The sequence below is a fragment of the Salarias fasciatus genome, chromosome 14 (genome assembly GCF_902148845.1).
Source record: "Salarias fasciatus chromosome 14, fSalaFa1.1, whole genome shotgun sequence".
Lineage (NCBI taxonomy): Eukaryota > Metazoa > Chordata > Actinopteri > Blenniiformes > Blenniidae > Salarias > Salarias fasciatus.
The window spans coordinates 26292244-26436422 of record NC_043758.1 but is presented as its reverse complement, the minus strand read 5'-3'; the positions used below and the strand labels follow the sequence as shown (position 1 = coordinate 26436422).

At 42.9% G+C, this 144179-nt stretch overlaps 3 protein-coding genes across 5 annotated transcripts; 2 read left to right on the top strand and 1 right to left on the bottom strand.

Moving 5' to 3' along the window:
- Positions 1–24728: 24728 nt before the first annotated feature.
- On the bottom strand, positions 24729–43826 carry pxylp1 (2-phosphoxylose phosphatase 1). Of its 2 annotated transcripts, XM_030108965.1 has the most exons (6): positions 43678–43826; positions 41397–41543; positions 32332–32520; positions 30869–30995; positions 26120–26259; positions 24729–26022 (listed from the first exon to the last, which is right to left on the bottom strand). In XM_030108965.1, the coding sequence occupies exons 2-6, from the start codon at positions 41476–41478 to the stop codon at positions 25001–25003; spliced, it is 1560 nt and encodes a 519-aa protein (XP_029964825.1). In that variant the 5' UTR covers positions 41479–41543; positions 43678–43826; the 3' UTR covers positions 24729–25000. The 2 variants fall into 2 exon arrangements, with proteins under 2 accessions (XP_029964825.1, XP_029964826.1); XM_030108966.1 differs by lacking the exons at positions 41397–41543; positions 43678–43826 and adding an exon at positions 35223–35399.
- Positions 43827–61163: 17337 nt separating this feature from the next.
- LOC115400994 (solute carrier family 25 member 36-A-like) lies at positions 61164–75546 on the top strand. The gene is made up of 7 exons (XM_030109113.1): positions 61164–61604; positions 64531–64695; positions 66658–66735; positions 68468–68568; positions 70778–70844; positions 70922–71211; positions 72075–75546. Exons 1-7 carry the CDS (start codon positions 61564–61566, stop codon positions 72266–72268), a joined length of 936 nt encoding a protein of 311 aa, XP_029964973.1. The 5' UTR covers positions 61164–61563; the 3' UTR covers positions 72269–75546.
- A 5250-nt stretch (positions 75547–80796) lies between these two features.
- LOC115400955 (SPRY domain-containing SOCS box protein 4-like) lies at positions 80797–141753 on the top strand. 2 transcript variants are annotated; one of them, XM_030109041.1, is made up of 4 exons: positions 80797–81018; positions 99706–99781; positions 123072–123959; positions 140793–141753. In XM_030109041.1, exons 3-4 carry the CDS (start codon positions 123251–123253, stop codon positions 140918–140920), a joined length of 837 nt encoding a protein of 278 aa, XP_029964901.1. In that variant the 5' UTR covers positions 80797–81018; positions 99706–99781; positions 123072–123250; the 3' UTR covers positions 140921–141753. The 2 variants fall into 2 exon arrangements, with proteins under 2 accessions (XP_029964901.1, XP_029964902.1); XM_030109042.1 differs by lacking the exons at positions 80797–81018; positions 99706–99781 and adding an exon at positions 109358–109447.
- Positions 141754–144179: the final 2426 nt, after the last annotated feature.

The window sequence follows — 144179 nt, the reverse complement described above, 5'->3', positions numbered from 1 at the left end:
TCTGTTTAACTTGACGTAGCTTCTGCCAATCACAGATAAAGGAACTTAATCTGAGTGTCAGCGTGCACATGTAACTCACCGAAGCTGAACCAGCTGTGACTCAAATCCTGTCTGAAAGCTCAACTTTACCGAAAGACAAAGCATCAAAAAATCTGCACTCAGCAAGTCATTAAAAAAAAAAAAAAAAGCACCATTTTCAGGGACTGAAAACACTAAAGCTGTTTAGATGACAGAAATTGCATATTGTCTGTCACTTCTACAGTGGAACGATGGCATATTTTGGCCCAACTTTGGTAAAATTGAATACATCAGGGAGAAGTAGATGCATAAAGAGTTCAATATTAATACTTTCAACCAGTTTGATATGTGCGTGCCTGGACTGATACTGTGTGTCAATGTTGCTAATAGGTGACTTCCTACATGGTCTCTGCTTCCAAAGATTTCCGCTGACCTTCTCGAGGGGCAGCAGTTGTTGGGTTGTCATGGAAACGGCTCAGTTATGTGACCTTTGGCAGAGGTTGTGGTCACGTGGGAACAGGTGGTGGTTACATGCAGCGAAGCGAAGTGGACACCTGTTTCTGTTAAACAGGTGCACGGGGTCTGTTCCTGCTAACAATCTCCTCTGTCCTTGTTTTATCCCCCTTTGTCTTCAAAGTACAGATTTTTACATCAAAGGCTGGTCAAAAGGTGAACTTCTAAAGCAAAACAGATGAGAGAGAGGAGGAAAAAAATAAAACAAGTCTCTGAACTTGAACTTTGTTGAAGCACAATGAATACAAAGCAAACCCCCCTTCAAATCCCCTCGTGGAACACTTAAATTGAGTCTTCACCTCCGGTTTGCGTGCGACACATCCTCATGACGGTAAACCCCAGGACGGCGCACTGGAAGCGCGCTGTCCACTGCCTGGAATGAGCAGATAAGGCCAAAAGTAGGTCTGCTAAAGAGCGAAATATGGGTAGAGCTGACATGTAACCCGAACACGGCGCTCTCAAGAGCCCCGCTGGATCGGTGCCCCGGGGCTGCATCCAGCAAGGTGAGCGGGAGAATCCTAATGAAGCTGTGAGGACTCAATCAATACCAGCTCAGGACGGGGAGCGAGGGGGGGAAGGAGAAGACGAGGAGGGGGGGGGGGGTTTACAGAGAGGTGAAGGGGAGAGCGAACGAATGAACGAGAAGACTGATGAATACAGGGAGCAGAAGAGAAGAAATTCGGGCAAGCTGAAAAGAAAAAAAAAAGAGATGACAGGGAAGAGGGCAAGAATAGATGGGACTGAGGACTAAAGCTGGAAAGTAGAGAAAAAAAAATATGAGCCAAAGAAGGAGCCATGGGGAAATACAACACACACATACATATATAGATATCCAGATAACTATATCTAAATAGAGAGGAGGAGATGGAGAAAGAGATTGCCTTGGAGAGAAGAGTGTGAGTCGAAATCGAAGACACTTAGAGAAAGCCCATTGATTGTGGTCACGGCTGGCTAGTCGCTCCTATTTGGTTAGTCATCTATTTCTCATGTATGCTGAGATCAAGCTTTTCTCCCTCCTCCTCCTCTTTTATCTCTCCATCAGAGATGACTGGACCGACTAGACCTGCAACTTTCTTATGGAGAGGAGGGCAAACTTATAATTACTACCTCCAACTTTCTATAAGCAATCCCCCTGAGATCAGCAGAGGCTCATCAAAGTCAGCAGATCGCTCAGCGTTATGGCTGTCAAACAGACCTGGAGCAGACAAATGCAGGCCCCGCTCCAGAATGACTGGAAGTTTTCCCAAAATTAAGAATCTTGGGCTGACTGGAAGTGTTTGAAACCACATGGTATTAAACCTTGAACATGATGGTTTTATGGATCAAAGTGTTGAAAAGTCATCTATTCTAATCAGAATGTAATAGTGAGGGTGATGAAAAAAAGATTATTCTTCTTTCTGCACCCTTTCGTTCAAACACTGACGTGTTAAACTGTAAAAATGTATTTTCAGCTGATGGATTAAAGACAAACTGAACTTGAGTGGCGGTGATTTGAAGCTAGCAAGAAACCTGAGTCATCTCCATTTGCACAACGTTGTTGTTGCAAACTTTGGCATTGAGTCGGTCCTCAGTACAATATGAAGCAAAGAAGCTGTGAACACAGTAATGGCTCCGACTTTATCATTGATAACCAGTGCTGGGCAAGTTACTTTAAAAAAGTAATTAGTCATAACTACTTTGTCAAAACAGTAACTTAGTAAGAAAGCGAGTTACAAACTGAGTTAAACTTTTTTAAACTAACTACTAGGCACTGCAACTATTGAGTTACTTAAAAAAAAATGTTTAAATATGTCAAAAGCTGTGGATCATCTATTATTAGAACTTAAAGATGCATTTTAAAATATTTCTTATAACACTGAATATATTTAATCATGAAATAAATGGACCCTTGACAGGATAAATTGAACTCATGAAGCTAATATACATAAATGAAATTTCATTTCAGCACCACTTACAGTCTGTAGTGTATTGTTATCCCTGTCCTGGAATACAAAATGTGTTGTATTTATCTGAGACCCCATTTACACAGCAACATTTCAAGTGAAAATGTATCGTTTACAGGAAAATCTTTTGAATTCACACGGCAAAGCAAAGTGTTGAATGCTCATCCTGGAATACTCCGTTGTTTCACACAGTCACGTTTGTTGTAGTTGTTGGCTAGCCACTGTGGTGTTTGACTTATATCACTTTATCACTCAATTTTTATGGTCAAAACATACGTTTAGACAATGAAATGGTTCTTACTGGACAAGTTATTAGACATCATGTCTTTAAAAATACTGATGAGTTCAGGTCTTGTTGTTTTGCTGTTTCCACCTCGCTTGCTAAAAAGCATCAAAATCTTTGGTACATAAATTATCTGCAGCAGCTACTTCATTAGAGAAAGTCCTGTTAATCATTTCCTATTTAGCAAAATCATCCTGCAGGCCTGTTTTTGCCGCCGGCTGAATGTTTGACACTCCTGGCTTCCAGATTGTCTGGCATGGTTTTTGCACAGACTGTCAAACAGTTTGTAAACATCATTTTTAGTAATCCTGCTTTCTCTGGACTCTGATATGATTTGTTTGTGTGATTTAAGAAGCTGAAATGAACCTGAGTGAGCTTGGAATTCAAACATGTAGCAGTTTTTTAAAGGCGCTCATAGATTTTGTTGCAATGTTAGATGGTGGAGCTGCATGGGAATCATTCATATTTACGAGTATTGGCATTGGTGTCTGAACTCCTTTAGACAACCTTAGTCGAAAATGAAAATCTGAACTAATTGGAGGCTTGATCCCAACATGATAGTGCCCAAAAATCAAACTGAGTCTGCATTAGTTCAAAACATCAAGACTTGTTTGTGCAGTTTGATTTTTGTGCACCAGCGTGGTTCACAGACACAAATGAACAAAAATGTTTGAGCTGCACAAATCTGTCACTCGAAACTGAATCAATGACCTCCAATTACTGGTGGAGTTTCTCAAAAACTTTTTATACGAAAGTTTGGATCGCAACCAGGGTGCGACTTGCTAAGGCGGATATTTTTCGCAGTGCGAGCACGAGTAAACACAAATTACAACAGTGAAGGGAAATCAATTATGGGGCAGAGGACGTCTGAAAACATCCAGGAGATCCTGCAGGGAAAATAATCAGTGCTTTCCTGCTCTCCGTTCAGCGCAAGTCCATGAAACCAGACGGGGATCAAAGCGAAATGGTCAGCTGCATCCCATCATGAAATCTACCAATTAGCACTGATGAGGCCACATGATCAGCAGGGAAGGAGGGGAGATCGGGGGAGGTGGAGGTGGAGGGGCTTCCCAAAGGCGGAACTGAGAGCCAAAGATCGAGAGGAGTTAACAGTGTAAATACAAAAGAGAAAAGCGGTCGGCGAACTCAGTTGTGTCAGAAGTGGGGCCGAGGAGGGGAGAAATTGGAAGAGAGAGGCGATCGATAGAGAAAGAAGTTGTGAGATTAGACGAGAGACTGGATCAGAGGGGGGAGGAATTCAGCAAGGTCAACAAAGACGGAGAGGAGGGAGGGAGAGAGAGAGTGTGCCCACCAAACATCCAAAAGTGTACTTTCACACACAAAGAGTGAGAAAAAAGAAAAGACCTGTTGGGCTGAACTGCCAGAGACACTGTGAAGTGGCAGCTTTTGATTTTTAACATTTCTGACCCCTGTGCTTGAAAATCATCCACCCATCCAGACATAAGGGAAATGGAGAGGAGGTGAGCTCCACCACTTATCTTCATCGTTTGGGTTTTTTTTGTACATTTGTCTGTGGAATGGTACAGAGCGGGTCTGAGCAGATCATGGTCAACATCACGTTGACCACTCAACAATTGTCCTGTTAAACAACCCAAGACAAAACAGGGCAAAAACCAGACATGGAGGTTTTATGTTGGAATGAAAGTTTGCAAAAAGTGAAATGTCTTTCCTCCGTAAGTCACTCAGTCGGTGATAAGTCGGTTTCAAGTTTCAGCTACAAGGAAAAGGCAGAAACACTGAAAATGGTGTAGCTATCATGTCACTCTCAAAAGTATTGTGCCATGTGAGTGAACACCCGAAACGCAACAAAACGTTTTCCGTTTTCATGGATATATGAAAATGGAAAAAGATTGGTGGATAAATTATGGGGGTAGTTTGCCAAGAATGGGTTTATAAGTTAAGATACATTAATGTGAAAGTCAGGATGGACAGTGATGGCCAGCTGACCCGGGAATGCAAAGTGTGGAAAGAGCTTCACATCCAGCTGTAAGATAAAAACCATGCTGTTTTGCGCTCTTAAATCATCAGGGAGACGTTACATTTATTCACGGTGTTTGCATTTAGCTGTGTCTGCTACATGACTTTGTGATGGAAAACTGTCGTTTCACCTTCTGAACCCGGACAAGCCATTTGATCCCTGCTGATCAGACCCTCGTCCACAAACCCATGACACTGTGTCATGCGCTCGCCGAGGCTCTTAACCGTTTGAGCCAAAGATAAATCAGCTGTTGAAGAGGTGTGTGTGTGTGTGTGTGTGTGTGTGTGTGTGTGTGTGTGTGTGGGGTGGACAAATACCTCCAAAGCCTTCCTCCAAGACGCATAACTGCGCAATTAAACAGGAACCACGGATGTGAGGAAATGGGATTAGAGGACATGCACACGCTGCATCCATCTGGAGGAAGCTGCTCCGCTACACTCGTGCCTCTACATTAGCAAAGTCCCCGAGGGCACATTCCTATTTTTGAGCCCAGTTTTTACACATTCTGCATCTGACTTATCTGCATGCAGCTCTGTGACTGTAACCATATGTACGTTAAACGGTGCCACTTAAAAGCAACCCCCCCCCGAAGCTCAGTGCATTAGCGCCGCTCGCGGCGTGTTAACACCCGGCCGCGGCGGCATTATGTGTCGATGAGAGATGATACGGCTAATACGTGTTTATGTTCTGTCAGACAGCTTGCGGTGTGAGAGTGTGTGTGTGCGCGCGTGTGAGAGAGTGAGTAGGAAGGGCGTGAAAGTCCTCCATCCAAACTATGTCGAGTATTTAATTCTGCTCCTCAGTGAGCCGAGGCATCTGTCAAACAGAGACTTCAGCTGTCCTCTGCGTCTCAAAGCTTTCCCAGAATCCCCATCTGCATCCCTCCGTGCACGGATCTGTTCAGTGTCGCCTTACTGAGAACCGCATTGTGATATTTGTCTTCAGCTACGAGCAGGGTAATAAAAGTAAGTGATTATATTACAGCTGCAATGTTGAGTGACACACTGGGGATGGGTTTGTGTTGTTGGCGTCAGACGGCCATAATGAACCACTTTCTCAGTTAAGTTGCTGTAGGTTTAGAATGCTCAGAGACGTTATAAAGCCTCCAACTGTCAAAACCTAGAGCAGCATAACTACGAAATGCACACAGTAACACATAAATATTGCAATTTTATCTCAAGATTAATGTTTTACTGTTTACTTTGGCCACATGTAAAAAAATTGCTGAAGCTGCTCTCTCTGTTAGATTCAGTTCGTTGTCATGACGTTTTCTATTTGACTAAAGTTGTTTGTTGAAGAGATTCATGAACTTTTAAACTGAGTCTTCATGAAAGCTCCATGAAACATTAGCTTGTATCCGCAGCTACTGATGTATTTGTCTTCCTAAACTAGCATTTGATTATCAATAATCTTTCTTTTCCTGGTCACCTCAGTTTCACATTCCCACTTCGTCAAGATCTGAGACAACCAGACTGATCAGTTCATCATGGGTGTTTCTTTTTTTTTGTGTAATAAGGACACAAACAAAAGAATTTTAATTCATAACAATCTGTTCTTGGGAACAGTCATTTTGTGATTTCTGCTTATTTCTGCTGAAAAGTGCATCCACTTTATAGAAGCATGCACACAGTGGAGCATTTCTAGTTGAAATTAGAAGAATTTAACTGAAACTAACCACGAATGATTTGAAAGCATCTGTTGCATTTACAGGATATTCATCCTCATGTAGTAAAATATAGCATGATACATAATAAAAGGAAAAGTTGAGCAATTTCCAAACTATATGTGCAGTCACATGTAATAATGGGATGCATTTTATTAGCGAGAAAAATTTCTGCAAACAAAGTGCATTTGTTTATTAAACTATCAGATCATAGTTACAATTCTAAAGTATTTTCCAGTGCAGACAGTTTGCAACAGAACTTCAGCTGAGCTTGAGTGAATCAGTCATCAGACTGACCCACACACAGCTGACAGCTCACTAACGTGTCAAAGAAACACAACAAACACAGCTCCGTGCAGTCATCAGACTGAGGGAATATTTAAAGTACTTCATTTTAATGTGAGTACTTTAATTTTGATTATCAGTGCTTTGTAAAATCAACTTGTCTAGAACTATTTCTTAGTGAGCATTTCAGCCTGTGCTTGCTCTCTCTCTCTCTCTCTCTCTCTCTCTCTCTCTCTCTCTCTCTCTCTGTACTTTCCTGCAGTTGTCCTTTGCTGGGAAGCTCACAGCAGCTGATCTGTTTAAAACCCACCGGCTGAGGCAAACGTTCACTTTCCCTTCATATCTTAAAAGAAAGATTTCCCCGCGCTCGCTCGTTCAATTAGCAATTTTTTGACACAACCCTCTCCACATTATTTTTGAATGTGAAGTTTTTGAGATTTGTTTTAATAAACACAACTGAATAAAAGAAGCAGAAATTGATTTACTATCACTACTTCAAACACAAAAAGGAACTAGTTTGGCAGAATAAGTCAGAAATCACAATGAAACAAAACACTGAGATAAACTGAGGCCAAATTTACTGGACAACTTTTTCAAGTGAAAGTTTTGCATTGTGGGTGTCCATTTACACAACGATGGTGGGCGGAGGAACTGAAGATTTTTGAAAACGCTGCTACTATGCATGTGCACACGGCAGGAGTAAATGTTTCTTCTGCACATGTACAAGTAGAAGAAATCCAACAACGGCGGCCTCCAGAGACATGGCTCCCAGTTCATATTCTCCTGGGAGTTTGTAGATTTATGGTATGAGCAAATTTTCCAGGTCTTACCTACTTTTGATACCATCTACCCCTTAAAACTGCACCCTGGTTGAAACTGGCAAGATTTTTTTTTCCTTTTTAAATCAAATGGTTTTGATTTTCCGTCACTGCTATGAGAACGACGAGCGTTTCTGCAACACTTAGACCGTTCGCAGTTCTTCAGTGTACAGGAGATGGGATCATGACCGAGGCGACATGTGTGCAGTGTTAACTCCGGCGTGTGTTTGGACATGTACATTCAACATCACCTTCCCATGCGCTCAATCAACTGCAATATTAGCGGCGCGCGTGTGTCCGTGTTAACGGCGTCATGTCAAAAGTCAGTGATTTGTTATGATGGGGCTGTAAACCGTGGGAGGAAGGAAGAGGACGAGATGAGGGAGCGCCGGGCGGGTGGGGGGTGGGGGGCGAAATGTGCGACAGGCGGATGACTCACCGTCAGGAGACGACAGGGTCAGGACACGTCTACCGGGGGAAGATGACTTCATTACCTCCTGAAAGATAGATGAAAACATCCCTCCATCTCTGCCATCACGTAAACCTCTCAGCAGAGCAAACAGGCAGAGAACTATTGAATCATACTAATCATAATACTGCACGGTCTTTTTTTTTTTTTCTGTAGAGGGTCTTTTCTGGCTTGACCTATGCTGGGGGCTCCGCAGGGCGTGCTTTGTTTGGCGAAGCCATTGATTTACCCTCATTGTTTCCACAGCCTCCCCACCTCTTTCAGCAGGCACAGACAAAAACAAGAGCCATGGATTTATAATAACAATAATAATAATAATTCAAAACAGTGCTATAGATTTCTGCTGTAAATCCAGGCTCACTGGCAAAATTGAGACTTATCGATCTCGAACCCATGGTGCCTCTCATTGGCATCAACAACAGCAAAGAGCATCACACTGTTTCTTTTTTTTTTTCTAACAACTCATGCAAAGCTGTGTCACTATTTCACGGTTTTGTTACTAACTTTTACTTTCTGTTTGGCAACTATCCATGTGGCTATTTCTCCATATTTCACCCTGACATTTCTATCTCGCCAAATTAAACTCAACAGACGGCCAATATTTTCAATATTAATCATTTTTATCACAATGTTTGCTGAGCTGAATTGAAATAAATGAACAACATCCTTTTCTAGAAATCCAATGCAGCGGTGGAAGCAGACTTTTATACAAGGGTTTGCCAAAAGGAAGCAAAAACTTTATGGGAGGGGTTAAAAAAAACTCACATCTCGCTTGTTCTTCATTGTCACCCGTGTTACACTTCAGGATCTTATATAGTTTCCCATTCTGTCATGGTTAAAAGAAAACAACCAGCCAATCAAAGGAGAGACACACAATGTATTCATCACCGCTCCGATTACAGCCAGTCAGTGTGAAGGATACTAGTATATCATTTAAGAAAAAAGTCTTGCAAAATATTAATGTCAAGAGTTATTTACACAGGATTGTCTCTTTCAAAACCCTTTTAAACCTTTTTCTAGTCTAACACCTTTTAGACTAGAAACAGGAAAATTAGCATTGAGCTGCAAATAAAACTCTGCTTGACAAATTGGGAAAGATTCAGGATTGAATGTGTAAAGTACCATTTTTTACAGCAAAGATCGAACAGAAACTGCTTCATTTTCACGAGTTTAACATTCAGACAGCAAAGTTTCGAAAATGAGTGGTGCACACATGAAAATGCTGAAAATGCTGCAGTTTGAATGTCAGGCCACTAGCTGGTGCTTTATGTAATGCAACCACTCATGAATATGTGCGGAGAACAATACCATGTTCCTTTAAACTGTCTTTCTTTGAGTTAAAAACAAAGGCGTAATCCCTCTGATGACCTGTGGGGGCAGTGTTATGCAGCGTAACTCATGCGTCACCAGTGAAAAAAACAAACAAGGCTACATATCGTGGGAGACAAAACAAACAGTGGCTGCTCCAAGGAGAAACTGCATGAATATATACGTGAACATAAGTGGATTGAGTACATCAGCTTACCCCTGGACATCAGGACAAACAAGCTTCAGATGAGTTGAACGAACCTTTTTAGAATTGTTGACTAGGAATTTTCCCCCCAGACCAAATTCTGAACACTACTAAGAACATGATTACGTACCTTGGCAGTTTCAACCTGTTCCAAGGATGTTTGGATGAGGAACATTGTCCTACGATGAAACTCAGACTGGATGTTTTGATTAACGATCGTCCCAACATAAGGAATTCACGACAACGTTTGAAAGGCAAGTAGAAATAGGAGAATATTTCTGTACTGAGACCGGTGTGTTTTCCACAGCGTTACACTGTAGAAGCCATTATCAGAGATTACAACACTGTTGTCATGCAAACAAACATCCAAAACACAACAAAAGTGTACAGCTTTCTTTAAAAAGCATTGTGTAAACCCCAGTCTCATGGCCAGTGTGTGACAGTGGGCAGGATTGTTAACAAACAAAGATAATCAGGGACGCAAATAGGACAAATTTGAAGAGTGAATGAAACCAGCAAGTAAACACAAAGCCATCTTTCTCTTTCGCCCACCAACGTATCGGCAGATCAATTTCACTTTTGGATGGGAGCATCTCTTGTGTCACTGACCACATCTCTCCTTTTGTGAAAAATAACCATGTTTGAAGCATGGCTGAACCGCAGTTTCTCTGAAGACATGAGAGAAAAAAAACAGTGTGGTGTATTTCTGTCAGTAACAGAATAAATTGAGGTATTTTGTCCAAGAGGCAGAAACAATAATCAGCGGTGATTACGAGTTGAAGGTGAGTCAGACACGGCTGAAAGCGCAGAGCTTGTAAGTTGGGGAATGATTTTGGAATGAAGGGGCTGCTGTCTCTTGGTGAGTGGCAGACTCATTAAAGCGCCGTCTCGGCTTTGTTTTGTCAGGACTGAAATAGTCGGGGCCCCATTAGCCCGCTGGTTTGATGGGAGATTATCGCTTTGGAGAGCTCCTTCTTTCTTCTCTCTTTTATTTGACCTTCAGTGATTTTACACAGACTTAATCCATCTCTCTCAGTCTGTGACCTTCGGTTTTTAACTTTGTTCGCTGTCGGGGGAATGTGATACTTCTAACTTTTGCCACATCACATGCTACAACATGTCCTCCGCGCTTTCTAACGCAGCCATCTCATCTTCCGTGGCTCTGATGCATCCATCCTTCTCACTTCACCCACGGCGGCGGAGTGAACTTTAGTTTGAGCGCTGCGTTGGTGAGGAAGCCATCTGCGGAGGGGCCGTTCCTCGCCTGGGTGGGAGTTCTTCTGATGTGTCTTCTTGCGAGGCCACGTCGGTGTGAACGCTCCCCACAGGAGCCGTGTGTCACAATCACACTGGATTGTGTTTGAGACAGTTGGGGGGGGGGGGGGGGGAGTGTCATGAGGAAATACATGAAAGGGCCACAAATATTTACTGCTGTTCAGGATGAGTCTGTGATGTTAAACTTGGTGTTGTTTGTCACAAATGTGGACGCCACTGCGCAACAGACATCGACGTCTGGTGGGTTTTTTTTCTTTGAACTAGAAGTGTCAATGATGCAAATCAGGCCATTACTATTAAATCAGTTTCTATGCTGTCCCGCCCAACTTTTCTGGAACTGTTTTAGGAAATCAAGTTCTCGCCTAAAGTTCTTTTTCAGACCACAGAAACACACAGACGGTCCACAGCGGCGCCGTGGAGGAACAGGTAGCGTCGCCTGAGGCTCATAAGCTTGGCCCACTGGGGCCCGGCTGGGAGACTGCCCCCCTTCCGCGGCCAGGAACCTGCCCACAAAGACGGGAAGTAGAAGCCTTCCACCTGATACGGTGGCAGCGCGCAGCCCCCGGGGGGAAACACATTTCAGCGCGACGCCCGTGATGGATTAACTGCTATTCCCACAGAGTGTTTACTTGGGCACGTACAGACGGCGAGCAGGAGGCTGCTGTGCATACAATGGAGACAAACAAGGCGAGAGTGCAGGCCGCGCTGCAAACAAGGCCACGCTTCAGGAGAAAGAAAGAAGGCGACACAGCGTGAAGCTACCGGAGAGAGCGGGAGGCTTCACAGTCATTACTCATTGTTGAGTGTTGTCGAATGACATTAACCCTTTCATCTGTTCCGAAGCCCAGCAGCCGCCGAGCGGTTCTCACTCCGGTGACACCGGCAGCGGCTCGCTCCACTTTCTGCTCTCGCTCTCCTCTGATGCAGTCCCAGTTCGGAAAGCACACCGGCCGCGTCCTTTCATCAGGAAAAGTGATCGGAAAGACCCGAGCGGCGGCCGGCAGAACCGCATTCGGCATCTCGGGTCAGAGTCCAAACACCACAGGTCCAAATCAGCTTCTAGTGATTCCTGTTTGGAGTTTAGAAATATTTATGAAAATACTCAGCTGGGAAGGAATCCGTCAGGAGGACAGTCTAAATCCTGAGACTGCAACCTGCGGCTCTTCAGAGCCTCCATAATAGCTCTACAAAAACTATGTAAATAAACATTTTATCCTGTTTCTGCTTTATTTGTACATTGAACTACCTCAAAAATTCATCCACAAATGCAAAAAACTGCTACAGCAACTTAAATTAGAGCCAAAACAGTAAAGACTGTTGCGACGGTCAAAATAGCTGAAGTAGCTAAAATGGGCTAAACCAGCTCAAACAACTAAAAAGAAATACAACTAAAATTGCAAATACAGCTAATACAATTAACACCACTAAAATTGTTTAAAAAGAAATTGTCGCGTTTTTGAGAAGGTAGGATTGGATGAAAAAAATGAGAACAGTCTAAATTGGTAAAAGTAGATTCAAAGAAGAAAAAAATATATAAGTTGAAAAAATTCTGAATGTCTTCAATAGTTAATATACTAAACATAAAAATGAAAATCGCAGAAAACCACTTAAAAAATTTAATGGAGAAAAAAACTGCCTGAATAGTTAAAATAGCTTGAACAAAAATAGTCTACAAGTCTACAATAGCAAAATTGGCTAAAACTGATGAAATGGCTACAATAACAAAAACCAAAAAAATTAAACTACTGAAACAGGTCAAATGAATACAAACAGTAAAACACAAAGTTGCAGTGATAAAACTTCCTGAATGCAACAGAAGAAACGCTTTCAGATGACTATAGTAAAACTACATATTCAGCGTTATGAGCCGTTTCGTCCTCATTTCTAAGGTTAAACATGCTGCAGCTCAAAATGAATTTTATTTGGTAGAAATCTGCAAAAACAGTTTGTTCATTAAGAAATCCCCCCTGGGATAAATAAAATATTTCTATTCTATAGGTTGCAGACTCGTGGTTTCGACAATAGATGTAACAATCTGCTGTTCATGCTGCAGAGCAGGCCAGGAGAGAAGGCTTAATACCCTATAAATAATGGAAAATGTCTTCCTTTCGCTTAATAAATCCAACAACAGATGTTACCACGAAGAGAAGACAGTTAAGAGAAGTACTTGAGCGAGCGCGCTGCATTTGTACTTGTATATTTAGTTCATAATGAGGAGGCTGACTCAAACATGCCCCAGACAAAACACCGTGGCACACTGTATTATTATGTTGGAGCAGATAAGGACCATAAGAAAAACATCAACAGCGAAAATAAAAAATAAATCAGCCCACGTCAACCACCTCGCCAACCTTGACATCTCTTCTTCCCACGCCTGCACATCACATCAAAGTGAGCACAATAACCAGACAGCGAGCTCATGGTGTGGAAATGGAGCACAACTAAAGCACATTGAACCAACAACTGGACATTCTGTTACTCTTATATTAAGAGTAAGTAAGAATATGTGTGGGGTGATATAGTTTAAAAGGCAAAGGTTAGTTTCTACAAAAAAAAAAAAAAAAAAAAAAAAGACACAATCAAGTTCTGAAATACCCTGGGATTTCGACCCGGGTTGTTCACCCTGCAATCGACCCGGTAAATTCCCGGGTCAGCTTTCTACCGGCTTTTAGTGGTAGAACTTACATGATGACGTCGACGCAGCATGGCTAAGTTAGCGCGCTAGTTGTTGTTTCTGGACACAGCGTGAGATTTCCTTCGTCAACATGACCCAGCAATGGCAAGATAGCGAGACCAGAGAGCTTCCCCTGATCCGTGGGGAAGAGGAGATTCGTCTACAGGTAACAGGGACTGTTTTCCGCTGCATTGTTTACTTTCGTTTTGCTCCGTCGCGCTGATGATGTCAAAGGCGTCTAAAAAGGCGATAGTTAGCGGGTCGCAGACACGGGTCGACCCGCTAGTTGCAGTGGGAAAGGGGTAAAAGAAACATTTCGAAGGGTTAGTTGAGGAGTAGCCGAGAAACTGCCTCTCCAGTGATCACTTTATATGAGGTAGTGTTACTGAATTTGTGGATTATCTCTTGTTAAAACTGAATGGGTCTAAACTGAATCTGGCAGGCTACAGCTACAGTCAGGCCCTGTTTTCACAACATTTTTAGAGGGAAAAAACGCATAACTTTTGCTGTGTTTTCCATGTCTGTTTACACGACAACGGCTGTCAGAGTCAGTGAAAATGCAAGTTTAGTTTAAAGGGGCTGTATCATGCAAAATTCCCTTTTTGTATGTTTTAACCTTATCATATGGCTATGTACTCACCAAAAACACCCCCAAAGCATTTTTTTCCTTCGTGCCTGCATGTTTGAGCTTTCCTCCTTGTTGTGCTGCTCAGAGAGGCAGCCCCTCCCGCACCCGTGAAAACGTTCTGTTTTCCCACGTTCACGTCACAAGGAGAAGATGGCTCCCCTGAGCCCCCCTCCCGCAGGGCCTCGGCAATCAGCGTTGCCACTTTTTTCTAACTCTGATTACGGAGATAAACTTTAACCATCGTCTGAAAGCAACAGTCAAGCAAGAGCAAGAGTCTTAAGGGTCTGCGCTTGGTGAGTTTCTAACAGGAAAAGACGTTTTCGCGTGTATTTCCGTGTAGAGAAGCTAGAGCTAAAGAGCTAAAGCTAACCCTAAAGCTAAAGCTAACGAAGCGCTGATTGGCTGAAGTACGCTGTCAGTCAAAGTCCACAGGGGGAGAGGCGGGATTTTCAGTGAAACAGAGCGTTTTCTCTTCCGGGTTTCAGAATTAGCCCCAGAAAATCTTTTATTTCACACAAAATGACTTTTCCTTTGCGCCAAAAATAAACTATTACCATGTTAATGCCATTTCTAGTGTTTGGACTAGCTAAAAAAGCATGATACAGCCCCTTTAAGGTTAAGGTTAAGGTTAAGAGCTTTAGGTTGAGCTCAGTGAGTGGGGCTCATTCTCCCACACCTCCTCCACCTGTGGCTGATTTCAACATAAAAACTATTTGCGCCTCATTAAAATGACACAGCTCTTCAACATCACCCCTTTCCCTTTCCATGTTCATGGTCCCTCCCCACAACCAAATCCTGAGTCTATTCAAGTCTGTAAATTTAGTGGTGAAAAGCAGTTTATTTTTTGTGGAACTCCAACGTTCTCCGAGCACCGCAGAAGAAATTCCTCCGTATCTGAGGAGGCAGCAGAAGTCTCAGACTGACGTCTCAAAAGTAGACGGCAGATAAATCGGGAACCGCCGCGGCTTACATCTGCGCACGGTGGAGACGGAGGTAAGAACATGTGTCCGTGTGATTGGCGCAAACTGACCCTTTTAGGTCTGAGCCAACTCATTTGCCCCCTTCTTGCTTTCCATCCTCGTTTTTTTTTTTTCCTACGAGTCTTTGCATTTCTCCTCTCGCTGGCTTCTTCCTTTCCTGCTGTACAGTCTGGGTCTCTCTCTGGGGGCTGCATGCTGCGTGTATGTGCCTGGGATGGCAGACAGGCCTGACCCATTTACCAAACGCTTTTATCCCCCCTTCCTCCTCCCCCTCACTCGCTCCATCTCTCACTCCCAAGTCGTTGACTCGCTGTACATTTGTATGCATCTCTATCACTTGGCTGTGTTTGGAATCTATTCGTCTGTCTGTCTCATTTTCTCTCTCTGTCGGTTTTTCCTTCCAGAATGATGATGGGGGTCCTAAACCATTTTGCATTCGTCACGCGTTGCAAGACACACAAACAGTTGGACTCCTGTTCCTGTGAGTCTTCAGAGCAAAAACCAGAACCTGACTCACCCGATACCCGAAGCCCAGATCTGAATCGTGGAAGTTCACCGTGAAGATGGCCAGACCTGAGCCTGGTCCTCACAAAGATAGGAGCACATCCACACACAAACACATATAGACTCAATTCCTGCTAGACACATTGACTTTCAGCGAGCGGTGGCTAAAGATAGAGGATGCAGACGAGCAGAGCTATTAAAGTCGCAAACGTCACCAAAAACGACCCGAGAAACTTTCGGTCTGGACATAAAGTTTGACACGCGCCTTCAAAGGCTGTCCGCAGAGGGAAGAGGAGTCTGAAAGAACAAACTATTACTCCCGTGCGCGAGCGTGATGGACGATCGGCTCAACGAGCTCTTGATGGAGGAACGGGACGGTAATGAGCAAACTCAATTAGCCCGGCTGCGTTCGCCAGTGTGGGGCGAAGTCTCCGGCCCGTCGCCTCGCAGCTTGGAGAGACTCATAAATCCTGATTATTTTAGCTAACGAGAGCCCGCTCCCATCTCAATAAATCACAAACAGGTAAGTGCACGCACGGCGAGCATTAAACACAGCCCGACGTTTAAACTGGACGAGAGGTGCACACTCTAGACACATTAGCGCACGGTGGCTTGCATTTAAGCTAACGGGCTCAGAGCAGCCTCACATCTGAAGGAAAAGGCAGTGGCGGTCTGGACAGTGATACACAGACGTGCTGCACACCCCAATTAGCTGAACAACAGCAGAACACGGCCGCGTTTTACCGACTCACGCCTTTTAATGCAGGATCACACAGATCTGCTTCATGAAGCGCTAACTGAGAATAGCTGGCAAAGTCGACAACAAGGGGTCAAGCTGGTGCAACTTTATTTTTATTTAGAACCCTGTAACTTTGTATAAAAGTAGCATGAGAGCAAATATTTTTTAAATTACATTTTCTTTAAGAGTCTAATAGTCTTTCTGAATGACAGGTATGGATGTTATGGCAGGTGAATTCACCAGCAGCTTCTATAGCACATCAAGTGAGCATCATCAGGAGCTGTAGCCTATAGCAGCTAACAGTGGACAAAGACGTGGTGCTTCCATTTGCCATTCCATCAAAGAATAAAGTGCACTTTTTAATGCATGAGCTGCTTCTTTCTTCTGTTTTTGCTCTTATATCTAACTTTTGACTTGGTGTAGAATGGGATTTATCACACTGAATAGCACTAGCAATTGTTCAGAATTATTTTAGAGAGAGCTTTATATTCGCCTTGAGATACTATTCTTAGAATGTTATTCGTGTATTGATCTTTTTATGAATCTTTTTAATGTGCATTGTCAAGCACTGATTGTTTGTTGAGCAGCACCTGTTGTATGAAAGGTGCTAAACAAATTCATTCCTATAGGCAATTTAGAAGGCATATTTGTGTGTATATTTGTGGGGGGAAAACCCTGTAAAACACTCAAAAACATGCAGAGAGAGAACATGCAAACTAAATGCAGAAAAGCCCCTTGATGCCACTCTAATGTATTCTGATTACTGTTCTCTAAGACGTTCAACTCATCTTGACAAATATGTCACCAATATTTCAGATGATTTGAATTTTGGCCAGAGACTGACATCTTGTTGCACAGTGTGGAAAGATGATATCTGTGAGAGTGCAGCCTCCTGCATGTCACTCTCACACATTCTTGTGCTGGCTCATTTATCGTGAATCACGACGGTTCGGGGCCCAGTCAGCCCGCCGTGGGAAGCCAGAGTCTCTTCAGCGACACACGTCGGCTTGAACCCGGGCTGATCCCTTCGGTCAGAACCCGGCCTCCACCCGCCCCGCGCCTGGTAGCCTCGGAGAAAACCTCCACGCAACATGAAATCTAATCTCTCTCTGTAATTCCTCCAACGAGTGGCTATAAACTGTGGTTTTGGGGAGCGAGGGGAGTCCGGGGCTGAATCCACGAGGTTAACGTCTCGCCATAACCACAACCTCTCCCTCCTCTCCCATCTTTGCTTCTTCTCAGCAACAACCACAATGCTTTACTCCTACTGTCTGTGCTGTCAGTCATCTGTCTTGTCATCATCTATCCAAACACACCACACACACACACACACACTCAGGGTTTTCTGGAGTGCCAACGGTGCTGGGTGTGTTTGGAGATCTATGCTCCAGATTTTGGATCCAGGCTCGGTCAGGACAAAATTGTTCCGGGAAGAACGAACACACAAGCTTGAAACTGCACCCGACACACTCACCTTGATCTGCCCGTACCCTCGTCCTCACACCCACACACATACACACACACACACACAAAGGCCGATGCATGAGCCAAAGCCGGAGGGAGTGCAGCAACATCAAAGATGGAGCCGGTTGCGGCTGGAGGAAATTGCTGCCCCACCTCGCTGTGGCGGGATGACATCAGAGGCGTGGGTGGCGGAGGGGGTGTCAGGGCCTGGAGGGGCAGGCGTCGGTGAGAGAGGGCAGGACGGGACCGGAGGTGTGTGTGTGTGTGTGTGTGTGTGTGTGTGTGTGTTGGGGTTAAGAACTGGGCCGGCAGAAGAAGGTTAGCTCCTATCATTAACAGGCCTGACGTCATGGCATAACATGGAGAATGGCCCCGGAGAAGGTTTGGATGTAACCGGGGAAAGTTTGGGAATAAATTTACATCGACTTATGTGCCTCGAATGAACTTTGGTATTGAGATGTGAGCTGGAGTTTTAAAGCTGTGACTCAGCAGCTGAAGCAAATGTGACTCTCAATCCACCGGGGCTCGGGCAGTTCACACATTTCTCCACTTTCCATGACAGCACAGCCTCGGTCAAACAGCAGAACACCGGCGACGCCTGACAAGAGCAGAGCAGCCAGGACGTACACACTCTACCCATGGAAGAAATCTAACGTGAGCTAGGCTCTTTCTACTAGATCGGCAGCAAACTCAAATTCGCAAAAGCTATTTTCCTAAAGGTTACTGTGCAGGTCACATTAGGTCGATCTCTTTCTGACTGGATGCTGTTTAAGATCAAGCACAGAAATCAAACCATGCGTTTGATTTCATGATTTAATACAGATTACAATACGAGGACTTTGAAGGCATCAGCTATAGAAGTTCAAAACATAACTTACTGAGTATGTTTACATGCAGCCATTAACCCTTTTCAAACTCGAATGTTGGCAATAACCCAATAGCGCGTGGCCATGTAAACACCCGCCAAAACCCGGGAAAGCTCATTTTCGAGATTTTTAAAACCCGAAAAAGACCGCTGGGTTACTCCTTTTCAAACTCGAACGTGCCACCGTGTAAACAGATATTGAGTAACGGGCATTGTTTTTGGTTCTGCGCATGCTCCCATCCGCAATGAATCATGGTCTTTTGAGTCCAGCAACAAGTAGGCGCGAAACTCACCACACTTTTGTCCGTGTGAGGCCTCCGTAACGCACGATACGAACTGTTATTCTGAGCGCGCACACCGCACATGCTTCTTTCTGAAAGTCGGCGATTTGTACGGCCTGCAGAAAAATCATGTACAACAGAACAACCGTTCTGTCTGCGTTCCGTCTACAGAACGGAGATGGAGGCGGTCGCCAGATCTGTCGATCTAGCCCGTAAAAAAATCTGAAACTCGTAGAAAGCAGCCCAAACCTCCATCTCGGTTGAAAATGCACGTTAAAACCGTATCTGTATGATAAAAAAAAACACGTCATAAACACATAATCAATTAATCAACCCATCCAACGTGTTCAAAAAAGAAGCTTGCTTTGGCGGAAACTCTACCACATCTGGCAACACAAAGCCGCTCCGGTCAGAGCTGTTTTGTTTTGAGAACACGATGACGTGCACTGTGGTTTGGAAAGGGAGATCCCGATTGAATGCGCTGACTTGTAAACTCTGTCTGTTAAAGCATGTGAACGGGGTGTTCCTAATGTTTCAGAAACCCAGATATTGACCTGAACCCAGATATTAGCTGCATGTAAACGTACTAATTCAGAACTGTTTCACTAACATGGAGAGGGTTTTTTATTTTCATCGTGCTTCCACGCAGGTCAAATTAGAGCAATCTCTCTAATTGTGGTTTATTACCACCACTGCACCTGGACCATCAAAGATAGTTTTCAGCTGGAGTGTATTCAGGACACATTTAATTCAAATTCAGTAGTTTGTTGAATGTAAGGGTTTTCATACTTTTCAACAAACATCTGTTGTTATAGCACGTCTTTTTCTTTGCATCTTTATGCAGGTTGAATTGAAAGGTTTTCTGATCATGTCATTCACTTAGATACTAATAAAAAATAAATTCTTCCCTTCAGTGCTTTTAAGCGTTTTTTGAGCGTACATTCATGCAGGTAAAATTGGGTGCAATATCTTATTTTGCGTGGACGTCGATATTATATATATTCATATAGTGTGCGTATGTAATTTTAATGAGTCTTAAATCCTGAGAGAGCACTTTGGATCAACTATAAATTACTCAAGTAATAAAAAAGTCCTTTTTTTGATTGAAATTCAAATCAAAAATCCCTCTAAAGTTGTACTTTTACATGTGACTCCAGGTTTCAGTTCATACAGTTATATAACTGTTTCAGACGTAGCATAATGAAAACTCCTGCGCCGGCAGACGACATCTGTAATCTGTCTTCAGCATCAATTGCTCGCCCTTTTATTCTCCAGAAAATGGCCCCGATCTGCCGGGACAAACGGAACATCCACATGCTGCAAATGTAATTTACCGACTGGCTCTTGTTAGTGCGCTTTTCTGTTGTTTTTCTTTCCCCCTCAGTCAATGCAGCCCTGATTGGGAGAATTGTGGAAGGGGGGAAGGTGGGGGAAAGGCAGGGCGAGCAGGCAGATGCACTTTTGAAAATGAGCTGTACAATAGATATCTTGTCAGCGTTGCATTATGTTCCTAATGATGATGACACATGACTCGTCTGGCGGTGGGGAATAGGCACTCAGAGAGGTTTTTTTTGTTTTTTTTTTAAGGTTTATAAAAATGAATTGACTCTGTGCTGTGCCCCTGCAGCACTGTTGACAAAGTGGATAACTGATGGCAGCAGATGGGCTCGCACAAGGACGGGTTTGTGGATTAAAGCTGCCATCTAGTGGCTTGGCGGGGTACTGAAGGGTTATATGTGTATAGAGTGGTTTTGAAGTACTACACACACAAAAAAAGAATCACCAAATCACATGTTAAGGTAATAAACTCCAAATATTCCAATAATACTTCGGAAACATGCTTGCTCATGTCGAAGTTTTTTTCTCTGTAAATGTGCCTTGAAATGACTGTTAGATTTGATACTATGGTGATAACACTGAATTGAAATATTCAACTGCCAGTACTTACCTTCAAGGAGGAGTTACTTGACATCAGTCATCTCAATCCGCTCATCCAGCTCATGAAAACTGACCCATCAAGAATATTGGCAAACACATTTACCACCTGAATAGACTGATTCGCCTCTATTAGGGTAAAACTAACCTGTCTCACTGATTCAACTTCACCCAAATAAAATTAGAAAGTTAAAAATGCTGAAAGGTCAATGCAGTGGCGGCTGGTGGTGAAATTTGTTGGCACATGTTACGACATTCTGCGGCGCAGTAAAATTGGTTGCGATGACAGCTGAGCTGTCACTCATCAGGGTCCTGGGACAGATGGGGTCCTTAGTCACCCGTGATTAAGTTAACGGTAGTAAGCTGGTCAAAACATGGACACATTTGTTTTTAATCGTCGCCGGACGGTCCGTCTTGTTGATGAAGTTTGTCCTGCTTCTCCCGGTTTTCGAGGAGCTTTTCCAGGTCACAAAATTCATGTCTGACCAGCTCCAATCTCCCGCTCTTCAGCTTTAATCCACAATAGACTCATTAGAGTCAGTCAGAGCGACATTATCAGACAAACGAGCAGAAGAGTCGTGGAGTGAGATTCGGGACAGAGCAGCGGACCTGTGCACCTGTGGTTTTGGCCTCCAGTCAGAAAAACTGGAGGACTGTACTTCTGTGAAAATCAGCCTGGTGAGTTTAATATTGTATATTATTTTCCTGACTGCTGCATGTGGTTTGCCTTCTCGATGCGTTCTTGCTGCCTGCATTCTTAATTTTTTGGAGCTGTGTTTAGATTCTTTGCTGTTCTGTAGAATACAGCTGTGTGACTGGAGCGGCTCTGTGTTGCCAGATTGGGCGGGTTTCTGCCAAATCAAGCTTCTTTATTAAACACGTTGGATGGGTTGATGAAATGATTGTGTTTATGACTTCTTCTTTTTTTTTAATTACTATACAAATACATTTTTTACGTGCATTTTCAACCAAGATGGCAGTTTGGGCTGCTTTTTATTGAGTTAAACGGGTTTTATGACAGATCTAGCAACCTCCTCCAGCAGACTGCAGAGGCACTGCAGGCTGTGTGCTGCGGTGATTCCGGACCAGAGACGGAACGCAGCCAGAACGGTTGTTCTGTTGTACATGATTTTTCTGCATGCCGTACAAATCGCTGACTGTCAGAAGGAAGACAGGCTCTCCGCCATGCTTGATGTGCGTGCTCAGAATAACAGTTCCTGTCGTGCGCTACGGAAGCCTCACACGCACAAAAGTGCGGCAAACGAGGAAAGTTGGCTCGGCCTAGGGAGCGACCGTGTTCTCACTGCATCTAGATCGAGCCGGGGTGTTGTTTTATTTTAAATATACATTCACATTGAAGTTCTGGCATTTTTTGGAGCCCTGCCACAATATGGGTCAGCCCCACCTTAGCCCCACCAGAAAAAAATACTCTGGCGCCGCCACTGGCTATTGGTCAAAAGTCAGCGGCCTGTGGGCTGAAATTAGCCCAAATGATCAGTAAACCCGGGGGCGGGACATGATACCTGTCAATCACTTAGCCCTGTTAGCCCATTTATACCAGCCGTCCCTGGGTCAATGCTTAAAGCAATACTTCCAACACGTTGGCAAATTGGCCCATTTAACGCAATTCCTTAGTCATTTCGAACAGCATACTTACTTTTTTGTGAGGGCGAGCTATTGTTTATCCAGAGGCGAGTCGGGGAAGGTTTTCGGGACGGACACAATGGAAGTGAATGGTATTTTTGGTTCCCCTCGTCAAACTCATCAAATACACAATTCCAACAACCCCAAAACACTTTGGTGGACACGTTATAATCCGCATATTCACTACGCTGTGAAATATTAATGCAAAATTACCAGATTGAGTTGTTTATGCGAAGATTGCTAAGACAGAACTACTTACTAAACATGGCGTCTGGGCGTAGTGATTTCAAAAGAAAAAGTAGTTCCCAGTATTTGCTTCAGTGTCGTAACGCTACAATATTATTTGTTGGTGTTCCACAGCGTAGTGAATGTGCGGATTATAACGAGTCCACCAAAGTGTTTTGGGGTTGTTGGATTTTGTATTTGATGAGTTTGACGAGGGGGAACAAAAATACCATCCACTTCCATTGTGTCCATCCCAAAAACCTTCCCCGACTCGCCTCTGAATAAACAATAGCTCGCCCTCACAAAAAAAGTAAGTATGCTGTTCGAAATGACTAAGGAATTGCGCTAAATGGGCCAATTTGCCAAAATGTTGAAGTATCCCTTTAATATCGTGGGCCATTTCAAATATATAACATGTGAACAGTGTAATAAAATATGAGATCCAATATCTTAAAATGTTGCCAATAATTTGATAAGTTATGTCATTTTTTTTAATGCAATAACTGTTCACTCAATGTTTCAGTACTGATCTTTTTTTTTTCCCATAATCCAAAAACTTGGTCAAATGGAGGACAGAGAGAGCTTAATAAAGACATTTTAAATAGTAAATTGTAACAAATGTACTAAATAATGGAATAATACACAAAAAAAACTATTAATTGCAAATGAAGTATTTTTTTGCAGGGTGTTTACCAAAATTACCATAGTTCTAGTAGATAGCATAGTCTTCTTATTCTTACATTGAGGATACATACTGTGCAGTACTCCCACAACTATTTTTGAAAACAAACGGTTTTCAAAGGGTTTGTACCGTTATTGCTTTAAAAATCATCACTTTATGAAGCGATACATGCGTTTTATACTTCTGGGTATTTCTCCAACCACCAAGATGAATGTATTGACCCCGATAATCTGATTTCTCTTCTGCTGTCAGTCACACTCTTCCTGTCGCGTCCAATGAGTTTCAATCATTTTCATGTTGCCTTCGCATCATGTTTCTTTTTCAACATGTACCTTTCAACATGCTTTTCGGATGTGCCACCTGTGTCCCTGCACATGGGAGTAACAAGTCAGTGATAACTTCGATCAGACTTGTGGGGCAATTAAAATTACTCAAGCTCCAGGTGGCTCATTAGTGTTGCAATCCTTAAACCGTGCTGCAGAGCTGCTGTCTCTCTCTACCCTGCAGTCAGTAAACTGGTAGATTCAGCATCGTCTGGAGTGGTAACATCAATTACCATTATAATAAATTAAGCAATCAATCCAGCACACACCACCTGACAGCAACAGCCTGAATGTTAGTAATATCATTAGCCTGTTTTATCAGGAGCTGCAATCCATCAGCATTATCAGATATATGTTAGCTTCCCTTCATGGCTAATTTGTTTCTGCAGCTTCTTAAAGTTGGTTCGTATGTTTACTTTTACACAGCAGTAACATCCAGATTACAGACATCTTCCTCCCTCTAACATCTAGATTATAGTTCATCTTCCAGCTTTGATGCGTCAGTAATGAGGCCATGATACTGTATTTAATACCACTGGAGTAACAGGCGACATTCAATGGTGTTTCCAGACTAATTCAGCCATTGTGTAAATATTAAAACATCTTTAATTCCTACTTTGAGTCATTCATTGTAAATCAACCTTTCATGATATGCAGAAAACAAAATACAGATTATCTGTTAATACCACCAAACGATAAATAAACTAATGTGTTGTCACTGTAGATAAATGTGAGTGGAGATGGACAGAGCAAAAAACTTTAAAGTACCGCAGTCAGTTTTAATAAAGCAAAGTGAATAAAAGGCCTTCATGTTACAAAGTGAATCAACGATCATCATTAAAACCAGTAAGAAATGTTGTGTGACGACTGACTTATTAACACTGAGGACTCCGGCAAAAAGTCGATTTTCATTGAAAAGATTTAAACACAAACAATATTCGTCCCGGGAATGAATATTTCATTCACAAGCTTCATGATCTCGGCTTCCTCTTTCCCTTCTTTTTGCAGGCATTTGGGATTAACGACAATTTCAAGAAAGTAGGAAATGTAGGAATAAAGTGGCGAAGTGCCGTATGTCTTCCCTTTCCTTGTCACGCATGCTGACAGATGCAAAAGGGATTAGCAGTTTGTAGAAAGGTTACCTTTCTAACCACCATGTTATGTTCAGTACTGAGTGCTGGTGCTACTCCGTGTTGAAGAATGTTAAGGACTACAGTGGAAGTGTGTGGATGACGAGGGCAGCCGTCGGACGTGCAGCCTCTCCATCTGCCCGTCACTCAAACGAGGGGTTTGTAGCACGCCTCCTTGTAGGAGGTGGCGTTGAACACACTGAACATGTCCCTTCTGACGTAGGACAGGAAGTTCTTCATGGGGCAGAGCGGCTGGCTGACGTGGCGCTCGTGGGACCGACAGAAGGCGGTGTGGAACGTCACGTCCTCTCCGTTGTACAGCACCCTGATGAACAACTCCCCGCCTTTGGCCTTGGACTTCTCGCCTTTCCCGGCTTTCTTCTTGACTTGCGTCACCGGGGGGCTCTTCCACAGTTCGAACACGACTCTGGCTGCGAAGCGCGGGAACCTGGCCTCCTCCAGTCCCAGCGCGCTCAGCAGGGGCGCCACGGTGACGTCGTGGGCCGAGGAGAGGGTGAAGATCTCCTCGCCGCCCACGCGGGGCTGCCGGCCGGCCTCGTTGCTCCTGGCAACCCGCTCCATCTTAGCGGCGGTCTTATTGAGGTAGGGGTACATTGCCAAGATGGCGTATTTGTGGTACAGTCCCACTCTCCTCCGGTCCGCCTCGTCGTCTAACTGCTGCCGCCGGATCACGGCAAACTGCGCCAACGTCAGGCACCCGCCGGAGCCGTTGTCCCCCAGAGGGACGCAGGGGAAGGAAAGGCCGTGGCACAGGTGGCACAGCAGGGAGTCTATCGGGTTCGCAGCTCGGAGCTGGCGAGTGGGCAGCCCCAGCGTGCGCGCCATATCGGCGTACGTCCTCTCCAGCTCAGTATCGGCCACTCTGAGCCGATACTCCCGCCTCTGCTCCTCCTCCAGGTATCGGTTCCGGGCCGGGCAGTCGCAGGCGGAGCCGCAGAAGAGCGTGTTCCACTGGTGACGCACCGTTAGCTTGGTCCAGTCGAAGTCCGGCATGAGGCCGTACAGGAAGGCCAGGCCGCTCTGCAGGGTGCGGCTCTTACCTGTGGTCTCAAGCCAAACCTGGCGAGGCGTCCAGACAGGTGGGAGGAGCTTGTGTGGTTTGTAGGCGTGGTGGAGCAGCTGACCGTTGCGAAGGTGTTGCACCACACCTGGAAACAGGCGAATGAAGTGAGCAGGTTCTTTCCAACAGTTTTATAAGGCATTGTTTAGAGAGGAACTAATAAAAGATAATAAAAAGTATAGTACCGGTCTGCGTGAGTTCTCCCATCTCACAGGAGCTGTGGTTGGGCACACGGGGAACTGAGCCCAGAGGGGACTCCCAGTGGCCTCGGCTCCCCTGGCCCATGTGACTGATGAAGGGGCTCAGCAGTGGGTGGGACGGGTTCCTGACAGTGCAGAAAAAGAGGGAAATGAAAGACTTTATTCATTTCTCAGAGGGAACATGATTTTAAAACCTCGTGGCTGTTTGTTATCAGGCAGTAAAAACTCTGGCGTATCGACGCGCTTCAACCATATCGGGCATCTGGTGTAAAGGAAAATCCCCGGTGTTGTGACTGCAGAGCTGATATGTCCAAGTCTGAACGCTGGACCATAATAAAGATGAGAAGGCTTATGAAGCAAATTCTGAGATAACTTCAAACCGATCCGTGAAAGCAGCATGACGATAAGACGTCCGGACAGAACAAAGACATGAAGGGGCTCGAGTAGGGCTGAACGATATGGGCAAAATTTCATATCTCGATATCCATGCCAGATGTCTCGATATCGATACGATATGTTACAATGGACTCAGTGAAAGTTAAGCATTTTTCAGAAAAATAAAAACATCATAATACAAAAAGATGTAAAAAAATGCAGTTTTATTTATGAGAACTCAGTGCCACTACCACCAAACTGGTTTGTGCAGATTCTGCAACCGCGCTCTGCCATCAGCTGTCGACCAGTAATCGAGGTTTGTGGTTGGCTGGCCTTACCTGTGCATGGGCGAGCTTACATGCAGGACAAGCAGGGGAAATCTTGATATCGTTGATTTTGAGAAACTAATGTCCTGAATGTTTATATCCCGATGTTGATATGATAATGATATATCGTTCAGCCCTAGACTCGAGACACAACTGCTGTCTTCTTGCACCAAATCTTTACTGCTGTGGTCCAACACATGGTTTTTCATGCTTGCTCTGCCTCTTGGTTTTCTTTTTACAATGTATGTGAGAGTTCTTTGGATGAAAAATACTCCTACATGCCCTGGATTTAGTCCAACACCATATTTAGTAAGACAAGTCTTGTCTGAATTTTGCTGATGTCATTGTTGGAGGGTGCAAAATCAACAAGAGCCGAGCCATTCAGGGGTAATTCTTCTTTTGTAAGTCAATACATTCTGCTGGTGTTTCCTCACTTTGCGAGTACAGTTTGGAGATGGCCTCTTCCTGTTCCAACCTGACTGAGCACCAGTGCACAGACCAGGGTTTATAAAGACCTGGATGAGACATGTTTGGTATTGAGGAACGTGACTGGCCTCCAACAGAGTCTTAACCCAAAACCAGAATTGCATTCCATCAAGACAAAACAACAAACATTTCCAGGCAATAATTGGCCTCAGGTGGATATGGGAGGAAACTGGGACACCTGAAGTAAACACAGGAAGAACATGCAAGCCTTATCGTGTTAACCACTACATCACAGTACATTGGTGAACACAGTATCACAGCGTGTGTGCATGTCCCTCCACCCACCACCAGGTGTCTCTCCAACACAACACTCCTCAACAGCAGCATCCTCAACATGAGTGGGAGGGAATATGACTGATGGAGATATAAAAAGATGAAAGAATTTGTTGCCTTGGGACACACACACACACTCACACACACACTTGCACGCTCACACCAGCTCTGAAGGAAGAGGGCAGTGAGAGGTGCAGTTTGTGGGTGATGCATTAGATTCTGGATGATTGAAGATTACAGTTTAATAAAAGCGAATCTGCATCTTGGCTCTGCCAGATTAAAGACAGGACACACACACACAAACACACACACACACAGAGTTTCCATAGTGATTGCTGACTGGTTCAGCCATTAAAGAAAAAAAAACAGAATGAAAAGAAAATGATTCACCTGCATCACCGCCGTGACGGCTGTGACTGACCCGATGTGGGACCTAATCAGCCACACAGAGAGAGCCAGAGCTTTGAAGCAGCAGCTTTTGTTGTTTCCATCCAGCCCTCACGTTGCACGAGCAGCTGCTGTCATCATGCAGCCTCTGTGTGCGTCGTCACTCTTTTAATATTCCCTCACTGTATAACGAGCGCCGTGGCGGAGCCGCGCTGCTGTCAGCGCATCGCTTAGCGTGGGAGGGTTTGAGAAGACTTCTATTTAATTGGCCACACTGGCAGACTGGATGTCATCGGATGAGGGAGTCCAGCGTGTGGACAAAGGGCCAGCCGGGCCGTCTATTAGGCCGATTGTGGCAAGGCAAAGATTACAGAGCCCAATTACATTAAGCAGGAGGAGGATTATTATCAGTGAGCAGCGCGGGGAGGGATTAGTGGGGACCAGGGGCCGGGATGGAGGGGGGGGGGTGAAACTGGAGGGGAGGGCCGTGTGAGACAGGAACAGAACGACTGGTAATCAAGAAAGAGGAAGACCTTAACAATGAGTGCTCTGGAAGAAGAGAGAGGAGATGCTCCCTACTGAAAAGAGCTCAGTTAACCGCAGACGGAGACAGCGGGTCGGCAGGCTGGTGCCAGGGTACACACACACTGAGACACACACACGCGCGCGCACACACACACACACACACACACACACACACACACACACACACACACACACACACACACACACACAGACACACACACACACACACACACATACCCCTGCAAGGATTCAGCCCAAGGCATATGCTAGTTCAGATCCCTGTAATTACACTCCGATCCAAACAAAAACAGAAGGAAACTGGCTGCGGTAGCTCAGTATTTTCCGCCGCTGAGCTCCCGCCTCACACTTCTAGTGCACGTTTGCATTTTTGCTCCACCGAGACATTACAGGAGCAGTGTAACAATTAGCACTTTATTGCATTTTTTTTTTTGGCCGTTCAAAGTTTTAATTACGATGAAAACCATGTGTGAAGGCAACGAATGTGAAAACTCTCTGTGAAAGCTTGAGCACACTCGAGGCTCCTCATGTGAAACCAGACACTTTCTGATTTTTGAATCCGTTAAGAGCATTTTCTGTTAGGTAGGAGTTTGCATGTTCTCCTTCATGCCTGTGTGGACTTCTGCAGGTAGTCCGGCTTCTCCTCACCACCTACATACATGTTTTGTATTATTACTTTCCTCACAATCCACTGTTGATTTTCACTCACATCGAAAAAAGAATGTGTTTCACTGAAATATTCACTAAAAAGGGGAACAGGCTCCTCGAGAGGGCCGCCTTCTGCAGCAACTCTGCCTCAATAAAAACAGTCTGACACTTGAGTCCAGTGCTGGAAGTTTATACTAATGGGTACACAATAACTCAGTGAGAAAGGGAAAGTAATGCTCTGTGGCATATTTAATTCCATCTCCTCTCACGCAAAACAAAGGCATGAAGCATCCCGACCTCCACCATAAGAGGCTTACACTCTGGACGACCTCATTCCAGCTTAAGTCCTCAGATCAAGGTTATCGAAAATATCAAATAATCAAATGTGCAGCGAATTTCAGCTGCGGCCCACTAATGTGAAGTGCACAATGTGCCAGCAGCAGAGATTAGAATGAGTGCTGCGCCAGGTCCAGATGTGGCTTTGTGCAGAAATGAGTCAGTGGATAAACCTAAAGCCAGGTATGCAGCCCAAAAAAGAGGATTGGTCGCAGACAATTTGTGGCCCATATGGTGGAGGAGGATGTGGCACATCACACCAAAAACCATCTGTCCCAGCTGGGTTTAAAAGTAACTGGTTTGTTGTCTGAGTACATCCTCAAGCTTGCATGTGAAAAAAGTAAACACACAGGAGCTGTGTTGATTTTAAACTTCTTCTGAGAGGTTCGGTACAGACACGAGCCAGCTTTCAAAAGTCTATCAACAGAGTGACTAAAGAGGTAACGCTGCTGTGTGTTCACCAAACCATCGAACATATCCACAGCCGACACACTGGATTGATGCGTGTCCCCAAGACACAGACTGATACCGAATGAAATCGCCAAGAACCATGAAACCATCAAAAATGCAGCGTGAAACACACTGTAGAAATTGGAGGATTTGAAATAATGTCAGTGACAAAGAAGAAGAGGCAGCCGGTTCAAGCACATCTGACTGATGGTTTCACTCAGGGAAAGCAAAATGAACGGCTTAGCACCAAAGTGGTTCATCGGGTTTTGGGAGTGCGAGGATAAAAGCCTCATGCCCACAGTTTTAATTAAAAAAGGGTCAGACTAAAGGGCACGAAATGCCACCGGGACTTAATTTGGCTCCCCAAGCAGCGTCTTGTCTCCAGGCTCCTCCGTCTAATGCTTAACAAGAAGGCCTAATGGGAAGGACGAGGAAGTTCCAGACACACACAGAGAGTCAGCAGTGACTAAAACCGTCTTTGATATCCTTCTCCACAAACTGCTGGCTACACAGCAGCCGTCAGAAAAAAGGCTGAGCGTGTAAAAGAGCCATCGGCTGTGGTGGCGTATGATTTCTGTGCAACTTTTAAGAAGCTTACAGCAGTTTGCTTGTATTGTGTAAACTCGAATTGGCGTTGAACATCAAAACTCATGCATACTGCAGGTACAGCGGAACGCTTGCTAAGTTTTGCTAGCGTTAGGACGTGTCTGCTGTGGCGGCTGAGTTTGTTTCGCTATATTTGTTCGACAGCGCCCTGGTGTGAGGTTAACAATAAAAGCCTGAGAAAAACATCTAAAACTAGCTCCAGGTTTATCAGCCTTGTAATGCCACTTTCAACCACAAGGTGGTGTAGTCTCCCAAACAAATGCTGTAGCAACATGAGTGGTGGAGATGGTGAAGCTGGGAGTACCTGCTGTTGGACAGGGTGCAGTCTATGGCCGGTCTCTTGGTCTTGGGGATGGAGTACAGAGGGTAGCGGTCCCCGTGGCGGATCATCACCTGGACGGACAGCAGCTTGTAGTCTGCAGGACTGTGGCCTGTCGGGGGGAGAACCTCATTAGAGAGAGTAATTAAACAATCTGACATGTGGCTCTGAGGTGCGCTGTGTCAGCATCTGCAGTTATTTAACCAGGAATCTCAATTATCAGAGCATGAAGTTCGTCATTATTTAGACACACTGATTTACAGAAATGTGACAAACTGAGCTCATGCAGGCTTTTAAAGCTGTTGGAAAACATTCATCATCAACTGATGAAATTCTTGAGTGGGATGTGATATTTTTACTGTCATATCAGGTCCTTTCATTTTCAAGGTTGTCTTTTGGCGTTTTATTTTTCCTCATTCCATGATTTCGGCATTAAAACTAGAATGAATCGACAGTTTACTGTCAGTAAGGAGCCAAACAGAGCCGGAAGAAATAGAAACTGAGACACACACCGTGTTTTAGATATTAGGTACTAATTCAGGCCTGGTTTACAGCACACCAGTGCTCAGAACCACTGAAAACACACCAACTCCATCTTCATGTAGATGGATGATCACTCAACGCTGCACAAAGCTACTAATTCATCAACTTGTGAACTGGCAAACTAATTACATTGTGTAAATGGAGCCCAAGTTTGTCTTTCCAGGACATCAAACTTCTGGAGCAACTTGAATCTTAGTTAATGCATGTGTCAGTAAACTACAAACTGCATCAGATATCTGGGATGAGTCTCACTTTTTTCATGAGTCTCATTTTTTCCCCCAACAAGCAAACGAAAGATTAAGAAAGATTAAATGCTTTCATTCCCTTATTTAGCTTGTTGGTTCAGTGTGCTGCATGTAAAATCAATCGGATCTTTAACAGTTTTTGAGTATTACATGTTTACAAAAGTTACTGAGAAATCTAGCATCAGTGGCACCAACAAACCCGTCCACAGTCAGCTTTCATTCACTTGGTTTTTTTTTTTTTTTTTGTCCCAACCATCATTGGTTACGAAGCAGCGCTCTACACAAAAAATGAGTAGAGTTCAATTAGCGGTCGATTGCGAAACTTCTCTCTCGAGGTGAAAAATATTTGTGGAGTCGCTTCAGGCTAAAAACAGGGCTTCACATCAGCGCTGCTGAAGTCAGAGACGGCTTCAGCATTATGGATGATCCAATCAAATGGAAATTAGTTTCCCCAAAATTAACATTTCCCCTGAGTCCTGACACAGTGAAGTTGACATTATTACTATATTAAGTATTTATACGCTGTCCATCTCTAATTACGACAGAACTACACAGTCAGGTTCTCCAGTGGATTTTAATCCAAATGACGGATGGCAGCCTCGGTTTTCTTGCAGATCTGTGTCTGACTGGATGGAATTGGTGGCCCTGTGCAGCGCTCACCCTCCCAGGCCTGTTCGGTGCGGTTGGGAGTGTTGCAGTAGCCGTAAGCCTCGGATACGGGGTTGGGTTCTTGGGTGTGGGGGGCCGGGAACACCCGCTTTCTGCTCTTCCCCACGGCGGTCTTCACGCCTCCATCTGGGGCCTGGAAGGGTCGCTCCTCCACGATGGGGGTGATGGGGATCAGGTTCACTGCAAAAAGAAGAGCACAGATAGTGTTGGCTGGACCTGCTGTCACACTACTTCTTTCAGTACGGAATTTAAAATATCGTCAGATGTCACGCATCTAAATAAAAAAATATTTTCATGGAGTGAAATGAAAAATTTAACTGACATGAAAAGTGTGTGAAAGCTAAAAAAAGAGCCTCAGACTGAGTTAAAAATATGCAGAGTGCTGCTTTCAGCCTGCATCACATGATGAACCCTATAGCAAGCAGCCTTCCAAGGCCAAGGGGGACAGCACGGCGGAGGCATCATCATGCTTTGTTGCTGCTTTGGTTCCACAGACAATGGAGGCATGGAATGTATGTAATCTTGAGATTTCATCATTGATTTGATTTTCATGGCATTTTAGACATAAATGTTAGTGAGTTTCACAAAACTTGGCTTGATGGTGAAAGTTGAGCCAAAACTCACAACAAGCAACAGAAAGTTGGTAAAGAAAAAAGGCCGTCCATGACCTCCAACCTAAAATCAACCTAGAGTTGAAACATTTGTATCAAGATTAAACCTGCCACTATGAGAAAGAAACTGTTACAAGAGCGAACACAACCTATCGCAACAATTTTAACAAAGCATAGACCTAAAGCATTATGGGACTGACACACTGACTGATCTGGATATTTCTGACGAATTTCAAACCTCCACATCAAATTGAGTATTCTCATCTCAAGAAAAAGAAAACTCATGGCGCTCATGACAAACTGCACTCCTGAAAATTTATTCCGTCTCAGTCCATCTCCACACCAACAGCTTGGAACCCTAAAACCCCTTGCTGTTACCACTGTGCTGCTTGGAGACGGGGGACCTCTGACCTCTGGTAGAATCGGTTCAGTCGGAGCGAAGGTGCTGTGGGAACTGGAAGTAACATTTCACAAAAGACCCAACTGTGAAGAAAAAGAAGCTGGACCCACATGCCCCCTTTTCTTGGAAAGTAGAGCCTCCAAATCCCATTTACGCCGCCCAAACCCACGCGTTTGAAGGTCCAACAAGAGTAACGGCCAACACAGTACCGGTATTTCACACGCACGATACATTAAACAGAGTTCATTATTCCAATGAGTGAGCTGCACAACCAGAAAACTACATCTCAACTACAAACAAAACTTGGGTCCTGTCAAGGGAAGCTGGGTGAGAGTAACAGGTTCATGCATCCTGGAGTTTCTAAATACAGGAAAACCAGAAAACACACACACACACGAGAGCTGGCCAGCGAACTGTGCAAACATTACAGCCTGCTGCAGACAGACAGCTGAAAGGCCCCGGCCCTGCCTCATCAATAAACACAAAGAGCTAATGGATTCTCCTTCTTCAGGTCTCGAATCCCAAACTCTACGGTGTGCAAAGTTGTCCGCTGTGCTTTTCTACCGTTCACACTTTTCTCTGCTTGTGCTCCCAGCTGGGCTCATCAAGTCTGTACTATATGTGCATTGTCTTAATGCCTTTACGTCTGAGACAAAGCCCTGACGAAATGCCTCCTTGTTATAATGTGGTAAAAAAACAAAAGGCAATTCAACTGCTTGCCAATGACTAAATATTAGATGAGTATTAGGAAGAATTAATAGAAGCTAAAATCCTAAAAAGAAAAAAAAACACACGATAAACACATATTTCCTCAAACACAAAAAAAAATTATAATTGGAAGGAAATTGCAGCTTCTAAACAATTCCAAAGCATTCAAAGTTCACAAGAGAATGTTTGGTGAATCCACCACCTCTTATGATGATGATTCAGTTCTTTCCAAAACACTGGACAACTGAAGGCTGAAAAGAATCGAGTCAGATCAAAGTTAGACTATAATTCATGTCTGAGACATCCTTTTCCTCATTTACACGGCAACGTTACAGTGAAAACGCAAAACTTCTGCTGCATTTATGGAGTTCATTTGCACAACGCAACTTGCCGAAACACTCCAACTCAGTGGAAACGAGGAAAATGTCACCGTTTGATCCTTTCAGTGGTTTTCCTCTGGAGTCCCTCATATTCTGTCCACGACAGACTGCACCCTCTGACCTTTCAAAACATTACAGTGAAGCCAAGCAGTGGTGGTTACTTTGGATGCAACTGTTACCCAAAAGACTCAACAACTATCCCTGCACATTTTGGAGTTCAAGACACTGGTACTGCACTACAGCACTATGACATATTTCATATTTTTCTTTTGGAAAAGAATTGAAAACATTTATGAGGGCTTCCCCGCTGCCAGATGAGGCTAAATGTTTAGCGGTTAATGTAGCGCAGCTGTGAGACTGACAGCAAAGCACATCAACAAGATGTACGCGTTCGCCTCCTCAACCATATCTCACTCCTCTCTCTTCAGCGGCGAGACGCTATTATCACACTTCATCTCAGCTGACACCCAAGCTGTCAAAACCAGTCACCAACATTACAAAGCAAACTTTTTATGCTGCTTAGCTTGTAGAAGTCGAAAAACATAAATACTGGATCCTATTATTGACTGTTCATCGAGCATCTGCAGCACAGTTTAAACGACAGAGCAGAGAAGCTACTGAGGTTGAATAGACGAGACTTAAAAACCACAACAGGAGGGCAAAAATATGTCACCTCCTCTGTCTCAGTCTGCACTCGGAAGTACGAAGCAAAAATAGTTTACAGTTAATGTGAAGAGAAAACAGAAGTCCTCATTATGAGTCATCAGCAAAAACCGAACTCACCAGAGAGGATGAGGAGGAGGAGAAGGCGTGCGGCGGCGGCGGAGACCATTTTGACGAGTGCTTGTTGAGCCTGAAGTCTGGCCGTGCACACTGGGGCTCATTCATTACCGCAACCTGCTCCCCTCTGGACTCGGTGCCCCAAACCCTGCCACCTCCCAGCTACACATCCACACACACACACGCACGCACGTATGCACGCCAGCCGGGACTAACCAAACTTTTTGGAAGGCCGGCTGGGTCGCAGTCGCCTACACAATGAAGCTTTTGTAAGTCCAAGCCAAACACTACTGGGTGATACACACAGAGTACACTGCAAGAAGCACACACTCACACAGGAAATTCATGCAACCATACAAGATATAGTGACTATAAAAAGCATGTATGATTTCAAACCTGATGTATTTTCTTGGCTTCAAAAAGTTTCACATAAAGAGGTGTCACGAAACGAAAACGTTCAATTTGAGATATCAAGTTGTAATATTGAGAATTCTAAATATCAACACTAAAGTTTTATCTTCAAAAATAAGTTATGTTAAAGATAAAGCCAAAATTAGAATGGCCAAATATCAAGAACAAAGATGTCTTCACTCCGCTCCTTCAAGAGTGAAGTCACACTTTTGAGAAAAAAAAAAAAAAAAAACATTTTCAGGAGAAAAAAACTCTTAAAGTTCAACCGCACGTAGCCCTCGGCACAAAACTAAACTTCCATCATCCACTTCTGTGATAGGGTGAGTTTGCTGACATGCAGTACGGACGCAGCCTGCCGGAAGGCAAATTGGGTGTTCCACTTTAGAAAATGCAAACAAACTATATCAGCTGTTTCACTGCAGGGATTTTTTTTTTTTTTTTTTTTTTTTTAGAAAAAAATAGTTACTGAGAATGTGGTCAAGCTTTAACCAGAAAGAAGATTAAAAAAAAAAAAGAAAAAAAAAAAAAGAAAGGGGGGGAAGGATTCATCTACAGATACTGCTTCATTTCCCAACTTACACAAATGGAATATTCTAAGCCACGGTTTAACACATACAGCTGTGTGAGCCAGAGCTGCGTGGCTTCACAATCAATCCACAGTGATAACATGTACATTTAATTAAGCCCTAATGCTCCATAACATGGCAAAAGCTTAGGATTACGTCATCCGAGTCCTAATACGGATCGGAATACTTTAATATGGCGTGGTCGCTCATAACAACTGCAATCTGATATCATTTGATTCTCCTACGATGTGATTCCTCTGAACCTTGGGTTTTTAGAGAGGAGGACGTCGGTCTGCAACCTGTAGCTCTGGAACCGGAGTCTGTAGTCCCACTCTGCTTTACACATTTTTCACTGATACCATTAAGATAACCTACTAAAGAGGTAAACTCACCACAGTTTGATGAACTTATTGTGAAGTTTGGGTATGAAAGCCACTCTATTCATGCAATTGTTCAGTGTATCACTGCAGGGAGAGACTGGCAGCCTGCCCAGTACACCGACTGTTGGCAAATGAATGCTGGGATTCGGGTTCAGCCCACTGGCTCAACATATACATTAAAAGAAGCCCGGTGTGGCCGAGCATCATCATTACTATAAGTCTTTGAGCTGCATTCGATGTATACATGCTGTATCATGGTTTATACTTAATGGATATCAATACTTGGTGGAAAAGGCTGAATGGGCTCCATTCTTCAACACCAGTCCAAATGCTATTTGTCACACGGGGGGGTTGGGGCAGGCGAGCTCATACCGAAGTCCAACCTCATCAGAATACATCACCCTGCAGCACTGCAACCTGATAAACAGGTGCACATCCAGGAGCACATTCAGAAGACAAAGTTCCAAATTAAAGTAACTGGAATCCATTTCACACAAAAAACATTTGTCAGCAGAATTAACCGTAATAAAGTAAGACTGTCTCTATAGGTCAAAGGCGCAGGCTTTAGATGGAGATTGCAAGTTTAACTTTAATGAAACTAAACATCGAAAGGGAAAGCTGAGCAGCAGATAGATGCAGTCAAAGGAAAATAAATTCTTTTGCACAAAAGATATAGAAAAAAATGGCTACCCCACATGTATCACTGAACAACAGCTCTCAGATGAAGTTCAAATTTAAAGCAAAATCCTAAAGCTTGTTTAAGATATGGTACCAAATACACAAATTCTTTTTCTCCCCCGTCTCTGTAAATGTGATCATATCTTGAGGCTTCGCTGTTGCAAGAACTGGTTTACCAGGCAGCAAAAGTCTTTTCTGCAGAGAAAACAGATCAGTCCCACACAAACTGAAAAGAAAGCCGTCTTTAAGCTCAGGATTGAGGATATTTGTTGTGTAACAAAGGACCTTGAAGGAGACAGCTCACTGATCTCAGAAAAGGAAAAGTACACAATATACCTCCTGCCACACCATTAGGCATTCACACAAAAAACACAGCAGTGATTTTTCAGGTAAACGGCGACATTCTGGATGTTGCACCCCGCGGTGCGCTATAGTGAAACATATTTAGAGACGTAAAAAATATACAATAGTCCTTGAAACAACTTTATTGCCTCTAAAAGTGCCATCCATTCCATTTTTGAAGCTAGGTGACTGGTCTTCATAGTCTGTTTGTCAACAGAGATATAGGTGGCCAGGAAGACCGATATCACACCACAGCTTAAAAGTTCAAAGTTGAAGACATTAAACTGCTGCAGGTAGCGGTAAGCGTAGATTCAATGGACTGAAGTAAATTCAAGTGATGACTGTTGGATATTTGGGCAGAGGGTTGCTGGGAGGCCGTTCCGTCAAGAGCCTGAACACGCCGTCACCTCGGTCAGATTGTCCCATTGTTGTCCGTCTAGCGCATTCCATAAAGTCAGGAACTGAACTTCAGAACGAAGGTTCCTTTGGCAGAGCATCAACTATGGCAGGGAACATTTTAGGCCAGGTGTGTTTGTGTGAATACCAGCTTTGTCAAAAGGGATTCATTTTCTCCAGCGGTTCATGTTTGTCCCGCCTGCTGCTGAAACCCCAGATTTTGGTGACCGTTGAGAGGAGAGCCGGAACACAATCATGCCTGTCGTTGCCAGTGCGGAGGCCGTCGGCGCACACAATGGGTAACTGCAGGAATGAGAGGAATGTGGAGGACAGAATCTGGAGAGTGCTTGGAGCTCTGCCGGTTTAACACTTACTCGTTGGCGGATTACTGTTTCAGGAAAGTTCCACGCGTTAAGTGGCGCATACCTACCTTTGATGAAATATTGCAAAGGAGCTTTTAGCTTCCTTCAGTTTGTCCAAGCAGCACTTTGTTATAGATGAGAAATGGGACTTGGGTGCCAAACATCTTTATTGCTCTGTACTTTCATCACAAAGTGTAAGCCTCGCAAACACGCCTACTTTTCTATTTCCCCTTTAATACTCTCCCTTGGCAGTTCTCCCTTCATGGATCTGCAGGCTCTCCTGCAGCACTTAACTCCCATCAAGCTCTGCCTCACCTTTCCTTCCACTACTATCTCAAAATAGATCCGCTCCTCTGTGTTTCAGTCACTTTTAACAGCCTTCTCCTGCATCCGTTGTCCCTGGAGAAGCCCCCCGCTCTGCTGCCGTCCTCCTCTGGGAGTCCCCTCGGTGTCAGACAGCGGGAATCGCGCCTGTCGCAGGCTCGGCTCCAGCCACATATTGGTTTTAATTGCATGTAGCTTGGAGCTGGAGAGACGCATTTACACCACAATCGATCATCAGTTCAGTGCCTTACAGCTCCGTTCCACAAACTACAATCATCCCACGGATTATTTTTTTAATCAGTTCTAAGCAGGAGGATTGGGGGGACAGATAGTGTACAGGCGAGAGAGTAATGGGGGTAAAAAATGGAACAAAAACAGAAGAGGACCATTTATTAAACATGAAGAGAAACATCCCTGAAGCTTTCCTGGATAATGGCTCAATTCTTTCTCTGTGTGTGATGAATTAATGATGGCAGCAGCATTTCTCCTGCAGTGGTACCACTCAACAACGCGAGTCTTGAAAGTGAGCCACAAGACTGTCAATTAATTAAGAAACTGGCTAAACCTCACATTTATCCCATAATATGTGTATTACTTGAAGTGGATATCTTCTACTTGTAGTGCAGTGGAGGAGGGGCTGAGTCTGGGGAAGATTGCAGGCGAGAAGTGGGGCTGATAACACACAGCAGCCTTCTCCAACATGGAGGGAGGGAGCGAGCGAGGGGGGACTCCACCGGGTAGACTGGATTGAGGTCCCAAAGAGCAAAAACAAGATAAGCAGGAGCAAGACATTCTCGCATGTTAAACATCTTTTTCAGGAGGCATTATACCAGTTTGTGTTTTTACTGAATGGAGCTATTAAATATCTACCTTCTGTATGTTCACAAAAAGCATCCACTGTCTTTTCAAAGACTTGTGGTGGAATTCAATTCAAAATATTAATGTAAGTATTGGAATTTTCATTAATTCATTGCAATTCATTTTACAGCAAAAGTGATTTTGGTAGATTAGTCAATTAGATTTAACACATTTCTATATGGAACTACAGACCACATAGAATAATAAAAATGGAACATTTGACTAAACATTTTTTATTAGGTTTATTATTGCCCAGTTTCATGCATTACTATTGGACAACCAATGCAAGAACAATCTCTTTTATATGATGACACAGCTCTTCTTCCTAAAGGGCTGCAAATTCAGCGAGAGGATTGCCTCTGGGGCTGCAACAACAAATCGATAAAAATCGATTATTAAAGTCGATGTCAACGAATGTCATTATCGGTACGCTGCGTCGCGCGATTCACGTGTCACTCGCTAAGTCGTGGTGCTGTCTACTTCACCTGCAGAGCTTTGTCAAAGCAAAAAAAATCACCGGCGGAGTGACTTGAACCAGCAAGGTGGAGGCAGAGCAGAGACGGTATTTTCAGAAGGAAAATAAATTCAGGAAATGAGACATGACTGACACAGACAAAACAATCCCACCAAAGTCCTCAAAAGTGTGGGAGCACTTCACCTGATTCAATCAACCTGATTTATTGAACAACTGCTTGATTAAACGCTCAAGATGTCTACAGAATATTTCAACTATTTACAACTCGCTACAGGAAATAGCCGGTCCCTCTACTGCCTACATTAAAAAAAAAGAGTGGGGATAAAGAGCTTGGTACTTCTTTACATGATGCGGTCAGGCTTTGTGTAAAATAAACGATTCTTCCATAAATACCAGTCATCATTTGATCCCATATAAAACTGTACATAGATAACACTATTCAAGAGGAAAAAAAAAATCAGTAACATTTATCCAGAAAGCTCTCCACTGTGTGAGAAATGTAGTCGAGCTGTAATTGATGCTGAAGCTCTAATGAAAGGTTACTGAGACACTGACACTTGATTCGGTACTGGACGTCCACTGGACGTGCTGACTCCACGTCCACTTTGTTTAAATAATAACATGTTTGTAAGCATCATCATTTTTGCACAGTCCTAACCTCTACTATGATTCACCACTGCCAGCACATGCACAGATGCAACATTAACCAAATCTTATTACAAACTGTACCTTTAAGAAAGAAGCAAGAGAGGAAAAGCTGCACTGCTTGGTTGAAAGAAAAGCCAGGAAAACAGATTTCTACTATGAGACTGTATGGGTGCCAGCATGATTTTATGGGAGTCTGATCATATATGCTTGTCTAGACGGTAAATTACAACTGCTATAAACGTTCTCTTTCAGGAAATCTTAATCTTACAGGATTCTTACATCCATAAACAAAGAGCCATTTGTTCTGCGCTCTCCGTATGCTCCATCCACTGCTGGGTGGCTCGTCTCCTGTAAGCGAGCGGTGGTTTCCTTGCATTCAGCGGGGCTGGCAGGAATAAGCTGTCTAGACAATACCTACAGGGGATGCTGAACAATGACTCGATGGAGCAAAGACAAGTGAATCCACCTTTCTGTAGCAGATGTGAGTGGAGCTCATAGAGGCTCTCGGAGCGTCCAGAGAGGCCCTCTGTTGGTGCTGGATATTTATAGGACGTCTATAGGGAATTCTGCTTTGTTTGGCAATGAATGGAGGAAAATAAAGGAGGATACACATGTGCAAACAGAAGGAATGTAAGCCATGAAACATAGTTGATTGGGGGTTTTCTCATCAGCAACACTATCATTTGAATATTGGGCCACGGCTCCAGAGAGATGCTGAATACGTGAGGCACACTTACAGAACTGCAGGCTGAGACTGATGATGGCCAGCGCAGCGCCGCCCACCACCACCAGGAGGAGGAAGCGGTTGCGAGCCAGCATCTTGTCAGGTTATTGGTCCACGTCCCTGTCCGTCAGCCATCCAGACCACGGCTGATCCCTGCGCTCTGGACGGACACAGAAACACAACTCAGTTCAGATCTTAGAATATCCGTGTTCCTTAGCTCCTCTCTCCTGCGCTCTTCGACCCAACACTTTCTGGAAATAATAATATTTTCAGCAGGATATTTTAAACTAATGACAACTGAACTGGTGGTTCACAAAGTTATAATATTAAAGCCCAACAAGTGTCAACTGTCTTAGTGCAGTGCGGGTCCGCAGCAGTTTCAAAGTGTCGACGGGTCATTACATAACAAGAAGAGAAACAGACACAATGCACAGGAATCAGTTTCAGGTTCACATTTTTCCAAAATAGTCACAGCTATTGGACAGAGATTGCACCCGGAGGAGAAAAAAAATAGGTGGGAATTCACTCCAGCAACCTGTGAAAGACAACTGTGGAATGATCTCAGGACTCACACACCACATGCAGCAAGCCAAGCACTGTAGACGTGCTTAGGCAGTGTATCGCAGCAGACTCCAGAATAGAGACACTACTGACTAGATGAGAGGCATCAAACATAAGGCACGTGGTCCTTCACTGGTCCTTTCCAATCCAACTCAACCAGTCCCCAAGCAAATTGTAGAAATTTCAAAAACTGATTTTTTTTTTTTAAACACATTTCTTAAGAGTAGAGGACACAACACTGAGATATCTGACAATGTCATGAAAGATCACTACTTAATTGTTGGGAAACTAGCCTCAAAGCCATGCTGTCAGGGTGAGTTTGCAAAAGACGCATAATGCATCAGTCATAGGAGAAGTTTTTAGGCCATTTCACTGTATTTTGCAACAGAAGACATCATTGAAATTGGCTGTATGTTGAAACTGTAGTAATTTCTGGCAGTAATTATTTAGCTTTTTAGGGGAAATATAGATATTTTCATTGTGCATGCTGTGTGGCACAACAAAAAAAGTTTATATTTAAAGGATATTACCAGTCTGGCCCATACAAGATGTAATTGGGCTGTATGTGGCCCCTGAACTAGATCAATGTAACACAGAGAGTGAAGACAATTAAATTAACAATGGTATACAGACCCTCACCAGCCACTTTCATTACATGGAGCACCTCAGTGCATATATAGAAACTGTCACTGTGAAGAAAAAAAAATGTTGAATACAATCAGGATGCTTGCAAGCTGGAGGGGAAACTGCACTGAGACGCTGATAAATTAAATAAGATTTAATTGGGATGGTATCACTATTTTACATTCAGATTCTCACTAAATCAATGATTTATAATAACTTTATCAGTGATCAGACGATCGCTTTAGATGATCGGGTTTAAGGGTCATGTAACCTGCAGGATGAACTCCACTCTCCTCTCCTTCTGGCTTCATGGCTGGCTGGACTATTTTCCACACTCAACCTGACAGTCAAACACAGTCTGGGCTTAGAAAGCAGAAAAAAAAGAGGCTGGAGGAGGAGGAGCAGAGTTAAAACGGGTGTAAATGACGGTCTGCACTGAACACCCTACCATCAGAGGGCTAAAAATACTCTTATTGCACGGGTGGTGCAGTAAAATCGTGCTTCAGGGAGGATGTGACTCAAGATGATGACAGTTCAATGTTATTTCATTCACAAAATGATTTAAGTTGACATTTTCGCTCTTCGTTTTGTGGATAAGCTGCTTGTTTTGACAAACATTAAGCTGTCAAACAGGGCAGTTTACCTGCTCAACCACATTTAGCCGCTCTCCTACATGTGACAATAAGGCTTATCTATTCAAGCTAATGAGAAGTTACTTGAATAAACACAGAATACACAAAAAGACAGATCTGCTGGTTAAACCTGCTAGTTAACTAGCGCTTAGCTAGCTCGTTAGTCTCCTTACGTGTGACACGACAGAGGTAACTGGGATTATTTTTTTCCACAAGGACAAGAGTAATCCAACCACACTTCGACTTTTTCCTAACTTTATTCCTACATTCCTGGCTACTTGTTGCTTCCATGTGCAGGACTCTGGAACAAGCTTCTGGGTTTTAGTAGCTTTTGCCCCCGCCGCTCGGAAGCAAGACGACCGATTCAAAACGCCACATCAACAGCCATCAGCACAGAAACCCGCAGATCTCACTGGAAACTGATGCGCACTCACGTATCCCTCCGGCAAAGAGCTTTTTCTTTCTTTTTCCCCTCACCTGCAGGAGCTGGCACGGACACAGCCGCAGACGAACCGGGAGAAACACTTGAATCCAGCGCTTCGATGTCTGCGGTGTTTCTGATTGAGTAGTTTCCCTGTTAACTGGTGACCCATTTCCTTTAGCGTCCCTTGTTACGACCTAGAAACAGGGAACGTGAGGGGAAGTTGGTCACCAGTTAACAGGGAAACCACTTAAAACGAAACACCACCATCTCGGACTGTGTCGTGGCATCAAGTGCACGTCACACAGAAGAGGACTTCCGGTATACACCTTCAAATTAAAACAAATAAATAAGTGACGTACTGTATAACTTTACATTTACACCATCAATGCATATGACGCGTCGAGAATAGAAATAAATAACCCAAATACCAAAACTCAAGAAAACATATTGGAGAGTTAAGAGGTAGATAATGCTGTCATCACTATTCTGAAACTGCTTCCGACTGTTTACTAGTACTTCTCTCTGTAACTTGACACGTGTAAAACGTGGCTCTGGCTGCGTCGATGACAATGAAAAGGGAGAAACTCTCGACCTGACTGCCCCATCTGCCGGATCAACAGCAGAAACACACTTCACACACTTATTTACCGATTGTCGTAGTTGTGTTTCGTTGTGTCTTTTTTAGTCACTCAATTTGATTTTCATAATTATTTACTTCTTAAGGAATGCTCCCTTAATTTCTCCTCTGTCTCTTTTGATGTTTTAACAATTTTAACAATCTATTGTATGTATTATGTTCTATTGTGTGAGAAGCCAACTAATTTTGGTCTGGGATATAAAGAATACTGTATTCTATTCTGATATCTGACACACGTGACCATTTCCAAATGACAATGACAGAACATTGGCTTTTGATCTGCCCTGGTAATGCCAAATAAAAAAAACTATCAGAATTTTGTGAAACTGCAACATTTCATATAATTTATGTTACTTTTTGCAATCATTACATTGCAGTTCTGGTTATTGAAAGAAATAACACACAAAAACCTTTAATTTACGGGGACGAGTAGAGAAATATGCTTTTAAGTTCTCTTATATTTCTATCATTATTTTATAATATTCATCCAGCTCACACTGTCCTTGATTGCTGTATTAACGATTAAACTGAATATATTTCATTTCATTCTGATTTCAAAGCTCATAGAACTTCTCATATGAAGCATGTAAAGCATTCAACTATCAAATAAATCATAAGCATTTAAATACAAAGTGTCTGCAAAACAAACGTGTCAGTAAAAGATCAACATAAAAAAAAAAAAAAACAGTAAAAATTTCCAAAACTGAAAGTCAGTCTAAACTTGAATAATAAAGTTTTTCTTTTTATCAGGGTCTGCAGATATCTGCTTGGTAGTTGGCAGTTTGTTGACGTGTTCAATGCAAACCCTGTTTGCAGTCTTAGGAGGAGGTTGTGATAACTGCGCTTTGATGACTTCTACGAGTTTAAACAAAAAATTACAATTTATGACTGTGTGACAAAGAGAGTAAAGATGGAAATCAGATGCAAATTTTCATGAATGAGCCAAAAAAAAACCTGAATGTGGGTTATTAAAAGTGGAAGGAATAGTGTGGAAGTACACAGATTCGATTCATGCAATAACAAGAGGAAATGAGTGGAAAACATTGCTTCTTCACTGTGAAAATTGTTTTCTCTCCGAGAAAGTGATGATGCAGCACAAACTGAGGAAGAGGAAGGGGGAGCAGGACAGAGGAGTTCTCCTCTGGAGGGGGGAGGAATCACTCAAATACTGAACTTCTCAGTGCACCTTTTCTTTTCTCTGTAACAAACAGTTTCTGCATGATAATTTCACTGACATTACTACTGATTTTGTGAAGTTTAGTTGACGTGCCGGTCAAATAGCATGATTTTGTAGTGGTAAGCTCTCTCACCTCACAGGAAGAAGTTCAAATCCAAGGCTTTTCTGAATGCAGTTTGAATGTTATCCTTGTGTGTGCATGTGTTTTCCATCACATGTTATGTACGCTTACTATCTTGTTTATATATCATTTTTACTGATTATCTTATCTTATCTTATCTTATCTTATCTTATCTTATCTTATCTTATCTTATCTTATCTTATCTCCATTTGCTCATTGTCACCTGAGAGCAGCTTCAGCTCCTGCAAGTTCGATGCACTATTATGAAAGGTGAATGGACAGATCTGTAAGTAATGACTTCTGATCCCACTTTGTGGCAGTGTTAACTCATCCGGAAGCTTAAATTTTGTGTGAGTTGTTATTTTCCATGAATGGATGTGAAAATAAACACCGGCATGGGCAAAATTTGGAGGCTAGCAAATTCAAATATCTTTCTATCAGTTCCTCAGGTGGGGCTTTCTCTAGAACCAAGCTTACAGCATGGCTTTGTTTGGTCCAACCTTTACATTTGAATTTAAATAGAAAGGCATTTTTATAGCTTCAACAGGCTCATATTGTAGGCTGAGTAGACTGAGTAGACTATAGAATAGAATAGAATAGAATAGAATAGAATAGAATAGAATAGAATAGAATAGAATAGAATAGTCTGAGTATGTCCAAAAACCTTCTCCTGAAGCTGCTGTATTACGTATCCTGAAACAAACTCACCCTGACAGTATTTTCACAGTTTGCTTGATGATTTTGCTGGCCGGATCGGAGCCCACAAGTCTTATATTTGACACCCCTGATGTAGGCTATATGCAGAAACAAATGTCTGACTTTGCTACATTTAAACTTTAGGTAAACTTCTGCCTGTCAGCGTCCTGCAGCGCTGCCGTCTGTTTGCCACTAATCAGTGTCACTCTGCCTGCAGCACAGCGCTGTCTGCTGATGCCACCGGCGAATTCTGCAGAGCGCGCCGACTTTTCTCGCCGTCAGACTCGGTCGAAGCGAGACGCCGAGACGTGACTCAGAGAGAGACACGGGCTTTGGGCTGCTGTTCTGTTTGCACCTCATCTGTAATCCTCTCACCTACACGGACAAAATCTGAATTCAGTTTTAATAATGTAACATCAAAAGAAATGGTTTTTTTTTCTGACTTATGTTAAGAAGCAATCAAATTATACTAGTATATTTCATCTGTGACCACTAGATGTCACTGTTTGACTACAGAATGCCGCCACAGGACCAAAAAAATACTAAATTGCTTCCATATATGACTGACAGAGCAATCATTAGGGCTTATGTCTGTTTGTTTTCTTCTTAAAGACACATTTTTTTGACAGATGTGACTCAAATACAGTGATCTATTCCAAATCTGCTCTCCTAGTTTAACTACTGATTTTGAGCTTGTTTTTTGTGGGGTTTTTTGGGTTTTGTTTTTTTTTTTGGGGGGGGGGGGGGGGGGTTACTATTTGTTTGCGTTTCCCACTCCAAAGTTTTTACATTAAAGTCTATTCTTGTGTGTAGTCTATGTTTCCCTTTGTTCCTTGTTTTATTCTTATGCTGTTATGCTGTGCAAGAAGAAGGCCAGTATGTGGCTCACACTGGTTACTTCTTCTTTTTCTCTGCTTTAAAGCCTTTTTACCAACTCTACTTTGTTATTTATGTGACCTTTTCAACTTTACAGCCTTTTAATATATTCTTTTGAGACTGTGTTTATGGTACCTGCTTCAAAAGATGCTGCCAAATAAAATTGCATTATACATTTATATACTGACAATAAAGCACCTAATTTTCAGTTCCCACCTAAAGAAACTCATAAAAGTAGCCACAGATAAATTATCTGCAGAGGACAACTACCCCATTCCATGACCCAGGCATCCATATCAGTCTTATTGAAAAAAGATAGAGATCCTCTGGATTGTGGATCCTATCGCCCAATCAGCCTTTTGTGCTGTGATTACAAAATCCTTACCAAAGTGTTAGCACACCGTTTAGAATCAGTTATGTCTAAGATCATTGATCCTGACCAAACTGGCTTCATTCCTGGAAGGCAGTCTTTTTACAACATGCGTAGGCTATTCAGTATACTTTACTCTTCTCATTCATCGGACCGGCCTGAAGTTGTGCTGTCTCTTGATGCAGAGAAAGCATTCGATATGGTTGAATGGAATTATCTATTCTCTGTACTTTCTAAATTTGGATTTGGCCCAACATTTACCTCATGGATCAAAATAATATATACATCACCAGTAGCTTCAGTACGCACAAACTCTACCAGGTCTAATTATTTTAATTTACACAGAGGAACACGACAGGGATGCTGCCTTTCACCATTTTTATTTGATCTAGCAATCGAACCATTAGCCATAGCTTTAAGAATACAACAGGACATTAAGGGTATCGACAGAAATCAAATATCCCATAAAGTTTCACTGTATGCGGACGATCTCTTACTATACATATCTAACCCTACCACATCAATCCCTAAGCTCATTCATATGCTTCAGCAATTTGGTAAAATTTCAGGCTACAAATTAAATTTCTCAAAAAGCTTACTTTTTCCCATGAATCATCTTGCAGCTTCCATTGACTACAGTAGTTTCCCCTTCAAATTAGAACAAGAACATTTTTCTTATCTGGGCATAAATGTTACACGTACATATGAAGGTGTCTACGATCATAACTTCAAATTGCTTCTACGACGCACCAAACAGGATTTCGATAGATGGACAGTGCTTCCTACTACACTGGCTGGCAGGATCAACATAATCAAAATGACAGTACTTCCACGATTTTTGTATCTATTTCAAACAATCCCCATTCTACTTACTAAAACCTGGTTTAAAAAACTTAATAGCCTAATCACTGCTTTCATTTGGAACAAAACTACCCCACGAATTAAAAGAAGCAGTTTGGAAGTACCCAAATATAATGGGGGACTTGGTTTGCCTAATTTCTTATTTTATTATTGGGCAGCTAACATTTCTAAATTGAACTATTGGATCTCAATGTATGAAAATAAAAAAGGACCCACATGGGCCTCTATGGAGCTTGCCCAAAACTCCTCATTCTCACTCATCTCTATGTTAAGTAGCCCCTTACCAGTCAGTGTTACATCCCTAACTGTATGCCCAGTGGTAAAAAACACTCTTAAAATCTGGTTGCAATTTAGGAAACATTTCCACTTAAGCCAGTCAAGCATCTTCTCACCTTTAAAAAGCAATCACTTATTCCCACCATCACAAATAGACACAGCTTTCAACTTATGGCACGAGAACGGCCTAGTTTTTTTCCGAGATCTTTTTATTGATAACACATTTGCATCGTTTGACAAATTACAGAAGGATTACAATCTCCCCAAAAACCATTACTTCACATTTTTTCAGGTACGTAGTTTTGCCATGAAACATTTTTCATTTCCCACTTTGACATCCAAAAACACAATGGGCTCTAACTTCGCTGACTGCGCCGAATCCGCCCGCTGTCAGCGGAGGGCAGAGTGCGCCGTCGGCGGATAAAGTCAACGGGGCGTGTCCAGAAAATTGTCCCAATTTCGTGAACCAGGCGCAGTCACGCCTCCATCCCGCCCACCGGCGCAGGTGGCGCAAGAGAGAGGAGAGAAAGTGGGTTTAACCCAGCTGAGCGCAATTTGACCAATCAAATGAACACCTCTCCTTTTTTTCAAAGAAGGACACTGCTACATTAACATGATGAAATACATTTTATTTCCTGGCCTCAATACTAAACCATAGTGAAGCAACAATGTATATGACTGCATTTTGAAATAAATAATCTCTTGTAGAGCTTGGGGAGCCAGACAAATGAAATAAAAATGCAGACACCCTGCATTTAGCGGCTACATACAGACTTTGTAGGGAAAGGGAAAATCTGTTTTTATTTGTGTGCATCATAACTCTTAAAGATACATTTGGGAAAGCACAAAGAATTACAGGTGCCAATCACTCAGCGCAGCTGCACAGCGGAGCTGGGTGAGTCTACTTAGGACTGCTGGTTCAGTTGTCATCAGATCGATGTCCTCTGAAATGATTCCCTGTAATTCCTATCACACACATGGCATTCCGGCCATCCCAGACGAAGGATAATCATTTATGAGAGAATGGTGGCGACATCTGCTATCTGCTCCGTCCTCCACTCTGCTTCACGTGTTGCCAGCATTCTTACCCCCCTCCAAAGGCCACTATGGTCAGCCAGGCTGTCATATGCAGTGTTTTTGCGCAGGAGCACACCAACAGGTTGCTTTTCTGTAATCTAATGCATTAGAAATTAAGGTAAAGAAACAAAATATTAAATCAAGTGGATCAGCAAAACGTCTGCCTCATATCTGCTTTATTAATGCCTAAAATCAGGTTTTAAAATGTATTGAACTTTTTACAGTGCGCATTTGCGCAGCGTACCTCTCATTCACACTCCGCGCACTCGTTTCCCTGATACACACGCACACACACGCCAACACACACAAAATAGTTGTATTATTAACTGTCAATAATAATCAAGAACATATTAAAATTAGTAAAATAAGTCTCCCCGGTTGCGCACCAGGACGGACACCTTCCCACACCGACCCGTCCTCACCCTGCTCATTTTATTCTGGGACTGCAGGCTCAACAGGACAAAGGTATTTATTCAGAAAATATGTTCGTTCTAAAATTAATTTTTGGAAACGAAAAATACATGGTTTGCTGTACTTTAATGGAGGATATAATATTTTACCTGAATCTGTAACTGGCACATCTGGAGACGCTGCAGTGCCCCTGCTGTCAATACCGTGTTCACTGTTGTGCTCAGATTTATTACATTAGTTTAAATAATAATAATAATAATAATAATAATTTTACACCATTTTATGTTATTATTATTTAGTTGTAAACTGACAGCAGCCTACAGTAATTCTCTACCTGGAGGTGACGCGTGAGCGCTTCCATGCGCCACTGCAGGTTCTACGCTGGACTGTACAGCAGCTGGAGGTCGGTCGGGTATTTTTGGGGCAGCAGCATTATATTTGTTTCGCTGTTTGTCCCGCGACTGTTCTGACTCTGATTCAGAACATTCCTCCTCTTCACTCCAGTCAAGATCGCTGATGTCCGACACGTCTCCGCCATCCGATTCCCCCTCACTGACCTCCTGTATCATTGCTAAAGCTTCTTCCACCTTATATCTCTTATTTATGCCTGTTTTTACTATCTTTCTTTTGGGATTTGCTTGATATTTTTGGTCATCTGTCTGATTGTCTGCTGTCAGAGCTAGCCCCCTGTTCAGATGCGCATGAACCAAAACAAATCAATCACAGAAGAAAAAAAAGCCCCGTGAAGTGCATCATTTTAATCAGTCTAATAATAATAATAATAATAATAATAATAATAATAATAATAATAAATAAATAAATAAATAAATAAATAATAAGTCTCACAGACCACTGTTGGCCTTTGGAGGTATAAATGCTTTGTAATATTATCTGTGTTATTGTTAGGACCTTATTTGCTTCAGAAAAACATACAAGACACATATTTAGGAAAAGTCAAAGAATTAGAGGACAGGGGAATTATTTTTAACAGATTTATTTGAATTCTAAAAACCCAAATGGTCTGTCAGATTGTCTTGGATGTTCTAGTGCTAAAGAAGATAATAAAAACAATTATGTGGTTCATGAGTGATTGTGTGTATCTTTCATGACACTGACAAGCTGTCAGTGTCATTAGATCCTCCGCTCCCCAGCCTGCTCACACCTTCTGCACCCAGCTGATTCTGTCGACCCCTCCCCCTGGTGCGCCGCCACGCCCATCTCGGCGCAAGTGCAGCGGACCTGCCAGACACCCTCTTCTGCGCCTGTCGAAAATAGGAATGCGCTGCCTCCGCCGCTGATCATCGCCAAGTTGCGCCGTCAAATTAGAGCCCAATGGATTCAATTCTTGAACTTGACCCTGATGCTAAGAGAAAGATAGCTAAAATCTACAAGTTAATACAAGGTATAAACCCCGCTTCTTGGCAGAAAACTAAATTGGCTTGGGAGAACGATCTACACATCACAATCTCAGAGGAAACCTGGAAACACTCAACAGAACGCATTCATACAACATCCTTCTGTGCTAGACATGGCCTTATCCAGTTCAAAGTTTTTCATCGGTTACATCTATCAAATGAGAAATTGGCTAAAATATATCCAGGCTCAGACCCCAAGTGCCTTAGATGCCATCATAACCCTGCCACATTGGGCCACATGTTTTGGGCATGCAGATCAGTGGCTGATTTCTGGACAAAGATCTTTGAGGCCATATCCCATATTTGCCAGGTGAGAGTAGACCCCAATCCAGTAGTTGCGGTCTTTGGGGTGTTTCCAACAGGCCAACCCACCTCCCTCCAAGCAAATGTGGTTGCTTTCATAACTTTATTGGCTCGGAGGCAAATCCTGTTGCACTGGAAGTCAGTGAAACCTCCTTCATTTAATGAATGGGTTAGAGCAGTACTTTCTATGATTCCATTAGAAAAGCTGTGAGGTACAGTAAAGCTCGAGATAAATATATCAAAACCTGGACACCCTTTATAGAATATATTGAAAGTCTAACCCTCACTTGATGTCATATTTTGAAAAAAAGGAAAGGCTCCCCTATTGATCATTATTATTATTATTTTTTCTTCTTTCTTTTTCCTATCTCCTCCCTGTGCTTAATTTGAAGGGTTCTTACCTTTCCATTGTTGTTATGTTTCTATGTGCAGAGGATGAACATGTGAAACACTAGATGGATAATGTCCCATGATGCTCCAATCTATGTATGTATGTGGGAATGTGTATGTATGCCTGTGTATATGTGCACATGTATACATGCATATAGATTTGTTTCTTTTTTCATCTTTTATTACTTAATCATTGTGAAGTTACCTCTTTTACTCCCCCCTTCTTATGTTGATATCAGTATTATGATTATTACTATTTCTTTGTTTTATTTTACTTTTTCTATAAGGCCTTGGGGTGGGGGGTGGGCTTTGGGGTTGGGGGTTGTTCTATAAATTGAAAATTATAAATAAAGTTGGTAAAAAAAAAAAAAAATGTAGCCACAGATTCGGCTGTAAGTCAGCCTCGGAGTTTAAGGACTACAGACAGACGATTCCTTTAAAGTGACCTGCAGGCTCCCAGGAAGAGAACCTGAGGGAGCTGCTGAAGGGTCCTGAGTGGATCATTGTGTCCGTTTCCCTCCGCAGTTAATATCTGAAGGTACGGCGGTCATATGAGTGGCTGGTGAACGTGCAAGCACTTAGCCCGACCTGCTCCCTTCCCACCACGGCCAGAGCCAATAGAAGTCATGGGACAGTGATGCCGGGGATGGCGTGGGTGATTGGAAAGGACAGGCCGGTGCTTGTGCTGCCATGTGAAAGCCTTTAAGAAGTTAGCTGCACGGAGTGTGTGAGGGCGTCCTTTATCAAGCCCGTCAGAGGTGCAGCTCTACATTACGGCCCAGCTGATGCAATTTTTAGAGAATCCAAATCACGCCTTGCAACCAGATGCGCGTGCGTGAGTGCGTGTGTGGACATAACGAGATACTGGTTGACTTTGGTTCTGGCTGCAGTGAGTAAGTTACCATTGACTGGATTCATTCTTGGTCAGGTCATGAGTTTCATCCCTCAGTATGAATGGATGTGATTAGATAACCCATTATTTGTTGACATTCTGTAATCGAGTTAGGTGGGTTTTTTTAGCAATACGTTAGGAAAACCCTGTGATTGTTAGTTTAATGAATGATTCAAATGAATTAGCTTTAGCATCAACAGGGTGAAAGCCTTCAAAAAACTTTCTGCAGAAATTTGCTCCAAAATAAGATCAAAACGGTATCTAAGTCACAAGTTTAGGGCCAACTTGACACGCTTCATCTAAAACCATGAAATGTATTGAACTGATGTTTTTGTCCAGCACAGCCGTGAAATTACAGCGCCGTCAGTAAAACCGAGATTTACGTATGACAGGACATGTCTGTTGGATTCAGGTGTGGGCTCTAATCCACCCTCTTCAGAGGAAGGATTCAGTTTCTCCACCCTGGTGGAAGGTGGTCCAAAGCCTGAGCAGCCCCAAATCATGATGCCTCCTCCGCCGTACTTCATCGTGACACAGATTGGTTGAAAGGTTCCTTTTGCTGCACACAGCATGTTCTCCTCTAACAAGTCAACCTCAAGGCAAATTTACACATCAAACTTTAATTTCAACAAGGAGGAACTTTCACGGCCGATATCAGAGCTAACCACTCCATCAATGTATGAACACATCAACTTGTGAACAGATGTTCCGATTATTCTTTCTGTTTGACTATTGTGAGACTTCTATATCATTCCTTTGAAGGCCACACGGCTGGACGTTCATCCAGCTATGTGGCTGGATGAAACTATCCACACTTCAAGATCATTTTTATTCAATAATAGTGTTTCTAAAAATCCAGTAGTGAGAGACTCTTACAATTGGATGAACCTTGAATACAAGAATATTAAAGCCATTCTTACATGCTGTAAACACAAGACCAACAACCACTAAAGGAAAAAACATCATTTGGTTTAAAACCTTTCTTATTTTTTGATATTAGCTCCTTTTGCTAGACACACAATCTCTGCAACAAATAAAAGAAACATAGACAGATTGTGTGAATACAAAGTTGTATCATGTCTGAGCAGAAGCCTGAGGGGAAAAGGTTTCATTTCTAGGGGGTTAAGATGACTTTGTAGCCTCTTGCAGTCTAAACTCACATAAACGCACCATATTTCCTGAACTGTAAGTCATAAATCTGGCAAAAAAAATGCACCCGTGACATAACTCTCTCTTATTTTTCCATGCCTGGACGATAATCCTCATCGAAAAGCTGCTGTTCTAGATCCATCTGTTAATTCGTTTTGGCCTGTCATTTAGCCTTCTTTGTTTTCTTGACTCAGCTCCCAAACACATGTGTAGGGTGTCTGCCGTCAAAGATAATGAGGAGACACCCCCAGCAGGCAGTAGAGATCTCAGGATACTTCAGGTCTGCCACCTTTCATCACTTCTGATATCCAGTAGCTTTGTTTAAAAAAAAAAATGTAAAAAAAAATCTTAGCATCACCTTCTCCTGTATTGCAATATTTTATTACTGACGCAGGTATAGAAAATTATTTTGCACAATTTGGATTCAAACACAGAAGGTGAGACCAAGCAAGCAACATTACACATAGCAAGCACAATCAAAACAAGGCATTGAAGAACATGAAGACACACTCATCTTCATGTCCCACAAATGTCCCTGGCTGTAGTTTTGCTTTAGTTTTTGCATGTTTGAAGAAATGTTTATAGCCCAGTTCAGTGGAGCTCTCTCCCACTGCAGGTTTGTTTAGTAGAGCAACAAGTCCAACTGGTCACATCCAAGACTGGGGCTGTCCTGGATACCAGAGAGCATGTGAGCGAAGCGTGGGTATCTCTGTAATGACTGACTGCTCCATTGTCACATGCAGATAAACCCCATGCCCCCAATCTGGTTAAAGTTTAACCAGCAGTTCCATGATGCCTTTCACTGGGGTGTAGAGAAACTAGAAACATGCTTCTTATCTCCTCAAAGCAAAACACACCTTTTCCCTGGGCCTCATTAACCCTTTGGCCTGCTTTCTTGGAAATTCATAAACAGAGTTAAATGACAGAAGTTTTCTTGGGGAGCAACTTCTTTTTTTTTTTTTCTAATTCACGTGTGAAGAGTTCAGTCGAACACTGGTTGATGATTTATGCGGTGTTGACTGATCACTGAAGGTCCAGAGGGAACTTTGTGAAAAGTAACGCTGCATAAAGTTGCGTTTCTTTCCTGGGCTCTCAAGTATTTATTTTTAGACTTTAGCAGAATGGTTGAAACAGAAGAGTTACAGTCCAACAACCAGTTTTTTGGGGGGTTTGTTCCAACATGTAATAGATTCGCAGTGTATAAATCAACAAAACAAATGGAAAGATGAAATACATATTCGTTATATTGTGGAGAAAAGAGTGAGAAGAAACACAACGTATTGAATCCCATCTCTGCAACATATGAAATAACAGTACGCAGATTAAATATGCAGTTAGTAACATCGGAAAGTTATTCAAAGTATGGAGTCACCAATGAACTTGAGTTGTGGTGAGTTAAAGACGTCTGGGTGGCAACGAATCAGGGTTATATCCTTTCAATCACACATAAACAACATTACCAGAAAGACAATTCACAACTACAGTTGAAAATGCTCCAGAAAGTGAGTTATTGGCTTTATTACTTTTAAAATGGTCAGAACTGTGATGTTGCTGTTGATAATTGTGTTCATGGTTGCTCCATCAGCACTCGCGGTGTCATTTGTGTATTTCAGCCCAGCCAGAGATTACTTCACAGTGAGGGTTTCCCTCAATCAATCCCCTTCATAAGGGAGCACCCTAATATGGGTGTTTGTGTCCACACATTCGCTTTCTCTCCCTAATATAGACGGGACGGAAACCTTCCTCCTCCAGCTGGCAGGGAGACCCTTCCTGTTTATAGGTGCAGGGCGTGACGCTGGCTCTGAAACGTGACTGAATCGTGAAGACGACAGGTAAATACGGCCTCGAACATCTCCCACCGGGACAAAATCAGGTCAAACTGTCGATCAAAGGTACATTTTACTGCGCTGTATTCAACAACAACAGTGGGAACACATATTAATAGGAGGTAGTGTTTTTAAATGCTCTGTCAAAGGTCAAAGGTCAACATGAACAGCCAGTGCATGGTTTTGGAAAATTGTTACAGTCATTATCTTAGAGGCCAGCCTGAATGCTCACAGACAGTGTTTGCTCCCAAAGTTCAGACGAACTTCTTTATTTGACTGTTTTCAGACAGACACACGGCGACGAGCTGGAGCAAACAGACCCAAAATACAGTTTTCTGGAAAACAAACAGTCCTCACTCCTATGCCGGGGACTTTGCTTCCTTTCTTTCTTTTTTTTTTTTTTTTTTTTTTTTCAGGAAAAATAATGTTTACTGCAAATGCCCCACTTTCTTTGCTTGATTGTAAAAAAAGAAAAAAAAATCAAATAGCTCGGCAACAGAAAAGCATGGTGAATTAGCATTTCTGCCATAATTAGAATTTTTGATTGGCAATATGTAATTCTTTTCACACCTTAGTATTATTGTTGTGATTTTTTTTAATTAATTGTTTTGGGGTTTTTTTGTAAAAGAAAGCACTTTGGCTGGCGATCGACCTTTTCAAATGTGCTAAGAAAAAAAAAACGTCAACGAAATTTGAAATTTCCTACTTGAAATGGGTGATATTCAAGCAGGAAAGTTCAACTGTAGCTGTCGCAGCAGAGGGGTCAATCCAAATGAATGTGGTGGTAAAAAGTGGCAAAGCTGATGCTGAAAGCAGATAAACATGACGGACAAACCAATAAATGCTCAATTTTTTCCTGAATTTACCAACTTTTTTTTTTTTTGCTTTGCTTTACATACTTTAACATACAGTGAATTAATAATCTGCTTTCATGGTGTTTTCTCAGACTATTATCCAAGTGGCTTCATCAGTTGACGCGATAAAGCAGCTGGGAAAAGGGAAGCAAACCATTTCGACGCTGCGCAGCTGAACCCAGTCTACCTGAATCAGAGATTTTCCAGAACAGATGACAGCACGTAAAGACCCTTTATTTGGTGTCGGATTGAAACAGTTTGGTTTCAAGGTCCACCACAGTTGTACGGACTTGAACCCATCTATGGAATGAACAGACTTCCAGGAACCCAACCTCCCATCAGGTGAGGAAAAAGAGGCCTACAGACGCTGGAAATGTCCCTTCTGTGTTTCAAGATTTTTCGCAGTCTGCTTCCAGCACCCAGAGCATGAATAAAAAGTGAGGAGTTGAACCTTTAGACATCAAGCTGGAGAAAGAAAAAGCTTTGAGATGCAGCATAGATTACATAATGTAGTAATAAGCACCCACAGGAAGACAATCACTGTCTAACTAACATCATCACAGCAGAGGTTTGGGGAGCAGATAGTGTGGGAACAGATCCAATTGGTAAATGCAATAACACGTTTTAAGCAGTTTAGAAAGTCTGAATCAGAGATTCACACAGAACGCATTCAGTTAAAGGGCTTGATGAAATGTAAGGCTGTGGGAGCTTTGAAAATTTGCAAGCTACAAATATTGCAGAATTTTGTCTGAGTATTGCGATGAATGACTGAAACAGTTTTGTTTGCACTAAATCAGAGTTTTCTTTTTTTCTTGTTTGGTCTTTTCACACTTCATGGTTTTGGTGATTGGTCTATTTTACTTGTTTCTGCCATGTATCAGTTGGTTCTTAAAAGCTATTTGTCCTGCTTGTTTTGTTGAATCTACAACGGCACTCCTTTGATCCACTGAGCTCAGCTCAGTTTCATTCATGCATTTTGCAGTTTTTCACAGGTACTCATAAAAATAACCCGAACTTGACCTGTTCAATGAGCACAAACATGATTTCAACTTTCTTTCCTGGGAGCGCTCAACCCACATGCAGAAAGTGTGAGAGATAAGAAGCTGGACATCGACCTCTGCACTCGCCCTCTCGTGCCTCTCAGCCTCTCATACAGTCGGAGAATAACAGGATTACAGGAGACACTGCTGCACATGATCTTGGTCTGGTTAAGCCATGTCTGTAATTAAAAAATTGAGTGGCGTATGGATTTTATTCTGCTCAACAAATTGGAAAACCTCATTTACTTTCAGCCTCCAGCTTCAGTTCATCTCCTCTTCTTCTTTTTTCCTATCCACACACACAGTTTCCAAAGGTGAACCACACAAAGGGACCTCTGAGTGAGCAGTTTACACTAAAAATGGGTGGAGGTCACTGTAATTTCCAAAATCCAGTTTAGTGCAGTTGCATAACATAGTTACCTGCATTTATAGCACAGTCAGTGATGAGCTTCTGTGCATTTGGCAAAACTTTGAACCTGGTCATGGGATGCAATGTGAATCAATTATGGAAAAAAAAAATAATACATCAAACGTGATGCTGATTGGGAAATCATCCTCTGAATCCTTCTATTTCTTCTGCCAGGAAATAAATCTTCCAATTATGTGTTATAAATGCTTTGGGGAGGTCTAATTTGGAAATAATATGACAACAAAACAGGAAATCAGCTTTGGGATGCTTCAGTTTCTCTTGAAGTTTTTAAATAGTCTGTAAATTATATTGCTTTAGGGTGATTTTATTATAATGAAGAGAATAATGAATTATTTTTACCCACCTGTTAAAGTTTAATTGAAATATTATCGTTAATTCCAGATTATCATCATACATCCAGGTTCATTTTAAGGTGGCCACACTCAGCACTGCACTTCAAAATCCATTTCATTACCATTACCAGATTTCAATCACAGATTATATACAATGTATTTTTCAATAGTAAATAAAAAAGTTTGATCTTAAATATGAATTAAAAGTTTTTTCTTTTCCTTTTTTGTCATTTCAGATAACCTGAATATTTTGGGACGTTAACATAATGCAGAAATTGATGGTGAGAAAAGATTTTGAAAATAGCTGATATTCTGAAGTATTTTAAAATATTACATCCAAAGCAAGACAATTATTCCTCCATTTGTAAACATGTGTGAAAAAAATCAGCATTTTTTATTAATAAATGATACTGGGACTTTTCTACAGTAAAGTGTAAAAAATTCAGAATTGCCTGAGGTGATAATAGTGTCATTGTTATGCTTTGATTTCAGTATTATTTCTTTTAGCCTCAACAGCCTGCAGATGCAGAGAGTTTCTGGCTTTGGACTGCAAAAAATACGAGTACAGCGATCAGACTGGAGGTGAAACAAACAAATCTTTGACATCTAATTGGTTGACCCTGTGGCACAAACACGTCTGTTGGAGTGTAGAGAATGTGCAGAGAATATGGAACACTGAGGGGCTGATTTGAAAAAAGCATTACAAGATCCGTAACAAAAAAATACGATGAGGAAATGACATTCCTCGCCATAACAGCAGCATCTAAAGGCCGGGCAAAGTAAGGCAAGTTTATTTGTATAGCACCATTCATACAAGGGCAATTAAAATGCTAATATTGTCATATTCACAAAGTAAAACACATGAAATGCACAGATTGTGCAAATTCGCACATTTGATATGCCGCTCAAAGTTGATCAACAGTTCAGTAGGTCATATAGAAAGATGAGAGAGGAAAACTGCTATTACTGCATGTTTACGTGCATAATAAGCATAAAGTCAATGAGGCAAGCAGGGTGTACCTGGACAAGTCACGGAGCAACCACTGAAAACACATCGGGAGTCACACACACTCTCAACTAGGGGCTATTTAGAGGAACAACTGTACCTCAAAGGCATTTTCCCTGGAGGATTGGAGGAAATCAAGCATGAATGGAGGAAACCCATGTACAGGAAAAACATGATAAACCCCCTATTTTTTCCAGAAATGTCAAATAATTGTAAGTTAAAGCTGTAATTCCATAAACACATTTTTGTTCCTGATTTTGTTATCTGTGTAATATAGATGGACTAAATACCACATTAATCATGCAAGAGCACACTATTTACTCTATCAATCAAATGTTATTCTCTTTCAAAAATGTTTGCAATTTTGTGCCATTTATCTATGATTGTCAAAACAACAATGCCTAAGACAATCACAGATAAATGGTACAAAACTGCAAACAATGTGTGTTTCCAAATGTAAATTTAGCAACAGCTGCGGTAGTATGAGTTGGAGGACTTGTTGCTAAATGTATATCAGCTCAGAGAAACAATCATGTGACCTGCAGCTTTCTGGCTGTATAATATGCCATCACAATTGTACTGTGGCTTAATAAACAATCTGCATGAGCTCATGCATTTAAAAAAATCGGTATGATAAAATCATCATCATCATCACTCCTTCAGAATTTGTTTGGTTTCAGAATACTTTCAGGATGGGAAATTTAAAAAATACAGACTTCATCATGCTAAAGCAATTTTAGGTGGAATTTTTCTTTTTTTTTTTTCTTTTTTTTTAATTGCAAATGAATGCTAAGAACTCCACTGTGGTTATCTCACGTATATTGTGGAATGTGAGGACTTGTCTATGAATGGTAAGTTGGTGACAAACAGGGAGAAAGCTAAATAATTAGAGTTAAACTCATATAGGCTCAATGCAGTTTCTATGGGATTGTGCAATCTGAGGTGAAGTGAGGTGAGGCTTGCCGCAGCTTCAGATGGTGAACCACCTTGCAATTTGAACAGAAATTCAGCTTTTTTTTAACATAGATAAATCTGCAAGCATGTTTATAAAACACATATCTAGTTGCACATGTTTGAAAAGGGCCAGAGCCAGTGCTATCTTGTTTTCAGTGTTTTGTGCTTTACATTGGTGAGTCTCTCGTCCTCGGGCATTTTACAGATGTATCCACTTATGAGAGATGCTCTTCAGTTGCTTGTTCCAGTGGAAAGTTCACTAGTTGACTTTTTTAAGTTTATCTGAACTTGACCCCCGGACGGGACCTCTACCTCCCTTCAAAGGGAGAGCCGCGTCACGTGAGCGGGTAGTGAAAGGGGGCGGGCTCGCGGGGCTTTTCAGCCAATCAGCGTCTCTGTTTTGCGGCTTCCCTTTCGACGATAAACACTGCGATCCGAGCCTCGCGGAGCTCAGTGAGCCTGAGAGCGCGTGAACGTGAGGGAGGCCGAACGGAGCCGAGCAGAACCGAGTAGAACCGACCCGACCGGAGTCTGGAATTACCCCCCAGCATTCATAAGACCGCGGTGGAGCTGACGCCGTGACCTGTCGCTCCGCTCCGGCGGTCTTTCACCGCCCCCCCTCCGCCTCCTTCTCCCGGAGAGCCATTAGCATCGGCGGCTAACGTAGCTAGCAGCTAGCCGTTACATACCGAGGCTTCTCCAGCTGACCTCTACCACAACACAGCAGCTCTGAGCACCTCCTCCTCGCTCCTCCGGGGTATTTACCCCCTCCTCGGCTACCCCACCACCACCTCCAGCATCTCCGCTTCCAGGTGTCCCGCCGAAGGTTCCCGAATATGATCCAGAATGAGCCAAAGAGACACCCTAGTTCATCTGTTTGCTGGAGGGTGAGTATTTAGCTAGCTGCTGCTAACCACATCCACGTTGGAGTCTCCTTGTAATCTGTAACCCAGGATTAGATTCCGGTCGTAATCAAAAATGTAATTTGTTGTCAGTTAACCATTTTCCCATGCATGCTGTCACAGAGGAGTTGACATCTCAATGACATTCCCTCGTTTTAATGAAATGTCAACATAACCCAGATTAGATTAAAACACGAGGGGGTTTAGAAGTGGCGGTGGCTTTAAGTGTACACCAAAACAAACGTGGGCACACTTCCACTAAAGGTCATTGAGAGAGAAAAAAAAGCACTCGGATCTGGGGGAGGGCGTAAACTTTTTCCTCATACAAAAATAAATAAGTTGTGGTTGTGGCACTGGGGAGATGTTTACACTCACTCTGGGTTTGTCATGTTTGAGCAACATTTCTCTTGAATTGACCTGTGCAACCTTCAGAAATGTGCCAGATTTGTAGATGTTTTGCTATCAAGTTACCAAAACATGACCTGTACCTAAGGTTCAGTCCAGACTTACTGGATATGCCAAGACTGGAGTGTTTTAATAGTATTACACCAAGAATCTGAAGTGAATGCTACCATTGTCACTTCAGCTGTTGTAGGGTTTCATTGTGAGGATTAACAAGAAGTGTGTGTGATTGAGGAGTTTAACAACTTCATTAATCCCCTTGGGGAATTTTTTTCTTCTGTGGGCAGCCACATTGAGGTGCTCCAAGGGACTGAGGGTCAAAGGTCATGCTTGACCCTCAATATAGACTTGTTTGCTGTGGGATTCAAACTTGCTAACGTCTGATCCCAAGTCCACTTGTCTGACCTCTAGGCCAGTGATTCCCAATCAGACAGTGCAAAGCCTTGATGATTTTAAGTGGAATAACATTATTTTATGTCTTAGAAAAAGATGAATATGCATTTAACTGTTTCATCTTCCAAAACTTCTACGTTCAAACTTTTACATTGAAAATGCGCGCAGATGGAGAAAAACATAGATTAGTGTCGGGCTAAAGACAACAGATTAATCATTCAGAAAGATTGTACCAAGTGGGTTATGTCGGAAAAAATAAATTAGAGTTTAATGCATATTTTTTGTTGGTAAAAACTGGTGAAGGGAAGTTTGAAACTGCAAGCAGAAGCAGCACGTTATGTGAACTGAAAGGGTTCATTTGCTGAGAAATGAAGACATTGTTGCAGAATATAACAAAGGAACTGTATTTCTCATATCCTGTGGTATGAGATTCATTCATCTTTTTTTGGTAATTTTTACAGGGCGTGTGGGTTGGATCATCTCAGTTTACACTGGTTAAAATCAGGTCCCCTCAATAGAAAGGTTACGAATCAGTGCTCGAAATCCGTCACTGCTGTGGGTCTCAGTGTGGTGGAAATCTGGAGGTCAGGTGGAAGCCCTCACCCAGCAGCAACGTTAAAGAAAGTGGTTAAAAAAATTAAACAAATAAATGGAGGGTAAATTAATTCAAATGAATGTCTGTCGATTTTTTTTTTTTAATTATTATTTTTTTAAATCACCAGACCTGGCTTGATTTGGTAGCCTTCTTCCCACATGTTGAGGAACTGGGCCTGTAGCCACCATGCATCATTCTTTACATTGTTTTGCTTGTTGATCTGTAGCCTGAAGTCACATCGGTGTGCTGCTCCTGTCTCGACACAAGTCACCTGCGTGCCCCGTCATGAGTTCACCTCTGTGACAGGACTCACTCCACACTTTGATGTCGTTTGAAAATTAACGCCAGATAACTTTTGATCTCCTCCCATCTGGCAGTGCAGAGTGTGACCCCTTGTAGCGTAACTTCTTTGTCTAATGCATGGAGATAATGCTCATGTGTCCTCGCTTTAACAGTCTTTCCTGGAAGATCAGTTCATTAAAATGCTGTTAATACTGCTGTAATTAAATGACACACTTTCTGTCTCACCAAGAAGAGTGTTGAAACCTGTTCTACTCCTCACTCATAAGCAAGTTAAAGCTTTTTTTTTGTAAGTTCATTTGATTCATTCATGAACATCTTTATAATCCGCTGCTCCTTTTACACGAATCTGTACAGGAAGTTACTGTTTATATGCCGGTTGTCCTTCCTGTTGCAGCCGGGATTCAAACTCTAATCTCACAAACTCAACTTCAAGAAGTATCCTGATGAAACTCTTAAATTTCAGGATTTTTTTTCCCTCTTTAGTCCTCACCAACAGGGTGGGTAAATAATCTTCTTGAGTGGCCACATCAAACTAGGTCAGGAATAGAGGCACCAACTAGGCAATAATGTTCTCACATCTGTAACTGGCAGCTTGGTTTTAATAAGATACTGTTTCCATCATATTTCTGTGTTTGTGTACATCTTTTTTATTTTAATCAAACTGAATTAAAACCCAGTTTAGATTCACTCAGTTATCCATTCAGTTAGGGTTAGAGCTGCTGAATAGTGGAATTTTTTCCAGTTATGTAATGAGAGAAAGGTTCATTGTTCTGAGAATATCTGTAGATCTGTGAGCCTGAGTCAGGGATGACCAACCCTGTTCCCAGAGAGCCGCTGTCCTGTACGTTTTAACGCTCTCTCTGCTCCAACACACCAGGATCTGATGATTCTGTTATCGCCAAGCACCGAACGAACCCGCTCATGTGCCTCTCAGTGCTTTCAGGTGTGTTGAAGAAAGGCAGAGAACTGCAACACGCAGGACAGAGGCTCTCCTGGAATCGGGTTGGGCACCACTGACTGAAAGGACGCAAGAGACACAAAACATTCCTGACTCGCTTTGCTTTGGCAGTGTGCTGCTTCTTCACCACGTGTCAGGGATCGCTGAAATTCCACCCACTGCACCATTTACTGACTGGCTAGGGCAGCGATTTAGGACGGTTTGTTGTTTTGTTTGTTTCTCCTCTCCTTCACGTCCCGCTCTCTTACCTCTGCCTTCAGATGTGGAGGCACTGTCGGAGCCATCTTGACGTGTCCTCTGGAAGTGGTGAAGACTCGTCTGCAGTCGTCCTCCATCACCCTGTACGTGTCTGAGGTCCAGCTCAGCACCGTCAATGGGGCCAGCGTGGCCCGCGTGGCCCCCCCGGGCCCCCTGCACTGTCTCAAGTGAGCACCCAATGACTTCCACACTCAAAGCATTCAATGCACTGTGACCATTGTCAGTGTTCACATCGCAACAGTCTGATAGGTTACCCATGTCCGTGCACTGCACAGTCAGACAGCTGCATGGACCCAAGGAGGGCAGAGAAATGTGGAAAGGGCAGAAATAAGTGAGGCATTTCTGGGCTGAAGTACTCGCATCTCACCTCAGTTCACACATTTGCAGGTTCAGACAGTCATTGATGCAATGCAACATTCAGAGCGGTTTGCAGAAATTCTACATAACGCTGGTCAGATCTGCAGTGTCTCGTGACTTTAGTCTTTAAATATATAGATTATTGATGTCAAGTCAGACGGGAAGCTGTCACATGAAACATAGAATCAATCCTCCTCTAGTAGGAGCCGTATCTGATGGCCAAAGGGCAGAAGTGAGAGTTAAAATCCACAAAAATCAAGAAAACAACAACTTGGTCAACTACAACAGTGTGAACTGCTGATAATGGGTGAGAATAAAAGACAGAAGGTTTTTTAAGGTCTGGTGGGAATCTGAAGCAAAAGAAAGGGAGTGCAGTTATTTGGGAGTACGAATCCCAAAGCAATTGGATTTTAAAATCATAGATTCACATTCACAACACTCCACATAATTAATTTAACTAGCATGATGAATGTATTTCTTATAATTAATTATTAATACATATTTTTGTCCCTGTTTGCACAACATTTTAAAGCAAAAATGCAAAGGTTTCGTTGCGTTTTGATGCCCACTTGCACATAAACGGTGGTCGGAGAGAGGCTACTTTTTGAAAAGGTCCCCCTGTTTACATTACACTCCAGTTTTATGATTCCTGTCAAGGGAGTCAATGATACTTTATTCCCCAGACACTTCTGCAGAGTCATGGTTTCTCCCTCAGCACACAGCATATTGTTGTTGTTATTGTTGTTTAGTCTGGCTGATTTCCTCTCCTGCTCCTCTGAAACCTCAAAGTTTACGAAAACGTCACACAGAAGCTCTCACACACCGTTCACTGCTGCCAAACAGGAAATTTCCAAACAAATCCGACTGGGGTTTCTTTTTCATTCGGTGGGATTTTCATGAAAGACGGTGGATTTCTAGTGGAAACTGAACTGATAAGTCTGAAGTGATTTGGGGCTTTAATGCTGCAGGTAAGGTGTGAAGGCGTTCAGTTTAAAAGACCTTCTGCTGCCGGCCGAGCCAGTCTGCCACTCCGATGTTGAGACATGACTCAGAGGTCTGAGGCACAGCTTGTGTTTGAAGGCACTTCTCAGAAAACTTCCAGTATAAATGAGCTTTTCAGGGCCTGCGTTAACGCCTCCTGTTTGCTCTGGAAGCAGCTCGCTTGCTTTTCAGAAAAAAACAAAACTGTGCAGCTTGATACTCTGTATACTCCAAAAGTGAACTGAATGTTCTTCGTACGCAAGAACCAACTCTCAGACTTTGTCTCCTGGACTTGGTTGGGTTTGAAACGTTCAGCCATCTAAAAATGTTTGCAGGATTTTTTGCTATTCTTAGGTCCCCTGCTTTTTCCAGGCCTTTGAATGTGGGCTAAAGGTCCTTCTGGCACATGTCCAAAAAGGGAAATTTTATCTTCAAGGTGGTTCTAGAAAGGAGAATAAACTCAACTCGGTGTGAGATATGAATTTAATTAAAATGTCAATTATACATACAGCTCCAGCACACAAGCTCCTTCTGATTGACGGCCCCGTTTATGTGCTGTAAGCACGCCAACATGCTGATGCTTGTATAATGACTTCAATGAAGTGGATCTGTTTCAAAACTGCATGGATTACATAAGATCTGTCGCTGCGTATTCAAGATGCGCTGGTTTGCTTGCTACTGGTGACGGCAGACATGAGAGAACCGAACGATGAGTTTTCTGTTATCAGGAAGTCCGTGGAAACCAGCAGGATCTTGGGACGTGCAGATTCACCCTCTTGTTTGTTTTTCAGGTTGATACTGGAGAAGGAAGGCCCTCGCTCGCTCTTCAGGGGCCTGGGGCCAAACCTAGTGGGCGTGGCACCTTCCAGGTAAGTTCAATGCAAATATATATTCAACATGGGGACTGGGGTGTGCACCAGCTTTTCAGTCTGCAATGGAGAAACATGCAGCTCTTCCTGAGATGATTACCGATAAGTGGAGTAATGAAAAGCTGCGTTCATAATGTCAGCGGTTTTGCTGTTGTTGGACTATTGGCTGATATTTCAGAAATATCCAGAGAGGCTGATGTTCTAAAGTCCTCAGCCATGAGTCATATCTAATAACAGCTTCTACATTTAAAAAGGTCAAAAACTAGAGAAAAACAGGGTGTGTGGCTGCTTTTCTCTGCATTCACCCTGAAAATGAAACCTAACAGGGTATGAAAAGCTTCAGCAGTGAGAACGGAGCGTGGGCGCTCTGAGCAGTGAGCTAACATTTAGTTAACATGTCTACAGTTAGACGTCTTCACTGGCGGGACGGCAGCGTGCCAACGCCGGGGATCAGCCACAGCTCACTAGTAAATACACCAAAGAATCAAAACGTGCCGCATGAACTGTCTGCTGTTCATGTTTTCTCTGATGAAACATCTGACAGTCCAGCTCCAGATATTACAGAAGTTCATCATTCACGTCACACAACATGGCCTACACACTGGCTTTTTTCAAGCCTTCTAACTTATTGCCTCTGTCAACAAAAGGACCACAGGAGGTTTTTTTTTTTAAGAGTTATTACTGAAAATAATAAAGATAGATTCACCTACGAGCTGTAACAGTAGCAGGCGTGGTGCCACGGTAAAACGTGACAGTCGTCAAGAACATCATACAATAAAATCCTTTTGACCAAGAAAAAAACCCATTTTGTGATCTTAATAGGATTCATTTCTCATTCACTGTCTGAGTCAGGTGCTGGATCTACATTCAGGGGAAATAAACGCCATAACTAAGAGGAAGTGAAGCTGTTTCTGTTTCATTGAAGTGTTTCTGAGGATTTTTTTTCAGAGATATTAATATTTACTGTTATTTATAAAAAAAACAGGAAGCATTGTTTTGGATTTTTTTTGTTGCATTTCATAGTTCAGTGTTCTGTTCTGATATTGGATGTTTCCTATCTCCATGCTCTGTAACTGGAATGTCATTTAATAGTTTGATGCAGTGTCTGTATTAAAGCAGGTAATGATAAATGATTGAAAGAAAAAATCCGTGCTAAATGACTTGTCATGGTGATTAAAACCTGAATGGTGGAATCAGCATTTACTCATTATCGTTAACTGCTCCAGTGGATAAAGAGAGGAAGCAAAGTGGAGGCTAATGTCCGCGGACGTCGGCTAACGCTGCGGCGCTAAGCAGACCCCGAGTGTTCTGTTGGCGCTCGTGATGCTGCGGCGGTGAGACGATGCTCATTAACAGACAAACACACACACCGTCTGATGTGGTGGACGGGCTCTGAGTGCCATTAGCGTCCCTCCGAGCCGCGCTGACACTGCTGCTGTGTTTGCACGAGCGCGACCCATGAGATTTATGATCTGTTCAATTAGTGAGACGAGCGGGGATAATTCCCTGAAAATGCGTGAAATCACGCCCCGACTGAATCGCTCACTTGTTTGCTGACAAGATCTTGTCTAGCATTGGCGTCACATGCAATGAATTTTTCGAGCTCATTAAGCTGAAGCCGACACAGGGTGCATTTGATTTTGTAACTTCCAAGAACTGATAAACCAGACCGCGACTGGAGGCCAGATACATCCTGATGGTTTCTTGATTTGATTACTTTTTCTCCCCACAGGGCGATCTACTTCGCTGCTTATTCCACAGCCAAAGAGAAGCTGAATGGCGTGCTGGAAGCGGACTCCACCCAGGTGCACATGGTGTCGGCAGGAATGGCAGGTAACTGTCGACCCGGAGTGACGCATCAGGAGGCCTGCTGATAGATCCTGTCAAAAAAAATTAATAGATAAAAAAACACAGTGCTGTGCTTTGATGCACAGAGGTGATACTTTAGGATAGAACTGTTCTTTCACTCGCTGTAGGTGTACATATAGAAATGGAATCATCTTCTCTTTTATTTTTGATGAAGTTTACAAAAAAAAATCTTAAATCAGATTTTACTCAGTGATTCCAGTTGTTGATGGAACAACAAAGATTTTCTGTTTTCCCCCAGAAGCATCGTCTAAACGGGGCTTGAGTTCATGTTTTTAATGTCGTCAGTTTCTTTGCTGTGTGCTCACCAGATGGTAAAACTTCTCAAGTTGTTGCTCTCTTGCAGGCTGAATAAAGCTCTTCACCTGGATTTCCCTCTATCTGCTTTACCTTGACAAAGCTTGCAGGGCACTCGTTTGAAAAGCATCCCCACAGCGTGATGCTGCCACCGCCATTTTTATTCCACACTCCATTTGTTTTCAAATGGCGTCACTTTTTACATTGCTGCTTTCACATTGTGGTAAATTGTAGAAGCGTTTGGTCAATTCCTGGAAAAAAAGCCAAATTGTTGACCAACATTTCACTTCCAGAGCCAATAAAAGTTAATTTCTTTTTTTAAAAGGATTTGCAGACCCTAAAACACCCCATTTAAAAGCGAGATCACCAGATGTGCTTCTCAGCGAAAATCTGTACTCCATCTTAAGAATGAAACAAGTCCACGTATCATCGTGTGGCTGAATCCGTTCTGTGTGTGAAGGAGAGCCTGTGCTGTCCCCTGTTGACTCTGATCCAGTTGGACTGGAGGGATGTGGGTTACTCAGTCAGTCCAGCGACCTCAGCATGTTGGTGCGAGTTATTTTTGCCGTCCAGCGTGGAGCTACTTTTAGCCCCGCACGACTCGGACCTGTCAACGCCTCGGTCAAGGGCAGCATTCCCCAGTCTGTGTCCGTCCAGTGGTAAAACGGCGCTCATCTGCACCGTGCACGGCTGAACCCTGCAGAGGTCAGCGCCATGTAGCTACAGCAGAGAGACTCGATGCCAATTCCAGGGTTTAAAGATCTGAATTCTGATGTTAGATCTGCGCCCTATCAGCTGTTTAGATTATTTTTGTTATAAAAGAAAGTTAAACTTTGTAATTAGGGCACATTTTTAGTTCTTATTATTGTAGCTTTGTCACCTGTTCTGTACTTCAGTCCAAGAAAAATATCACCTGTTCTGTACTTCAGTCCAAGAAAAAGAAAGGGAGGGGAAAGAAAACAAGCAAGTAGATATGAGTAGTCATTAAGTATTTAATGACAGCCAAAACCATCATGTAACAGCTGCCAACTAGCCAAACAAGGTCATCCAGTTCAACAACAAGTCTTTTATAGGCTCATCCATGATTTTCTTTACTTTGTTACGAATTAATTGAATGTGAATAATGGTTCTAAAACATGATCTGACACTAAAGAGGAACGTAAACCAGGAATCTCAAACTCTTGCCTACTTAACTTGGCCTAATTTCTTCATTAGTTTATTTTTTTCACATATGCAGACATTTTAAACCTCAGTATGTGTGAAGGAAACGGGGTCAATTTGTTGATTAGCTTCCAACAAGGTAAAGGGATGTCGAGGCTGGTGTCAAATTACAAACACTGTAAGACCGGACGCCTGTTCTGAACACTTTCAGGGAGTCTTAAAGAGACTTACTGTAGAGAGATGAAGAAAGTGGCTGCAGTGTGGACGACCTTTTCTCTGTTTTCTCTCCGTCACACCAGAATATTAAAAAACCCAAAACACAGTGATTCACCGCTCAGCTCTGCGTTGCAGTGTTGGGAGTTCCCCTTGTGTTTATTGGCTGTGATCGACAGACATGTCTTGCTAAAGACTTGGGGAATGGTTACACTTTGCCACACTCCAGCCTGTGTCTGTTTTAGGCCTTTGCATGAGACCCCCGCTCCACCAGGGGTCTCTGTCTGCTTCTGTCAGGAGGTCTGCTGTGAGTACTCACCTCAGATCGCTGCTTCTTTTCCTCATTTCCTCCCCCTCTTCCACCCGTCTCTGCACTTCTGTCCTGTGCTTAGATTATCACCATGGCTATTTTTAGAAGCAACACATTGATGAAGTGGATATGATGAGTGTGTGTCTCTCGTGTGAGGTTGTGGTTGTGTGTAATCTGTGTTTTATCCCTCCTCAGGTTTTACAGCCATCACAGCAACCAACCCCATCTGGCTCATAAAGACTCGGTTACAGCTGGACGCCAGGTAAACACGCCGCACGTGGTTTACAGGTCGTCACATTTCAACCGCCCGCCTCCTGACGCTCTGCCCCGTCCCCCCAGGAACCGAGGCGAGCGGCGGATGAACGCCTTCGACTGCGTGCGCCGGGTGTACCAGGCGGACGGCCTGCGGGGCTTCTACAGGGGAATGTCGGCGTCCTACGCCGGCATCTCAGAGACTGTGATCCACTTTGTGATCTATGAAAACATTAAGCGGCGCCTCCTGGAGGCCAAAGCGCCGCAGAACATGGACGAGGAGGAGGAGTCGTCCAAGGACGCCTCAGACTTTGTGGGCATGATGCTCGCCGCCGCCACCTCCAAGACGTGTGCCACGACCATCGCTTATCCTCACGGTGAGAGCCAATATATAACAAATAGTCTTGAAGAGGTGGAAATGTTTTTATATCTTCATGTTTTTTTTCCACACAAAGAAAAGAACCTTTCTTCTGTATACAATTACTGCTGTAATAATTGCTCTTAAACTGTTGTGAAAGTGATCCGGACTGGGTGGCGTTCTGCCACAACTTGATCTCTAAATTCCTCCGGCTAACAAATTAACACATCCGTTCATACAAACCTACAACAGGTTTTATCTAAACGCTGCAGCGCTCCATAGATTACTGAAGGAATTATCTGTACCTGTTGAACCGGGTTAATTAAGCTTTCTTCCATGGTTCACGTGCTCTTCGTACCAGCTGCCATTAACTGGATTTAACCAACATCACGTCGTCATTTGAATGAACAAACCTGCAGATATGCAGACAATCCCATCATGCACTTGTGATTCATGATAAATGAATCATATTGTTACCGCATTGTTATCACCTCACACCGTGCAGCTCTGCTGGTTTCCACAATGTTGACAGTTTTTCAGTGCTGTCATGGTTGAAATGAATCAACAAGTCAATATTTGACGACATTGAAATAGAGGAAACACTGCAGGCTGTTTGATATGTTTTTTTTTGTTTGTTTTTTTTAAGATTAAAAGAGACTACCTCTAATTTTATCAAAAATTTGCACAAAAAAGTCTAAATAGATCAAATTAAATGTATTAGTATTAGTGGTTAAAATAATTTTCGAGACATATTTTCATAAAGCCATTTCACATATTTCTCGTTGAAGCAGGTCTGATTATAAATGTAAAGATGCTCACAGCTGCAGGTTGGGACGGCCGTTCCTGTTTGTAATCCCCCTCCCTCCCTCCCTCCCTGTACAGAGGTGATCCGCACCAGGCTACGTGAGGAGGGCACCAAGTACCGCTCCTTCTTCCAGACTCTAACGACAGTGCCCAAAGAGGAGGGTTACCGCGCCCTCTACCGCGGCCTCACCACCCACCTGGTCCGCCAGATCCCCAACACCGCCATCATGATGTGCACCTACGAGCTGGTGGTCTACCTCCTGAACGGTTAAAGCCCCTCCACCCCACCCCTCCACCCCGGACTTCCTCTGGGACGACTCTCTGTGACCCCACCCTCTGGTCGACACGAGCAGGTGTTTAAAAAAAAGTTTTAAAAAAAGTTTGTGTTTGTAACCAAAAGGACGTGGAGCTGACCCTCGAGTTGGTTGGAGGAATGAATTCCCGGTGTCCTTTATCTCCGTCAGACTCCACCTGCCTCTAACCATACTAATGTAGAGGAGGAATAGATCCAGCAATCCCTGCAGCCCTCACCGCCACACTCGGTAGCTACCAGACATCTGGAGGTGGGACGAATGATCCGGAGCCTGGGAGGAGGGCGGAGGGTGGAGTTCAGGGCAGGCAATGAGCGGGAGAGGCGAACGGAAGATGTGCCTTGCGTGTAGATGTTAAAGTTCCACTTATGTGCAACCAGGCTTCCTGAGTGAAAGATTTACATAAATGAAAAACAGAAGCACTTACCCGAAGGTGGTCGGTACTCGTGATGGAGGAAGTTTGCTCGCTAACAACTCAATGCTAACACACCTCGTCAAAGATTATCCATATGAAGAGTCACGGTATCGAGGTCCTGACTAATTAAAACCAAACCGATCTCAAATTTAACTATCAATTCTGAGAAAATACGACCTTAAAAGAAAGAACTGTAGCTGTCTGGGTTCTCCGAACTTTGATTTTCATGCATCTGACAACATGAACACACTGTATTGGAGAAGTTTTCATGTTTTCAAACCTGCAGTGGCGCCAAACCTGTAAAATCCAGTGTTGCAGTACGATTTTGTCCCACTAGGTGGTACAGTGAGTCGCTGTCCTCTTGTTCACGCTGGTGAAACATGGCTGAGGACCGCGGCTCACCGCCAACAACGCACAAACGCAGCTCAGCTGAACGCCAACGCACCCTTCATGGTCGTTTCATCAACTGTTCTGACAACATGCAGTCGACCGTTTCTCGGATTATCACTTCAAAATGTTGCAGTATGCGATAAAATTTCATCGTGACGTAACGTGGAAGTTTTCACGTCTTCAGAGTGAATTTTTTGCGGGTTGCAGAATAATTATCACGGTTTCAACTTCAAACTCTAAGGCATTATATCAAAACATAACCACATTACGTTATTAGAATTGTTTGTTCCTACGTGACACACAACCACATGACGCTAATTTTCTGGCTTCGATTTGGAAACTTCAGTTCTCTAACATGCTAACATTTTCCTTCACGTTTCTACTCAATACCCCCGCGTTGCCATTTAATCCACTGTCACGTGATGCTAAGTAGCTGAAATGCTGAAGACGAGTCGTCTGTGAAACTGGACGGAGGTTAAGAAGCCGCCAAACCGAAGCAGTATGGAATCCTCCATTCGAACCACTGGAATGTAAATAAAAACCTAAAACCGTGACCCGTCGTGAAGTAAAGGTAAATTAACAGATTTTAACAGATGTGTGTATGAAATAGCTGTGTTATATGACTGTGTTGCATTTTTTTTCCCCCACCTGCCTCTGGCAGAGTGCACGGAGAGGGGAGACGTTCCCTTTTCCTCAGCCGAACCCCATTTAGTTCTTGTAGCACTTTGTCTGGTCTCACGGCTCCAGGCGAGGACGGGCCTCTGGAGTTTATACTGGAAACGTGGAAACAGCTCTTCAGAAACGCACATCATCTTTATCTACAAGGAAGCAGGAAAGAAACCGGTTCGTCTGATTCTTTCCTCGTGTTCGTTTGTCTTCTCAACAAGTGAAATTACAGCATTTCAACCACATATTCATTTTTCCCCAACTACCTATGTGTGTGTTTTTGGAAGAAACATTTTTTTTTTGCTTGTTTTTTTTTAACTACTCAGTTTCTGGGGATTTGTGTTGCTGCCACAGCAGAAATAAACCTTTTTAGTTTTTCCTGCAGGAGGCGCCAGACAGCGTCGATGAAATGCAGGCAAAATTGGGCAAAAACCTGCTTTTCTTGGATTTGTAATCGTGAAATTGAGGATGAAACAATTTATTTCATTGGAGCACACATATTTACAACAGATTTTAAAATGAAAAGCATATTAGCATTACATGGTAATCCTATAAAATCGAAAAGATGATCACTTTTTGAGGTTGCATTTGTAAATTGACTCGAAGGTTAGTACAATTTTTTGCATTAAAAATGAATTAATATTCTCAAACTTAAAAACATACAAAACTTCCGTGTCAGAACAATACACTGCCACATAATGCAGATATTTAACATTTTATTGTGGAACTTTTCATGTTATACGATGCCAGCAGTCTCATCATTTGGTCAGTTTTAGTGAATGAAATGTAAATTTTCAGATTATCACCTCATCAGAGATCAATATGTTAATAATATGTTCCAACTGAATAACTTAGCATGTGGGAATGTGTTATGTTTTATCTAACTTTATTGTAATGTGAACATTTTTGTGCTGTGATGTTCATCTGTAAAACTTTCAATGTAGTTGTAAAAAAGAAAAAGTTTGAGATTGTGAAAGGTTAGCATTATGTGGTGGTGAATCATATTTTGTCAGAATTTTTACATTTCTGCTCCATGGCAACGGTTCCTCACTTAGTTTCACCAGATTTAGAAATGGTCCGTAATAAACCTTGAAGTTTTAGCTTGAATGTCAGAGTAAAACATGGTTAAATGTTCATTTCCTGATGTGGCAGCAATACATTTCAGGATGTTTCCAGTTGAACATTAACGTCAGAAGAGAAGTGAAGTCTTGACGCTGTCCGACCGGAAACGCTCCCCAACTTTAATGTGAACATTTTACACACATGCAGATAACAGATCTTCATATGAACCGTCTTAGCTCTTCTCATTCATGCTTTCATGCTTCACATGCGAAGGAAGTAGAACCGTTTTACTCCAGATAACAAGCAAACACACTTTCTCTGGTCTTGGAAACTGTCTCTCTTTTTTTTTTTCTTCCACGGACTTTGACGGAAATTTCAGTATTCCAACACTTAGTTTCTGCTGTACAAATGAAGGAGATTTAAACTTCTATGCATCTCTTCAGTTTTGTCGGTGTGCTGTTGGTCGATTGTGAGAGTGTGTGAGTGTGTAAAAACCTTCAAACAGTGTTTTCTCTTTTTTCTTTTAAAGAAAAAAAAAGACCTCTTGAGACAAGTTGTTGCCTTTATCCTTTCCTCCCTCGGTGTTCTCTTCATGTGGTCATGCAGTCGTTCCCCAGCGGCTCGCTCTATGCATTCTCTCATTCTCTTGTTTTTGTAAAACAATAAAATCAATAAAATGGAGTGCAACTATGTTCTGCCTGTAAAATACACTGGTTGTCTTGACTTTTTTTTTTGTCTCAGAACCACAGAAAAGTTTTGTTTAAATAGTTTTCAGTTCTTGAAATTCTAAAAAAAAAAAAAAAGTTAAGATAATTTAACCTGAAGATGGACTAAGAATTAAAAGTAGGTAATTTAATTACTTTTTGTACACTATTCAAACAAAGTGACTTAACAGTGGTGATCCTTTATTAGGATGTTTCTTCATGAGAGAAGGGGAATCCTTTTCTTCAGGAAAAGGGGATTCAGGCGACTGCCTACCTTTTCCAAGCATGAGTTATTTCAATAAAAAGCTGAGGACTGTTTATTTTACAAACACATTTTTGAGCTGAATTCCAGTAAAATGAGAATTTCTTTGAAAGTGTTACTGAATCTACAGTATCCTGGTTATTTCTATTTCATTAAGTTCGTCAATGCATAAAGTATTCAAGACAATATAGAGGACATTTTGATGCTTCAAAATGAATATTTGAACCTCTTACAACTGTATAATGTCCTGAAATATTTAAAATATTTAATCATTTCACTTTAAGCACTCGAGAGTCAGAACAATGAAAAGTAATTGTGCTTAAGCCTCAGAAGTTGCTGTTTCCACCCAGCAGGGGGCAACATTGACCTGATGGAAATATCAGGCTGCCAATCCACATCAGGGCTGTATGTTTACAGATGAAAGTCCTCTCCCAGTCTTTAAAGAAATCAGGAGATTGATCAAGAAGGGGCGTATCTAGATATTTTTCCTTGGAGGGCCACAGACCTGAGAAGGGTGGCACATGAGGACGAGGTGGCACGTAACATTTCTTTTTTTAATGCTCTGCAGTCTGCAGTTGGAAGTTAAGAACCAGACCAAATCTGTGGCAACTTCAGAGTTTTTGTTTGGTGGTGTAACTTTTTCCTCTGATGCTGTTATTTCCACTGATGCTTGATTTAAAATTAAAATTTCCAAAGGAAAAAAAATATCATTTGAATTTGTTTTGGGTTTTTTTCAAAACCATAGAATTAAATCTAGAAGACCTTTATGGCACTGCTATATTAAATATATTGTTTTACTTTATCTGTCTTGTTCATTCAACATGCTGCTAAAGGGAAAACGCGGTTGGGTGGATGGATTTCAGCTCTTTTCCATACGATCTTCTGGCCTCTAAGCAGTGAGTGGATCATATGCGGCAAGTGGTTTCTGTACATCCTCTTTGTGTGGCGTCACCTCGGCTGACTCTGTCCGGTGACTGGAGGCTCTTTGTGGCGCCTCTCGGCAGCGTGTGCAGCACATGGCGCTCTGTCTGCTGCAGTTTGCCTCCGACGAGAAACACTCGGTGGCTCGGATTGGAGGGCAGCCGGGTTCACTTCAGTCTTCCTGCTTATGCTCTTTCAGTCACAGCTCCAGCATATGGCCAGTGTGCACAGAGCTCCGTGCACGACACACGAAACTCACCCAGATTTAGATTTGAGGACGAGGGTCTTGTAGAGGTTGTGTTTGTTCAAAGAGCATGGTGCCACTTGTTGATCTCTGTTATCCAGACCTTGAAGTATCACCATTTTCAACTTTAACTGCAACTAAAACTCCACCATTTCTATATCTGATTACTTCAGAATTGAATCCAGTTGTTTCCAAATGAATAATAATGCTTAAAGGAACTTTGAATTTTATATACGAGTAAACCGACACCCGAAATGTAATGAAAGTTTCCTGTTTTCTGTTGAAAAGCCAGAAAAGCAAAATCATGCTGAAGGGTCATTTAAATGAAAATGTTAGAAACATCCCTGCGGGTTTCATTGAAATGCAACTTGATAATCCTGCATGCCGGAGAGAAGTGATCCCAGTTCTTCACTCATTGTCCTTCTGTAGTGACCCCAGAAGTTGGGGGGTAATTTACCATATCAAAGCCAGTGGGACATCTCAGCGTGGCTGTGAGCATCTGAATGGGCCCAGTTTGTAGTCACACTGTGTCGATTCCTGTTTCAAACATCAGGATGTCTCTGTGTGAAAGGACCGGTTCACATGCAGGGCGCCACAGAACTGCAGGAGAAAGACACTTCAGCGGTGTGACGGCCCGACTGAACTCCTCATCAGGGTGTCTGTGCAGTTTCTGCTGATTTGCCTCAAAAGAAAACGCAGAGATATGGGAAAATGTAAGTTTGGAGGTTAATATACTGTTTTTCTGATAATGGTCTGACACTAACTGGAGATCAGAACAGTTAAAGATGGACATAAATAAACGGCAAATCAGAGGAAAAGACAGAAAATATACTTTGTGACGCTCAGCCTGAGCATCACACCTCAGAGATTTGGTGTTAGGAATCATTCAAATCAATATTAATATGTCAAATACTTTTGTGTCACTTCAAACTTGAGGGGAAAAAAAGAACAGAAAAAAAAGTTCCGGGGCTATTGTTTCTGCATAGGGTGTGGTGACTGCGGCATCTGCCATCATAGTATTAACCTTAATACTGGGAGAGGCCGCTGCAACCAGGTGCACAGACAAGTCATTCCCTTTCGCAACCAAACGGCATTAAAGACTTTTATGACAGTCCTGTATGAATCAATCCTGATCAGGAGGTTAACTACTGGCATTAAGCTGGCAATACAAGGTACAGACCCACGTTTGTTTGTCTTTTTTTGTTTTTTTTTTATCTTTCTTGATAAACAGCAGAATCAACCAAATCCAATGGGTACTGAAGAACTCTATAGCTGGAACTGTGGAGGATGGATAAAGAGTCAACTGTCAGGATATATGAGGGCGTTTCAGCATGTGTGGGAGCCAGGTAGTGAAATCCCGCTGCCTCTCCTGGGTAGTGAGGTCCTTTGCTAGATCCCAGTCTTTACTGACACTTCCAGCAGATAAAATCATCAACCGCTTTTCCATATATGATGTTTTTACACACACAGCTGGAAGCTCGCTGTATCTGGCTAAAATATGCAAATGCAATCTGCCTAATACATGCAGACTGATCACGCCACAGTGTTAATATTCCACATGTCGATCAATATGGCCTCAGATAATCAAGTGGTTCTTGTGAAATGTTGCCAGCTGCTGATGAGGGGAAAAGGAAATGGGCAGAACTGATCGAAGGTGCTGTGTACCCCAACTTTAACTTCGGAGGTTCATGAAATCCAAAACACTCTGTGACAATTGTTGTGTTGTAAAAGAATAAGACAAGATTATATGTATATATGATACATTCTAACAAAAGGTATAAAGAAAACTTTAAAAAAAATGTAAAAGTGTCTGTCGGAGGATTCCGGGAGGATTTGCTGAGAAAAGCTTCCTCTGAAGTGGTGACTGAGGAGCAGATGACACACTTTAACCCGCAACCCTCCCAGCCTCATTTACAGACAATAGACGTGCACGGGGCTCGACTCTTACACAACTGCAGGATTTCACTGCCTGAGCACACACGGCATGGGAGCTCTGAGTCATGTTCAGCTGAAGCCGCCTCACTGAGATCAGCTTTCTCTCCAACTTTATGAGCACCAGACACTTCACTGTCTGTGGTGACAGCTTGTGGATAGACTTATACTTCCTCCGGTTTTCACGGCCGGCTGCAGCTTTGTGTTTAACGGGCAGGATATTGATCTCTTCATCCAGCTCACAGCTTGAAAATCAAGCAGACCTATGGAAAAAGTGTTAAAATGGTCCCTTTACGACCCAGTCTGAAGGAGAAGGGAACATCGTCTTTGTGCCAGTGTGTTGTAGAGCCTTGACAGGCGAGTTATCTCTGCGTTGTGCATCGTATCATCTTCATCTCGCTGCCCGTCTTTTGAATTGATTTGAGGCCAGCTGCTCAGGGAGCCACTGGTCCACTTTCCACAATGAGCCTCATTCCGTGCGAGCCTTTATTAGTCGTTTTCATGATCCGGTTGCAGGTGAAATGTGCGCCTCTGTAATTGGACTGGGAGGTCGGAGGAGGAATTAGCATGGAAGCCAGCTGTTTGCTCGATGGCCAGTCGGACTAAACGAGTCTGAGTTTACATGGTGCTTTACATGGAGGTCACTGTGGTTCTAATCAAACCTCTGAGCGGTGGGCACGCTGGAATACACACAAAACAGGGTATAGCTCAGTAATTGAACACACTTTTTGTGGCAAGACGGATAGAAACGCTAAAATCAGGCATCTATCTCTCTATTCTGTTCCTTCTGAATACATTAATCCCATATAAATGTTCTGATGGCACAAAGTTCATGTGTCCTGCATTCACGATTCCTTGATTAAAAAATAAAGAGTAGTGGTTCCCTTCATGCTTTTTCAATAGCTTTAAAAGGTAATACCTTCAAATCCTTTCTTCCACTGCAAAGCTTACAATTTACCCATGAGTCTCATTTATGCACAATGTATGCACAAAAACAGACATGGGAGCTTCCAAGACTGCAAATGTCACTGCTTTTGCCTTTCTATGTGTCCACTGTGTTAGAAAGAATCTTGCTCTGCAGAAGGTGGAGAAGGTTGCAGAGGATTGTGGGAAATAGCCCACCCTCCACTAGACATTTTCACATCAGCAGATGCAGGAAGAGTACGTTAAAAAACTGTACCCACTCTGCACCCTCACTCTTTGCCCCCCTCCTCGGCGGAGCATCAAGAGCAGAACCACCAGACTGAGGAACAGTTTCTGAAAAGAAGCTGTCAGACTGGTGACCTGTCGTGGTGCCCTGGAGCTCTGCAGCCTTCATACTGCAGTGCCATCACATGCCTTTTTATCTGGTTTTTAGTGTTTTTTTAGTGTGTCTATTGTATACTGCTTCCTGTTTTTTTCATTCTTTATTCTATAAAGACTTATATTTCTATAAATATAAGTATCCTTGGCGTCATTCCGGTCTCAAGCAATTTTATACGATTAGGTATGACAAAGAATAAAGAGTCATTTGAATATGTATGAGTCAAATTAATTGTCATGTCCTTAGTATCAAATCAGAATGTATATCAGTAGCATCACAGATTACTTTATAAGGTGTTTTTTTCTGACACTGCATTCCAGTCGGAGTTCCAGAAGACCAAACTATGCAGGGCATGAAGCGGCCTGGGGAAATTCAAAAACGACGTGAAATAAATAAATAGTGTGTGACTTAAAGAGTTTAGAGATGAGGTCATGTTGATGGAGTGTTTGTTTCCTTTTTTAAGGTATTTTTCGCAGAGAGCTTTGATGTTGCCGCTAACCTGACGTCAGTCACCTTTTCTCGAGCCCGGATCTTTTCAGCCAATCAGCGGCGGCCTGGGACTCACGAGCGGAGCTGGGATCCGCGGAGCACGCAGCAGGAACAAAGAGCCTCCTCTCACTTCCACACGGACTGCCTTGACTCGTTTCTCCCCTTTCTGGACCGAAGTCTGCTCTGAGCGGTGGAAGGCAGCGCGCGAGCAGCTCCGCGCGGACCGTCTCCACTGAGGGAAAAGAGGAAACTCGCAGACCCACAAAAAAAAGGTTCCGTCGGTTTTCTTCCAGTCGTGAAACCTTCCCAGTGTCGCTCCGAAGGTAAGTTTGCGTCTTTCTCCTTTGTGTCGGCGAAATCCGATCGACAGGTTGGGAGCTTCAAACTTTCCTCCAAGTGTTTCCCCCCTTTTTCTTTTCCCTCTGGCTCCGAGCCGGGAGCGTCTTCCCAGAGTCCGCGGGAGATTCCGCACATTAACCGTCGCTCCGCTCAGAGATCCAGAAACACACCGAGACTCCCGATCAAAGTGTGTTTCCTCATTATCCACAAGTCACTCTGTAATTCGGCTAAAACTGCTGCCTCAACTCGGTCATTAATTTTAATCTGAGCCTCGGTCTAACTTGTTGAACAGCAACGACTGGTGCTGCAGCGAGAGGTGAGTCAGTAACATGTACTGGATTTTACCTGCGAGGAAGTCATCATCAGCAGGAAAACGTGAGGATGGTGAAAACATGGTCTTGAATGCTGATCTTTGACTCCTCATTTTCGACACTCAAGCAGCTTTTCCTCTGTAAACCATTCATCCAGACATTCATGGTGTTTTCTCGTCCTGAATGTGAGCAGGATGGTCTTGACTTGATTCCAGGTGAGCACACAGCCAGGAAGAGGACGACGGACCGGGACTGTTTTGATTGTGCCTCGTGTGGCTTTTTGAAGTTCTGCCCAGCATTCAGGGCTAAACGCTTTTGCCTGTAACCACACCATCTGCTTTGCCCTCGTGTTCACGGGCAGGCTACTGTCCAGATCAAGTGTTATGAGAGATTTTGTGTGGGCGGAGGACAGCAGATGGTGAGATGGAGGACGGAGCTGGCTGATGTGGTCGACCCGGGTGGCTGTTGTGGTTGTTGGTGTTGTTTTCAGTTGTGGTTGATTTGATTTATAGGGGGGGGGGGGGGGGGGGGGGGGAATAAGAGACTGGATTTGTCATCAGACAGACAAGGAGGTGGTAGAATGCTTCAGAGGAGGAGGAGGGCTGCAGCAGGAAGGAGAGGGGGTCAGGGGGATGCCTTTTCCCAGGATAAAATTTCCTCTTAATTTTTGTAAGGTTTATGTGATGTTTCAAGTAAAATCACATTGTTTTGTGTTTTTAGAAAAGTTTGATGATTTGTTATTATGTGATTTAATATTATTATTTTTGTCCCTTATACTGTTCTGAATCGATCTTAGTAGCTTGTGGGTTAAGAGCCTTGCCAGTAGTGTGACCCCTCTGGGATTCTGTGTGAAGTTTTCCTCACGTCCACCAGAAACAGAGACAAATTGGAAAATATTAAGCTTTAGTGCAAATCCTTTTGTGTAACAGTTATGAAAGTTGCAGATTATGTGAAAACTCGCCAGATATTTCAACTACAATCATCTCATGAGCACCAGAATGGATTCCAACAATATCCAAACGGGAGAACTGTTAAAAAAGAAGTCAGGCATTCAAACAAAACGCAGTGGGGGCGAGTGTGTCTGGCTTCAAAGTTAAAGGGTCACAGTGGTGTTTGGACTCTGTCAGGGTTTGGCTGAAACTTCTGCTCCAGTGTGACAAATGTTTGTAGTGTGAACTCGCTCTGTTATTCTGTTGCTACCAGATCAAATCTTCTCATCAACAGGGGAACTAATATTGACCCCCAACCCCGACTCCCACCCTTTGACCCCACTGACTGCTGTGACACGAGTTAACCTCCCCGTGTTATAGTTCATCCATCGGCTTCACAAGAGAAGGAAATCAGCTGTGGGGTTTGTGAACAACCATTAGTATTTCTTTTGAGAAAAAAAAAAAGGGATTCACAATAATTAACGAAATTGTTGTGAAACTTCCTATTGTTTTCTTGGGATTTACAAATCACTTTAGGTGATAATTACATGTTGTGTGCCCGTTGAGACCTGAGGAATTATCACACTCTGATTTGGTTTGGGGTGATTGTTCATTTTTTATATAAATAAAAATGAGACAATTTTCCCATTAAAGTAATTCAAAAATGCTAGAAATTGCATGGAAAGTGTGAAAAAGTGACACACATTAGACTTTTTTTTTTTTTACTACAGCAATAATAAATGAAGTGTCTTGAGATGCCATAGGGACTGATTTCACACTCGATTGCCATCCTGAGATTGACGTGTATGTGCCGACAGACTGATGTTCGTGACGCAGGTTAAGTGTGCGTCATTCGATCCTACTTAATGACCACGGCTGGGCGACAGTTTAAATCCAGACAGTTTATCAGATGAGTGTGGGCCTTTACTGCTGATTTCCATTCAGATACTCTTGGTTCTGGTTGATGATACACGCTCGCGAGGTAAATTCTCAGCACACACTAAATCATCTGCGTGCCCTCCTTGCTGTGATGTTTCACAAATCCTGAATAAATTGACACAAATCTAGAGCTAAGTAGGGTTAATTGCGGAATCATTTTCCGTCTGACTGCAGAGCACCTCTCGCTTTCTTGTTAAAATTGACTTTAAGTCTACATTTATCATAATTACCTGATGGAAGATGTGCAGAGAAATTACAGTGGCGCTCCAATTGAATGCACTGACAGGAGTCATTAAGATTAACTTAAGATCTGTGAATAGAATACTTTGTCACTATTATCATTTTCTAGCAGCATGAAAAAAATGTGTCAAACATTTCTTAAAACTGGAACAAAAGCTACCAAAGTACTGTCTTTCCATCTTTTGTTATGTTGTCGACTTTTTCGTTTGCTGGTTGCACATCAGAGATCCTACACAACACTGCCCCTGCAGGTCATTTGTGGTATTACCTACCGTACTGGCCCGAATATAGGACGACTTTGATTATAAGACGACCCCTATTTTTCAGATATCATTTTGTGAAAATAAAAATATGTCGAAGACAATATCATAAAACAACTTTTTATTGTACAATTATTCTAAACTCAAAAACTCACAACAGAGATAACATTTCTCGTGATTTAAGATAAAAAAAATATTACTGCAGTATTTGATTAAAAATATATTCTCTTTCCCAAAATAAGCAACAAAAAGCAACAATTAAGTACCTCAAAGGTTCATCTGCATTAATGATGTAAATAACTTCATAACCATCAAAGTTACCCCAAGTTCTATTCAACTTCATGAACGTTAGCAATTCAGTCTAATATCTCTTGGCCGCTTGGCAGTTGTTTGTTGACTCTGCTGCATTGATTAGCTTCAGTTTTAAGTTGGCATCAAAACGCCTCTGTTGTTTGCTCACTTGTCTAGTGTTCGAGCCCCTTCGTTCCAGATGGTCACGTTCCTCCATTTTTCATCAGATCACTGTAGCCCTCTTTCCCACTGAAACTAGCATATAGATATTCGGGCCAATACGGTAGTTTACTACACATCCGTTAGCTCTAAGAAAACATAATAAAGTACCTGCTTGTCTACCATGTTGAGTGTCAAATGTATTCAGGCATTTAGTTCAGGGTGGAAGGGTTAGGAGTGTAGTGAGGGTTTAGGAAGGCTCGGTCTCGTTGTCCTCTTGAAGTCAGAACAACTTTTTGAGCTTTAACAGAAACTATTTTGACACATTTCTTTCAGAGAAAACTGTAAGAGTTACCCTACTTCCACGGACTGCGGCGATGCTCTCTCAGACGGCAGCAGCTACAAGCGGCGCTAATTTGACCCAGTTCATTCAATTGAGCATCAAACATTTAGAAAAAATGAAAGCACCGTTTTATCAGCCTGTCGCCTCAGCAGAAGAGATCATTTGAGGCCAGTGCTGAGTAGCTGCTTTAAGCCGTGATCGAATGTCAGTGCAACCAACCAGCATATCACCATCATGTGGTGTTCTTTTGATCTGTACCTGGAGCCTTTAAGGTTGCTTATAAGACAATAGCAACAATGGTGGCTTCCAGAGTGTCATGACTCTGAGTCCATTTTTTCCTGGGACTTGGTAGTTTTGGAGTTAAAAGCCGTCCGTAATGTCAATCCAACTTTGTTGTTTGTCCTTACGAATGTCCGTACCTGTCATCGTTAGTGTTCTGACAGCAATGTAGTTTTTAATGTTGGGCCACAAGTGGGTGCTGTACAATATGCTGTAAACATTGTTATGCAAGTGTGAAACTTTTCATTGTCATTGTCATTTAAACACAAAAATGATCTGTATCCACTTTGTTATGTGAACAGAGCTGCCAGTCCCAGTTTGGGAACCACAGATCCATTCAGCTTGTAATATCCCTCTGGGAGGGACGAAGGCAATGAGTTCTTCAACTTTTTGTCTTAATTTTAAGAGCAGAGGCCCTCACTTTCAGAATGAATGCGTTCCGTCCAGTCATGGAGACATTCGGCTTTCTCTCCAATCTTAGATTTTAGATTCAGAAATGTGTCGATCCTAAGAGTACACAGACCCCCTCACATGCTTTATAGGTAGAGAGCACGTTTCAGTGAAAAGGGAAATGGTAGCAATGACGAAGGTGAATTCAAAGAGACTTTTTGTTTTTGTTCTCGGGAATGAACCGGGAAGGTAATTGAAAACAAACGACATTTGCTCTCACTGATTGTAACTTCTTACTGATCTTGTACAGACATGCAGAATGTCTCCTCCATTCAATAACCAGATTACTAACTAGAGCATAAACCTCGTAGCCGCCTGGCCAGAGAACTGAAGCAGTGCCATCGGCTCCAATGTTGAGGAGACACTGGCGTAAATCACCAAGTGCTTTTGGATAAATAGTTTTATGGCCACAGCACAGCCCGGTCTTCTGGGTGCACCTGCTGAAAATAAAACCCAGCAGCTGGGCTGCTACAGAAATGTGACATTCATCTCAGAGACTGCGCAAATCCAGCTGCAGCCTCTCTCCGTCAGCCTCCTGCTGCTGCTGTCATAAACCCGGCCCGGCACTGATTATGATAATGAGGGTTCAGCCAGATCGGCTTCCTGACGCCCAGGATGTGCAGGGGAATCTCACTCCTTTAACTGCACATGTTTCACCAGCAAATATCTGCACTCCGTGTGCTGCCGCTGATTAAAACAGCATGAATGTTTAAGTTTTCCTTCACAACTTTGTGGTGGGCTGACTTGGAGAAAACTGCACGCAGCAGATGTAACCTTTCTCCTGGTGCCTGGTGGCATTTGAGCGTGGGCTGCTTTTTCATAGGCGACCTGTAGTGTGAGATGCGATTTACAATGCGATGCAGCTACGGGGGGCAGCGGCGATGCAGCGGCGTTAGACGCTGGTTTGATGGCACAGTTGTTAACAGAACTAGGAAATGTCAAAGAAGGGCTGCAGCCTACAGATGGCGATGGAAGAATTGTGTACAAGTTTTGATCAGACATATAGATAATGGTTACAGTTGTACTGTTTTATTGCAGAATCTTGTACTTTGATTAGTATATAGACTCCTGTGTGCACAGGAAGATCATGCAAACTGAAACCCATGATATTCTCAATGTGTTGATGGAAATTAGAGGCACAAATTAGACTTCAGTCAAATGTTTGATGTTTGGGGGAAAGTGCTTTAGAGCTCTAAGGATAATTATCTTTCACATATTGATATCACAATGTTTTCATTTTTTATTTCTGATGTACGTGGGACACATGCAAAACAGTGATACCTGAAAAGATAAAGCACCAAATAAATCACCAAAGTCTACTTAAACTGTTTGATTTTGTCTGTTAGCTTAGCATTAGCATTGATAATGGCTTCCTCATCCTCCTTCTTTATTCTCCTGCTCAATGTGTTTGATGCTTTCTTACTCTTTGGCCTCCTTTCGTGATAACCGTATTTGTATTATGTAGAATAGTTTGTTGTCTTTGGAGGCAAAACCCATTGAGTATGATATGATACCGTGCTCTGCAGCCTCCAAACATCCCACCTAGCAGCAGATGCTGATATAGCCCGAAGTTCTGCTGACGCCATTTCAAGACACGTTTTTTTTAAAAAACACCAGTCTGTTTTTACTGAGTCTGCATGCTGTCGCCTGGACAGTAGCCATGTCTGATTAATTAGTGTAGCTGGTAGGTAGATGTTGACACAACAGACCCTGGGTCAGTCAGGAGTGCTGCATTACTACCGAAGCTTTTGCAATCACATGGTCGCATTCTCTGAACCTGCAGTTCCAATCGTTCAGCCCTTTTTGACTTTGATCTGTATGCTAAAGTCGGTTGAGAAATTGGTTTATTTCTAAGTTTGACTGAAAACTAACCCCGTTCTGAACAGATTTGCCTAAATACTACTCCTCTGTAACTCACAGAGTGGTATTTAAACTCATTTCCATGCTGGTACATTTCCAATCAGCTGCATCGTGTCGGAAGTTTTTCATTCCCCCAGATGCAAACATTTGATGCTGTTTGAAGGGTTTACATGTTGTAATTATCTCTTGGAGGGATTATACACACACACACACACACACACACACAGAGGCCCACAGTGATGGAGCTGTACACTGTCGGCCCGCGCTGCCTCAGCAGTGCGGGGACGGCAGCCGTCATGTCTGCTGCTGACTCAGCAGAATGTTAATGTCGTGAAATCCCATTAAAAGCAATCCGGCGCTGCGCGGGGCGAGGCCGGGGGGCTTTATGGGACAGCGGGTCATCCTGAAAGGCCGGCAGCTCCCTTGCGTCGGCTCCGTGTAACTGAATCTAATCACTGGAGTGGGCTCGCAATAAACCGAGCGGCTCTTTAAAGCGCCGCCACTCATGTTTAGTCACTCTCAAGCCAATTCGAGTGGTTTTGTACAAGTGAGTTCAAGCACTGATGGAGAGTAATGGACTGCGTTGTTTTGCCCTGAGGCTCGTGTCCACGGTCGTGTTTTGGGTTGAATCAAAGAACAGAAAATGGTAATTTAATATTGCTCCAGTTAGATGAATTGAGGAGCCACAATTGCTTGCTAAGTGGCAGATGCTTTACTGATCATTTCTGAGGCATTGGCTTTGTTTAAAAGGAAAAAGTGTCAGAAAAGCTGATTTGTGCCAGAAAGTTGTGGCTGATATACTGTAGGCCTGAACGTCACACTGTAAAAATACTGTTGTGAGTTCTTGCTGTTGAGGTTTTCTCTGATTGTCTTTAAGTGATAGTTTGTTCATGGACATCTTTGGTGGAGTGCTCAGGATAACAAGATGTTTTGAGGTCGACAAAATTAGATTTGCACATATCAACAAAAACTAATCGGCCAATTTTTACTGCTAGATATTGACACGTGGGAAACTAAAATGGCCACACATTGGTTTCATGAGTTATGTTTTCAAACTCTGCAAATTCACAATACAAAATGTAACATTTTAAAGGAAAGTGCAAAATGTAAAGCAAGTGAGTTTTGGAACACAAAACAGACACATTAACATGTGCTTGCATATTCTCAAACTTTTAAAAAACATTCCATCTTATTGTGATGTAAAGCGGGGTTGAGAAACTGATCGGCACTTTCATTTGAAAGCTGATTGTTGGTGAGATTGGCAATGTCTGCTTGCATTTGTCTTCACTGTAATGTTTTGGCAAACTGGAGATCTGAAGGTGGGTCAGCAGCCTGCTGGTGCTTCCAGGCCAGAACATTTTGCAGCCTTAAAAGTACCATTTACACTGAAAACACAAGTGAAAATGCAACATTTCTTTTTATGTTGCGGCTGTCCATTTACATTACAACACTGCTCAAAACCATTGAAATTGATAAAAACTGTTCAAAAAAAAAAACTCTGATCTCCTTGTGAATGGGAGAAAATTTCGATTTTCTGAAGCTCTGCTACTGCATGCATCGTGGTGTGAAATAGTTTTTCTGCAGCTATGCAGATAGCTGATAGCTGGACAGTCATAACAATGGCGGCCTCCAGAATATATGACTCCCAGTCCATGTTCTCCTGAGCTTTGGTAGTTTTATAGTCTAGAATCTCTGTAATAGTAACCCAACTTCATTATCTGTCTGTGTACTTGCCATTGTTAATATCTATAGTATAGTGTTCTGTGTGTTTGGTTTCATTATAAAAACTTGTGACCTGACATCATGCTGACTGTTTTCAGCGTTTTGACCATTTCCGAGTGAACTAATATTGTCTTTAAAACATCGCTGTATAAATGCAAAGCTTTTCCATAACGGAAATCCTGAAAATGGATGTTTTCATGTGAAAGGTCTTGTAAATGGGAGCTAATTAAAAAAAAAAAAAAAAAAAAGCAGATAGCTGTCTCTGAGGTGTGCTCTGACTTGTAAAAACTGCCTCAGCAACCTCTAGCAGGTGAAGCCCAGAGCTCAGGAACTCGGGTTGAGAACCGCAGCCACCAATGATGAAATTTGAGTGAAGTGAATCCAGAGAAGCTTTATTAATTCAGTTGTTTTGGTGTTTTTGTTTTTGTTTTGTTTTCTATGCACAGCCCATCACTTGCGAAATACTCAGCCTTGCTGGCATATTGGATTTTAATGAACCGCCGTCTGTTTTTTTTTTTTTTTTTTTTTTTTTTTTTTTTTTTTCTTAAACACCCGTCTTCCTACTTTTCTGGAATCAGGGGTGATGCTTCCAGCCTCACTCGTCATTTTCTTTCCTGAGGCAGGCTGTGCATGATAATGTGAGAAAAGGTTCCTGCTCGTGTCAACGCTGAGGTTTGGATTCTCTCAGCTCTTTAGGCAGATGACGGATGTTCCTCTGAGCGCAGAGAGAGAGAGAGAGAAGTTAGTGGGGCTGTTTATCTTTTACTTCTGAGGAGGATGTGGTGTAAAAGTGCTCCCTTCTGGAAGAAACTCCCACCCACGTGTTTCTATACTGGTACACCAGGGCTCCGCATTATGTGCTGCAGCCAGCTCCAAACTCCTGTGAATGGAAACGACTCCTGACAGCGGCGATGTCCTCCGTGTATCCACTTACTCACTACCAGCCAACCTTGGTGGCAGTTGTGCCGCGTCCTCGCCAGCAACACAGTCTGTCACAGGGAAAATAATCCGTCCGCCCTCTGCGCACCGTCCTCATCTGTCCGGCTGCCACAGCAATCACAAAAACGCAGTGTGCCCGACCACCGGGGTCAACGTGAGGACGGGGAACACAAACACAACCACAGACAGCCGCAGTGAATCATCTCACCCGGCATGACCTGTTGTGCACTGGTGCATTGGTTTGGCGGACTAATGCAGTCATACGTGGCGTCTTGTTCTCAGCGTAGTGGAAGAGAAGCTGGTTTACAGGAGCACTGTGCACTGAGCACGTCGATACACTGCACTGTGGAAGCTTTCTGCAGCTGTGTCTGGGTTACAGGGGGTGTTTCTTTAAGGGGGTTTTAAATACCGTGCAGCAGGAAAACAAGCTAATTTTCCCACGTGAAGCTCAGTTTTTCTGTTGGACCTTGAGATGTTGCCTTAAACTCGTCTCCTGAACGCAAAGTACATCGACCTTCCTCCTCACCATCCTGTCAACAAGCTGTCTCCTGATAGCGGCTGTTGTTACCTTGGGCATTGAGTGATGCGATATATGCATCAATAATGTGGTCTGCACATCTGATTTGACAGAAGTTTCTATGCAGTAATCTACATTCTGTTTGTTGCCCATTACGCCATAGCGCTGACTAGTGGCAGACGGAGGCATGACAGTGAAGAGGTGCAATCCAACTGGACAGAACACTTCAGAAAAAGTCATATATTTCTGGATATTTAACCGTTTAACCAGCTAATTGAGCGCTTACCCTGCCGTGATGCAAGTAATCACTTGGTTTCTTCTCTTCATACTCAAGCATACCCGTCAAATTTTAGTGGCTTAAAAATAATCATGGGAATGCAACACCTTAGTTCCTCATAGCTGTTTCTGCACAGATGAATGGAAATGATTGGAATGGCTGTGGTCTGCTCACAATAGTGATTATGTAAGCGCTCAGTCTGATAATATGACACATCTGACGTGAAGCACTGTGCAAAAAGAATTACTGGTTGTCAAAGAACTGTGCAGATACGTCTCGGCATGGAGAAATACAAGCGTTTTAGTCACCATTTGTGTTTTTATTCCTTTTCCAGACACATTTTTCGGCCAATCCGACTTAAACTCAGGTGTGATTTATCACCTGCAAGTGAGTCATTCATTTTCTTGGATCAGATCACAGATTAATATGTGGATAAACAGAAGGATGTACAGGCTCAGGTGAGCATTGTGTATGTTAAACCACAACTTTCCTCTCTGTAATTGTTTTTTGCTGAAGATTTTTCCAAATATCTTCGGAACATCAGGGGTTTGCTTTCTTATTTTCAGGCAAGTAGTTTTTTTTTTTTTTTTTTTGTTTTTTTTACAACAAACCTTTGATATGTTTTGATGGTGTTCTTCCCGTCCTCATCAGAAACATCATCCAAATGGATGTCCGATGAATCGCACCTCAGTACAAGTTCAAATTGTCAAAAAAATGTTCCAGGAAGAGAAATGAAAATGTTGAATGAAATGTGTTTATTTTCCCTGCCTAGTCGTACAAACCAGAGGTCGTCTTGACCGAGTCTTGACGAAATCCCAGTCTTATCCTTTAACCCAGACAGATTGCACACATTGAGACCCTTTGTGTAGGCCGCCCTTATCTGCTGCAGGTTTTCTTGTCAAGCTCAAGATAGCTCTTATTGACGTTGTCAGTATGCTTTTGGTTAGTGTTTTACTTTTGCTGAGTAAATTTAAAGCCTGTCAAAGGATTTCCTGATAGTCTTCCTTGAGTGACAACTGGCCTTTTTTTTTGTTTATGCCCAAACCTGTTTCGCCGTTTCCAAACTGGTTCCCTTTGTTAACTCCACGTCACTTGCCCACACCCCACTCCCTGTAGCTCACGAACTGCGCTACGCCGCACTAACATGAATAATTGAGCTGTCCTGTTCGCTCAGCGGAGCGCACGACCAGGATCCCGTTGCCTCGCTGACGCTGAGCGTGTTTGTTTCCCGCTGCGCTCTCCGCGAGACGTCGGCGTCTTTGTTCGCAGCGGTAGGGCTTCATGAAAGGAGCGCAAGTGATCTTATCCAAGTTTTCACATGAATACTTTAAGGTTGTATAGGTCACATGATCTGTTCACTTCAGAGTGTGCATCTGCAACAGGAGATTTGTAAATTTGTGACTCTGCAGATGACTTGGCTGCAGTTGTGGACTATGGAGCAGTCAGTTTTCTGACAGGCACTTTTCACACCACCGTCTTTTCTTTGTGACCTTCGCCCGCTCTTTTCCAAATTTTGCTTTGCATTTTTTATTCACACTCAGTCAAGTCCTTGAGCACAGCAGCCCATTAATTACCCAAGTAAATCTGCACGCCTTTTGACTGGAGCTAATGACTCTTCCTCTCTGGGGCGAGCTGGATCACAGCAGGTTGAGCTCATTCGGCGGTTAAAGTGAGTCTGCACTTTTGATCTGCTGCCCGTGAAACCATCAGAGATGTCCTGCTACGTACACCGCTGCGTTTGGTTATTTTGACACCGACGCGTGTAAAATATGAAAATTTCTGGAGAAATTGTTGCTTTGTGTCAGTTTTGCGTGGAGTTGTTTTGGATCGGTTTGGAAATCGATGAAGAAACTGATTCCAGCTTATGATGTGACACTCAGCTGTAGGACGAAAGGTCTTTTGCATGTATTTATACTAGGAGTGTAACAGTATTTGTATTCGTCCCGTACCGTCACGGTACGGGGGTCATGGTTCGGCACACACAATCACACTACGAATACACCAGTGAGTTAAAAAAAAAAAAAAATCCAACCTTAGTTGGCGGTAATGAGCCTAAAAGCTGCCGGCAACCACCATTATCACAGAAGAAGAAGAAGTAGAACAAGCAGGTCCAAACATGAACAAACAAAGAAGAAAGTACAAGCGGAATGAGAGCTGCAGCGTGTGGCGGAGCGGATTAAACGGGAGAGTATTTGTTCCGCGTGCGTTCCCTCATACAGAGTGACGTGTGACGTGCCAGTAAACGGGAAGCAGCACAGTCAGAAAACCAGCAGAGAAAAACACTTTTTTAATACAAAACCCCGACATAAAAAACATTGGAGAGGCGAGATGGAACCAAATGGCGCAACAGCGAGTTGTATAAAGAGCTCCATAGCAGAATACGAGCGATCGCCGGCTGGTGTTATGGATTAAGTGGTTCCCGTGTTAACGAATGACAGCGGAGGTCTGTGTAAACACATGCTGATTAAAGCAGTTGTTAAAGTAAGACTCACAAAAGACTTTAAACGTATACACTCACTGTAACTGTCGATAACCGACGTTCGCCACAACGACTAGATGTTTCAGTCATTATTGGTCACAAGTTAACACGGGCACCAGTTAATTCGAAACATCGGCATGCGGAGCAGAGCTCACACCGAGACGTGCTGCTCCGCACGGCGGTGCTGCGGTCAGGGGAGCAGCCGCTCCTTCAGCAGCGTCTCATGGAGATTTTGGGACATTATTTGAGCAGATATCAGCAGATAAACACTCTATGTTCGGCGCTGAGGACTGCTGCTGCAGAGAGGAAGACCTGCAAGTTCCTCGTGAGACTTTGTGCGCATGTCACAGGGTCCTTGTAAACGAGGATTTATCGTGGATGCTTTGTATGCTGTACAGGAATACACTCGCGTTTAATGCTATTGTTTACAGTCGGATTGAAAAAACACCATGTAAACTGGGCCAATAATGTGTCGCATGGGAAAGCTTGGGAAAAATATTCTGGTACATTTGTGAGATTTTTTTACTTTATCCCCACTGTACCGAAAAACGTACCGAACCGTGACCCTTACACCGAGGTACGTACTGTACCGTGGCTTTTGTGTATCGTTACACCCCTAATTTATACAGAGATTTCGGCACTGTTTAAATGACACTTCAAGTGGGAACGCATCGTTTTTGCATTGCATGAACTCATATATTTAAATACATGCTTCCAGAGAACAGTGTGCTAGAAATGTTAACAATCGAGAGTACCCAGAATTCGTACAGTTCGTACAGAATTCGGACAGATGACTAATTGGATCCTGTTAGAGAATCTTAAGTATAAAGCTACCAACATAGCCTATAAGATTAGAGTGTGGACTGGGAGTCATGCCCCTCTGCAGACTGCCATGTGGTGCACGTGCACAGTGGCAGCTCTCCCGTCGTCTCTCTGGGCAGTCGGAGCAGCTCAGAAAAGTTCCACCTCAAAAACTGACTGTTTCAGTGGCTCTCGGCACCGTTGTCTAATAAACAGACACCCAAAACGCAATGAAAGTATTGAATTTTCACTTGTTTTCATTGTCATCCAAACAGGGTCTTAATGATTATAATCCTGCAGTAATGGGTAACTGGGAAATTTACATTTACAATGAGCCATGATTAATTGTTGCTGTATAATAGCCCAGTAGCATGGAGCTCTCCTGCCCTTGATGATCTGTCCCTATGTAGAGCGAGCTGGAAAAAATCATCAAGTGCGTATAGAGAAAACAAAGTGCACATTGTGATGGCTTTTTTTATTTTTATATATTGCATTTTCACTAATATTATTCTACACGGCCACTTCCTATAGCACTTCATTACCACATATTAAGAAGAGAGGTTGAAATGAAGCTTTGGAGGTAGAATATCTACATCTGCATGATGAATGTTTAATGTATATGTCCCATACAGACATGAAATATTAATGTCCATGCAGTATGAGGTTAAACCAGGGGTCACGCTTATCTTTTTATCTTATTTGTTCACTTGACTCATTTCCAAAGGTAGTCTTTCAAACATAAGGTAGCTATAACAACTGAATCGGTTGACAACAGGCCAAATAACTGAGATGGTTAGAAATGGTTGAAAAGCAGGGCTGGGCAAGTTAACGCGTTATCGTGTTTGGCTTTAATAATTAACACAGACAGTTATTTTATCTCATATTAATACAGTTTTTTTTTTAGGGTTTTTTTTTTTTTTTAATTCTTATTTTGAAAATGTGTTGCTCACTGGCTCCGTGTACCCTTGGGTGGGGATATTGATCAGCACTGGCCCGGGATGGATCTATCACACGTCTCAACCAATGAGAGTGTTGAGGCTGGGCTCACATGAACCGGAACAGAAAGAACTGGTGGGCAATGGGAAAATGGAGAAAAGTACCAAACTCTGACTTGAACATTTTAATTGCAAATATCTTGCAAACTGCAGAGTTGACCGAACCAGAGTTGTTTACAACCGCTGCCAAGCTGAGTTTTCAAGTGGACAGCTACAAACTGTTGTGGAAGTTGTCGGCCTGAGGAACATTCTTAGGATCATAATTTCAAAGTTAACGATTTTGTATTTTATCCAACTTGATGAACCTTTATCGTCATCTTAAAAGTTAATTCAACATGGTTTTTGGCTCCAAACAAATTTTAATTGATGGAAAGTGGTTAGAATGTTTTGGTTATGAAAGATGTGTTCAGATGACTCAGTTGTGAGTGCAATCACATTTATGACCAATAAATAGAAAAAAGAAAACCCAATGAATTTCAAATTCCGTGATTTTTCTCACAGCTGTGCATTTTTTTTCTAAATTGGGCGATTGGTGTCAAGTTGCAGAAATAACCTCTTGGAGTGCAGAAATAATTCTGCAGGGTGTAAGTTTTATCTTCCACTTGAAGAGATACTGCACTAATGTTGGAAACGGATCGATGCGATTCTCAACACCTTCGCGGTGTCAAAGTCTGCGGGAGCACACAATGAAAGTCTTGCAACAAACGGTGCCTCCTTTTTTTTTTCCCCTCCCAGCACAATAAAAATAGTATTTGACTACGTGCCGCCTTATTTAGCTGCTGTCAGTGAAGGATTTGTGTTTGGGGAGGTTTCCAGGCGTGGCTATGCAGGAGTTAATCTAAGTAAAAGAAGCTGGGGGGTTGTGAAGCACCTGAAGGGCCCCTAACAAGGTTTATTCATCTTCTCACCACACTGACGTCCCGCGTGCGTTTTTATTGCCTCGTTTAATGGCAGCTCCGATTGCTGCTATTTCAGTCCAGGCCCATCCGCAGCTCGCGCTCAGACAGCAGAATGAGTGTTTTCAGGCCTGAAACATTCAGAGGTGGAAACAGTCGAGAGCTGTTGCCTCCCAGAGGTGTTTCCCTGGTAAATGCTCCCCTCTCTCTCCCTCTCTCTCTCTCTCCCTCTCTTGCGTCTGGCCATCATTAAAAATGTCAAATCATTAAATCGCTGAAGACGATTTTGTGGAGAGAGATCCTCCTTTCTCCTCTGCGTGCGTTAAGCTGCATTTCATGGTGTTCGCTCGCTAAATTGAAGGTGCATCTTTGGGAAATGATCATCATGTGAATTATCAGCGGACGATAAATTGGCAAGCTGTGAAGATGCACTGCACGGATGGCGGTGTGATCCTGAGCGCCGAGGTCACGCTGGAAGAGAAGCGTCTCTGTGCGAGAGCTCCAAGGCACGAGTGCTTCCAGCTGCTCTGAAGGAGCGCACTCGAAAGAGAAGCTGACCGTGAGATCAACACACATCTCCGCTCCAGTTGATTTCCAAGTGCTTTGCTCGGGTTTCTCAGGGATTCCCCCGAAAAGGCACTGAGGACTGATCCAAACTCTTTTCACCACTCCAGTTCCTCCACATCCACTTAGACTGGAGTTGCAGTCCAGCTTATTGCACATTTTTTTTGTGGCTTGATCTGGCAGTCATCCTTTTTCACATGTATATTGCACGTGTTGATTTCATAAATGTACAATATGTTGCGCAGCTGTTGTATCGGAAGCACTTTCTGTCATCAGAAGTCTGATTATGAGGAAATTAAAGTGTCCTGATTATGATTGCTAAAACCTGCACATCACTCACTGTGCTGTCTCATCGCTCCCTCCTCGATCTTGCAGTCATATAAACTTGATTGCGGGGCCAGTTTTTGAGAAAACTGCTGATGGACTTGGCAGAGTTTTTAAGTTATTTGTCAGAAATGAGAGTGCAAGTTATGAGACAAGATAAAGTGTAATTTGACAGTCTTTAAACTAATGCCAGGCAGCATGGAAGAATATTAAGGCTTCATTTACATGATGTTTTTAAGTGAAGATATAAAACTTCATTTGCATTTCGAGGGTCTGTTTCCATGTCAACGGTGCTTAGAGTCACTGAAAATGCAACTTTTGGAACACGGCTTCCAAAATAGAACTTTTCAAAAATGCTCTTACTGTGTTTCCATGTCAGTGGAGGAAAACACAACTCTTCTGAAATGCTGCTACTACACTTGTGTACTGTAACCATAGTTCATAGTTCTTCTGCACGTGCACGAGTAGATGGACAATAACAGTGGCAGCTTACAGCACCTACTACTGCCCTGCCATGTTAACTACACTGTTTTTGTGTTTCTTTGTAAATGGGCATAATTTTCAAAATGTCGCAACATAAACATGAAACTTTTCTGAAATGAAATCACCAAAAGTAAAAATGCGTTTTCCTTGAAATGACACGTAAATGACTCCTAAAATATTTATGACCGTCACCTTCCATGTAAGGTAATGTGATTGACTCACTCCTCACACTGTTTGCTTTGGAAGTGGTATAATTCGGTTGCAAACTGCACCGGTTGCATGCTTTGTTTTGGATGTTTTGGGAGTTTTGTTGATTTACTTTATTGATCTCTTTCGGGGGAAGTCATTTCTCTGCATTAAACCCATCCTGTCTGTAGGAGCGGTGCCACAGTACAGATGGTGGGCGAGAACTGCGGGGGGTCAAGTTATTTGATTGTGGACCCTCGATGTTGACCTGACAGTTAGGCGATTCAAACATCAGATCTCATTTCCACCTCTTTAACCTCTGGGCCACCAAAACCATGCATGAGTTTGTTGAGAAAAAGACCACATTACCAGATGCTGTCCAGCTTCACCTCTGTACAGCCAGAAGCTAAGGAAGTTGCAGGAATTAAGCTGACGTGTACTGACTGCTACACAAAGGGGTACAAGTATTTCCAAAACTTTCGGAAAGGCTAACGTTTCGTCACTGAGGAATGATCCAGCGTCATCCGGCTCACCTCGACTCCGCTCGCTCCCTCGGCAGCTCCCCGACAGTCTGCGGAGTGGCGTGCGGGCGAAGCGGGAGGAAACAGGTGGTGAGGAGTGAGGGGCGTTGGAAGGAAGGCTACTGTGTAGAGCCGCGTAAGCCGTCCTGCTGTTTGGTCGGACCACACGCTACCAGGCGCCGGATCACTTGGAACACACGCGCGTGTGTGCGCTCGCATGTGTTTACTTGTTTTTCTCAAGGGCTGACAATTTGGCGGAGAGGCACCCTGCTGCCGCCGCTCCGAATCTGTGTGCGTCGCTTTCCAAACTGTCGTACCTGCAGTGGAGCTCAAGAAAACATCCTAATGTAGTTTGTTGCCATGGTGACATCGCTGTTCAGTCTTTCTAGATTCCGTTTTGTTTCACTGTTTCTTAGTTATGTGTTCAATGCTGTTTTTGTCACTACAAAACACTCAGTTACCGATGGTGCTACTGTAATCTCTGCTGTGTGTTGACCACTGATCCAAAGCCTAGATTTAATAACATGAGAACAATCAAATAGAAGCAACTCTTGTGTGGATTAAAAAAAAATGGATTTCTTAGTAGAACGTGTCTCCATACAGACCAGTGTGGCTCAGTGTTTTCTTTATACAGTTGCTTGTTCGCAAGTTGTGCTACCAATTATTGGTCAAAGCATTTTTCTTTGGTGGCAGGTGATTTTCCTCAGCTTTATTTCCAGACAGTGTTATTTATATAGAGATATTGCGAAAAGATGGTTTTCTTAGTACACTCTCACTTCGTGTACTACATTCTCATTGTTATTCATTCATTTGTCCATATGAACAGAGTACCTCGGTGCTCTTTGGCTCATTTCCATTTAATCAGTGTGAGAATCCACCAATCTCCCGTGATGGTGGTGGAGTGGGTTTATAACTGTGGAGCTTCGCGAGCCCTCGCTGCACCAGTCCGCCACTCCTCTCATTGCCAACTGTTTCCCCCTTTGCTCATTTGAATGCATGATTTTCAAGATAACACTCCTCTGTAAAGTGTGTGTTTGTAAGAACCGAGCAAATCAGGACTCAAAGCTGGCAGATTTATTCAGATTCTCATTAAACAGATTCACACGCACACAGAAAAACTGAAAAAAATAAATTTTCCTGCCATCACTTATCGTGATATGAAACTCACCTCTTTTTTTGATTAATGTGATTTATGATCTGCTCCTACAAGATGGTTAAAAATACGGTCAAGTACTTCTTGCCAAGGTAATTGCTGTTCAATCCTCAAGTGGTCTGAGTTTCCCTCTCGAAGACTCGGCAGACTGAATTGCTATTTAACTGTAGCTTTACTCGTTAGAGAGCAGCAAGCACGCCGTGTGCTTTCCTTTAACAGATGGGATTTTAGCGGACTACAGTCATGCTTGACCACAGGGAGTAATGATGGTGCTGAAACCCCTCCACCCCTCCTGTCACATGCTCTGAGGACTGCAGTGAGTCACACTAATGAAGCCAATGTTTGTAACGGCCATTACAAGTAAAGCAGTCCTCATAGGAGCTGCACGTTCAGAGGGCAGCCGACGGTACACTTCACGGAGCTGATGCATTCAGTTTTCCCCGCGGAGTCAACAGAAATAATTACCGACTTAAATAAGCCGGTGATCTTTAAGCTGCTGCCTTAATATGCTTTTTTTCCCCCACCTATATGAATTTCTTCATGTGTTTCAAACACTGTTATGTGCGACTGCCTTCACACTCCCATATGTCCCTCATGTTGCTGTGGTCGTTAAGTTCATCCAGTGGAAGACACAAGATTGTCGGTTTCGAATGGGACAAATCGGAACACCGAACAAAGAGATCCAAACTGTTAGAATAAGTATTTGTTTCAAAGCAATCAAGGAATCAAATGTCAGTTGTTTTTCCTTTGCAGGACTCAACCCGGAATTTGGTGTCACCCAATGAGAATGCAGTTTCCTCAAGGCGTCTGTACCCACATGGATTAAGAGGTGAGTTTCTACTCCAACTTCCCGTTTAGACCGTTCTGGCTGTTACCTTTGTTAGACGGTGGCAGCAGTGATAGAAAAAAAGACTTTCATTCAGAAAAGACTGAACAGGCAGGCGTGACGGAGTATCTCACAGCTGTTCATGTGGCTTCAGCGATCAGCCTCACATTCCATAAACCTGATCCGGCCGATCGGGACGTACCTGTAGGCGATGGGACACCGAGCCAAGGAGGCTGCTGAATTTTTCAACAGGTTCCATTCCAGAAGCAGCTGATGATGCACTGCAGCAAAGTTCAAGCTAAGGTTTCATCCTGGGAAGCATAAAGCTTTAATCTAATTGTAACAGCAGAGATACAGAGTGCTACAGGTGCAGCATGGGAAGTATCCGATCCATTTGAGAAAGAAGTTCACATCTTTGTCTTTGTGCATTGAAGCCTAGTTTTGTTTGTTTACCATTGGATATGGTCAAAGCTACATCCTCCTTCTTTAGCATTCTCCAGCATGCATGTTTTTTTTTTTTTTATAAATTCACCTTCACAACATAACTTTGATGCTATTGCTACCTTGTCGATGAGGCACCAGACTTTCTAACACTGCATTTTGTTTGGTTCATTTAATAAAGCACTTCTTCCTCCAGTAAATACATTAGACGCACAAGTTAATTTTTAATAAAACATATTTGTTATTTCACAGTGTTATCCCCGGAGCTGATCGGACTGTCTGACTTGTCGGTCTTGGCCTCAGGCAATTGTGCTGATGTTCATGTTTTTGAATGTGGAAGATGGAACATATCGATGATAGCTAATCGAAGTGGTTTAGTACACTGCTATGAACAAGCACATAATGCCTCGGGTGATGGAAGAAAGATGCCAAGTGCAACAGAGTGGTAGGTAGTAAGAAATGTTACATCTTATAAAATGGAAATAGTCAAATTTGAATGCCGGAAAAGTATACACTGAAACTTTGGCAAATATCATGTCACAGAAGCAATCTGCTGGAAATTAAAGTTAGGAAGCCACTGATTTACATCTCCAAATCAAATCAAACACTCTCCCTCATGGTGTGGAACCCCTGTTGGGAACCATTGCTCTGAAGTCTTAGTGCAGACTGCTGAAGCGTTGTGTAACAAAGGCAAACGAGCACCACAAAAAGCACATCCACATGACCGAGGCTGCTATGGCAACATGTAAACCGAGCTTAACAAAGGAAACATGACAGACAAAGAGTCCAGCTGACCTTTCTCCAGCCTGAACTGGAAACGCACCCGGTCACTGTAGGCGTCACCAGGTGCGGACCAGGTGAGCTCAACACAACTTACTGGTCAGTGAGAAACAGAAAGCCGCTGTTTGTGTGCAGAGAGGAAAACTGAATCCGATACATCAGCCCTGTCAAACACTGAGCCGTCTGATGTGTACTTGAGTGGAAGTCGTGTTTAGACAACTTGGTGTTTAATCAGCTGTTCTTGAATGAGCCCATTCAGGAAGCAAAGATGTGTCACTTGGCTATTGCAGCGTAGGACAACATAACTGCAGTGCACAACGATTTACGGTGGAGGAATGAAAACGTAAACAATCTAAAGCACTTGGAGTTGCCTTGTTGTTGACATCTGCTTTTCAAATGAAGCGATCGTGTTTAGGAATACATGAAATGTTTCAGGTCTTTTTACATGCTAGCAGCCTGGGTTTTATCAGTTGACGGGCCCAGGAGTTTTCTTATTGATACTCTATGCGTGAGCTGATGAAGCTGCTTGTTTTAAGGGATGAAATGGTTTCCAAGACAAAGACCACTTGACCTGATTCATTTGCAAAGACAGATGAGGACATGCATAGGACACTGGATTTACACTTTCTTGCTGAAATCATCTTTTTGCAAACTGTTGACAAAAACTCTCATTTTTGATCTCACAGTTTTTGTAAAAAAAAAAAAAAAACTAGAAAGATTCTGTTTCCTGTTATACCTCCGCTGTAATTCTCATGAAATGTCATCAGTTTTTCTGACATGAGCATGTGCGGCTTGCTGTAAATACATTTTCTTGAAAGCATCATTCATCTTTTAATGGTGACTGTCTTTAGGCTCTTGTTTTGAGTCTGTGTGTATCTGCCTCACTGTGGCGGGGGGGGACCTGTGGTAAAACTCCCTCAGCAGCAATCACCGTAACTCCCTCTCTCAGTAGGAAATAAAGTGGCTTGACATCCTTTTTCTCAGTCCGATCGCCATCCAAGGGGGTCAGATCTAATGTCTACAACTGCTAGCGAGACACGAGGAGCAGCATTGTGACACTTTGAGCTTGAAGAACTTGAGAAATGTTCGCCTGTCTTGTCGTACACCAAATGTGTAACTACCATTCAGTTCTTGCACCTTTTGTCTCAAGAAATGGTGCTGCCGCTGTCAGGACGGCCCATTAAAGCGAACACAGTGACCCTCGCCACTCTGTCATGTTCCACATTAATGGACCGGAGGGCTCACAATGGATTCCTCATCCTTCAAACTAACTGAAAATAGCAGCAGACTCTGAGCCGTGTAGTTGGATGTGGACCATCAGACAGTGACTTGACTTTTCTGTCTTTATGGATCTCATGCAGTTTCTGTTCCGATGACATTAACTCACGCGAGGCGCTGTCTGCACGGTGCGGGCTCACGTGTGATTTTTGCAGTCTGATCAAAGCATGAGAAAAATACCAAGTCATGCCTTGAAGATGCGAGCATATTTGAGTTAAGGGGCAAGATACAGCACTGTGTGGTTACAATTGGATCGGACCAATAAAATAATCTCAATATTTCAAAAACGGCCTGAAAATACTCGCATTTAATGCACTTGGGTGGGGGGAAACTCACTAACAACCAGAAATTCACAGTGATTGTCTTCAGGTGTGCGTTATCAAAAGCTTGTCACTTGAAAGCAGCTTAACTTCTGTGAATTTCAGTGTGTTTGCTGAACTCACCCTTACGTGTGCTAATGGGAGGTTTGCAGCGTTTTTCTGTCGTTAGCTTCTCCTGTTAAAGGTCTTGCTGTGTCTGCTAATCTTACTAAAATAGAGCATCGCGTTGGGTAGATTGAAAACTTGAATGTCCTCTGAAAGTTTTGTAATTTGCAATGTGTCTGGCTGTGCACAGCACATTTTAAATTTATCATTGCAAAATAAACTTATACATATTGTAAGAAAAAGTCTGGAGCACAAAGACATTCACATTATCTACACCAGTGTTTCATCGCAAGTGTATTCATTACAAAGCATAGCATTGACATAATTCTCAGCTATCTTGCACATCGTATCTTCTTCTAATGTCATGCAACCTCTTGCAGCGATAACCTGATGGCCAAATTCCACCATTTGTGGTGCTCGTTTTGGCTCATGAGCCAGAGATTGGACTCTCCTGCCTTACAGAATTAGTAAAGGTTCCATGTGTTTAAATGGAGTCATGGATTTCGTTTTATGTATCGTTCACTATGATAGCAACAGGTGTAACAAACCAGGAAGTGGTCGACAATTAAACTCCGCATAACGGAAAATCCAAGATCATTCTGAAAAACACAGAATTTTGAAGAATTACACGAAAAAGCTTATTTTTATGCTAAATATCGCAGTCGGGTGGAAATGGATTCCCTGTTTTGCACTCCTCATTATAGCTGCTCAGTACATTTTAACACAGTCATCTTTACTATTTCAGCAGGTGCGATATACACGTCAAAAATGTTATTTAGCTTCTATGGTCTGTGCATTCATGCTCTGTATTTCTGCACATCTGGCCAATCAAATGGAGCCCGATTGCTCTGCTCACCCAAAAGGAAAACTTCAGCATTATTCAGTTGACATTCCTGTCGGGAACATGGACAAAGGTCAGATCTGCAAAAGGAGAAAAATCTATGAAAAACGAAAAAAAAAAAAAAAAAAATCAATAAACTGCACCACTGGACTGCTGCTGGTGACAAGACAGAAAATTTCAAAGCAGAAAGACATTAATGTCTCAGACAAAAGTTTATTCATCACAATGCTTGACATGTTGACCTGATGTTGCACAGCTCAGCTGTTCGGTAGCGTTGCTGCCTCCCGCCGGGCGCGAGCGACAGTGCATTAGCTGTTTGCTTGTAGAAATGATGCGCTTACCTCCACATGAAGCTGAAAAGTGGGTGTTTGATCGTGAGTGCTTGCAAAAAGACCTGCAAACACTCATTTTCACACCAGGAGTTCGCTGATGCACATCAAGCTGCTGGCTGTTGAGCGGATCTTCAAAGAGGCATCGTAAAGTCGGCTGTAAACAGGCTCAAAGACAAATAAGCACTTCAGGCTTTCAAATTGGTGGAAGACTAACGAGACTGAGAGAAAGCTATGAAAGAAAGCATGTTCGCTTCACACGGGCTAAATGTCTGTTATTAACGAGGCTGAACTTAAAACCTTTCGTTTTCGGTCGTCGCTGCGTGCCGACATCTGCTGTTTGCACACAATCTTTTGTCGTATTCCAGACAAGTTTCTTGCCATTTATCCCGTCAAGGGAAAAATTGTTGCATTAGCAGACTGACAGACGCTCTGACATGAGAAGGATTGCCGTCTCTCAGGTCTCAGGCGTGGAGGCAGCTTCGCCGTGTGGCGTCTTCGTAAGAAAAGGAGCTTTCTCAGAGTGAGTTCGCTTTGGCTCCGACTCGCAGCTCGATGCTGCCAACAGATTCCTCTCCTGAGTAAATGGAGACGACGAGCCGGCGCTGCTGAGTGGGTGCACCCCGTCTGAGGAGCAGGAAGTCATTTGGACAAATGGGCCCATTATTGACCCGACCGCTACCTTGACCGACAAGCCTCTTTGATCTGCACGTTGTAAAACCACCCGTCCGCCTCACCGGTGGATGGATGGAGGACGGGTTTAATGTGCATCATCATCGTGCGGCTTGCTTCACGCTGCGTTTTTCCCATTGAGGTGCGACAGTGCCGGGCACCAAAAAGTTTCACGCTGGGGGGAACTTTAACATCTCATTTCTCTTGATTCCTGTGATAATTCTCTTAAATCCCTGTCCATTAATTACACCTCCTTTCTTCCCACCATGAATGTTTCTTCCACAAATTCAGACTCCACAATGTTTTCAAGTGAAAATGGGAAGTTTTGTTGTTGAGTCACCTTTAATAGCAATCCAGCTTTGTTGTTTGTCCGTATGAATGTCATTATCCTCTCCATTGGTAGTGTTTATTGCGTATTTTTTGCTGCATGCTTGTGTCTGTGTTTCCAATACTAAAACAAACGGCATGTCCCCGTGGCCTGGCACGCCATCTCCATCGTTTTGCAGCGTTTCTGCATAAACAGACATCATATTCAAAACACTGCCATGTAAACACACACATTTTCTGAAATGAAAAAAGGCATTTCCGCTTGAAACATCGTGTAAAAAGGGTCTCATGAAAACGTCTGACCCACCATGCTCTGATCACTCAAAGGTCGTTTGTCATTTTGCTTCACCGGTGTTACATTGCGACAAGACAGTCCTGCATCAAGCAGCTTCAGCGTTAGGAGTGGGTGTTGTTGAAAGATGCAGGCCGCAGTGTCATTTCTTCTCGCTCGAGTTAATTTGAGTCAAGTCATAGTGTGTTTAATGCATGGAAACACTCCTAAGGCTAAAGAGCGCAGGCAAACAGGCAGGTGAGGAATGCTGTTGTTCACTGAGGAGAGGGGTTACAAGAAAAGAGAGGCCTTTTCTGCTCTCTCCAGGGAGAAAGATGAGCAGGATGCAAGGATGCATAGGTAGCGAGTGGGGGAGGGTGTCAAAAACAGGGGAGGGCGGCGAGGCTCAGATGGAGCCGTTTGCACCAATACAAACATAAGAATTTCGCATGAAGATGCTCTGTGGTAAATGTGTTTGATTTGAGTTAATGTGCACTAAAAAAAGTTATTTGCAGTAAAAGAAATGACCTGGCTCCCCTCTTGCATGACGAAACAAACCTACATTCTCTTTCCAATTGAATTGTTTTTCTAAGTGCCTATAACATCTTGCTCATGCTGATGCAATAATCTGAATTTTTTTATTATGCCGTTTTTGGTGTGTGTGTGATTGCACCCCAAATGATCCAGAAAAAAACATCATTTGTCTGGTTTCATTCTTAACGTTTAATCCAGCTACGCGTAGTTTTAATGAGGATCTGCTTCAAAGCACAATTTCCCAAGAATGTGTATAATCTCAGTCAGCAGCTTGTGTGTTTCGCTTCTGATCAAAAGATTTGAAGAAAGACATTTTTTTTCTGAAATGTGTGTAAAGTGCTGAAAAATGTCGACATTTATTCAGGACTAATGTAAGTAATGTCCTCCATTATTGTCGCACCTCACTAACAAGCAGCAGACTGTTGGTGGGAAAACGTTCAACTATAGAGATAATGGATTAATAGAGAAGAAAATATTGAGTTTTATAGTGTTTTTCAATGGTTTTTAGATTTATGCTTACATCTCTACCCTTTGTAGCTATTGATCATAGTAAGGAAACTTACAATCAAGTATTTTAAACTTTGTTCCGATGTATCTTGTATATATATGTTGACAGCCAATTAAAGGCTTTAGTCACAATCTTCAGCTACAATAAGATTTAAATTTCTGCTGAAGTGTGACGCGGTTTGTTTCTTGCAGTAGTCTGGAGGTTACCGTTTATAGTCCCTGCATTGTGTATTCAGGCTCAGCGTCTTCTGTTAAGTTTACGAAGCCTTCACCTTCAGTTTAATGAAGTGGAAGCAGATCTTGTGAGGTCCTTGTCTTGATGAGTTCTTATTGTCCCAGACTGAGCACAGTAGGAGTTTAAACAATGTCAAAACTAGTTGGGTATTGCTGTCAGGGAGTGCCAGCTTTTTCCCCATGCAGTCAACATGCTATCTTTCTTTCATTTTGGAGATGGCCATCCTTCCAAACCATGCTGGTTTTGTGAGACGTGGTCTTTCTTTACCTGTCACTGGTTTAAAGTCGCCAATCAAATTATTGTCTTTAATGGGGAATACTGGTTTAAATTAGAATACTTTGACTTTTTGCCAAAAAAAATTGCAGTATTTTAGCATTAAAGTCCAAAGTGGTGATGGGAGCACATGGGAAGGCAACATGTAAATAAATGCACGTCCTTCTCAGACTTCAGCTTGAATGAACTAGTTATTTTACTGCAATAACATGCAGAGGTTTAAACCCAGAAGCTCAGTATCGAGTCATTAACGGGTGAAACGTGTTTATGTGATAGAGTTGGAAATCAGTCTGTTTGAACCCTCAAACAGAATCTGCTTGGTGTCAGTTTTCTGTGAATGCGACATGTTCTTGAAAAGCTCTTGTGAGTTAGATGTGAGCGAACATATCCAGTGCAAAAGGTTAATCACAATCCTGTGCTTTTTGTCATGATTTTTAGTTTTATTGTCACATCTATTGTCACACAAGAAAAAAACTGCTTTCGGGGAAGACATTCACTCTGGTCCTAGTGTCTTTTTGAAAGGAGGTCACGAGTTAAAACGCAATCATGAATTTTCCCACTGACAGTAAGACGTCAGTCACTGGTCATCTCAGTTCAGTGGCTCGCCGTAGAGTCCAGAAAACCTCAATGAAATGTATAAGATGCCTTGAAGCACCAGGTGAAAAGAAAAACGCATCCTGAAAGATGACAGGTGGCGCCGCTGGACTATTTTAGCTGTGCTGAGGGACACCTGTCGCTACTTCTTTTGGATGTCTTTATTTTAGCTGTGGAACTACAAACTAAACTTAACTTCCTTTCCTTTGGAAAACTAGCTGGAGGCTCAGTTGTTGTATCTCACAGCTTATTTTGTGGCAAGCTTCATGTTTTCAAAAGAATGGTGGTTCCGGATATCTATGTCTGTATTTACGTTTATTGAGGAGACAAAACTAAACAGAACGAAGTGGTGCGCAACAGACCAACGTTTTCTGGTTTGATTGTCACAGAAATAATTCTCATATTTTGTGTCTCCAGTTTTTATATGACAAACTAACCAAGTAGCTACTTGGGTGTGTTTGTCTTATAACACAGTGATCTCATGGAAACAAAGACACTGCTGTAGTCCAACTTAATCCAGGTCTTAAGGCATCAATCAAGACTTTTTTTTCATATCTTTAAATCATTATGTCCCAGCCTTTTTTCCTGAAGCCACCCCAGGTTGTCTTTAAGTAGAAGACTGTGGATCGCTTTTTGCTTTCTAATTTGTCAAAACCTTACAAGGAAGCCAAACACTGGAATACGCCCACTCCAATGTTGTACAAAAGCAAGTCTTCAATGTTTCAAAAAGAGTGTGAAACTAATTCTGATGGATAGATACAAAGACGCCATGTAGGACATCTTTGAAATTTGAGTTGTATGATGACAACTTGTTTTTTTGTTATGTATTGTTTCTTTGTTATGTATTGTATGTAGCGCGCACATCGGAAGTTTAAAGGATTTCTGAATTGACAAGGGGCAGATATTATAAGCTTTTGCTTCTTTCTGTACCTTTTCATTCATATCTGTGCTGAAGTATGCAGATGCAAGTATGTTGCATTCACTTTTTGTTTTATTTAAATGAATGAAATAAATAAATCAAATCAAAATCAAATCAATGTGAAAGCAACGTACAGCTCCCAAGAAAAGAGAGAAAAGAGGCCGAACTTAATTTCCAAAAAAAAGACAGTTTGCCTAACTTCAAAATACTTGAAATGACACTTGGAGTTTACATGACTTAAATAATATGCAAAAAATATCTTAATATCCTACATGCTTTGGTTGATGGATCAGTTTTCTTTGAATAACATCCAAATTCTACAGTTTGCATATATGTCCTTACAATATGAAGTGCTCTTGACTCCTAAATTTGAAGATCACGCTCCACTTTATGTGATGCTGATCAATTAAAAAGCTGAGCAAACCTCCTATAAACCATGAGGAGGTGTTTTACAACCGCTGTTGAAATGTTTATTCCTTTTACATTCGGTCGTTATTGAGATGTGTTCCAGTCTGAAAGGCAAACGGACTTATCCTTGGGGCGGGACAGAAACAAAACTCTTCTGCGTCACCTGACCAACGAGATATCGACTGCATGCTTGAGTAGCAGCTGTCATTATCTATGCAGTGTCACGCCAGTCTGCAGCGCTGCATATCAGATTTTAGACTGGGATGAATTGATTATCGAGCAGTGCGCTCCCAGGGGCTTGACACTTTGCCCAACACGCTGTCCTCGTCTGGCCCGCCGTCCTCTCGCAAAGTGGGAATGAGCGTTTAATTTCGGAGAAGCATGTGTGCGCGCCCACATTTCTCCCCGGCGCCGTCCTCTGCTCACAGGAGAACAGTCGGTGCAGAGAGTGGGTGGTTTCAGCGCTGCATGGGAAAGACTTGGGAGCGTGCTTGACTCGGAGCCCTCCCCTCCCTCCTTCCCTCCCTCCCTGTCCAGCAGCTGTTTTCCTCTCTTAGCTGTGAACTGGAGCCAAGCAGTTTTTTTTTTCTTCTTCTTCTTCTTCTTCTCCTCATCCTCGCGTCACAAGCAGGAAACTCAGACTTTACTGACATACGCAAAAAGCACACACTCCGATCGAGTCTGGCTCTGTCCTGTCCCACACTCGTCTGGCTGCTGACCTCGTTTTTTTTTTTTTTTTTTTTTTTTTGGACTACAGACCGAGGAGCGAGCATTCCCGCGCTCCCGCTCGGCGTGTTCACATCGCCGTGTGACTGCTGGCAGAAATGCTTTCATGGTAAGACGCGTCTTCCCTCCTCGCAGGACACTTGTCCGTCTCGACCTCTTGTTTGTTTGACGTCGCTGCGAAGCTTTTCCCGCACCCACGGTTCCTCTCACGGCGTCTTGGAGAAATTCTCGGCACGAGTGACAAAGTTGGAGCATGTTTGAAATGCAAATTAGAACGGCACCGTTTTCTTTTAGGGTTTAAGAAATAAAAAACATATCTCTGCTGTTTTCAGACATTTTATTTGTCAAGCATGTGAAGTGGAAGTCCACTTTAAGAGCTGCTTGTTGACTGTGCTGATCCTCCCGGAGCGGGAGCCAGCACGGGACCCTCGGTGTAGGGTCTCCCTCACACGTGAGTGGCTGAAGGGTGGGAGGGAGAGACACATGCTTGTGGACTTTCTCTATTGTGTTTGACTGCTGGCAAGAAAGAAAGTGTTTCTTAGCGAGGGTGTAAACGGCTCCAAACTCACAGTTTGGATGGGATCATGGGTTTTAAGCAGGGATTGAATGGCTTTTTCAGATCAGCAAGGGAAAAAAAAAGAGGATTAGGTCAAAACCTGGCACGGCTGTTTTTGAAAGAATTTCATTTGTGTTTTCCATTAATTAATTCTCTTTCATACCTATTTTAAGGAGTGCAAAAGCTTTAGATTGAACCTTTTTGCTGTGAACCATCTCCTCTTCTTCTAAACTGAAACTCTTGCTTTTGTTTTGAAATGGGAACAAGATGTTTTCAGCTTCTCATGAATGTGATGGAAGCATGACAATATTTGCCATACTTTTGAGCTGATTAGGCAGAAATCAATGGCTGGTTTCAGAAAGTACCAACAAAGAGCTCAAGAATGTGTTTCGAACTGAAAGGTCTTTTCCTCAGTTTGAAGCTGTTTTCAGCAGGACTTCTCAGAGAGGAAGACTTGGGGGCCCTCCTCACATCGAGAACTGTAAAATAAAGTGAGACACAACATCTATCTTATACACGTGACTCTTCTGTTCCATTACACAATGAAGGGAGTATTTCTTTTTCCTCGAAAGCTCAGAAAACCTTTTGGATCATCTTGCACTTCTGATTTAAGCGTCGTAACAATAAGATGGTCATGTAGCTGGTGCCTGTGGTGGTGGCCTGGAGGTTAGGAAAGAGGGTTTGTTTGGTGTTTGTTTTGAAGATTACTGCTTTGAGTTTAGCCTTTAACCCCAAACTGTTCACATTTTACCTATCAGAACGGCCTTGTCCGAGATCGAACATTCAGAATCCGGAAGCGAGAAGCCAGAAGAGAGAACCTACACTCTTCATATATGCTTGAAACCAATGTCCAAAAACAAGATTATCGCACTGTTCATTTTAATAATCTATGTCCCAATTAAAGTAACGTGGTTTTCACAGAAAAGGAAAAAAAAAAAAATTTGACTGCAACTTTTTTTTTTTGCGAAAGTCCAGTGATCAGATTTTAAGTATTATAGTGTTTTTTTGTTGTTGTTTTTTTACAGCAAAATGAAACAAACAAGGGAACTTAAATGTTTGTGATTCTTAAAAGCTAACGTAGGGGCTCCTTGGAGCCTCATGGGAGTCCGAGAGATCACGTTGCATTCATCTGAGAGTATTTTCCCTCATTTACAAGACGTTTCAGGTGGAAACACATTGTTTTTGCATTTTTTGTTCATGTTTTGAAAATGTCTGTTTACACCGAAACGCTTTAAACAGTGTAGTTGACAAGAGGCTATGAGTTGGCACTGTTGGTCATTTTTACAATGAAACTGTACACAGATACCTTGAAACCAATCCGCAATAAAGATTAACAATTGCAGATATGCAGACATATGTAAGGACGACCAAGTTGTATTACCTGTACAGGTGACTCTCGACTATAAAACTAACAAGTCCCAGGAGAGAATTAAATGGAAGCCGTGATAGTCTGGAGGCAAATGTTGTTGTTGTCCATCTACTTGCACACGTGCAGAAGAACCCTTTACTATCGCAGTGGTGTGCGTGCACAGTAGCAGTGTGATGGGAAAGTTGTAAAAAAAAAAGAAAAGTTTTTAAAAAGTCCCACCTTCAGACACCACTGTTATGTAAAAGGACCTCAAAACAAAACTAAATTTTTCAGTTTGTGTGATCATCACACAATCAGGCCAAAACTCTCACTCTCAAGCTTTGTGTTTAACGTTTACATATTGTATTACAGCCCCGAAAAAAAAAAAAAAAATAGTCACACCCAAGACAGTTATTTAACGCTAACATCTGTGAACACTTTGAGTATCACTTTGTGCTACAAATTTGAACTAGTAATATATTGGCACTCACCAAGTGTCTGGGAAACAAAACAGAAAAAAAAAAACCTCAGGGATGGGGATCAGTGTCTGAATGAGGAAACGGATCTCTACAACTTATCAGTCTTTTTTAATCCACTTCTTGCTGTGTGTCTGTTATCTCCTGAGTCAGAGACAACCCGAAAACCAGTGTTTACACATCATCCCCGCACATCACACAGTGTGAGATGGCCGTAATACATTCTCTCAACACAGACTGCGTGTGATTCGGGGGGCCAGCAGATAAAAATCCCAGCGTCATCGTGTTTGGGCCACTCCAGCTGCCCTTCTGGTTCCAAGCTGTAAGCGAACAATGATCCGGCTGCGGCCGCAGCAGCGCTGCCACTTTCATGCATCACAAGTCCTCAACAGAGGAGCAGATTGTGGAGCCTGTTGTGTCCAGAGTAGGAAGGGTGAGCGCGGGACCGACACGAAATGCTGAGTGTGGCAAAATGAGTGCGAGGTGAACAAGTTCTTGATAGTTTGATGAAGCTTGCCCGTCTGGTGGTGGCTGCCCTTTTGTATTTGGATGGTGGGGAGCGCTTGTCGAGTAACGTCCTCTATTTTCACATATTTAAAAAAGGAATTGCACCCTCCTGTTTTGATTGATCAATGAGCTCCTGCCAATTTTAAGTGCAGTCGGAGCATCTTGATGGGCAGTTAGCACTCAGCTTCACTATTGATGAGCTTTCACGTGGTTTCTTAGTAAAATACCAAAACAGGAATCCGCACTTTTAGCAGTGCAGCTAATCTTCACACAAGAGCAGTTTGGACGCTGTGGGTCAGCTGCTTTTCTGCAGTGGCTGTGATAATTCAGGGTTTTTTGGAGTTCCCCACAGACCTAAGCTGCACATCTCTTTGATTATTTTTGTTGTGCTCTTTAAAAAGCACCAATGAAAACATCCTTTCAAAGATTAAAAAAATTCTATTTATCTCATTTCATAGTAGTAACGTTCAGCCAAATATGGATGAGACAAATCATCAGGACTGTAAACACGTGAGATTGTAACCCTGTTTACACAACGTTTTCAAGTGGAAACTTCCGTTGCATCTCATTTATCTGTTTACATGGCAGCGATGCTCAGAGCCAATGAGAACGCAGCTTTTAGAAAACTGCTGCCCAGGTGAAACTTTTGAAAGCCGTCTGTCTCTGTGTAACTGAGGGAAAATGCAGCTTTTCTGAAATGCATTCGCACCATTTCCATAGTAAATAGTTCTTTTGTACACGCATGAGTAAATAGACAATAACGATGTTTACCTGTGTCGCGACTCCCAGCCCATATTCTCCTGGGACTGGGTAGCTTTACAATTGAAAGTCACCTGTATTAGGAAACCTTTGCCATGTGAACACGGAACTTTACTGAAACGAAAATTTAAAAGTGATACAAGTTCTCTTGAAGCGTTGTTGTGTAACCGGGGTCTTTGTATGTAATGGATTTTCAAACTGGGTTAACATCTATAATGTCGTCACACAGTCGGTCACAGTTGTTGGTAGGAATGTACCGATAACGGTTTCAGACGTTGCTGGAACAGATTCCCACCCAGAAACAGAGTGATGCAGAAAACACAACATGCAGGGATTCACAGTTTGTTATGCTAATAAAAGAGGAATGTGGTAAAAATGGAGGTTTTCTCCTCATTTGTCACAGTATCTGTGCCAAACAAAGCTCCTCCGCTGTGTCTGTGTTCTGGTTCTAGATTAATTTCTCACAGTTCAGCATTTCTTCAGTGGCCTGTTGTACATGTTTCTCACTGATCTGCACAGGAGGCGTTCAGGGAGCACAGGTCAGTGATGGAGACCGAAGACGTTACTTGATTCTTAAGAATCTCTTGTTGCTTTTGCTTCAGTCTCTGAAATGACTACAAAATTCAGCACTAAAAACTATATTTAGCGTTTCTTTAATTGAAATTTCTTTCTTGTTTTCTTCTTTGTCTTTGTTTTTCACCAGTTGCCAGCAACTTTATACAAGAGACTCATTTGTAAAAATTTTATCTTGCGTTTTGCACTTTTTTTGTTGCTGATTCTTCTTGTTACATCGAACTGCTTCTTATCAGAAGCATCGACATCCAGATTTTTGAGCATCATCCTCCAAATAACAGACATAACTGTAACTGAGGCTCAAGTGAGTCCATCCTTTTACTAAAGCCTGACTGGAAGCGGCATCAGTTAAGTTATTATCCGAGGGAAGTTTCATGCTAAGCGGTGAAAATGCTGCAGTTTACCACCACCCACACATGCAAGCAGAGCTCAATACGACGTTACATTAAAGCTCCTTCAGACTGTCGTACAGGCCCACTCGGTATCTGCTGCATGTTAGAAATGTGCCTCTGCGTGTGATCCGTACGGCCCTGGTGTAAACGTGCATTCTGTTAGAGAAAACACTGAAATTTCAATGAGTGAGCAGCACAAACACTCCACAAACCCCCGTCTTTACGGTTTTCAATCTACTTTCATATATGCAGCAATTTTGCATCACTGAGAACAGTACAAATACAGATACAGTGGAGGCAAGTTATCTGCAATAATTATGGAAAATAAACTTCTCGTATCTGTATTCAGTTACTCATTTTCACTAAAGTGCACAACCTAAGAGAAGATTTTTTTTCCTTTTTTTTTGGTGTTTAATAAAATAACTGCTACTTTGTAAAGACTCTGCTTTCTCACTGGGATTGTGCAAGTTAGGAAAACAGAGAGTCTCTTCATGTTTCATTTTTATTTCCTCTCCTCTCTAAAACTCCGCGACACTCTGGCCTGCTGACTTGTGCATCGCTTCTTCATCCAGTTAGAAGCCTGTTATTTGTTTTCCCTCAAAGCAGGGAGAACTCAGACAGAGTTAACATCGCAGGGAAACAAACATTTTCTCCAAACTGAGTCTGTGGTGACCTAACAGCCTGCTGGCATGCTCAGAATAAGAAGCAGAGACGCGGCCGGTAAAAGGCGGCAGCGACTGACACCAGAGCTGCTTTTAGTTTGGTCTTTACTGACACTGCTGTTGTCAGCTGCTTCTTCTCTTTTTTTAACTTTTAGCTTTGTTGTGTTGCCAAAGAGAAAATACGGGAAGCGGTGCAGAATTGCGAGGAGCTTGGGTGGGAATAAACTGCGTAACTTCCATGTTGTCAGGAATGAGTGGATGTTAATGGGTCAAACCGGGTAGTTTTAGTCGAACTTCCACTTTCTTCAAAGACCTATTTGTCATCCTCAGCTTGTGTCAGTTCCACTCCCTGTTTTATTGCAAAAGGTAATAGCTTCCTTTGTTAAGTAATGATTACTCAGTTCTTGTGAACTTCAACAAGTCATACATCCGGTGTTGCTGCAAGAACTTTGACTCGAATAAATAAACATGCCTGTAAGAATATGGTGCGGATGAGGATTGCTCAGTGGATTTCAAGATTTATCATTGTAGCAAGATGAACAAGCACAATAAACATGCTGTGATCAAGTTGTTTTCACACACATACATAATTCAAAACAACAATTTTAGATATGAGAGAAAACTGATTAATCACCTCATTCATAAAAACTTTTTTTTAACCTCTGTCACCAAAAACCGATCGCATTTCACTTGATATCAAACACAACCGTCTACAGTGGGGCGTCATCTCATTGGCTGACATACTCGAGCATAAATGTGTGATGCAGAAAGCAAAGAACACTTCAGTTAATCTTTTCTTATTTGTAGATTTTGTGATATCAGAGAACATGTGGCCTGTTTATGCTTCAGTTTGGAATCGGCTGTGGTGCTAGTAAACGTTTGCTACTTAATTATGTTCCCATCGAGCTCTGTTTGTTTGGGTCTGTGTGTGTGTGTCTTTGGATGCTGGTTGTTCACCTTCAGACACACACGTGTTTGACATGTCAGCAGTTGTTGTCTGGCCCTCCTCCGCTCGGCTGTGCATCCAGCTGCACGTCTTCAGACCAGCTCAGTCTGAGCTCGCACTGACATTTTGGTATGTTGACGTTGTCCTTTTACATCAATCTGTGAACGTGAGGGCAGGAAAAGCAGGTGCAGCAGTCTGCGATCAGCCGCCGCAAGATGTTTTGGGGTCTTTTCAATGTGATTCCTGCAGACAAAAAAAAAAAAAAAACTTCATTGAACTTTTTATGTAATTCACAGCAGTTTTCAAGGTTTTTTTTTTTTTTTTTTTTTCCAATTACAGAAAATTGCAGAACTTCACAAAGAATAAAAAATCACACCTGCTTACTAAAACCAATGAGTCACATGGACGATAAAAATCACGCTAATGGCTGGTCTGTAACACTTTTTTCTTGGAGCTTTCACATAATGTCTCAAGACCGGAGCTTTGAAGAATGTTATCGTGAAGTCACGCTATGGCGGCCGAGCTCACGCTCATCAACAGAACAGAACTTCTCAGAGATGCTCCGACTCCGTGAAAGGGGACGAAAACTACTTTTTTTATTAAATGCCGCTGTTTCAATTTCTTTGTTTGCCTCGTTTTTCCTGTAAAACAAGCACTATAATTGCTTAAAGTCATTTCTGAAAACAGAAAACACAGTTGTACTGTTAGATGTTTGTTGCTTTTAGTTGTTCTAATGAGGATTTCCTGATGTTGCACAGTGGGAAAAGAGAGAACTTAGACTTGTGCTGCTGCACAATGTTGCATCAAATGTAAAATACATTCCTCCAATTATTGAGACATTATGCAGAACATCTAACTAAAATACCTGTATTAGAGACCTAACAGCTTTTCTCCTCGGTGTAATACTCTCACGTTGTCATCTGAAGATATATAGATATAAGATTGTTGCACATGGAAATGGCCAAATAGTCCAGGGAATTTCTAACATTGCACCAACTCAAGAAAAAAAAAAAGTTTTATTGTCACAAAGATCATTTTGAGCTTTCTGTTTAAAAGTTTCAAGCCTGTAAAACTTGAAAGTTAATTTCTCGGGTTGTAAGGTTGTGATTTTGTGGATTTATTGATCGGCGCTGTCTCTGAGACGCGTCACCTCTTCCGGTCATTCTCTTTATGAGGATTCACACCACCGCCCATCACTCGCCTGCGCTATCAGCATGTCTCTCCTTCATCTCCCTCCTTTACCTCTCCTTGGCTCTCATGGCTCACACTCCTCAGCAGCTCTGACCTTCCTCACAGCCAGCTCTTCCTCCATCCTCCCTCAGAGCTCTCCGGTGTCACTCCTTATCTCTAAGGCCGGACGTAAATGAAAGACCCGTCTTTCTTCTTGGTGGCAGCATTTTCTTTGAGGACATGGAGGGAGCATCTTCACTCCTGATGCCTTAAATATCTCACTTTCTCAGAGTGATTGAAGGAAGAACATAACCACTGTCCAGTAGAATCACTCGTTTTGAGTGACAGAAGTTAATCTGCAATTGTTTTGACTCCCACATACGTTTCCGTCTTTATTTTTCAAACAAAAATTCCAATCTTTGTTTTATTTCTGAGCTGCTTTTTCACAATCACCAAACCTAAAAGTTTTAAGAGGCCACGCTTGGCTTTAGGGAAATTCAAAGACTTGTTTTCAGCCTAAACTATCAATCATTGATATAACTGGACTCCCGGTTTGCAGCTGCCGTTTGTTATTGCAGATATTATTTTTGTTTTCATGCTACGACTGTGATTTATAGCGCTCTATAAGAGTATTAAGGATTGCCAAATATGCCGTGTTTTTCAGGAAATAATCTCTGCTTCCCGCAGCTGTGGAAATAATATTTCCCTTTGAAGGGTTTAGGACTGCTGGGACCAACTTTCAAAGTGAATCCAGTTCATGAATCAGCCGTCATACAGTCAGTGATCAGGTCGCACGCTGAACAAGTTACAATGGGAGTTTTGTTGTGCTATTTTTTAAAATGGGTAAAAAATTGCTTTAAATTGTAACCGCACAAAGACAGCACTTCGAATAGTAAAAGTAAAAAGTAGATCAGTTTTGCACTCAGACTGTTTACTTTGCTTCCTCCCATCTTTCCAGTCCTCTGAAGGTTGGCGAGTCTTCTCATTTGTTCATGACTGAATGTTGGATGGTTTTAAGGACATACTCCTAGAAAATATGCACAAGTCACACTAAGCGTTTCATTACCACAGTGTTTAAAGTCTGGACAAGAGAAACTGCAGAGGATGTGGCTGCTGGATCCCCTGTCGTCTTGGAAACGATGGACACATTTGTGGGCTGCATTTGAAAGAGCCCTCGATATGGGATGTCCTTGTCACGCCGTGCGCCGTCTTTCAAATGCAGCCTTCAAAGGATGCAGCTCCTGAAATGGTTTCAGGGAGTTTGGTCCCAGAACGGATGGCAACAAATCTGATCTGCTTCTGGTTTCATTGGTGCATAACTGGCCATCACTTAGTATTTTTTTTACTAGAGAATTTGTTCTGTTTGCAGACGTTCGAGTGCCTTTACAGTTTATTTCTACCACAATCTAATGCTTCCCGAGGGCCTGAATGTCAAAGCCATTTCTTTATACTGACATTTTCACCGTTAAGTTGAATATTAGGAAGCCCTTCGATTGGTGAAATGTTTCCGTATAGCCAGCCAATTTCATAATTACATTTGTGATTGGCGACTAATACTGCAGAACATTTCATCCTTTGTTCATTTGAAAAGGAGCTCAGATGTTTTTAAAATTAAAAAAGAAACCTTGAGTCTGACATTATTTGGAGTTCAGCTAAATATTTCAGTGATTTGAATATAATCTCATTCTGTGAAGTAGCACACAGTGTCCCAATATTTCCTCTCGGTTTCCTCTCACTGTGCTTCGGCGTGCCTCGTCGGAGCAGCTGACATGGTCAGACTGGTCAGACTCCGTCACTGTTTGCTCATCTTGGAGGTATTAGCCGGCGTGTCACAGCGCCCCGGCTAGCTGTTTGTTTTTTTTTCCTGCAGATGTCATTGATCACGGGCTCAGTGGGTAACAGTTGCGTGTGTTTGTGTACGTGTGTGTACAGGAGGCCGCAGCTTGTCGTGTCGATCACGCGGCAGGGGGAGGCTGATTGGAAGCTTGATATCTGGCAGCTGGAGCTGCCTTTTCGCTTTCAGCAGCTCAGAACAGAGATGACATAAAATATTCCCCGAGGCATTTTATTTTATTTTTTATTTTTTTTGGGGGGGGACCACTGCCCTGCCCCTCTGTCCTGCTCTTTCAAACACCTTCTGGCTGCATTCCTGAATCGTCAATAAGGAAAGCATTTAGCAGAGTGAACATTTTGACCTTTTTTGTACGGCTGCTACCGCCGCAGGCCCCAGCCGTTGTGCTGCCACACTGACTTCAAATATTTTCCATCTATCCATCTGTACCCTTCATCCATTCTCTTCTGCCCTAACATAATAGTTCAATTCCTGATGGGAATGATTCAAAATCAGCACAAAGCACCAGTTTCATTCAGAGAACTAATTACATTTTGGAAATCGAAGTTGTAAGATCGCTTTGACCTCGTATGCCGCCCCGCTCCCCCAAAGGGAATAAAGTCTTTCTTTTTCCACAAATATTCTGATGACCTCAGGAGTAGGGCGATAAATCAACAGTATGTTGTATCACGGAAAAAGAACTATGCTATGTTGTAGTTTTCATTTTAAACACTGCAGAAAATTCCATCTAAATATGTGTTTAATAGTCCTGAACAATATATTTATAATTTGTTGTAATATTAATATGTGCAATAATACAGTAGACTGACTTAACCGTGATAAATTATTGCCGTGCATTTTACTTCATGCCCTGCAAAGTCACGACAACAGAATTTTAAAGGGAGAATGAGGAAAAATTGTAAATTTAAAAAAGAACCGTGTGATTAACTTATTTAGCAAAACATAATTGAATGAGTACTGTTATTGAGAGGAACAGATCAGAAAACATGTAGGTATTGCCAACATCTATTTGAATATTTGTATTTGCTGAGTATCATATCTGTCATCATAACACTCAACATCATCACAAAGATAACTCACCTGTCAGGCAGCTGAAGTACAGCCACCTCATAGTCCTGTTGGTGTACTGCTGATTGTTTGAATGTGGATGTTTTCTTTGAGAATACCTTGACCCAGAATGAAACTGTGTTGCACAACAGAAGCTGCCCAATAATTAAGTCAGATATAACAGTCTGTGTGCCTCAGTTCTGTGTTTAGATACAAAAATCCATTTTTAACCTTGGATAAAGTAAAACATCGACACCTATCAAGGCAATGATGAACTGACCTGTTTAAAAAAATCCATCATAACATTTGTTGCCTTATTGACACCTTCGAGCCTGTGATACATGTAATAACAACATGACTTTCCCAAACGGTCTTTACCATATATTTTTGATGAGTGACTCCTGACAATGTCAAGTAGTTCCAGTGTAAACCCGTCAGTCTGTCGTAGCCAAACCGACAAGCAGAGAAGAGTTTGCATCTGGAGTAGGACGTGTCGATGTTCAATCTCAGACTTGGATCTAACGGGGCAGTGAACTGCACCAGTGAAATTAGTAGCCCTTTAAATGATGGACAGTCTTGAGTATAACTAATTTATGTCAGAGCTTTATTGAGCCCAGCGCAAAACATCCGCTGCACTTGCAATCACATGTGATATTAAGAGTATTAATCTTAAAAATGCATCAGATACAAATTGACTGCATATTCCGAGTGGAGCGCGCTCTCTGTCCCCTTCTGCCGTCTGCATATTGGAAGATTAATTGGAAACCGTGACAATGCTCCCGCTTTGTATTTTCTCCCATCATACTTCTCCCGGTCGTCCTCCCGGTCCCCATGAATCTCTCCCGTCTCCGCCCTGCCCCTGCCTCCTAATTGTTAAGCCTGGTATCGCCGCCACTGACGGTTCACACTTGAGAAATTGCTCGCAAAACGTGTACATGCAGGAGCGCTCAGCACTGCGGCATTACTCCTATACACTTTCATAAATGTCAGCTGATTGGCGGATAGGGAGTGATCACAACTCTTTGTGTGAATAAATGCCGCCGTATGATAAATAGATATCTCATTTGTCCCAGAATGGCTTCGCGCCACATCTTGGGTGTTGTAATTAAAATGGAAATGGAGAGCTTGTCTGTCTTCATGGTTCGTAGTTAGAAGATTGCGTTCGGTAAATGACTTTGCAGCTTAGTGTGTCTGCTGAAATGACTCAGTCTGGTGTGTTATTCTTGTCTGCGCTCTGGCCCATTTATCAACCATGTTTTGTTTTTATGCTTTTTGAATTGGCAAGTACATTAAATTTGGCATTTTAAAACGGCAACACAAAATCAGAAATTACAACGTGAGACTGTTTCTGTTGCTCTACATTGTAATTTAGAAGCCAAAACTATTTACCGCCGCATCACAGAATATTTTTAAATATGATAAAGTATTATTTTAGCCTGTTTACGTAAATAAGAGTTAGTATTCATCTCTGAAAGTGGGGACTGTTTTTGATGTGTTGGTGGGAAGGTTTCACTAGAAGTTTGGGAGGTTAGCTACATAAATATATGATCAAAGCTCTCTCTGTCATGAAGAATCCTCTCATCTGTTTTTATCAAATGTTTTAGAATTTTATCAATCAGCAAAAACTCTCAGTAGCCCAGTAATCCAAAACAACCTGCTGCTCATTCACTCCCCCTTCAAGTTGTTGTGGCGAAGAGATTTAAGACTTCATGTGACTTGCATGTATTTATTTTAGATTTTGTTTTTGCATTCAGAGCATGGCTTTACATTGTAAGTTTTGCATTGATTTTGTTTCTCATCAGCATGTTTGGTTCTTGATTAGCGTTGTGACTTATGTCTTTTGTAATGTTTACAATCATGTTTAGATGTCTTTGCATTTGTTGTGTTGCTTTTTGCAATGTGTGTGTTTGACTGTTTTGCGTTGCGCTGACTTTCCTGGGCCGTCGTACTGCTCAGCATCGTCAAGCTGAAGCAGTTACTTCACTTTTTGTTACATTTCACGACATAAACAGGATGGATATAATCTGTCTTATCCCTTCAGTCTTTTAATTAGCCGCAATATATTCCAGTCACACGGCATCTGTTCCCTAAACCCAACACCCTCTCGGAGGGTCAGCGCCGCAGATCGTTGTGTGCTTTACTTGGAAGAGTCACGCCGAGCTCATTCCCGAGAAACTATAGGGGAGCTTTGAAAAGCCTAGCAGGGACATGGGAGAGAGCACGAGAGGACACGGGGTAACGTCAGCGCAGGAGGCTCTCAAGGGCTCGGTCAGAGGGGGAATATCTGCACCTGCGTTTTCTACATAACTCAGGGCTGCTCAATCTGCTCACGGTGAAAAAACTTGACACTTTGCATTTTCCTTTTTCCTATCGACTGAGAAAATATGAATTGCATCATGTTGGTTTTTCCAGAGAAGGAATGATTGGCTAATAAGGAGTGAATACTGCATCATTTTACAGGAGTCAGCAGAAGGTTTCAGTAAATCTCTCAACCTCTTTAAGATTTTCAGTTTCTAAAAAAGCTTACAGCTGGAAGTAACTATGTTCAGAATCATGTTCGAGATCTGTTCTCATCACACTTTTAGTTTTTCTTGGCAGTTGTCATAATCTCAATGGGTTGGCTGTCTAGACTGCTGAAATTTCTTCTATTACATAGTCTTACTGTCAATTACTGTCAGTGCATTGAGTGGAAAACACTGAAGTAAAGTAGACAATAACTCTTGGCTTATTGTTGTAATTCTCAGCCAAACATTTTTTTTACCGTTTGTTTATTGCTGCCTATTTACCTTATGTTTTGTTGAAAAATATATTACTTGTTTGAAAATGGATCAAATATTCTTCAGTCCCTGGTTTTTCTTGTCCTAAGTCATCTGCAAAAAAGAAATGATACCAAAAATGTGAGTAAAAATCAAAGTTGTTCAATCAGGCTTCTGGGAGCATCAGGGGATTTTCTTTTTAAGAGGATAAAATGTAAAATTTGTTGGATATTTTTACTTGGAATTAAAGTGACAGATTAATTTCAAAGCTTCGAAGCTGAAAGTGAAGCAGAGTCGTTTTGTGTGAGCTTGTGGTTAGATTTTCTTTAGTTATGGTTAAATCAACTCTGTCAAAGTGTTCAGAAAACTTCTGTGTTTTGTATTGAAATTGTTAATCGGCTTTAAATCTCTCAGTAAGGACTACCACATGAAGTGAAACGACTGAGTTCAGATGACAAGCAATGTCTTGTTTGCTTGCTGCAGTTTAAAATCAGAAGGTACGATTGACACATGCTATTTGTAAATACCATTTTCATATGGCGGGCAGGATTGAGTCACCATATTAGATTAGAAATGATGACAATTGTTTCCTCACAGTTTGACTTGTGTTTTGTTACCAACAGTTGTAAATGCTGCCATTTGCTCTTCTACATTTGTGACACATGCTCTGCCTTTCCTCTGTGTTACAGGAGTGTGGTTCCCCCTGGCTGAAGACATCGTGTGTGTCCAACATCATCTTTCCTCCCACACGCACCGTGTTGCCGTTGCGCCTATGAGGTAACGTCGGGACCAAACGGCCCCTCATTACCGCCCTCGGTCCATCCATTTCCCTCCCCTCTGTTCCTCCCTCCTTTGGACCCAACCAGCCATGGGCCAGAAGATCTCGGGAAGCATCAAATCGGTGGATGTACAAGGGGAACCCTCATACCGGCCGGTGCGCCGCGAGCTACGGGGCCCCGATTTCTGTCGGCCCCCGAGGTTGGATTTACTGCTGGACATGCCCCCGGCCAACGTGGAGACTCAACTCCGCCACGCCTGGAACCCCGACGACCGATCGCTCAACGTCTTCGTCAAGGAGGACGACAAGCTGACATTTCACCGGCACCCCATAGCGCAGAGCACGGACTGCATCCGCGGCAGGGTGGGCTACACCAGGGGCCTCCACGTGTGGAGGATTCACTGGCCGGCCAGACAGCGAGGCACCCACGCTGTGGTGGGGGTGGGCACCGCTGAAGCCCCTTTGCACTCAGTGGGCTACACAGCTCTGGTGGGCTTGGACAAGGAATCTTGGGGCTGGGACTTGGGGCGGAACAAAATTTACCACAACGGAAAGAACCGGCTTCATCCCACGTCGGTCTCTACATATCCCAGTTTCCTGGAGCCCGATGAGTCGTTTGTGCTTCCGGACTGTCTGACAGTGATACTTGACATGGACGAGGGGACGCTAAGCTTCATGGTGGACGAGCAGTACCTGGGAGTCGCTTTCAGGGGACTGAAAGGCAAGAAACTGTATCCAATTGTCAGCGCAGTTTGGGGGCATTGCGAAGTGTCGATCCGCTACGTCAACGGACTAGATCGTAAGTGCCACATGGACACACACAATCACAATTTAATAAGCAGCTTTTTTTTTTCTTTTTTATTAAGGAGAATATGATTCTAAATGATCAAGGTCCCTTATAGAAGGGGGACATTTTCTGTATTTCTTTTTAGTTTCTTCAGTCATCTGCTCCAACACCTGCTGTTGCCTTCTGTTAGTTTGCTGACGTGGTGTCGCCAGCGTTGACGCTGTATAATTAGCTACCCAAACATGTTAAAAGGCAGCATTCAGAGTTTCCAAAGTCGGAGAGCTTCTTCTTTTGGAATTCAGAGTTTCTTGCCTTGATGTTTGATGTCAAAATGCGTTTATCTCATAACTCTTAAGACTAATCCCCCTCTGAGTTTCACACACTCCCTCAATATTGGAACCTGCCCTGCAGTCCCCCACGCTAATACCTCTGCGATGTAAACACTCAGATTAACTATTTAGATATATGTATATAAAAAAAATCATGTTACTTTGCGCTGTGTGAAAGTCAATTACTCACAGCTCTCTGTTTACCCAATTGTCCTATAAATATGAGAACTAGCATCTGCTTATTTCTGCTGTTTGCATTTGCGTCACTGCAGAAATGTGGAGAGGTGGATGCGGTAGGGGATTTCTCACAGCTTGTGTGGATAGGTTATGATGTTTATAGCTTAAATTCATGAAAGACTTACTTTCAGAGCTGCAGAGTGACGCCGCGGTGGTCCACAGTTGTATTTGTGCTTCGAGAATTAGTGACAAAACTCAAAAGTTAGAGGAGACAGAGGTGGGTAGCTGCGATGATTCAACCCTAAATCCAAAAACTTTTTTATGAATAGGACATAAAAAGTGAGTACAAGCAATTTAAAGCCTTTATTTAATTAATAAGAAACAAACACATCAAACTGAGAAATTGTATTATGTTGGAAAGGCATTCACCACCCACTTCATTAGATTCACAGTCTAATGTGATCTAGCGGTACAGCTCCTCCGTAACCGCTGCCTGTGTTAAAATCTGGCCAAAATATTAGAACCACTCCTCAGCAGAACATGGTTTAACCACGTCAACCTAAAACCTCAGCTTAATTCCATCAAAGCCTCACTGATGTCTGGCAAAACTGAACACTATTCTCCTTGTGAAGGCAGATTCACGGTCCACTGCACCAGTGCCCAGGGAGTTTCTGTCCATTTACACTTGAATACCAACAACACTTCCAATCAAAACGTTGTATCGGGACACAGAAAGGCTGGAAAAGTTATGTAACCCTTTGAAAAGGAAAACAGTGGAACATCTCACGGCTAATGAGGTTAATTGGGAGCAGGTCAGTAACATAACTGGTTATAAAAGAGCTACCCAGAGAGACTGAGACTGTCAGAAAATGAGGAGGAGTCCATTAATCTGTGAAGGACTGTGTAGGAAAATACTGCAAGGTTAGAATCCTTTCTCAGCATTGCATAGCAAAGAGAAAAAAGTTGGAGATTTTACTGTCTGGTACATAGTATCAGGGACAGTTTCCAGAGGGTCACATCTTGGTTGGCTGTGCTTTTTCAGGCTACCTTGCTTTCAGAAAAAGATTGATTTTGTCAGCTCAGGATCAACACTGAAAACCACTGTGAATGTGGTTCATCACGCTGTCATCCCACCTTCTTTTGGCATCTCTAATACACAATATCTTCAGTTTTCTTTCATGGACTTGTAGCTGTGGCTTCTGGCACCAGTTCTGATGTACTTTCGGATCATTTAAGTGAATGAAATACAGTATGTCAACGCATATTCTTGGAAAATGACCGAAGTCGTCATTCCCTTTTGTGTCCTTACTAGCTGTCCAGGTTGATTTGTTATTTTCTGTCAGAAATAGACTTGCTTTTGAAACATGCTGTTCCTGTTGGAACCATAACCGTTTTCTGGAAAGTAGGACGCCCAGTTGTGTCTGGTATAAGTTTGGGGTTAATGACAAATTTGCAGCAGCTTCTGGAGACATGGTGATGTTTCTCATATGAATTCAATGTTTGATAAGATCACTTATCAAACCCACTTACAATTAAAAAATGCAAAGAAGATGCCAAAATCCAAGAGTCTAATTTATAAACATTATGCATACAGGAAACGATGCCTGACATTGACTTGCACCACTTTTCATGCAAGAGTTGGGATTTATCAGAGCCATGCCCATGGAGACAGTGACGGAGAAAGGCATTGCCTAACAGTAGTAGTAAAATGTAATGGACAGATAATAAAATTGGATGAGGTTTTCACTAACTGAATGTTGTTTAGTGTCAATATTCACGTCAGCAGCAGTGGGAATATTAAAAAACTTCTACTAAAGACAAATCTCAAACCAGATCTTGCTCAGGATGTCATCAGCGCCGCCTAATCATTTCATCTCGGACACCCTGCAGTTCAGTGACTGCTGGAGCTGCAGTCAGCTGGTTCAGTGTAAAAACTGTTGAACGATGCGAGCATGTAGCAGCTGGGAGGATTCCGCTCATATTAGGCACGAAGTTAATGGAAGACTCATTTTAGCATCGACTGTGTTAACTGAAGAAGTGACTCAGGGACTGCTGTGCTGTGAGCACCAGACTCGGCTGAACTCAGGTGCTGGAGTCGTGTTTCCCAGGATTTGCATGTAAATCAGGTTTTCAGTGACGATATCACTGTCTTATCCCAGCATTCCAGCTCTGTGTTTGATTTCTATGCCTTTATTAAACAAATCAGCAGCTTGTCAATATTCAAATGTTCTGTTCAGTCATAGTTGGGCCTGAATATCTGAGTATTCGGTCGTTGTGTTGGTATTCAGATATTAACGGTGAGATCTGAATATTCAGGGTTGTGGGGCGCTGGAGAAACTCCCAGCCAACTACGGGCAACGGCTTTGTGATGGACTGGTGAACTGTCCACGGAGAACCGAGGCAAGATATTTTCCAATTATAGTAATGGAATAAGTTCAATTAACCACAAAATGTCAATTGTAATCTTAGATTGTGAAAAGCATTTTAAAGTGGAAATGAGCTCATTTTCAGCCATTTAGTTCGTTTTGTACTGCAACTCTCAGACAGGACTCGGTCATTTATTATAGTTTTTGCATTTGCATTTCTTTTTATGTTCAAATTACAGGTTTTATAGTATTATGAGGATATGGTGGGGTTGTGAAGTGAACTTCATGGAAGAAATTGATAAAATTAAAGCTGACTGCGTCTTTTGCTTTGGAAAAACTGACAATGAAAGTTTGGCACTGTGCAAGCTGAAGCAGCACCGGACCACCTTGAGACGGCGTGCAAACCCAAAGAGTTTATCCTCAGAGAAAAGGAAGTCATTGTTACAGAATATAACAAAGAAACTATTTCACATGTAGTGTGTTATGAAGTTCCTTTAATTTTGGGTGTGGTGGGGTCACTGAAGTTCACAATGGTAAAAAATTCCACTATATTGACGTTCAAAAACTGCTTTGTGTTGACCCTTTGGGTTCCATGAAGGAAGGAGGGAAATCAACATTTGCACATTTCACATTTCTCTCAGGTTTGAGATTGAAGACGTGAGTTATGTGATGAAGTCTGCTGTTGTTTTATTAGCCTGAATATTGTTTCCTCTTTGTTTTTTTGGACGCAGATTTTTTCCGCACTGCTTTATAAACGAGGCCACAGATGTGGGAACAGTGCTGACGTCTTTGGGGTGGAGCTCTTTTGAAACCAGTTTAGCTGAGCCAGCAAGGGCAAAAAAGAAAAAAAAAAAAGACCCCACCCAGTTCGTTTTGTGGCCCCATTAGTGCGCATGGCGTATAAATCTGTGATGGTCCCATCAATGTTAAACAGTATTTACAGCTCAGAGCGACATACCCTCCCGTCCAGACAGCCCGCTCAGTGAACGTCCATCTTACTCGAGGTCAACGGTGCCAAACCGCAACATTACAACATCGTGGCTCCGTCGTAAAAGAGTCCGGGTGCCGTCCAGACCTGTCACCCAATGAAAACCCGCGACACATTGTAAAACAAGAAGTCTGAGGACAATTGCCTCTGTGCACCGTCTGTTGGCACCTTCGTCTGAGGCAAAGCTCGGCTTTTACTCGAATTGCCATCCCTTTATCGTTCACCTCAGATGTACATGGCGTTGGAAAAGAGCTGAATGAATCAGACAAAACTGCAAGCCGACGTCCCACAACAAGCAGCTTTGAAGGCGCTTTTCACTTTCAAAAATGGCAGCAGATTGTCTTTTCGGCTCCCAAATGCCTTCAGAGGGTGGATAAAATCAGAGCTGAAGCAGCACAGCGGTAACACACTGCTGTCCAAACTTTACAAATTTGTTCCTGGCATCAATACTTGTTTTCTTCCTCCTGTTCCTGGATCACTAACTGTTCAATAGAGATTGTTGCTACCTGCTTCTATTGACATTGTAAGTTTCCGAACTCTTGGATTAAAGAAACTAAATGTTTTCAGTGGTCTGTTGGAGGCCGGGACCAGTGGTCTGTGCGACTCTTCGCATAAAGTGCGTTTGTTTGAAACATGGACAGACGACTGTGTGTATCAGGCATCTGAGTCATCCTGGCAGCCTTCACGAAACTCCTGACCCTCTGGAGAAGGCACAGTCATGCAATCCCGAGTGTGACTGCAACACTATCTTTCCTGTGTAATCGCGGTGGAGCACGTAGGAGGATTCAACAAGTACACCCTGAATGCCGTGGATCATCTCCAGACATTTGCACCTGGCCCCGGCTCTCCATAAATGTCAGTGCGGAAGCTTCGAGGAAAAGCCGAGAGCGGCCTCGCTTTGCAGATTTGTCATTTAGCTCGTTTGCCGCCGGGAGCGTGGAGGATGCGAGCGCAAGCACACATCGCTGCCTGCACTGATCTATAAAAAGCCAACAATGAAAGGGGCTGCTGCTTTGTTTACCAACAGGACGAGGCTTGAATGCGTCGCCAGCGCTAACTATTTCCAGTCAGCTGCTTTTTAAATGGCTTTGTTGCTCAAGTTTTGCAGACAGCGGTCCTCAAACTTTTGACAAGCTGAGAGCAAAACAAGGACACTGGATCCAACTGGAGGAATATACTGTCCCGGTCCCCATAAAGAAGATCAGTGTGTTTCAGATTGTGTAACAGGCCCCAGGTCGTCTCTGCAGTGCTCGCAGCCAGACTGTGGTATGGACATAGTGTTCGTGGCGGAGAGCCATGTTTGTGTGTGTGTGTGTGTGTGTGTGTGTGTGTGTCCCTGCATACAGTTGAGAAGTTGTAGAGAACGTCCCAGTGTGCCTCTGCTGGGCTGGGCGTCTGGCCCCGAGAAACCTCAGGGTAGAAGAGTGTGTGTGTGTTTGTGTGTAATCAGTTTTTGTGCACATTTTCAGTGGGGTTGACTGCAGTTCAGCTGCTGAAGTTGGCTGCCTTCCCATCCCAGGGTTGGTGGTTTGACCCCCTCCGTCATGTCCTGTCGGAGTGTCTTTAGGCAAGACTCAGAGCTGCGTGAATGTGTGTGTGTGTGTGGCGAGGAGGCCTCGCTCTGGGTTGTGGGTGCAGTCGTGTCTGTGATGTGAAGGGGTAGTTTGATACTGCGGGGTTTTCTGTCCGTCCGTTGAAGCTAAAGAGTCATATTGAACCGGCGTCACCTGCTACTTTTAATAAAGTTACAGCCTGTTGACAGCAGCATCAGTATTACCATCGTATCGTCTTTACCCGTACATGCCGGGCCGCCCGCCGCCATGTGAAGCCGATGTTCTGACAGAATGCACATGAGAGATGACTGCGTGTGATATCAAGCACACGGCACGCCTCTGTGATGTGCAGAATGGAAAAGCATCAATATTTATGCTGGGTGATAGCAGCGCTCCCTTATTCCCACACCTCACAGAGAACCTTCAGTCTTTGTTCACCTTCTGGATTCTTGCTCTTCAGCTTGTCTCGTAGGCCGTTCACGTTTATTTTCCCTTTCCTCTTCAATTCTGCTTCAACTCCTTTACACTTTACACTTTCCACTTCAGCAAGAGAAAGATAAAACTCTTCCCCCCCTGCCTGTCTTGTTCCTAGAGTGACGGGCTTTTCTTGTCTTCACCGTGCTCCACTCATCACTTTGGTGCTCTGGCCTCCGGTCTTTGGAGTCACTTGAAAGCCAATCCTGCAGAGACTCCTGCTTTTCATCACTTCTTCTACCTCTGACCCGTCTCTCGTCTTTAAGTGGGAAGCAGCGGGGCAGCCGGATCGCGCCGTCGTCCTTCTATTTCTGGAAAGGCATCAACAGGCCTCGTGACACCACGGTGGCCCGGGCCAGCGCCTCGCGACAAGCTGAGCCAAACTCATTTACACCAGAGAGGAAGAAGCATCTCTCACACACACACACACACACACACACACACACACACACACACACACACACACACACTCCTGACATGTGTAACCCTCCCCTTTTTGTAAATGAACCCTATATGACTCCGGCTCTCATTGTGTTTCATTTCTTCCAACTGTCTCCCTCCCCCCTTCTTCCTTTCTCCAGGCATTTACACACCCAATTACGGCAGCAGGTTGCTGTGGAAACAGTTTTTTTTTTTTTTTTCTCATATATATCTGTGTGTGTGGAATAGGTGGGTGGTTAATTGTTGACCAGGCTTCTTTTCTCACCCGTCGGGCCGGCCAGGGAGCTGCTTCCTCCCGACCGTCTGCAGTTCAGAGACGTTCACAGCGCAGATGTAAGCTGTAGCTCTCAGACCTCGTGGGTATTGAGGTTGAAGGGATCCGCTGCTTCACAGAAGGCTGCCTTGGATCAGGAGTCACTCCGTGTTGTTATGTTTATTATCAGCGGTACTCAGAGGTGGATGAAGACGGGCATTCTATTTTAATAACTATTTTAAAACTATTTTATTAACTGGAGTTTTTTAAGAGAGCAGAAACTAATTTTGTCTTCTGTTGAGCGTTATCGTCGTTCAGAAACGCTCAGATACTGGTATAATAATCACAAACAGCTCTGATGCATCACACCTGACACCCAAAGTTTGACGCCAACTGAAAATGCTAATCAGTAAAGGAGGAGCAATTTTGTCCTCGTGGATATTGAAGACCAATTTTACAAAGCAATGTTTCAATTGAAAACACATAATTTAGCATTTTCGCTTCAGAAAAGCTTCGTGTTTTGAAAATTGTCTGTTTACATCAGTACCGATGTATCTTGAAGTCCCTAATCACAATTAGAAAAAAAAATTCCTTCAAAAGAAAAAGATTCAATACTTGAGTTGTATGCTGTGATGTTGGTAAATAAGACAGATTTAATGACATGATCATAATTTGCATTGCCTCAGTATTTTCTTTCAGTGACCACATGAAAAAAGATACCTAAAACACCTATAATCTGTGAGTAATTTACACAAATTACAGTTTTTTCCCCCTCTTGTCCATGGACCTGGGGATGTGAACCGTCTCAAGTTGTTGAGCTGCAGTTGTAAAATCTTCCTCCTCCTTCAGGTCATGACTCCCGAGAACAGTTAACATGTTAGTATAGATACAGCTTCATCGTCTGCGATCATTAGGAAAGCCAGTGCATTGAGCTCTGCCGTAGCGCTGCCTGTGGGGATGAAGCTGTGGCCTTCTGAATGATTTTACGTCATCTGTTTGTTTATTCTCATACGGAGATCGCACAACAACTTCTTTCCCGGATGCATGTGATGTTGTGATCAGCTGTGAAGCTACAACCAGTGTTTTCCAGACAGCTGGGACACTGTTAGATTACTTTATAGTGTGATGACAAATCACCTGAATCACAGTGGAACCGTATATTTCCTAGACAGTACGTTTCACTTTTTTTTCAGTTAGTCATTTGGCTGTTTATTGAACTTTGATATCACAAAATACCATTAACTACATACAATCTGGGGATATAAGATGTCCTGTTCATGGAACAATAAATCACATTTTTATAGCACCACCATTTGTTTGTTGTTTCCCTATTTCAGATTTATGTATTAACTAGAAATGATAGTATTTAGAAACTAAATGTGTCGGCTGAATAAACAGACATCACATTAAGTGTGCTGCAGTTGGACAACTCTCCAGAGAATTATTTGTCTTCCTGTGCAGTCTGTGAGCCTGATCTACTGAACACTCAATGCACTTTTAGGATTCTATCTGACAAAATCACAATGTGTGTGTTTTTTCTCATCAGTGTGAATTGTCCGGAATTGATCGTGGATTAACCGTGTCCATCCAGTCAATAATGCCTGTAAAACCCTTGATGGACACTTTTATTTGATTACTCTTATACTATCCTCAGATGATCGCTCTTAAAATATAAATCAGGCCCTTTGTGCTCCCCCACAGGTTGATGTGAACTCCTAGCACTAACTGTGTGGATTTAACAGTGTCGAAACATCGCACATCGTCCCTTGTTCATTATTTTGACGCCTCATTTTACCACAACACCTTATTTACTAAATATTGTCAGGAAAAAAATAAAAAGGGAAATTGCCAAAATCTCATTTCCTGACTCTGAGCTTGAAGGCTGGATTCAGAGCTTATTGTACAGGTGCCATAATTGTTTGGCTGTCGCAGCGTTCACAAAGTGGGGATGATTGTGTTGGTCCAATTTAAGCGAATGGCCAATTTTAAGCAAAGTGATTCTGTTAAAGTCTGAGCTCTGGGTTTAGGTACATTTCATACCCTTGTATTTCAGTTTGGGGCGACATGATTGTAATGCTACAGTTTTGTGTCCAAATAATGAAGTTTGCCGGCACTGCTGTTAACTCATTAGCTTTCTGTGCTATTAGAAGAGGAGCTATCATCATCTGAAGGCTGATGCAAGGGACTCATGCCGTGTAGTGCAGGAATAATCCAGTCGTTTACCGATAAGCCTGAGCTTTTAGAAATCGAGTCAAAGAGGTTTATTGTTCTGACGTCAGCAAGAATCCAAGTTAGCTCAGTCAGCTGCGTCCAAACAGCCGTGGCTCAATTCTTACAATGTTTCAGGATGTTAAAACAGTCATCCTGGTAATAAACTGCCGTTATTTTCCCCACGCGTGTGATTATTTTGGTTCCCAGTGAAGAGCGGTGGCTGAAGAAGCGACGTCCTGCTTGTTATTTACGAGTGCAGCTGATCTGATGACCGAGCTTTGGAAACTGTCTGAGCAAGAGGCCGATGATTCATCCATTTAGCGTCAAAATTTCATCCATTTGGACGTTCTCAGTCCCTCCATCTGACCTGCTCCGAAAAGGCGTGTCGTGTTTTTGATTTGGCGGTGATGAAAATCCAGGACCAGTTCATTAAACACTTATATCTGTTTGCTTATTTTTAGGTGCTTTTGAGTGTGACTGCTGCTGTGTAAACAAAGCATCCTGCTGTATTTAATTTCAGAATGAAACAATGGATAGAGATCATGAAGTAATTATTTATGGCAACATTTGGGGAAAAAAAGTTGTTTTTCAGTGGCTTCTCATGAGACTCCTTCAGAGCTTCGTGACTCATTGACTAGAATCACATGTTTTGATGGAGAACCACCAAGGTTAAAAGGTTTGAATGTTAAACAGCCATTATGATCAAATGGATATGACTAAACAGCAGAGTCCTCATTTGACCTCAGAGACCTCGGTGGGTTAACATCTTTCTGAACAGTTTGAAAAACTAACCAAATAATCCCATTTTACCTAGTGTTATAATTCCAGTTTCCACGAGTTAGTTCAGTTCAGAGATGTACGCATTTTTTGACCAAGGTAATACCAATTTTCACCAATAGCTGGAAATTTTAAAAATACTGTCAAATATGCGTTTGGTGTACAGTATTAGGCCAACATCTGATATGGAACCATGAGGATAAATGAAAATACTGAAGTGGAATATCTGAAGGTCTGTGTGACTCAAAATTTGACATTTTTGCTCTTTCACTGATTTTATTTTACAGTGAAAGACATATTGTGAAATAATTGCATTTTACCTTATTAAAACTCATTTTAAGTCTGCAGACTTACTTACTGGAAGTGTAATTGATTGACCATTCAGGTTGTTTGCTGTATGTGTATTGGGAATGCCAGTAACTTAGTGTGTTCTATATTTCTAATATTGGACCAGTTAAAATGCTCATTGGGCCGCGGTTGGCACCGGGGCCACTGATTGTACACCTCTGGTTTTTCTCCCGTCCTCTTCGGTGTTTGTGGGCTCACTGCTCAGATTGTAATGTGACCGGTGTCCCACGTCTGTCAGCGAGACCACAAAGGTCACAACATTCCCCAGTGTGGGTTTGAATGAAACTGTTTACCATATTGGCATCTTGGAATGCAAATGGAGCTACTTCCTGGAATAATTTCTCAGAGCTGTGAATTAAAAAAGGCCTCTTGGTCCTCTCAGCCCACATTGTCTTCCTGATCTTTTGAAAAAGAACCTGTTGTGTCTGAATAAAGCAGGTTCACAGTCAGACAGGATGCGGGTTCTGAACTTTTCTAAACACTGTATCAGTGTCGTCGAGTCTTCACCCGGAGTCTTTGCAGCCCTGAATGGAAAATGATGGTTCATCCTCCAGGTCTGCAGACTGTTTGATGACTTGGTAGTTTTATAGTAAGGGCGATCCAGCTTGGCCGTCTGTCCATATATGCAGTTATCAGTGTTTATGGTGTACTGTTGCTTCAAGTACGTGTGGTTTTATTACAAAAGCAACCATGAGAACTACAACATTTTTCAACATTTGTGTCGATCATGGATGTCGTTTTCAAAACGTTACCATGCAAACAAAACTTCTGAGATGAAAATGCAAAAATGATTTTCACTTGGAACATTGCCGTGTCAACACTGCCGTAGAAAATACCCTTCAGAACCACAATTGGATGTTTTCTGTCAGACAAGTAACACAAGATGTAGTCAGTCAGCTGCATTTCATCTGTCGTCCCTCTGATTAGAGATTACAGTGAGTCACTGGGAGGCACATGCGTCCTCCTGAAGTGGTTTGTTTTGCTCAAGCAAGTCTAGTTTTGGCCTGAACCTCATGTTGGAAGCAGCGGCATCCAAGAAACCTTGACTACTTTTTATTAAGGCTGTGCAACATATGCTTATATGAAAACAGGCACCAAAATCAAGGAAAATCACCCTAAACGTGCATCTTAAACATGCACAAGTTCTCCTAAGCTTATGCTGGCAATGTATTGATTATAAATAATGTCATTATTGGAGTGGTCAACAATATTCCTATGCTTATCTCATATCCAGCAGCCCTGCAGGAACATGGAATATTACACATTTGATCTGAATGGAAACCTCAGCCAGTCAATCACTGTCTTATTATATGTGTACACACACACAATCACACAGCTCCAGTCTGTTTTACTTCACTCAGATATTTCTGCAGTGCTCTTAATAACTTTTGAGATTAGCAGCAGGAGCGCCTCCACCAAATTTCCTCTGCTCGCCGACTCGTCGGCGCGACTTAGCAGGAAGTCAGACACTGATAGAAATTCCTCCCACTGATGTCTCCACCGTCTCACCACGCAATTTGGTTCCCGCTCAATTTGGACGCCTGCATTACCAATCAGAAAATACTTTGCATCTCATCCTGCTCCACTTACCGTTTTCTTTTTCCTCCTCCTACATTATTGGTCTGATTCTGTCCACTTAATATATTCCCCTCCATCTTTTCACCCTCCCCTCCACCTGGAGGTGAACAGCTTTTTCGTATCGGAGATGTGTCGGCACCTCAAGGGCTGAGTGTGAAGACACATCCACTCGTCATCTTCAAAACTAGGTCAGACGGGCCCGACATTTTTATGCTAATCTTTCTGATAAGCGCAGCCCGGAGCCTCGTGTTTTACCTCAAAACGTCCCTCTTTGTGAGAGGGGGGCGGAGTCACGGCGCCAGTAAACTGGAGCACATGTGCCAGAGAGATGGACGACGTATCCAGGCCGAGTCCCCTCTGCAGTCTGCGCACACACACACACACACACACACACACACACACACACACACACACACACACACACACACACACACACACACACATTCAGGTGTCGGGAGCTGAGGGGATCTATCACCAGCTGCCTATAAGCAGTCTCACCTGAGTGAGGACAGACAGAGCGGCGCGCCGGCGTCCCACAAACCCCCCCCCCCCTTCGCGTCCACCCAGCCACCAAAACGCCCTCCGAAGTCTAACAGAGCATCAGGCGCTCACTCGTCCTCGACCACACTTTCCCACACTCCATCTCCTCTCCAGGCTGCCGTAAATCTGAAGAAGGAGCGCGCACGCACTCACAGGTGCATGCCAGGACTGTAGAAAAATGAGGAATATGCAGAGAGCTCCGCTCTTAACCTCATTGAATCGCCTCCAAGTAATTAGCATGAGTTAATAATTAAAGAGCCTGGTTCAGTTCGAGTCAGTCAGGGTTTTTCCTTTTTATTGAGGATGACAGGCAGGCTGCTCCAAACAGGAGCTGTGTCTCAGTTTGTAATCACGATGTGAGCTTTAAAGAATAGAGAGCCCATGAGGAATAGACAACAAAGTGCACCCTACAGATATTTTTGTTTTGACGTTTTTGGACTATCAAACATTTCACTCCTCTCTCTCTCTGTCTCTCTCTCAGTATTAGAAGTGACATTGGCAGAAAACTGACAAGAATTTAACATTTTGTATATTATTTTCATAAGATGCATGAACTTAAGGACTATGGATGAAATGCATGACTTATTCCACTTTAAAATGTAGGAAAAGAGGATGAGAGGGAACTAATCTGAGAAAATGAAGCCCATAAACACGAAGAGGTGCACTGATGTGCTCACTTGTATGTGTCCACAATTACAGAGAGATTTCGCTTATTTCTCTGTAATGTGAGTCATTCTGCCGTCACCCACAGCTGGAGGAGCTGTCATGGCTCAGGCGATAGAGCAAGTCATCATTAAATCTAGAGACTGGGGATTCGAACCTGTCTCCTGGGCCTTGGGCAAGTCACTGAACTCTTGCCTTACTTGCCCTGTTGCCATTGATGCGTGTACGAATGTGAGCGATCAGCACTTTGAGACTGCTGAGGCAGTGAAAAATGGGCCGTATAAGTGAAGTCCAGCTACTCACTACTCCTGTAATGACATTCCAGGTCTTTATGGATGGCTTTTCTTACTGGGAAATAATTAGTTTCACATCATTAGAAGGTCTTTTTTGAATACATTTCCAGACTTATAGGTCATTTAAGCCTTTAAAAAGATTAATACAAGTTTGAATGAATCAAGGCGATCATAAGATTCTTAAACCTTTTCATATATGTCACTGTGTTGTCGTATCGGTGATATTCATGAAATACCTGCAGATATCATCTGATGAAATGCTTTACCTGCTCCTTCATGATCACACTCGAGCTCAAATGACTTCCTAACCTGTATCCGTCAGGAACGGGCGTCTCCTCCACCTGTCGGCATCACTCATTAGCGGCAGCGGTTGACAGACGGCGTGTTCCTCCTGTCGGTGCTCATCATCAGCGGGACTGTGTGTCGCTGCGGGCAACCCTTACCGTGGAGACCCGGCGTGCGCCAGCAGCCCCGAGCTGGTTTTTAGCCAGTTTGTAGAATGATAGCATCAGCCTTCCCCCGAGGAGCGCTGTCAGAGAGTAATGATACTGTCTGCCGTCGCCAAGCTGCAAGGTGGTGTTCAATTTCCAGTCGGTGCCAATTAAAGCGCAGTCATCAAATGACGCCTAATCTCTAAAAATAAGAAGAAAAGCTTCACATGCAAATGTGGAAATTTTCAGTTTTACCACCAGTAATCCTCATGCAGGAGACGATCAGGAGCATTTGTCTCAATCTGCTGGGGAAAGACAAATAGAGATAACGAGGACAGAGAAAGTAACAAGTAAACAAACTGTTGGACCATCAGCCTGCAGGAATGTTCTGGATCAGGAAAGAGCACGGACTTCCCAGAAGAGGATCTGAGTTAACAACATGCAGCGATGACACATAAATGCAAAGAGACTGAATGAAGAGGAAAGGATTAGTGGATGGTCATGTGGCGTACTTATGAAAATATATGGTACGTGCTATCTGGGACCACTAGGTGTCACTATAGGACAACAAGATGAAGGTAAATAATAGGCAATTATGAAGTACCCGCTAATAATTACATTTTAAATGTAACTTAATTCTGTGTTTTGTATTAAAATATGTCAGACAATGATCGTAACATTCTCAGTTCAAAAAAATACACGACAAATTTAAAAATGCTGAAATTGCGAACAACTTCTGAAATGAGTGAAAATCGTAAAACAGATAAGATACAACAGACATCTAGAAAAATATTAAAACTAATTAAAATTCCTTTTTTTTTTTGTTAAACATGGGTTAATTGAACTTAAGCTACAGTTAGAAAACTATTACTAAGACTTTATAATCTCTTACTCTCATTTTAAAATCTTTTTTTTTTTTTAAATCTGCAAACAATTTTTATAGGGAAATGTTTTACTGACGAAGCCTGCAGACCACTAACTTCTGTTATTTAGGGGACCGTGTTGTAGTGAGCTGCTGTCTGCGTGTTCGGAGGATTCCGCGTCATTACTTCTGCTCATCTTATAGAGGAATACGTTGACGCCAATTTTTTTCTCTCAGAATTTCATTATCAGTAAAAATTGGCCACACAATGTGTATTTGTGAACATGAACTCCCCGTACAGTCGACTCCCCTGTAGTGGTGGTGTGAAGAGCCGGTTGCCGTGGAAACAGCTGTCCGTATGATATAGTGATGTGATTGCGGGCTGATTGATAGGCAGCTGTACAGCCCGGTGGAGAGTCGACATCCGTCTCTGCTGGGTGTTTTTCTGGCCCCTCGGAGGCGCCACGTGATCCCGGGAGCCCCGCAGCACGCCGCCGCCGCAGCCGGTCACGAGATGCCGAGGCTGAGTCGAGATCCGATCGCCGCGCCGACGCGTCGGGGTCTTAATTTCTAATCTGCTAAGCCGTTGTGTTAAACTTTGCCTCGGCAAGAACCGCGCTAACAAGACATCTGAGGGCTGTGTCCTCCTGCCGAGTGTTTCTCTCCACTCCTGTGAAGGATTATCAGCCTCGCTCACGCTGCTGCACATTGTCTACGTTCAGCCGGGGTTCATTCAGCTCCACAAATGAATCTGCCACATGTCCCCAAGGCGCTCTCACAAAGACTTTTCATTAAGTACACGGCAGTCAAATGACTCCAGATAGCGGCCCTCATTTCTTTTCACTTCTCCTCCTGTCTTCTGTTTCAGAGGTCGATTAGAGACAGAAAGTAGATGAACTCAGGGTGGAGATGCTGCACAATTCCACCCCAGATTTTCAAATGAGGTCCAAAAGATTCTTGTAAAGACTGAGATCCTGAGTTTTGCTGGTGGTCACACGCAGCAGGCTCGCTCTGCTGCAGTTCTCTGAACACAGAAGCCACATGTTTGTTTGGTAGAAGTGGTTTTGGTTTGTGGTAGCAGCGTGCTTTTAATAGACCGAGGGGGAAAAAACCGTCACAAAGGAAGTCTCTCTGGATCACCGTGCACGGAGCCACTGAAAATGTTGCTTCTTGAAGACTGCTTCCAAAATGGAACTTTTCAAAAACACTCTGACTCTGTCTCCGTGCAAACACAACTTGTCTGGAATGCTGTTTCTGCCATTCGTACCAGCGGAACATCATACGTGTGTCGTTTCTTTACCAAAGCAACCATCAGCACCAGCTCGTGACCTGGCACGCTCACTACATTAGAAACTTTGCTGTGTCAACGCTAAACCTCTCTGACGGGACCTTGGTTGTCAACTTTAAAGGACTGAAAACACATTATTGATCGACCACCTTTACTTTCCCTGCAGACGCTCTGACTGAATTAATCGGAGCATCGAGTGGCCGTGTGTGTTCTGGCTGACCTTCCTTTGAACGTGTTCTAGACATTAGCAGGTCGAGCAAGTTCATAGAATCTGGGGCCGACCTCTCCTGCAGTCTTCCCCGGTATCGTTACGCGGTGGTGAAGAGGAAACAAACGTCCCTCCTCGTGTCCTTCAGCCGGACCCGGGCCAGATGGTGCCTCCAGGTGGAGCAGCTCCAGCAGTTTGCAGCCCGTCTGACTTCCAGCCGCCGCTCGTCTCTCACAGTGTGGACATATTGGAGACGTCTTTTAATAGCCACGTGTTTGCGGATGGATGTAATTAAAATAGCAGCGAGGTGAATCTGCTGCTGGAAAATGAAGTGAGATAGTGCGCAGCAGCCAGTATTGGCTTTTGAAGGTAGGAATGAGCATCAAACCTGCTGTTAAATATTCTCCACGGCTAAATTTAGAAGAGCTGCTGTATTTATGTTCCTCGAAGTTAATGGACTTGGTTATCAGTACTTTCTGGTTGAGTGTGTTCTCACACTGTCCCGAAATCCAGAAATCCTCCGACAGCAGCAGAGCAGAGAGGCTGCTGAGGAGACACTGACCCACAAAAAAACTGATAGCAAGGCACCGTCACCCGAAAGATGTCTGCTGGAGCTGGAGGAAGTGGAGCCTCCATATCCTATCTGCTGAAATAATTTCTCATTGGGAAAAAGTTGAAGTTGGAGGGTTGATAAAGTATCAAAGTAAATATTGATCCACTGCTCCCTGCGAGCTTCCTCTCCTGCAGGAAACAATCCATTTATCCACTCAAAGCGGGATGAAGAAAAACTTTTTCTCTCTCGTTTTTGGAAGTTTTGACCTCCTTGTTTTCTAAACCGACATATGACACAAAAGTTATCCCTCACTGGTGGCCTTGTGTGGAGACTTTACAGGTTTCTTGTGGTTTCATTTCCCAGCAGTTATTATCAACACGTTCTGTTACTTTAGTGAAGAACTGGAAAATATTCTAATGATGCTGCTTCTGCACCAACGGAGTTAGTTTGGCTCTTGGTTTTTGAGTTGGGACACGTTTCCATGTTCTGACCTTTGACCCCTCCTCTTGCAGCGGAGCCCCTCCCCCTCATGGACCTGTGCAGACGGGCGGCTCGACGGGCTCTGGGCCGAGAGCGCATCCATCACATTGACACACTCCCGCTGCCCGAGACCCTCAAGAACTACCTCCAGTACCAGTGACCACACACACACACACACACATCAACACACACACACACACACACACACCCACAGGGCGAGCTTCAGACCTGGACGCTGTTCCAGTTTTATCCTCACCATCTGATTCCTGAACACACAGACTATGGACACAACATGAAGCTACCAGTGGGCTTTTGTTTACACCGGTTGGGATGTTCTTCTTTGTGGATGTCGCTGTTTTTCAAAATGTTTTTTTTTTTTTTTTTTCTGCCCCCGGACAGACGACTCAAGGAGCTGAAAAATTAAATGTTGGAATCCACTTTTTTTTCTTTCTTTCTTTCCTTTTTTTTTTTTTTTTTTTTTTTTTTTTTTTGCTTGATGGCATAAATATATCAAGTCACGCCACATGTCGGCAGTTAGAAAAGGCCTTAAATTGCTGCAGGTTTTCAAAACGCTCTCTCCTCTTACTCCACGGACGCCTCTGGAAAACATGCTGGTATTTATATTTCTATTCCCAACAAACACAGTGAGCTCTGTGGAGACACAGTCACAGGAGAGAGAGGACACACACACACACACACACACCCCTCAGTGTCACTTCATGAGACACGTCTCTCCTCCCTCAATGTTTTAAAATGCTGCTTTTCTATCCTTGTTTTTCTACCATCTGATTTCCAACTGATTTACTCGTCCTGCAGAAGATGGTCTTCGAAAGAGATTCTCCCCGAATGCTTTCTGTATTTTTTTTTCTTCTGTTTGTTTTTAATGGATTTTGATAATTGTCGACGGGACGGGATGTCTCGCACATTTATGGTGGAAGAATGTGATGCCATGAAAAGTCTTTTAAATGTGAACAATAAACTCAGCTGAACGAATCATTGTCTCGTCACGCCTGCTCCCTTTCTCCAATTCATTCAGGTTTTGTGTTTTCGTTTTATTTACACCCAAAAAGCTTAAATATAGGGTTGAAATATAATTACACTGAGAATCAGGCTCAGGGAAACTGAAACTCTACAAATCTTTCTCAGGAGTTTTACTTGATAATAGGCATGTTCAGATTCTACCTCCCAATACTGAAACGCTGTGTTACTTCCCCTTTAAGAGCCAGGTGTGCTTGCATATTGGAGCATTGAGATAGTGACAGTAGAGGAAATGGGTCGACCTCAGTCATGTTTGAACTGATAAACTATGACAGAAACTTGAGGTTTATTTTGGTTCAGTGGTTTTCTGAGTTTGTTTAGGAAGTTTACTCCAAGTTAAATCCAAATGTTGAGGAAAAACTGCTTAAGACATTTTGACTGGAGGGAAAAACGTTTCATTAATCTACTAGAGTTTGGTCTGTTATAGAAATCTTTAAGTTTACCATTGAGCTGCATTTTTCAAAAATCTGTGGAAATGTATTTGAATAAAGCTTTTGAATAAACTCAACCCTCCCAGCAGTTGCGGCTAACGGATGACTCCCCTTCTGAACGAGTGCAGTTCCTGCAGAGCCCTTCCTGCCTCCCAGGCGCTGGTCTTGGTAGCAGTCAGGACGAACCAGTCAGGTTCCCCGCCGACCCAGAGAGACCTTAGTGCGCCTCAACAAAGCTGGACGTGTGATCAAAGTTGGACTCGGCGTGTCTCTTTCCTGGCAGCGCCGGCAGAAAATCCATTAATGTCGTGCAGCAGAGAGCGGCCTGTGCTGATAATATCATAATCTCAGTGAGAGGCATCGCTGCTTTTAAGCTGCATCAGAGGGAGGAGACGGCCGGCGCTGATGTGAGACAACAGGACCGCGGACGAGGGCTTTCAACGCTCCGGTAATGACGAGGAAAATGTGTCGAGGTGAACTTAAAACAACAGTGTCGGTGTGAATACACTCATTAACACACTGACAGAGAAGGCTGATCTGACCTCTGAACTCTAGACGGACTCCCTCGTCCAGACCAACGCTGCCGTTTCTGTAATGCAAGAAGCCCTTTAACGGATTATCGAACCCGTCTGAAGGTTGGCCTGTTTGATCTGGTTTGGAGTGACTTGGCTTCGCTGGATCCATTTTTAGCCGTCTGACTGCAGGGCTTCGCTTCCATTCATCTCGCTGTCTCTTCCTTCGCCGCACACCGCCGTCTCCGCTCAGAACTTTTAAATCCTCCTGTCGCCGCTCGCCTCGCTTCACATCTACTTTGTGTTCTGCTTCTCCCACTCGGACTGAAGTCGGTGAAGCCACCGTCATCTGTGCACACATCTCACTTTAGCAGTAATTCAGGTAGAATTCATGGCAGATCTTTGTTTTTAATGTGTGAATAAAATCAGTTTGACTTCGCTTAAGATCAGGATGAGTCTTTCTGAACAGCCTGTCATCATCACATCTGCTGCACGTGTTTTTTTCTCTTTTTTAAATCATCCTGAGTGGAGTTACACTTTATTTTTATTGTTGTTCTGAAAAGAAACATTTGGCTTCAGATTGATGAGTTTTAGTAAAAACCAAAGTATTTTGCCTTATTTTCAACCCAGTGGAAGTTTTGTCATGAGTTCTTCTAAATTTCCCCTCTGGCGCCTCCACAAATCCCACTTTGTGTTTGAAGGATTAACAGAGTCATTGTTGAGTTGAACTGCTGCTCCTGAGGACTTCAGAAAATATGGGGTAAAGCCCTGAGCTTCGCCCTCAGAGAACCTGAAAACAGTTGTATTGATTGTTCAGCGGTTCCTGGTTTGGTTGGTTGATGGGAGATTTGGAAAGCCGCAATACATTTCTGTCAGATTCTCTCGGCAATCGTGACTTCTATTTTGAACCTCTCGCTTTTCGCAGTGTGACACCAGGTAAGATGTTTTCCTCGTCTCGAAAAGCTCCAAATTACAGAGCGTGTTCCCGTCGTGAGAAAGAGAACCGTCTGTTAACAGCACGGGTTGTTTAAGATTGGTCATCTGTAGGCAGGGATCTGTAATTTGTCCTGTAAAAAGTCAACATCTCCCCCTCCTCCTGACTGTATCCCTACAGGAAGAAATTCCTCAAAGTAAAGAGCATCTCTCTGCCCTTTTTCAGGGTTTTTACCTCTCAGTGATAAGAATCACACATGTTTATGTCCCACATCAAAGGCATGTGTAATCTGGATTTTGCCCCATGTTTGAAGGAAGCGACTGCGGTTAAACTTTTACCATAAGAGGGTAAGATTTAAAGCCTGTGGCATTCAGAAGACGGACATCTACCTGCAGGGGTCTCCTCCATTAATCCATCTGAAACATCACACAGGCCGCAGCACCCGTAAACAAACATTTAAACGACACTGCAGCCATTTATTTATTCAGTTTGTACCTTTACTGT

What these genes read in the sequence shown, in the direction of transcription:
- LOC115400955 (XM_030109041.1), top strand. Translation starts at nt 123,251, where the DNA reads ATGGGCCAGAAGATCTCGGGAAGCATCAAATCGGTGGATGTACAAGGG. An exon ending in CTACGTCAACGGACTAGATC is followed by an intron (nt 123,960 to 140,792) that starts GTAAGTGCCACA and finishes CTCCTCTTGCAG; the next exon opens with CGGAGCCCCTCCCCCTCATG.
- pxylp1 (XM_030108965.1), bottom strand. Translation starts at nt 41,478, where the DNA reads ATGCTGGCTCGCAACCGCTTCCTCCTCCTGGTGGTGGTGGGCGGCGCT. An exon ending in CACCGAACAGGCCTGGGAGG is followed by an intron (nt 30,996 to 32,331) that starts GTGAGCGCTGCA and finishes TCCCCCCGACAG; the next exon opens with GCCACAGTCCTGCAGACTAC. An exon ending in TGCACCCTGTCCAACAGCAG is followed by an intron (nt 26,260 to 30,868) that starts GTACTCCCAGCT and finishes CTGCACTGTCAG; the next exon opens with GAACCCGTCCCACCCACTGC.
- LOC115400994 (XM_030109113.1), top strand. Translation starts at nt 61,564, where the DNA reads ATGAGCCAAAGAGACACCCTAGTTCATCTGTTTGCTGGAGG. An exon ending in GGCCCCCTGCACTGTCTCAA is followed by an intron (nt 64,696 to 66,657) that starts GTGAGCACCCAA and finishes TTTGTTTTTCAG; the next exon opens with GTTGATACTGGAGAAGGAAG. An exon ending in GACCATCGCTTATCCTCACG is followed by an intron (nt 71,212 to 72,074) that starts GTGAGAGCCAAT and finishes CTCCCTGTACAG; the next exon opens with AGGTGATCCGCACCAGGCTA.